We start from the raw sequence: 144,179 nt of genomic DNA, 5'->3' as shown, positions 1-144,179 counted from the left end.
GTGTGTGTGTGTGTGTGTGTGTGTGTGTGTGTGTGTATGGGAATTGAGAGCAAAACACTAGAGGTGATTTGGTCCCAGGTATTTGGCAGTGGCCATCGTCAGCCCAGACATTTATGAAAGAAGTGTGCAGATTGAGTGAGGTCTCTGTATATTTTGCGTAGTTGTGCTCAACCTACAAGAGCTATGGTTAATTTTTTCTTTCTTTTCTGCTTTTTTTTTTCTTGAAAGTTTAGCTTCTACCAAAACAATGAAGGATGAGGAAACAGTTTATAGAATATTATGCAAATGTTAGTTGTTTAAGAATGATACTACTGGTATAACTGTTATTAGAGATGCTAGTCGCCGGAGCATCCTCCTGATCTCTGCTGCAGGGCCTCGCCATGCGAGTGGGCAGGTTTGATATTGCCAGGGTTCCCCGTAGCCAGTGCTCAGGTAATGCAGACCTGCATTACGGTGATACGGTGTGGTTACTGATCTATCAGAACAGCCATTGACCAGTATAACACTATGGGGAATGCCACTGAAGAGCAGCTCTTTATCAGTGATCCTGTCTCCACTGAGGTAGACCAAACGAGAAGCTGACCTCATTTGGTAGATAACTTCTGTGCCATACTTGAGTCCTAAAATCTTCCAGGACCGATACTTTCTGAATGATTTAGTCATGTTGTTCTTAACCTGGAATTCTTGGGTCCTTGGATGTTTATGGATTTATTCTCAGGGTGTATGAGTCTTCCACCTTCCGTTTGAAATGCCTCAATTTCTTTTTGGTGATAATCTTCTATTAATAGAGGTGGATCCTGGCTCTTCTGCATGATCTCTTTGTATTTGAGCATTGACAAACAACTTTTGTGTCCACATCCTGGTGCCCACGGGAGTGATGAACTTTATATTGAACTTTTTAATGTAGCACGGATTAGGGTTCAGGGCTAGAGGTCCTCAGACCTGTTGTCAGGTACCAGCAGTTAATCTACCTGAAACCTGCTCCAGTCCATCCTCTTAAGTCATGACAGGCTCCTAGTCCATCATCCCTCAGCCCCTGCTGAACTCAGCGGAGGGAACTCACACTACACCCAAAATCATGGATTTGGGAGCTTGGAAGGACAGTGGCTAGGGAACCCGTGGTCCAGCCTTCAGGGTCAAATGGCTTACGCAAGTCTTACAGCTCTTAGTGCAGGATTTGCAATTGTGTGTATCTCCGGCTTTGCCAAACAATTGTCACTATCTTCCCGTGAAGTACATGTTGCTTGTGACAAGTTATTTGACTTTGTTTCTGGTAGGGTCTGGCTCTCCTCAAAAGTCTGCAGTTTGCCTTTAAGAACCGGGTAAGAATATCGCATGTGTGGTAAGGACACATTTGTATCTTTAAACAGCAGCCAAATTCCTGAAAATGGAACCCTTTTTAAAAAGTACTAGGAGAAATTCCTTGTTTGAAGAAAGACTGATTTGCCAGCATAAACAACCACTTTGTAACATAACTTTTGCAGATATGAATTTTTAAGAGAATTTTTCCTCTTTTAAAATTTTTAAATTATATGAATTTTTACTTTTTAAATCTATTTTTGAATAAGTAATACCTTTACATTGCTCAAAGAGAATACAAAAAGATATTCAAGATTAGTCTTGCCTGCCTTTTTGTCCACCAGATGCCCAGTCCTCCCACCTCTGAATCCCAGAGGTGATCTCAGGATTTGTTAACGCAGATGCAAATACAACAAATACAAATATATGTGTATTTTAAAGGAGGCATTTCTTGAAACAAAGGACATGCACTGTGAAACTCAAAACCCTCATTTGGTCTCATTTTAAATGATTCTGTAAGATGCCTGGAAATACTTGTGCAACTCTACAGTTGGAATAACTTGATGAGTTTTGTGGACTGAGTACCTGTAAATAGTAGTAATTGACCAATAAAGGATTTTTTTTTCCTTTTTACCTTTGAGTAATATCTTTGATTTCTGCTCACGTGGTAACATATACACATTGTGGAATATTTGGGAGGTAGAAGAACCCACAAAGAAGAGTTAATTCATTTATGATTCCATTTTGGCATGCACTTTCACATGATTTCACTCTGCATTTGTCCCTGAGCTTCCCCACCACCTTTAAATCAGCCTAACCACCATGTCCTCCCAGTCTTGCATCCAGTAAACTCTGTCATTACCAATATCTGTACCTCCACCCACATCTCAGCTGCAGACATGCCTCTCTGACAGCTACCTCCTACCAGTCCATCTCACTTTCTCTAGGACCCTACCCACAACAGTCTTCGGTGCCCCCGGGGCCTCTGGTTAGTCCATCGACCCTCTCTGCCATCTTTCCAATGTCAACACCACCCCTCACTTCTTCCCTCCCTCTTTATCCAGCTGGAGTCCCATGTGTCCTCATTGAACTCACTTTCTCATGCCCACCCTCTAAACCCTTGCATTTCCCGCAGTCCTCATGGGACAGGATCCAAGCTCTGGTTAATCCCATATGCCTACTTACTCCCCTGTTTGTACTGGAGTTCCTGGTTGAGGCTGGTGTAAAAATATAGTGTTCCAGGCCAGTCTCATTTAAAACCAATGACCATAAACTTCAAACAGGCTTTGGGTAGTTCTCAGCAATCCTGTAACATTTCCCTGGTTATGTCACCTTCTGCTTTCTCAGTCTATTTTACACTTTCTTTTGAATTCTCTTTTGCATTTTCAGACCTCTATCATCCTCCACTCTCCTCACTTTAATTTGATGGTCTCAGTGGCTTCACTAAGGGAAGTAATCCGAAAAAGGTTCTACCTTCCACCACCGAGTCCTCTGATCCACCTGCACCCTAACCCTATTTACTGCTTTCTCGCCTGTCAACAGTGGGTGCGCCGTCCGGTCCATGCTTCTCCCAAGAGTCCGTGTTTCCATCTTGTGCAGGACTGTCCCATCCTGCTCACTCGAGGACACCACTCATGTAGCCCTTCCTCCTCTCTCCTGCTCTATTAACTGTCCCTCTCACCCAGATCATCCCCCTCAGCACACAAAAACATGCTGTAACTTCTCTTCCTTCAAAGCTAAAACTAAAACAGAACCGAAACCCCTAAATGCAGATCTTGTGTCACCTGCTCCGAGTCCGACCCCAAGAGGAGGATTCGTGTGCGAGCGATCTGTTCAGGAATTGCTCTCTATCCAAAAGGAGTAAGAAAACTAGGCTTCCATCCTCCCTCAGCCCTCCATCCTCTCCTAAGAGCTGCCCCAGGTGGGAGACCTCAAACTTCCAGGCGCTTCCCGTGGTCTTGATACGGTTTTGGAATGTAGGTGAGGTTTGGCGGGGTGAGGTCCAGAGCCGACAGCCGAGAAAGAGTTCTTGAGACATCTTTGGTGCAAAATGGTGGTTTTATTAAAGCCCGGGGTCAGGACCTGGGGGCAGAGAGAGCCACTGCACCGGGGTCACGAGGGGTGACTGATTATGTACCTAGGAGTTGGGGGACATAAGGAAAAGGGAGGTTTTCAAAATAACTTTTGTATGCTGAAGAGGTCCTACCAGATATTCAAGGCCTTGCCATTGTCAAGTTAAGGTGGTTTTTCCCTCTAGTAAAGCATTAACATTAAGACAGTTGGGAGTTTCCTGGAGGAATGTTCTATTCCACAGGTCCTTGTCCATAGGCTGCGGGTTATAAGGAAATTTTATTTTATTTATATTCCCTTTTACCTTTGTTCCTACATCACTGTGGATGGGTGGGTGATGTTAGGGCTCCAGGAAGTTGAGTCTATGGATCTCTGGAAGTTAGGCTATGGATAAGAATGCTTTTTTCTTGTAAATTGCCAAAACATTTTGTAAACTGAGGGAGACTCCTGTCTTGCAGGACTGTGATCTCTGTCAGTTAACCATTGGTTTTTCCCTTCCCTTAGCTTTAGGGCAGCCAGGAGTGCCTGAGGAACTTCACACATGTCCCACCTGGGAGTGGGGGCGGGGGGTTGCGGGGTGTCCTCAGCTTGCCTTCTGCTTCCTCATCAGTCTGACGGAGTACTCTCCTGGCACAAAGGTGTGAATCTTTGGAAGCAAAACCCCCTACAATCTGGCAAGCTGGCCAGACTGGCTGGCAGGTGGGGCTGGGGTTGGGGTAGGCAGAGGGGGATTAAAATGGATCAGAAGAGATCTGCCTGAAGCATGACTGCACCTTCTACACCCCTCTCGACCCCATACCTTATCTTATCCTCCCATCCTCAACCTCATCCAACCTTTGCAGGGCCTGGGCAACAGTATAATCTGAGGCCCATAACCTGTATGTCAAAATAGGAATACCAACAAACTGTTTTTTTTTTATTATTATGTTATGTTAATCACCATACAGTACTTAATTAGATTCTGATGTAGTGATCCATGATTCATTGTTTTCGTATAACACCCAGTGCTCCATGCAATACGTGCCTTCCTGAATACCCATCACCGGGCTCACCCAACCCCCCACCCCCCTCCCTTCTGAAACCCTCAGTTTGTTTCCCGGGGTCCATAGTCTTTCATGGTTTGTCTCCCCCTCCGATTTCCCCCCCTTCAGTTTTCCCTCCCTTCCCCTATGGTCCTCCATGCTCTTCCTTATGTTCCACAGATAAGTGAAACCATATGATAATTGTCTTTCTCTGCTTGACTTATTTCACTTAGCATAATGCCCTCCAGTTCCATCCATGTCGATGCAAATGGTGGGTATTCATCCTTTCTGATGGCTGAGTGATAGTCCATTGTATATATGGACCACATCTGCTTTACCCATTCGCCAACAAACTGTTGTACTCGCCTACTCTTGCTTTGGAATGGCTTGAAAGGCCACGTTAGAATTTATTATTGTTACGGTGTGCAGAGTGTCTGCCTCTGGTCCACAGCCTGTGCCTTTCTCTTCCCAGCCCTAGGTCCTTCTAGATTACCTGAAACCCTAATAGATGCAAAAGAACATGAAAAATGTCACACACAGTCGGATCAGTGTACCCTTCAGCCCAGAATTTTGTGAAAGAATTTTTTATGATCTCAGACTAAAAGGTCAGAGCATTTTCTTGGATAGGCCCACCTTTTTCTTTACTAATTCCCTATGGATCTGTCATTTGTGAATTTATCTAAGCAAAAACGCCCTTTCTCCTTTCAACAATTTAAAAACATCAAAAACAATGTTGAAAAACTAAAGAAGGAGCCACAAACTGGGATATGGTATGTACCACATATATAACTGACAAGGGATATGTAAATACATATAAATGTACGTAAGTATATATATTCTACAATCCTATAAAATAAACAGTCCAGTTAGATGGGCAAAAAATATGAGCCATTGGTTAAAAGAAAAGGAATACAAATGAGCAATAAACAAATGGGAACATAATCTGCTAAATAATCAGAGAACTGCAAAACTGAAGCCACAGTGAGTTACCATTTTGCACCCATCATATCGACAACATTTAAAAACCTGTCAGTAGCAAGTACGGGTGAGGATATAGATCAAAGGGGAGTCGATTATGCTGCTCAGAGAAATGTAAATCAACACGATCACTTTAGAGAACAACTTGGCAATATCTATAAAGGTTGAATATGTACACATATTCATATTCATATTCATTGTGAAAATATTTCCTGAGAGGCAGGGGGCAAGCCTATATGAGTAGTATGAACCAGCAATTCCATGTCTGGGTCCCTGCCCCAAAAGAAACTCTTGCACCTGCACGGGGAGACACGGAGGAGAATTTTCAGAGCATTATTGCTTGTGAGAGAGAAGAGAGAGGGGAAAAAAAAAGCAGCTGAAGCAACCAAAATACCCATCGATAGGAGGTTAGATGAATTGGGGTATAGTCACATAGAGGAATACCACCAAACAGTGAAACAAAATGAATTGGGATTATTAGGTTGAACCATTGAAATTGCCATTGCCTAGGTCAGACACAAGTATTGGCAACTTTGTGTGGGTCAGTCATACACATGCACTGCAGCACGATGCTTTCCAGAACTGAGCAGTGGTGGATGGGAACATTGTGAATGTACTAAATGCCACTGAACTATTCACTTTAAATTGTTCAAATGGTAAATGAAATTAAAAGTCTATCAAAAAAAGAGCATATGCAATATGATATAACTTATACAGAGTTAAAAACCCACATGACAGTCCTATAGGTTGCTTATACATTCATATCCATGAATACAATAATATGTGTGGGGGTGATAAATAAATTTTGGCTGTTACCTGGGGTGGGTCTGGGATTTGGGGAAAGAGGGGGGAATAATGCAGGGGCTTCAGCTGCACTGGTCATGTTTATTTCTTCGGCTGGGTGCTGGATCTGTGGGTCTTCTCTTTCTTCTAAAATCATTTTGTGTTGCCCCCACACCCCCACCCAGGGTCAGGCTCCCTGCTCAGCAGGGAGTCTGCTTCTCCCTCTCCCTCTGCCCCTCCCTTCCGCTCATGCTCTCTCTCTCTCTCAAATAAATAAAAAATCTTAAAAAAAATAAAAAATAAAATCTTTTTGTGTGGTCGATGCTGGTTAATGTAATTTGGCCACCAGACAGGGTGATCTCTCAGCTTGCCGCACTGTGAATATTTGGCCAGCTCAGGTGCACAGGGTGGTTTTGCCCTCTTGGTTGGGGCAGACCGAGTTTCTTCCACTCTGTACCTGTCTGTATTTTTGGTGGTAGTTATTTCTGTGGCGGCGATATAACTCATGTTGCCAAGGCAGGCATGAGGGGCATGGGCTCACTTCTTAGAATCATCATTGCTGCATGTTTAGTCTGGAGCAGGAAGCAAGCTGCAGATGAGAAACCCCCTCGTGATGCCTCTGAGTGCCCCACACCTGTTCTCATAAAATCAGCTTCAAATGCAGACTCAACCCTCTTCATCTGTGACCCCCATTCCCACCCCAGTTGCTGCTGACATTTTTCCACCCCCAGGGGCATGCACAATCAGAAGCTCAGGACTACATCTGATCATCCTACATTTCTGCTTATTCTACCACTTGAAAGCACCGTTGTCCCTCTCCTCATGTCTGCCTGGCTCTCCAGCTCTGGCGACCCTTCAGGGAGCTGGTGAGCCGCTTTCAGCGAGGTACTTCTTGCTGTTACCAACTTAGCAACTTCAGCCCTTGGGTCTAGTCGCTTGCCAATGTTGAAAATGATTACTCTGTGAGCATGAAAGAGAAGTGTTACTGTGCCCATTTTATGGATCAGAAAATCAAGGCTCAGGGAAGCTAAATAAGAAACAAGGTCACATGACTAGAAATGGGGAAGAACCAAACTTGAACTCCATTTGGCTGACCTCCACGTCCAGGGGCCTGTCCTTCCTCTCTGTACCACATTGTTCTTGTGAAAATATTTCCTGAGAGGCAGGGGGCAAGCCTATATGAGTAGTTTGCGCCCCGTCTTGGGGCTTGGAGACGGGAGACTGTCCTCTCTGCTTGAGTTATCACCCTGAAAAGTCCTGGAGAAGCCAATTTTATCAACAGTTTCAGGCTGGTAAAAAAAAAAAAAAAAGGGCTTGGCCTAAGTTAAAGATTGTGATCAAATATTAAAATAGTTCTATCACTTACAAGAAAGATGATTGATTCTGCCAGTAATCGAAAGCACAGGTGTATGCAGAAGTTAGGCGGGGCCACCCTCCTCAGGTTCCTGGCACTGTTCCTGTAGGTCTGGGATCCCTCTATGTGACCAGTCCACTCAGCCAGGTGCCCCCTTTCTTGCTCTATGTTCGGGAGGAGGTTATAACTTCTGGGAAGGACAAGGAAGTGAATTCAGTGGCTGTCAGAGAACACGTATCGGGGCCTGAACAGATCTCAACAACTTCCTTGCTTCGGCCGGCCTTTGCTCAGATGACTCGACCTGGCACAGGCCGGGCGGTAGCTGCTGTCAGTCTTTTCCAGAGGCTTGCTCCTCTGGCCATCCGCCAGCCGTGGGACCTGCCATCAGCCTTATGCCGAGCCCCAGAGCAAGACGTGTACCTGGCCCCTTGCTGGCGCCACCTTTCCGTTTTGGAGCCGTGGAGTTTAGAATTCCGAACTTGTCACGCTTCTTCCCTATTTCTCACACTTTTGTTTCATGTGTCTATGTGTCTATCTCATTTCATCTTTTAAGAATTCCTGTATTCCGGCACCTGGGCGGCTCGGTTGGTGAAGCGTCTGCCTTCGGCTCAGGTCATGATCCCAGGGTCCTGGGATCGAGCCCCACATCGGGCTCCCTGCTCAATCTGCTTCTCCTTCTCCTGCTCCCCTGCTTGTGCCCCACCCCCTCTGTCAAATAAATAAATAAAATCTTAAAAAAAAAATCCTATTTTCTTTATTTGGGAATATACTACAAGCATCTGGTAAAACATTTACATAGTGCCAAAGGATACACAGGGAAAAGTAGGTTTCACACGGATCCCCATCCCCCAAATCTCCAGTTCCTTCCACAGAGGAAATTGTTGTTGTTGTTGTTTTTAAATTTTTAAGTAACCTTTACACCCAATGTGGGGGCTCCGACCTAGAACCCTGAGATCAAGAGGCGCATGCTCTTCCGACAGAGCCAGCCAGGTGCCCCCAGAAGTAATTATTGTTTCCAGTATGTTGAATATGCTTCAGAGATATTTTTTCTTATACAAACACATATGTGTCTGTGTCTTCCTCTCGTTTTTCCCTTCCCAAATGCTAGCAGACTGTTCTGCGCTTGGGTTTTTAAATTCAAGAGATCCCAGAGAGCCAGTTCTATATCAGAACCTCTAGGCCTCCCTGATCCTTTCCACGGTGGCCTGTGTTCCATCACACGCATGTGTCATGGTGGTCTCACGAGCCTCCTGCTGACGGGCACTCAGGGATTGCAGACTTCATGAGGGTAGGAACCAGGTCTTACCCCTCCTGTTTCCTATGCTCCAACCTAAAACAGTGCTCTGCCAGAATCATTTAGTAGTCAATACACAAATACAAACCACAAACACGTTCATTCATGCAAACTGGGGAACAGCTCTTATGTTTTCTTCGCCCTGAGTTCTGCATCTGCTGTTTGCTGCTCTGAAAATGAGCTAGTTCTCACTCAGCTTTCTCGTCAGCCACACCATCAACCAACAGGTACTCGGCGCTGCCAGGTGTCAGGCAGTTAGAGAACGGATGGATGCCAAAAATGTCCCTGCCCTCTGGGAAATTATAATCTGGTTGGGGAGAGAAGAAAGGTGGTTTTTGGCAAAAGTGACATAACGACATGATAAAGAAAGGATGGCTACATTTAAAAAATGGTATTAGGACAATTGATTCTCCACCATCAAGAAAAAAAATAAAGTTAGATGCCTACCTCAGACCATACACAAAACTCCAAAACACACAAAACTCCTAAAATATAAATGTTAAAACAAAACTATAAAGGCATTAAGAGAAATATAGGTAATAAAAGACCAGAGAAGGCTTCCCTGAGCACCACACAGAAGCTAGAAGTCACAAAGGAAAAGATAGATACATTTGACTACATAAAAGTGTCAATCTTCTGTGTGATCAAAGCTACAAAACTGCATTAAAAAGAGAGGCAATGACATTTGGGAAGACAAAAAAGATGCCCATCATATCTTGATAACTAAAAAGAAAGCAAACTGTAAGCCATGTATATATTGATATAGATACTCGAGTCCAGTGTGAGATGGAAACCACACCTGTAATTTGAAATGGAAAATTTAACAGGAAGCATTATTAACCAGTAAAAGAAAGTTAACTACTGAAAGTAAAATCCCTTTAGGGCTGAGAGAGAGTACCCTTGGAAGGAAGACTTTTAGAAGACTCCTCCCCAGCCCGCCAAGGTTGGGAGTCAGACCTGTTGAAGAAGATGTGGCCGTGCCCACTGACGGTAGAGAAGTTCACGGGCATGTCACGGGTCAGAGGTCGGCAGCAGCATGCAAATGGAGGCTGGTGAGCAGGCTTCCTGCTGGCACGCTGACAAAATTCTCTGGAGTGTGAGCCCTACTAGGTCTTTTGCAAGTGGCTAGCAGCTGTGCCTTAGAAGCAGGAAGAAAATTGCGCTGAACTTGGAAGAGAAGCCCTTCCTCGGCTCTGCCTTGTGCTCTCCAGCGTGCTCTAGGAACAAAACCGAAAACTGTACCGGTGGGCAATGGAGAAATTGTCACTGGGTGTAGCTACAGGGTCGCCAAGCAGGTGGTAGGAGAGGGGATTTGGAGCTGAGAGGCAGTGCTGAGTGGATTGATTCTCATAGTAGACTGAGCCTGCTTTTGCAAACAAAATAGTATATGGGATGTATGTGCATATTCACACTTCTTAGGTATTCACTCTGTACACCAGGAGCTGTTCTAACTCTTGCATGTATTAACTCATTTGATTTTCACAATAACCCTCAAATTCCTCAAAGGAATTAATATTAACATTAATATTAATGTCAGGACACGGAAGCACCAAGCTGTGAAGTGACTTGCCCAAGGTCACACAACTGGTACGTGGCAGAGCAAGAATCGTGAAGGCTTCATAGGCACAGGTGTAGACGGAAAGAATCAAAGTAACAGTGGGATCTCTGAAGTCCGTATCGAAGAGGTCACGGAAGAGGCTTTTATTTTAATTTATTTTTTAAAATCAGTGCTTCAATACACAACTACAATGATAAACGACTGCTTTTTATTTTGTTTTTGTATATGTGGGTGGGCTTTTTCGGGGAGCGGGTTATTTTCCAAAGAAAAAAGAATAATTGATAAATGACACTTGTCTGTGCTGGGTGGTAAGAACCAAGTGTCCCGAGAGCACGAGAGAGCTCTCGGTGGGAGGAGGGCATTCCTGGAGGGAAGGGCAGGGGCCTGAGCAAAGGTTTAGAAGAGGGTGAGTCACCCAGTCCCAGCCACAGGGTGTCGGGTCTGATCCGTGGCCGGTTATCCACCCTGAGCTGTCTGCCCTCCTCAGCCCGACAACTTCAGGGAAAAAGGTGGCCAGTGGCTGCCTGAGGGAAGCGGGAGGGCAAAGGAATGAACAGCACTTCCAAGCATCTGCTCTGTGAGGTAATACATGCAAACGCCACAGACACTGCTTTACTTATCCCTCGCAACACGCAGCAACCTCAGAGAAGTCATCAGTATTGCGACTTCCCACAGGACAAGATCCAGGCTGAGTGAAGCAGAGAAAGGTATCTGTGGATCCTCAGCAAAAGGCAGAGTCCGGGCTGGAATCCAGATCCGGTCTGATTCCCAAGTCCAGGCTCAGTCCACCACACACAGCTGCTTTCCAGATGGTGAAACACCAGGCTCCTTTCCCTAACGGCCCGCTTCAGGAATGCTGCCCCTGGTGGCCGGTCAGCAACTTCAGATCCTTCCCCAGAGACAGAGGGCTACAGGTCAAAGGGTCAGTGGAGAGCCCAGGCGAAGGGCGGGTATTGACTTTCAACTCATCTCTTCTTCTAGGAGTGGCCCCCCCGGGCTACACCCACTTTCAGACTGTAGGGCTGGGCCTGGGCAGCCGAAACGCAGTTGGCACTTGAAACTTGGGACCACTGAGATGAGCCTGGAATTTCCAAGATGGGCTTAAGAGAAGTGGTGGGCACTGCTGCCTGAGGGGCTGACTGAGAAAGGTGCTAGTTGGGACCTACCCACTGTCTGTTTCATTAGGAGTCCACTATTGTTGCCTACGGGCTGGGTATGCATGGAGGGGGCGCTCTTTAGCCACATTCTTGATACCGGGACCGATGAGCTCATGCAATGTTCCCTTCTAGCCTGGGGCCCACTGGTGATACTGGGCAGTGTGTAGTCATTATGCATTAAACAAGAGTGGATCACATAGTGAAAAGTCATTCTCTTTATAATTCTCTTAACATCAGGGGGAAAAAATCCACTGTCAGTGCTAATCTATCTTTAACATATTTCAAAACATGCTAACTGCCCTTTTTGACAAAGGAGAGAGGGGTCAATAATATCTAGCTAGAAACTTAGTTATAGCAACATTTTCATTTTATTTACTCTTATAGTTCCTCTTCTGTAGCAAATGTAATGCTTTTCCATTTATGGTAGTGATATAAAACTTCCTTTTTTTTTTAAAGATTTATTTATTTCTTTGAGAGAGCGAGAATGAGAGAGAGAGAGTACATGGGGGGGGAGGGTCAGAGGGAGAAGCAGGCTCCTCACTGAGCAGGGAGCCCGATGTGGGACTCGATCCCAGGACTCCGGGACCATGACCTGAGCCAAAGGCAGTCGCTCAACCAACTGAGCCACCCAGGTGCCCAAAACTTCCCTTTTAATAATAGTTATTTATGTAAATTTTTATTTAAGGAAAGAAAGTGAGTTAAAAATTACATGAGTAAGAGAATAAATAAACAGGGACTATGACAAAAATTGTCAAAGTCATTTAGAAATGACTGAAGGGAGCAACTTGGTGCCATTCATGATGAAGGCCAGCCTGCTGTGACAGACAGCATCTAAACTGCCCAAGTGGTGATTCAGCTACAGAAGCCCAGACTCTTGAGGGGAAGTTCTAGAATAAGTCTTGTGTAGAGATCAGTGATTTTAGGATAATATTAAGGAGTTCTTTCATATCTGTGTCTCTCGCTGCCCATGTGCTTTCTCAATCTGGGGAAATTGAGAAGTGTGGAATGGACCAGACTATGAAAAAGTGGCAGGAAGTTGGTGGTTTTTCTAGTTGGACACAAGGAGTGGGAATTAGCAGATGTCTTAGCTGTTTGTGAAGAGAAGGACACAGCAGCATCTGTTCACCAGTGGGAGATCCCACGGTCCACACCTTCCAGTCCTTTTCCCTGTGGTATCACCTTTGGACGCTTACACTTGTTTTTCTGGTATTTAATTCCACATTTCTATGTAACATGCTTATCCTTCTAGCTTTTGATTAATCAGTTTTGTCATTTAGGTCGAGATGGTTAATTGCATGATTCAAGTTGCCTCTTCCTCTGTCTTGTCAGTTACTGAGAGACACACAGATACCTCCTGCTACAATCATGGAATGACTCTCATTTTAGTTCTGACACTTTGTTCTAGGTCTGCTTGGTTTGGTATTAGTATAATGATACCAGATTTCCATCCTTATATTTTCAGGATTTCATGTGTCTTTACACTTGAAATGGGTCTGTTGTAAACAGTTGTAGGGGAGGAAAATTTTTCCCTTTTTTCCTTGTAGGTTCTCTGACTGGCTTAATAATTAAAGTGATACAGGACAGACTAACAGAAGAAAAACAAAGTCAATTTTGTATGTACAGGAGCTCACAAAAATATCACACTCAACGGCGTAACCAAAACAGACAGCTTTTACACCTTTTAGACAAGGAAACAATAAGTTTGTGAAGAATTGACAAAACAAAGAAGTTTGGGGTTGAGGTAGCAGATTAGTGAGAAAGTAGCAAGGTTTGTTTATATGCTCTTTTTGGCCCTGAATTCTCTATTTCCATAGTGATAAGGATGTCTCTCTACCTGCTGGTACAGGGAGGGTACCTTTCACATCAGAGATTTATTTTCTGCTGTCAGCGGGACAAAGGAGGGTCAGGGGGTCTTTCTTGCACTGGCTGTTTCTTAAGTAACTTTAATTCAAAATAACCAATATGCTAAGTGGCATATTTTGGGATGGCATGTTTTGCCCTTCCTCACAGTGTATTGTCAGGTTTTACAATTTTTGCTTTGTTTTTGCTTTCAAAATCCAGTCTGGTTTCTTCTTAAAGTTAAAATATTTAGTTCATTTTCATTTAATGTAATTATTGATATAATTGGGTTTAAAGCTGCCATTTTTCTAGTTGTTTTCTATTTGTGGCACGAGTTCAATTTTCTCTACTTAGATAAATTAAGTAATTTTAAAAAGTCTACCCTACCCTTTTTCTAGCTTGTTAATTATCTATTCTTTCGGTTTTCTTTTCGTGGTTGCTTTCGATCTGCTTCCGAAAGTGCAGCCACTACCCTCATGTTGTTTTTTAAGATTTAACTTATTTGTTAGAGTGAGAGAGAGAGAGAGATTGAGCAAGAGGAGGGGCAGAGGGAGAAGGAGAGAAAGAATCTCAAGCAGACGCCACACCAAGCTCAGAGTCCAACTCCCTGCTTCTTATATGCATTTGGTGCTATAAATTTCCCCCTAAGAATTGCTTTAGTGGCATCCCACAAATTTTGATACATTTTGTTTTCATTTTAATTCAATTCAGAAATACTATACCTAATTTCCTTTTGATTTCTTTTTTGACCCATGGATTATTAGAAATATGTTACTTAATTTCCAAATATTTGGGAATTTTCCCCATATTCTTCTGTTGTCCAGGCCAATAACAAATTTCCGGCACTTGAAGTCAGAGATCCTATTCCTCAGAGGGAGGATTATACCCAAGAACCACAGGTATTTCAATATAAAACAAATAAGAAGAAGGATGTGACATGATTTTTCAAAGAAAGAATGAATTTAGTAGAAAAAGTGTCAGTTATATTCTAGTCTCTACTTGAATCTTGATAGCCTTTGACTTTCTTCATCAGGTTCTTAACTAGTTGGAGTTTTTTCGATGTGTCTAATTTCTTTTCTCCAGTAGAATCCTTTTCTCTATCTTTATGAAAACATCCAGCAAGGCCTAGGAGCGCAAACAGAGAATCAGGAGACGAGAAATGAGTCATGTTTTATTTTTTTTAATTTATTTTTGAAAAAGAGCGAGAGACAGAGAGAGAGAGAGAGAGAGAGAGCATGAGTGGGGTGAGGGGCAGAGGGAGAAGCAGGCTCCCCGCTGAGCGGGGAGCCCAATGCGGGGCTCGATCCCAGGACCCCGGGACCATGACCTGAGCCAAAGGCAGGCACTTAACGACTGAGCCACCCAGGTGCCCCTTTGTTGGTTTTTTTAAATGTAAACTTTTCCTCAAAATACTCCATAAATACAGAAGATGCACAAGAGTCATAAATGTACAGCTTAAATCATTTTGATTTTTTGGCAGTTTCTGCCCCCCACTTACTTTTTTCTTCTCCAGAACTAGAGTCTCACTTTTTTCACCAAGTACATTGTTCCCCTGTTTTGTTTGGGGGACAAACTAATGCTCAGAGACCGACATTGTCTTTGCCAGTAGTTCATCTAACACAGGTTCACTGTGGGAATTTTACAAGCCCATATAGCATATAGGATAATATCTCTTAATAAGCCAATAAAGAAATAACATACTCCAAATTAATGATAGCTTATTCACACTATTGTTTCAGGCAAGAGGAGATGAAAGAGAGAAAGTCCAAATTTAGCTGGGATGTACCTTTATGCAAATTGGCAATGGGGAGAGAAGGCTTAGCCAACAGCAAGCTGACACCCTGGCGGGTGTCAAAGTCAAAGTCCCCTGTTGCTGGAGCACATTGATCGGGAATGTGCCCCAGTACTGATGGGCAAGACTCCTGCATGGTTCTCACCCCTGCAGGTAAGAGTTGCCTTTACTGTAGCAGGAGCCAAAGCCCCAAGGTCTTTGGAGCACTAGCTAGATTAGCAGAATCGCCTTCCCAAGACTGAACACTCTCAGACGGTCCTCACAAGCTCTCAGTATTTAAAGTCTAAATGTCCCCTGGTCATAGTTGATTCCTCTAATTTTTTTCTTTTTTTAGGAGAGAGAGAGAGAGAGAGAGTACAGGGTGGGCAGAAGAGGGGCAGAGGGGAAAGAGGATCTTAATTAAGCAGGCTCCACGCTCGACATGTGGAGCCCGACATGGGGCTCGATCTCACCGTGACTGTGAAATCATGACCTGAGTTGGAATCAAGAATCAGTTGCTTAATCAACTGAGCCACCCAAGTGCCTCTCCTCTTATGTTTTTATTGCTACCGCTCAGGAGCTGAGCTATTGAGTGCTTATCAACAACAGGAAAGATGAGGGTATCCTGATACAGCTTACTTCACTCTCATTTTTTTTATCTTTGCCATAAACAGGTGGATTTAAAATCATATCCGACCAATACAGAACATCCCCCAAGAAAGCAGGCTGCTTTGTAAAGTCATTTAGTTTATCTGTGCCTCAGTGGATAGTTCTGTCGTACAGCTTCATCCTGCTCAGAAAGACAGAAGAGGTGAGAATGATAGTCTTCGGTTCTGTGCCATGGCCACCTCTGGGCCAGCTTTGTGGGATGGTGAAGCAGCAGCCTTAGACGTCAGGCATGACAAGGGTTAAAAGGCTAGCCTGGGGAACAATGGAAAGGGGCATTTTGCATTCTCATCAAACTGCCTGTGGGGTCCTGAAGTAACATGTGAGAAGAACTTGGACCAAAGAGACAGCCTAGGCTGGAGTGGTCCTAGAGGGCTTCCTAGAGGAAGTGAACAGTGTTGTGTGGATTCACACTTTGGAGTATCAGATGGAGAGTATTCCAAGCTGGGACAACAAATAATGGGGACAAAAGAGAGAAAGGTGGGTGGAGTAGCATGATACTACCAAGGAGCCAGTTCTGAGCTGGAGTTGAGATGTTGTAGAAGAGTCCTGAGAAGACTTCGGTTATCTTTTGGGACAAGCAGAGAAGTGGCTCTATTTGAAAACTATGCCTCGAATATGTGGGATATCACTGAAAGTTCCCCAGGGTTATTTATGAGGTAATTTCAGGGGAGAGTCACTCCCCGTTCCACACAGGGGCACTTAAACTTTTATTCTCTTTTGTCTTCTGAAAGGCATTTCTCCTCAACTGTTAGGTATCGTCACCTAATTTCTTTATTTTGTTGCCTGAATTGCTTTTTTATTTTTTGGTTAATAACAGACCTTTTTCGGAGTTTGTAGACACCTTATCAGCTTACTTTTCTACCATGTTTGCTCCTTAAATCTCAGGTCTCTTGGGCTGATTGTGCTGTGGGCTAATTTGCTTTCCCTTAGTGATCACGTCTTTCTGTTTCCCTTCCCTCCTGGCTTGGCAATTTTCACTCTTTTGAAGCAAGAGACTCCTCCCGGTCCACATGTCACTGGCAACGGGAGATCATCGCCCCATCGTCTCTGAGTTTGCTCTTGTGAAGCTCCCACTGCAGCAGAATTGTGAAGCTTTTGACCTTGTCCCTTGGTGGCTTCAGATGCAATCTGGTACAGCATTTGCCTGTTGATAAATGAAACCAAGCTCATGACCGGACTCTCCTCTGCTTTTTTTCCCCAATACCCCTACTCTCAGAGCACTAGGGAGATTTTTGATCCCTTTTAGCCTGTTTATTTGTCTCTCTTCCTTCCTGAGAGGTTAGTCTATAAATAAATGATCTCAAATTATTGCATAGATATTCCTGAAGTCCCCACGTTACTGAAGCCAGGCCCGTTTCTAGCATGTGGGAGGTAAGGCCTAGACCTGCAATGTCTCTTAAGGAAACAGACCCAACCCGGTGCAGGGATACAGAAAAGAGGTACTCTTCTCCTTCAGGCCCATTGCCTTCAAGAACAGAGAAGAATTTCAAAGCTGATTTACCATCTCACATTATCTGTTACTTTTCTGCTTCTTCCTTTCCTCCTCTACCTCCAGAGAAACATCAGGAGTCATTCTCCCTGAGAAGAGCAGACATAAAATAACGCCTCCTGTCCTCAGTCTTATTTTACCCTGTGAAACAGCTTATGCTGGTCATCTAAGAGGGGGAAAGAAAAAAAAAAGAACACAGGAAAAAAATTAAGCTTATATTCTCCGTTGACCAGATAAAATATAGACTTACAGTAATGAAAAGGCTAAGAGAAGAACTACATGAACAGAAAAATGGAACAGAGTAGATAGCCCAGAAATAATCCCTAAAATATGCAAAGGTATCATAAAGGCAAAGGGGTAGCACAAATCAACAGTGAATATGGGAATACTAAGTAAGAGGTGCTAGACGACTAGTTAACCACTTGGACAACGAGTCAAGCTAGACTCTCACTTTCCATTGTACATCAAAATCAAATCATTGAACTGGATATTTAAATTTAAAATACAGGGACGCCTGGGTGGCTCAGTCGGTTAAGTGTCTGCCTTCAGCCCAGGTCATGATCCCGGGGTCCTGGGATTGAGTCCCTGAGGCTCCCTGCTCATCGGGGAGTCTGCTTCTCCCTCTCCCTGCTGCTCCCCCTGCTTGTGCTCTCTCTCTCTCTCTGACAAATAAATAAATAAAATCTTTGGAAAAAAATTTTAAATACAAAAAAATCAATTAAAATTTTGATTGAATTTCTTATCTCTGTGTAGGTAACATCTATCTAGGCTTGAATACATTTAGAGAAATTGACAAAGGAATATAGTGAGGGGAGTGGAATACGCCATTCCAAAATGTGCCACATGTGGATTATTTCCAGCTGAAGACAATCGGGGCCCAGCGGACTCAGGAGGAACTTTTTTTTACCTCCCCGCTTAACTGCTTAAAAGAACTTAGATAGGGAGCCTGTACCAGGAAGAAAGCTAATACCAGAAATAGCTTTTTATATCAGAAAAACTTATCTACTTGGCACCGCAAACATTTCTTTACCAAACATTTGCTCTGCTCATCTTCCTGTGAACGGTCTTCCTCCACTTTGAAGCTCCAGACCCCTACCTGGTTCTCCTTAGCTCAGGATGATATATAAACCTCAATTACCTGATTGCTGAGGAGTCTAATATTTTTATGGGGCTGCCATATGTAAGAAATGTGCTCCTCTAGGGACACCTGGGTGGCTCATTCGGTTGAGCATCTCCCTTCAGCTCAGGTCATGATCTTGGGGGTCCTGGGATCAAGTCCCATGTTGGACTTCCTGCTCAGTGGGGAACCTGCTTCTCCCTCTGCTGCTCCCCCTGCTTGTGCTCTCTTGCTCGCTCTCCCTCTCTCTCAAATAAATAAATAAAATCTTTAAAAAAAGGAAATGTGCTCTTCTACTGTTAATCGGTCTTATGTCAGTTTAATTATTAAGCCAGCCAAAGAACCTAGAAGGGAAGAAGGGAAAGGTTTTCTGCACCTACAATAGATATAATTTCATAAACACAAAGCATTTTGGTATATCTAAAAATCTTCATGAGTGACCAATTAGAGATCGGTACCAGAGATAAAATAAATAGGTTTCAATATCCAAAAATTTAAACTCTGTCTCTCTCACAATAAAGCAAAAGAAAACAACAAAATTGGAAAAATATATGATAATGGAAAAAAAAGCTTAGTAAATCTATATTAAGAATTCATATGCCTAACAAAGCCAATACCTCACATCCATTTAATAAGTGACAAAAAAATAAGTGACAAAAGTAGATGAACAGTCAATTTATATACAAGAAAATTTCTGTTGTTGAAGAAATTATAGGATACAGAAAAAGAGATTTTTTTCAACTCATTTTGTGAGGTGCACATAGCCCTGGATCTATAAGCACAATGGAAGCAATTTATTTTTAGGAAACTGAGGTAGGAAAATCCTATAATCAACATCAAACATCCTGAAAATTCTTTTTCTTGATAATTTAACACCCCTTCCTGATTAAAAAAAATGCTAGGGAGCTTAAGTTGGAAGGAAGAGTTCCTAACTTGAAAAATAACTGTCAAATCCAGATGACCAATTGACACATGAAAAGATGCTCATCATCACTCATCATCAGGGAAACACAAATCAAAACCACAATGAGATATCACCTCACACCTGTCAGAATGGCTAAAATCAACAATACAAGGAACAACAGGCATTGGTGAGGATGTGGAGAAAGGGGAGCCCTCTTGCACTGTTGGTACGAATGAAAACTGGTACAGCCACTGTGGAAAATAGTATGGAGTTTCCTCAGACACTTAAAAATAGAACTACCCTATGATCCAGTAATTGCACTACTGGGTATTTACCCAAAAGATACAGAAACCTAAGTTCAAAGGGATACATGCACCCCGAAGTTTACAGCAACATTATTTACAATAGCTAAATTATGGAAGCAGCCCAAGTGTCCATTGACAGATGAATGGATAAAGAAGATGTGAGATATACATATATATATATATATATACAGTGGACTATTACTCATTCATAAAAAGGATGAAATGTTGCCATTTGCAACAACATGAATCCATAACACTGTAAAGAATATAATGCTAAATGAAGTAAGTCAATCAGAAAAAGACAGATTTCACTCACATGTGGATTTTAAGAAACAAAACAAATGAGCAAAGGAAAGAGAGAGAGGGAAACCAAGAAACAGATTCTTAACTGTAGAGAACCGGTGGTTACCAGAAGGGAGGTGCGTAGGAGGATGAATCCTGGAAGAAAAGTAAGACACTGAATGAAAAAAAAAAAAAAGCATATCATTATGTACTCATTAAATGTTTGGACTGAAAGTATTCTTAAAGATTGTCCAGTCTAACTCCCTAACTCCCATATTTGGGAAGGTAGACATTGGGCTGAGAGCTGAATTATGCAGTTCGGGTACCTCACTCTCTGGTCTGTGCTCTCTCCCCTCTGCAACGTGGCCTGTCCTGCTGCCATGACATGGAAAAAGGTGTGTCTCATTTCCTTCTCAGATCCTCACCCTCTCACATTGATTTGCTGGGTCTGTTCTGCCTGCAGAAATTCCAGACGTTCACAGGGAACACTGGCCAAATATTCTTTATTAGACTTTTGTTACATTTTTGGAGGCATTTCTTGGAACACATCCCAGAAAGAAGCATCTATCTTTGCCCTCTGGTAAGAGTTCTTAAAAAAAAAAAAAGATTTTATTTATTTATTTGACAGAAAGCGAGCGGTCATGAGCAGGGGGAGTGGCAGGAAGAGGCAAAGGGCAGAAGCTGACTCCCTGCTGAGCAGGGAGCCCTATGCAAGACTCGATCCCAGGACACTGGGATCATGACCGGAGTCGAAGGCAGACACTGAACCCACTGAGCCACCCAGATGCCCCTTATTTAGGATTTTAGGAAGGAACCAATTTCTTCTAGAATTTTCTAGGCTGGTAACCACTGACATGTTCAGATGATATTTTCTTTTGAACTGAATATATGTAAATTACAAGTTGCTTTTGTAACCAACTGGGTTGTCAAACCCAGTTGAGTCCTTGTAGTTTTCAGGTTGGATGTCCTTCCTCCTGGCTCTGTCCTTTACCCTCAGCTCTACTTTCCCCCAGGGGTTGCTGGACTTCTCAGAATTCCCTTGCACAATTGATTAATCAATAACAGCTTCAATTTTTGAGGTCCAAATACCCTATTTCCTTAGTCATGGTAATTATTTCTCTTTTCCCCCCACTATTTAAATAATTAACAAGATAAAGACAAATATCCAGAGCAATTGGGTTCAATTAATTTGCTAGACTGTCTCGAAGACCTCAGGGAAGCACTTTTAACTGGTTTACCAGTTAAAGGATATGATAGAGGATACAAATGAACAGCCAGATGAAGAGATTTAGAGTGAGGTCTGGGAGGGTCCCAAGCACAGGAGCTTCTGTCCTCATGGCATTGGGGTGCATCACCCTCCTGGTGTGGATGTGTTTGCCCATGTGGAAGTTCCCAGAGCCCCCACCACTGGGATTTTATGGAGGTTTCCTCAGGGCCTGATCAATTATTACTCCATTTCCAACCCCTCTCCCCTTTCTGGAGGATGAGGGAGGGGGTTAGGCAGAAAATTCCAAGTTTTTAATCACGGCTTGGTCTTTCTGGCGGCCAGCCTTCAACCAGCAGCCCCCCTAATGTCACCTCATTAGAACAAAAGATGCTCCTAATGCTCATAGCACTTGGGATTTATAAGGGGCTTAGGTGTTCTGCGCCAGGAACCAGGGTAGAGACCAACGTGTATATTTTTCTGCTATCTCATAGATGGGGACATGGCTGACTGAGGTGGCTGTGACAATGATCAAAAGTGACAACATGATCTGTTTAGGTTTTCAGCTTGAGTGACTCTGTCAGTTAATACTCACCTCAAGGCAAGATGCAAATTTCCCCTCAGAAAATCGTTTGAAGGTTTTTCACTCTAGAGCTATGACATCAAAGGGGTTGGGATGCAGGGGAGATGTCATTATGTGTTTTCTGGTGACCACCCTGTACGTAAATGTTTATTGTTCTAGTTACACTGCTCTGCAACACCCCTTTCACTTATCAATGCATCTGGAAGATTGCTCCCTTTCCTACCATTTCTTCACCTACTATCTGGCCGGCCTTCATGCTCTGAACAGATGCTCTTAATTCTCAAACACTCCAGCTGATCAGGTTCTCCTTTATGGTTAGTACTTTTTGTATCCTATTTAAGAGCCTTCGTTTACTTCAATACCATGAAGACCTACTCCTGGGGTTTCTTATGGAAGCTTTATTGCTTTCCCTTTCTTATTTAGATTTATGATCCATGTGGATGTGAGTTTTCTTTAGGTAGGAGATAAAGGCCCATTTTATGTTTATATGGCTGGATCCAATTGATCTGTCCTTATTTATTATAAAGACTATCCTTTTTTCACTTCACAGCAGTGTCATCTTTATCTGTTAATCCAGGGATCATGAATCTGTGAGACTTTTTTTTTTTAAGGAATAGAATTAATTTTTTAATTTTAATTTTTTTTTTAGGGAGGCTCCACACCCAGCATGGAGCCCAATGTGAGGCTTGAACTCATGACCCTCTGATCGAGACCTGAGCTGAGATCAAGAGTCGGACACTTAACCGACTGAGCCACCCAGGCACCCCAAGACTTAATTTTTTAAAAAAAGTAGTTTTAGGTTTACAGAAAAATTGAGCAGAAAGTACGGAGTCCCTATGTATCTCTCCCCCGCCTTTCTTTCTCCACACACTTTCCTCTAATACTAACGTCTGCCATTAGTGTGGTACATTTGTTACAATTGATGAACCAATATTGACACATTATTATTAACTAGAGTCCATATTTTACATTAGGGTTCAGTCTTTGCATTCATTGTACATCTCTAGTGGTTTTGTCAAATGCAAAATGTCAAATGCATCACAGTATCATAGTTTCACTGCTCTGAAAATTCCCTGTGCTCCACCTACTTGCCCTCCTTCTCCTAAGCTCTAGCAGATGCTGATTTTTTTTAAAGATTTTATTTATTTATTTATTTGACAGAGAGAGACACAGTGAGCGAGGGAACACAAGCAGGGGGCAGTGGGAGAGGGAGAAACAAGCTTCCCGCGGAGCAGGGAGCCTGATGCGGGGGCTCCATCCCAGGGTCTTGGGATCATGACCTGAGCAGAAGGCAGACACCCAACGACTGAGCCACCTAGGCGCCCGGATGCTGATCTTTTTTACACCAACCTCTACCCTCCAAAACTAATGTTTATTGTATTGATTGGCCTGAACTCACTGGCCTACCAATAGGAACTGCCTTTATTTTTTTCCGTCACTTTCTTTCTTTCCTTCCTTTCTTTTTCTTTTTCTCTTTCTTTCTTTCTTTCAAGTATAGTTGACACACAATGTTACATCTAAGTATAGTCTAATCTAAGTACAGTTGACACACAATGTTACATCTCCCGTCATTACTTTCAGTGATGGTATGAGATATCTTCTGTGACAGCACTGACATTGAGGAGATCCCACAGCTTTCGGTTCTCTTTTGGTTATAAGAAGGATATTATTTAGTAATATTTAGTAATTATTGCTCATTTTCACCCATTAAAAATTTAGTTCAGATATTTCAAGATTTCAATCTCAACAGAAGTCAAAGGATCTCCATTACCCTCAGCTCAGGGGTGAATCCTAGCTAGGGGACCTTCAGTTGGGGAGGGGACTATTTTCTTTGTCATTTCACTCTCCACCCATGCCACGGTCTCTGGCACCCCCAGAGTGGTTCAGGGGGAGAAGGTAAACAAGCAAAAGCCCTTCTGCTTAGTTGTAGATCTCTCTTATCAGTCAATGTCTGCTATCATGATAGGTAACCAAGTTCTGACAATGTCACACACAGATGTGTGAGGAATTCCAACTTTCCACAGTTACAATGGAGTTTTTGAGAGTGAACACAGAATCCTGCTCATCACAATCAAGCTCCTAGCCCTTGGGATGAACTCCACAATATCAAGGCCCTGGGAAACAGTTATTCTGGTTGGGATTCAACCAGAGGTTTTGAGCCAGGCAACTTTTGTCACATAAGAAAATCCTGAATTGTACCTCATTTCCTCCCTGGCTTCCTTCTGCTGAGTAGTGGTAACGTCAATAATTTTTTTTACCTTCTTCATGTTCCAAGTGGGATGTAGCCACCAGTGTACACATTCATGTTGCCCCCAGATACCAGGGATTGCAAGCGAGGCTCTCCCCAGAACTTCCTCAAAGCATTCCACTTCAATGGACTTACTATAATGGTCCTCTGAGCTTCTGTGGTTCATCAAGCTTCCTGCTAGGGAGTGAGGTGCAAGTCTTATCTTTTTTTCAAGCACCCTGATCAACTTAAGTATGTAATAAAGAATTGAACTTTGCCTAAAGAGAGGGCTGAACTTTACCTTTGGCCGCCTGGAAGGTAATCTCTGTGATGTGGAATGTCCTGCTTGCTTGATAAGGTGTCTTTTTTGTCTAGAGGACTTGAATTAAGCCAGAAAGTTTAAAAATGTGATTTATGGTAGGGGTTTTGGGTATCAGCTCAACCTCCCAGAGGGACTGGAGACTGAGGTCATTCATGCAGGCTGATGGCCACAGATCCCCAGTAAAGACTCTGGACACCAAGGCTAGACGAGCTTCCTTCATTGACCATGCTCAGTGTATATTGTCATACCTCATTGCTGAGAGGATTTAATGCTCTCCGTGACTCCACAGGGAGGGGACAACTGGAAGCTCAGTTTTTGGAATCCTTCTGGACTCTGCCCCATCTGTCTCTTCCCTTGGCTAATTTTAATCTGTATCTTTTATAAAATACACACAACCACAACCATGTAATAATACCACAACCATGAGTATAACAGCTTTCAATGATTAAACCTGAGGGCGTTTTGGGGAACCCTCTCTACTTGCAATTAGCGTCAGAAGGGAGGGTAGTTTGTGGACAGTTCCCTAACTCTGGTGTGTGTGTGTGTGTGTGTGTGTGTGTGTGTGTTTCCCCACGCTACCAAGCCATTTACTCAACTTTCTGTGGATACTGACTGGATGTCCCACAAATTTAACTCATTTCTGACACTGTCTACCTGGAGATAGGGTCAGATTCCACAGGTGAAGGGCTCAGTTCCACAAGCCTGCTCCCTCCACCTCCCCACTTCAGATGCTTATAGCAAGTTCTGGTTTTTACCTCTGCTTCTGAACAGTTATAAACTGGAGATTCCCATAATCCCTTCTTTGGGTTCAACTGACTTATTAGAGTGGCGTATGAAACTCAGAGAAACATTTTGCTTACTAGATTGCCAGTTTATTACAGAGGATATTAAAGGAAATAAATGAACAGCCAGATAAAGAGATACACAGGATGAAGTCCAGAAGGGTCCTAAACACCAGAGCTTCTGTCTCTGTGGAGTTTGGGGCCTGGTATATGGATGCATTCTGGCTCACCAACCTGGCATCTCTCCTAACCCCTTCCTTTTGGGTTTTTATGGAAGCTCCATTATATAGGTATAAGTGATCAGATCATTGGCCATTGGTGATCGGTCCAAACTCTAACCTCTTTCCCCTCCTCAGAGGTCAAGAGATGGGACTCAAAATTCCAACCCTGTATTCATGGTTGGTTCCCCTGGCAATCAGCTCCCCCATCCTTAGGGGATTTCCCAAAGTCACCTGATTAACATAAACTCAGTTGGGGTTGAAAGGGGCTTGTTATGAATAACAAGACACCCATTTCACCTTCATGGCTCTGAAGTAATTTCACAACAGATGACAAAAGACCAAATACTATAACAAAATAAGCGCTTATTGCTTTTATCAGAACTTCCAAGTGTTTTGCGAGTTGTGAGCCAGGAAGAGTGAATGGAGACTAAACTAAATATTTATTGTAAATCACAACATCACATTAACTTTACACGAAGTATTCCCCCATCCCCCTCCTCACTAGGACACTGTGGAAAAGTGTGAGTCCTTTCTCTCCCACTGGACCACCTCTTACCCACGCTTCACTTGTCCTTTGTTAACCTTAAAAACAAAACTGCCAGTTATTTTACCAGCAAAAGATGGGTTTATTTGGGAATAGCAGAGAATTGCAATCCAGAACAAGCAAGCTGTGGCAAAACCATAGGCAAGTCCACAGAACAAAGGAGAAGAACACTCTTTTATAGAGGAAAGGGGTGGGGGGGGAGTTGGGGAGGGTGTTTTTTTTTTTTTTATTTTTTTTTTTAAAGATTTTATTTATTTATTTGAGAGAAAGAATGAGAGAGAGAGAGCACATGAGAGAGGGGAGGGTCGGAGGGAGAAGCAGACTCCCCCCCGGAGCAGGGAGCCCGATGCGGGACTCGATCCCAGGACTCCAGGACCATGACCTGAGCCGAAGGCAGTCGCTTAACCAAATGAGCCACCCAGGCGCCCGGGAAGGTCGTTTTAAACAAAAAATCCATTGGAATAAATTGGGAGTTTGAAGTATGGTAGCTTCTCATTGGCTGGGTTGTGACAGTCTCTCATTGGCTGGGCTGTTGCTGGGGGAGGAGGAAAGCCTTCTTTCCTCCTGCTGGGATAGTAAAGTAGTATCCTTGTGAAGATCTTCCTCTTCCCCTTGGATTTGCAGTTGACAATGAGTGGCGGGGCTGATTAGCCTCCTGACTCCATTCTAAACAAGGTTTCCTTTTATTAATTTTCACACCTTCTGCCATGATTCTCTCTCAAGGAACTTCATCTTCTGCTCCTGTAGACTATACAGAGTGGGGTTGAAAATGTTAAAAAGCCAGGGTGGCTGTCTTTGTGAAGGGTACCTGGGATTTGTTTTAGTCAGCTATAGGAAGACATGCAGACCTGGAAATGATGGTCTTGAGGGAAGAGTTTCTATTCACAGATCCCAAGAGGAGGGCCATACCACACAGGTCCACATGGGAGAGTACCAGCTTGCTCGAGAGGCAGAGGGAGTGAAGGGGAAATGTGGGCAAGAGCTTTTATTGGAAGGAGTGGGTAAGACAGGGTAGTCAGGCTTAGGGTGGGTTAGTTTGCATAACTTCAGTGAACTAAAAGCGGATGTAGGGCTGGATGTAGGGTCTGTCCCTTCAGGATGTAGGGACCATTCCTAGTCATCTGGTACCTGGCCTCCAGTGAGTAGGGCCGAAGAATAGTGGCCTGGAGTAAGAGATCTCATGAAAGAGGTGACTGGGGGATATGGACTCTCCATTAGTTGATATGCATTTGAAAGACATGCTCATAGGCAAGTTGTTTGCTCTCTCTAGGACTTAACTAACTCTGGGGTTAGTAGTTAGTAGAGGGGTATTCTCTCCAGGATCAGCAAAGCCTCAAAATGTCAAAGCATCAAAAGTACAAAATAAAAGACATGACTAATACACTGTCTTTGATTATTACTATGAGGATGTGTCTAGCATATCCTCTAGTATTTGGGGATACAACTGTCCTTACCAGTGAATATTTAGCTGAAAGTCTGAGCCACCAGGAAAAATTCATAATTCATAAATTATGCATCAATCTTGCATAAAAGAAAGAAACAAGATGGAGAGACAATAGGCCTGGCCATGATACTTTGCCTCTCCTCTGCTCTGTCGGTGGGATGATTGTTGGCACTGTAGAGAAGGAAAAAGTTTTCCCTCCACCCTACTAAGTTCTCTCTCTGGGGCCCTGAAAATTAGACCAACAAAAGACAGATGAACAAGAGAAAAAGAGTTTATTAATGCATCAAAGCACATCAAGTAGGAGAAACCTCAGTGATTGGTAACTCAAAAGGGTGGTGAAAGCCAGGGCTTTTATAGCATCTTCACAAAGAACAGTATGTACAGAAGTGAAGGCAAAGGCTTTTAGGCTTCCAAGAACAGCAAACTGTAGGAAGGGAACTATATGGGGCAAACTAAGCCGGTGTCAACTTTCCTTCTTTTTCATGGCCATGAAAATTCCCTGAGAGAGGGATTTATAGAAGTTCTCATTTCTCAGAAGCTTCTACTTTTAGTCAGAAAAGGGAAGCTCCAGAAGGCTTCCCTTTTGCCTCTAGCTCAAAATAATCTTTGTGCCAAACTGGCATATTTTGGGTTGCCATATTTTGGTCCCCTATATGTTGTGTCAGTTGAGAGATGACTCATTCTCTCAGAAACTAGAAGTGTGTAAAACAAATATGGTAAATCACAAAAGAGTTAATTTTATAACCTAGCTTCTATGTCTACTCATGACCTTTTCTTTTTATTTTGTGAGACAACACACAAGTACTGAGCACTTAATCAGTTTGTTTAACAATGAGTGAATATAACTTTTATCAACACCTCTAATATGTTATTTGGAATGACTATCATCAGGGCTCTTTCATTTAATCTCCTTCTGAATAGCTTTAGAGAAAAGAAAAAGTCTAATTTGGAGAGTTCATAACATGTCCAACCCTGGGGGCAGAAGACCCATTTCTAAAATCTGGCCCTTTTGCTTACTAACCAACTGTAACTGACTGTGAAGGAATCAAACAGCCATGGTTCCCACGGTCAGCCTCAGGGTCAACACGGCATTTTTACTCTTTAGCACTGTTATTCTAAGGCTCCCAGGTGGGCTCACAGAGACTCTGACTTAACTGCACGTTGTCCCAAGCAGTGTTAAACTTTAGCCTAGAAGCACGGCGGTGGTAATAAAGGATTGAGATGATTCACAAGTCCTGCTGTGGAAAGAGCTATAAGATGGAGTTAGATGAAAAAATTGTAGAATGCACATCTTTATACAAATATGCAAATCATTTGCACAGAAATTAGAGTTAATGCCAGTATGTGTTTACTTTTGGTTTTGTATAGACTATCTCAAGAAAGATAAATAAGGAACTGCATTAACCCTCCTAATACAGCAGGTGAGTTGTCATTTTAGTTGAATGTCTATGCAGAGCAGGATCTGGTAGGAATAGGATATGGACTGTGAACCTGCGAGGACACCTCTGGGGGAAAGAACAGTGTCCTGTGTGGGGAAGGCACCAAATACACGCTTGGCCTTCTCAGCTGTCTCACCTGGGGCTGGCCGGTGCCTGCGTGCCCACTGTCCTACTGAGGACGTGTATATTATTATTTTTTCTAATCGTGTTGAGGAAAAAAAAATCATTGCCCATTTTTCTAATTGAATATTTTGTAATTGTTACTATTATAGACATTCTTGAAATCCTTCTATATGGAGAACAAGTAAAATGAATGTCCTTTGCAGAAAGTGAGGAGTGACTTCTTTTAAGATAAAGAAAATATTGGTTTCGGAGAATAACCCACCCATCTTTTTTTAAAGAAGCAGTCCCCAGTGCTGGATGTAACCCCAGTAGCTATGAAGCCCAGTCACTGCACCTTTCTGAGCTTTGGTTTCCTAAATGTATTGGTAGCACCTGCCCTTCCAGCCTTAGACCAAGAAGTGTGGTTACTGACTAGGATCAAATGAGATAAACTAAGAAAAACGCTTTAAATGAAGAGAAATTTAAATTGAAAGGAAATGCATTGGGGCACCCGGGTGGCTCAGTCAGGTAAGCGTCTGACTCAGTTTCAGCTCAGGTCACGATCTTAGGGTTGCGAGATCGAGCCCCACATCAGGCTCCATGCTTGGCGGAGATCTGCTTGAAGATTCTCTCCCTCTCCCCCTCCTCCCACTCGTGCTCTTTATCTCTCTCAAATAAATAAATAAATCTTTTTTTTTTTTAAATAAAGGAAACTGCATTGTGCCTAATGAATATGTTGTTATATTACTAAAAGTGGCTCCTGGATTGTGGTGATGGTTGTATAGCCATGCGAATGTACTTAACGTCACTGAACTGTACACTTAAAAATGGTTAGAATGGTAAATTTTATGTTATGTATATTTTACTATAGTAAAATAATTTTTTAAATGACTCTTGACACTTGTCTGCAGGGTTTGAGGTGCCCCATTTCTTGGGCATGTGGCCATATAGTGTAGCAAGAACATGGAGGACCCTCACCTTGTTTATGCTCAGGCCTCCAAGAAAATATGGAAAAAGTTAGGTTGGTGACATGGATATTGGCATTACACCCCAACAAATACCTCAGTTTCCTCCTTTCTAGATCAGTGGTGTGTGTTCTTGTCTGCAGTAGTTTCTTTTCAAAAAGTTGAGGAGGCAGGGATTGGCAACCAGCAAGTCAGAATATATAAACTGAAATCAGTGACTCTCAATTCTTCTGTCCATGACTGTCTGTCTAATCATCTCGATATCAAAACAAAAATCAAAAGACTTAAAATTCCAACTGTTAACAAATTTTATTTACTTATTTATTTTTTTAAATATTTTATTTATTTATTTGAGATAGAGAATGAGATAGAGAGAGTACATGAGAGGAGGGGAGGGTCAGAGGGAGAAGCAGACTCCCCGCTCAGCAGGGAGCCCGATGCGGGATTCGATCCCGGGACTCCAGGATCATGACCTGAGCCGAAGGCAGTTGCCCAACCAACTGAGCCACCCAGGCACCCCAACTGTTAACAAATTTTAGATAACTAATTGAGTCCCCACAAGGCCCAGGAGGGAATGAAACAGACTGATTGGAATGCAATCGCTTTTCTTTTCTCTTCCCACTCCCTAAAAAGAGTCTAGGGCCAGAGCCAAGGCCAGCGTCAAAGAAGGGCAGAGAGGGGTCCAATCGAATCCCCAAACCAGACCACCTGGCCTGTGGGTCAGGTATAACGACTTAATAAAGAAGCAACAAAAGCAACAAACAAAAGAATATGTGTGTTCTGGGGATTTTTTGTTTCGTGGACAGTATTTGTCTTGGACTAATATCCTCTGGTGCAAATCTAGATCAATGGGAAGGGTGTGTCACAGTTGGCTGGAAGGAGCTTTAATCCTAGACTTTCTTAGGGATATTTACAGGTTCAAACTTGCTTTTAGCAGATTAGTAGACACAAGTCTGTGGAATAGGCCTTCAGGTGGGAGCTGGGATTCAGGAGGGTGGAAAGCACTTGGCAAACAAGGCTGTCCTTACCCTGCGCTGGGCGAGGACTGGCTCCCCCAGGCCCTGTTGTGGGGGCAACGCCTTGGTCTGCCACCTCCCCTGGCACAGAAGACTGTGGACATCATTCATTTTGATACAAAACCTCACACACACATATCTCAAGATGGAAGCAAGAAACTGGTTAAAGCAAGTGAATTAATAATGATCCTTGCAGACCGCAAGAAGAATTTAACCAGCTTGAGGTTCACATTTCCCTTGTTAATTATTCATCTTCCCCCATTTTTTTTTAAAGATTTTATTTATTTATTTGACAGACAGAGACACAGCGAGAGAGGGAACACAAGCAGGGGGAGTGGGAGAGGGAGAGGCAGGCCTCCCGCCGAGCAGGGAGCCTGATGTGGGGCTCGATCCCAGGACCCCGGGATCATGACCTGAGCTGAAGGTAAACACTTAACGACTGAGCCACCCAGGCATCTCCTTTTTTAGAAAGAGCTAAGACTGGGAGAGCCTAGGATCCATACTTTACAAATGACACAACCTGAAGCCCTTGAGAACCCTCTGTTCATTCTCAGCACAGCCCCCTGGATGCCTCCAGCAACTCATCCATTTCTGCCAGGCTGGGCCTGGGTGCAGATGGGAGAATGAGCCTCTCAAGTGAGACCTTCCTGGGTTTGTGTGCTGACTGCCATTTTTCAGCTCTTTGACACCGAACTGTTTGCTTCCCCGTACAATATGTCTAATAATTTATAGCCATCATACAGATGTTGTAAACTTGTGTAACAATGGCAGCAAATATTTATTGACAACTGTTGAAGGCCCAGGCACTACTCTTAAGTGCTCGATCTGTTGTATCTCTTATAATTCTGCTCAGGTTGGAATTCCAAAGCTGGGTGGGTCTGAAGATTGGTATTTCTTTCAACATTCCCAGTTAGTTCTCAGATCAGTCATGTTGAGAACCGTGGTTGTGTATTAATGTGTAGACATTGACCGACAGCTTAGTTTAAATTTATTGCTCTACCATCCACATTGTTCATTTCAGATTCCCTAGGGAAGGGAGACTAGTGTGTTTCAGTGGAAAAATCCTTGTGTTTGGTCCAACAGGATTGAGTTTGAATCTGCGTATGTGTTTGAGCCTCAGTTTCCTCATCCATAACACGGGGGACTAATCCCCCGCACTGTGAGGCAAATTAGAGATAATCCAGTTAAGGGTACAACGTACAGGAATTGTATTATTGCCAGTGTTTTGGTTCTAAAATGTGCAAGATGTGAAAGCAAAAGGACAGAAAGCCCTTAAAAACATTCAAACAGGAAACAGAGGCAGAGGGTGGGGAGGAGTTAGAGGGTGAGGGAAAGCTGGGGAGGGCCTGGGAGACAAATCTGCATGTTACCACGACGCCAGGCTCAGTGGTGGAGGAAGCACTGGTTACTACTAAACCTAAGAGCACAACCTAAGGCAAACAGTGTTGTTACCCCTACTTAGGACTGGGCCAGACCCACCCGTTTTCTTGTGCAGGATCTCCCACTTCAGCTAGAGGCCCGTTTGGACCCTAGAAGAGCCCCTGCCATATGAACCCATGGGTGGTGTGTGTGTGTGTGTCGGGGCGGGTGGTGGTCCATGGGGTCAGTGCTGAGGTTTGAGAATAGAGGACAATTCCTCTCCCCAGACCCCTTTCAAAGGAGAATGGCATTTTACTAGCCACAGGCAGTCTTTAAATTACAGGGGTTTCAAAATTACAGGGGTTATTAATATTAAGTGTAGTCAGTATAAATGCTTTCTGATAAAGCATGTCCAGCTTCCAGGTGTAGCAGGGGGGAAGCTTTTCTCTTCTTCCCTCCTAGGTTCTTTGCCTGGTTTAATCATTAAATTGACCAAAGACAGAGTAACAAGAGAATAATAAATTTAATTTCATACGTATAAGAGCTCATAGAAATATCAGATTCAAAGAACTGACTGAAGCAGTCAGCTTTTTTTTTTAAAGATTTATTTATTTATTGGGGGGGAGGCAGTGTGGGCACATGCACACATGCATGTGTGAGCAAATGGGGGGAGGGGCAGAGGGAGCTGGAGAAAATCTCAAGCAGACTTTCCCCTGAGCCCCATGCAGGGCTCCATCCGATGACCTTGAGATCATGACCTGAGCTGAAATCAAGAGTCAGAGGCTTAGGGGTGCCTGGGTGGCTCAGCTGGTTAAGCATCCGCCTTTAGCTCAGGTCATGATGCCAGGGTCCTGAGATCGAGCCCACGAGGCACTCCCTGCTTAGCCGAGAGCATGCTTCTTCTTCCCCTCCCTACTCATGTTCTCGGTCACTATCTCTGACTCTCTCTCTCAAATAAATAAATATAATCTTAAAAAGAGAGAGAGAGAGAGAGAGAGAGACTTAACCGACTAAGCAACCCAGACGCCCCCAAGCAGGCAGCTTCTATATCTTTTAGACAAATAATAAATTTGTGAAAAATTGACAAGAGTAAAAGTTTGGGCTTGGGGTAGTAAATTAGTGAGGAAGCAACAAGTTTTGTTTACACAGTCTTCTCAGCTCTAACTTCCCTATCTCTGGTTGTAAGGATGTCTCTCTACCTCCTGCTAAGGGAGGGTAGCTTTCACATCAGAGATTTATTTTCTGCTTTCAGGAAGAAAAGGAGGTTCCAACTGTCCTTCTTGCATTGGTTATTTCTCAAGAAACTCTAATTAAAAATAATCCATATGCAAAGTGGTATATTTTGGGGTGGCATATTCTGCACCCCCTCACTAACCAGTTAGTTTACATGTTGACAAATTGCCAAAGTCCCTCTTCTGAATGGTTGGAATTTGGACATCTGTTCCTTTAAGAAGCATTTCTTGGTCGAGTGAGTCATCTCTGTCCTTTCGCTTTGGGAATCAAATTTATTTTCTAGATCTTTCTGTTGAGGAATTTTCTTCCTTGCTTCCTGAAGACCAGATTCTGCTCTTGTTTCTTGGGACTTTTATTTTTTTAAGCCCTGCTGAATTCACTGCTAAATTCTGAATGTGGAGAACAAGAAGTGAGTCCCCTGAGGGAGGCAGAAAGTAGAGTTACTGAAAGTAAAAGAAAACTTCCTGGAGGTGTTTCTATCCTCACCCTCCTCATCCCCACCCTCTTTCAAGGGACTTTTCTCTGGCTGGGTGGACAAGACTTAAGAGTGGGTGAAATTGGGCAGTTCAGGGGTCTTGGCACCGGGCACTCTGTGATGTCGCTGGGACAGGGTTGAGCAGGTGAGTGCCTGGTGCAGAATGGCTTTTGAATACCATGTTTCCGGGACTCATTCCATGGGCAGAGTGGGGGACACCTCAGGATCCTACCAGGGCCCCACATCTCTAAGTGGGCTTTCTCTCTGCACCGCAGCCGAGGTCCTTGCTACATTTTAACTCTGAGGGATCTTCAATACTCTGCTACATTTCTCTTCTTAGTGTCTCCCCTGCTGCCTCAAATACAGACACAGTGTCTCTCTCCTGCCGGATCAGTTTGGAGATTCCAGGAGATAGCCTTTACCTACTTCATTGGTTTTCTTTTCCATTTGGGCAGAGGGTTGAGTTAATCTCTCAGATGCCGCCCACCGCCTCATTGGCACTTTCTTCCATCTCCTCCCCCCCCAACTTCCTCCCCCTCCTCCCCCGCCCCCTGCTGCCTCCCAAAAGACAGCTCTCTAAATCTTTTGGTACTAGGCCTGGATTGATCTGTATCTTTGCAAAATGTATCGTTGTTTTGTGTGAACACACTATTTTTTTTAACTATGAGCTGGAACAAGTAAGTAATTTCTCTGTGCTTCTGTTTCCTCAACATTATATGGGATTCGTACTACCTCACGAAGTGGTCCTGAGGATTTAATGAGATAATACACATTAACCACTTGCAACAGTGACTGGCGCTACTAAGTTCTCAGTAAGTACTTGCAATTATTACTATTTATTAGTATTATTTGGATTGTGTTTTGCTCATTCTGCTTCTTTTTTTTTAAAGGGAGCACTCTGGCACTTGAAGTTCTATGTTTTGCCAGGTCCCACTTTCTAAGCCCTATGGGGTATTATGTGCTGGACAGTCTTCACAATCATCTATAAGGATGACATAAGAACTTGCCCACCAATCCTTGGTCTGATCCCACTTGCAAACCTTGGCCAATCTGATGGGTAGAAAGTGGGTATCATGTTGCTTTATTTTGCATTTCTCAGATTATTAAAGTGTCTGAGCTTCACCTCGTACACTTTGGCTTTGTAAGCAAGTCAGTCACTCTGAAGGAACTCCACGTTCAGACCCATTGTCTCTCTACAGGCTTTCTTCTTCTCGTCGATTTGTAGGAACTGTTTGGAGGTCATAGATATTGCTCCTCCTGTGGTAGGTTCTGGGAACACAGACATGAAAGATGTGCTCCTGCCCTTGTGAAGCTCACAGCCCAGCACAGGAACTGGTCACAAAACAGTGGAATGAATGCTGGGGAGGATGCTCTGGAAGAGCATCAGGGAATCCCTCCTGGGTTAGGATTTAACTCCTTACAGGATTTCCTTGTGTTGCTGTGTTCTCACTCAGACTTGATGGGCAGAATCAAGTGGGAGTGAAGGGCATCGATAGTACTTTACCTAGCCCTCTACAGGTGAAGAGGCACTTCCAGACACCCCCTTTAATGCTCTCAGCTCTAAGGTGGGTCTCAGCCTTCTGAAAGCTTATATTCTATTTGGGGAAAGAAAAAAGACAAATTCAAAGAAGAGCAGTGTTTGATTTTTTTTCTTTCTACTTTGAACATCAGAAAACATTTCAGTTGATTCACAGCACAAAGGCTGGGGTAAATGTGTTTTGTGCAGTTATATCTCCAGGGCCCAGACCATGCTGAGGACCCTAGGATTTGTTTGTCTCTTTGGTAAGGTCATCTGGGCCTTTCAGGAGAAAGGGCTTTGATTCTAGAGTTTTCCAGGCTGCTGAGGGTGGGATCTGGTGGCCTCGGGGCCACCATATTCTAGTGTAGATGGGAAACCATGAGAGTTAGCTGTGGGGGTTAGCAGACCCTCTGAGAGCCATGATGAGGACCCCACAGTTTTCAGATCTCTCAGAAGTGCTCGATCAATGTTACTGAATGAAAACATTCAAGTCTTCATAATGAACCCAGAAAAATCTGTAAATTCCTGAAATACGGAATGAAGGGACTCTTAATTACCATCCAGTCCAACTTTCTCATTTTGGAATGTGGTAAAAGAGGCCCCAAAGGTAAAATGACCCATCCAAAGTCACACAGCCAGAGCCAAAGCTCAGGTGGCCCAGTCCCTCCCCCCCCCCCCCCCAGAACAGCCTGTCCCCTGTTCCTCTCAGATTCTTGCGTTCTGGGAGGAGGTGCTGCTCAGGCGCAAGCCGGCCTTACTCAGCCTAAATGAGTCAGTCGTTTCGTAAACAGGAAGTAGAGCAAGCGGTGCCTATTCTTCTTCGCCCTTCACTCTTATTTCCGTCGTGGTCCCTCAATCTTGTTTTAGTCGCTTCAGGAGAAAACAGGCCTGTGAAGAAGCTGCTGCCACTGTGAGGGTCCCCGGATTGGCTTTTTTGGTAAGGTTGGTTGGGCCTCCCGGGAGAAAGACCTTTGATTCTAGAATTTTCTAGGCTGCTGAAGGTGGGAAAACCGTAAGAATTAGTAGTTCCTCTGAGAGCCGTGGTGAGAGCCCCATAGATTCCAGAGCTTAAGGCCCTGTCCAGCTTAGGTGAGGTTTTTCTGGAATGCTCCAAGTACGACTGTTTGTACAGAGACCTTATCCTTAATTAAATCGTGGCCTAAGCAGGGGTTGGGTTGGGACTCTGGAAGGCGGCGACACCATCTAAATCTGGGTTCTGGCACGTACGGCTCTGATTCGTCAGGTTCTGTGGGGTCACTCTCTCTGCTGTAGTGGATTTATTAAGAATTCCTGGTTTTGTGTTTTGGGAGTATTTTTGTATTTCAAAAAATTTTTTATATTTTAATCTTTGAAAATATTATGATTACATGTCCTTTTTGGGGGGTTAAATTCCTTCACTGGCTTCCAGCTGCAAGCAGAATGAAATCTAAATCTTTGCAGGGCCTGTCATTGAAACCTTCTAGGGAGATGCTCAAATCCGAGCCTGACACCTCTCCTACGAGCTTATTTCTAAACTGATTTTTCACAATGGTAACATGAAGACGATAATACCAGTTTCTTCAGAGACTGGTAGTAAAATAAGTCAAAAAGATATTTTTACGTTGACATAGATATAAACACCTGTATATCATAATACAAACATTTATTTATATCAAATACTTCGGGGCATAAATTTATTATTAAAAATATTAAAGATACTTATTGTATAATACAAATCTATTTATACAGAGTTATGATTTAACAGATAGCATATAATCGAAAGTGAAAGAAAACTTCCTGGCGGGATCGCGTCCCCTTCTCTTTCTTCTGCCTTGTATGCATTATATATGAAAATATTCCAATTTATATCTTTCATGTATGTATACGAACACATTTTATATAGGTCTTTACACACACACGCACACGAATATAAGTGGAAGGAAACCACTAACTGTAACAAGAGTTCCTTCTAAATGGTGAGTTTGTAAGTGATTTTTCTTTTTCTTTTTATACTTTTCTGTACTGTCTCTAAGGAATAAGTGTGACTTTTATTATTTTAGGATCAGAAAAATACAATAAATGCTCTTTTAAAAATATTACTGTAACAAAGTTTCTAGCCCATGATTTTATGCAGTAAACTTTGGTCCCAGAAAACAAGAACCATCCCACGGTCTGTGTACCCATGGATCTCAGTGCTCAGAGGCAGCCCTTTATCAAAGGTGTAAAATTCTGTTGCAGCTTATTGCTTTCCAGGTACTATGACTAGAGAGATGTGTGATGTAAACAAACCAAGACTGAATATTATGTCCTAGTGTGTCCTGTAAAACCTGGACCAGAAGGAGGCCTTGCCAGCATTTTCCCTACTAACTCTCCATTTTTGTGTGATGCAGAAGTCATTTAGAAAGCATTTTCTAATTACTGCAAAGATAACAAAATGAATGACATGAGGCAGCTAAAGAGGACAGGAGCCAAGTGCCAGTCATGTTATAACCAAACTCATATCATCCTGGCCTTGGATTGTATTATTATTGTTGTTGTTGTTATTATTATTATTATATACTGTCAGAAAATGCTATTAAATATGTAACAAAAGACTTAAACAAGGTTTATTCCTTTGGGCTCAGTAATTACTACTTTTAGGAAATTATTCTAAGAAAATAATCAGAGGTGTACATGGAGATTTACATCTTAAGATCTTATTCTAAATATAAGCAGAAACTGGTTACATACATTATGGTTCAATCCTATGATTTCATACTTTACAAATTTTAAAATCTGTGCTGTAGAAGAAAAAAGTGACGATATCAAGATGTACTTAGAATATTACCAGTGAAAATTCCACTTATACCTCAGAAATGTGGTATGATAAAATATGAGGGAAAAAATATATAAAATGCTTGGTAGGAAAGATAGTAAAATATTATTAGGTGATTATCTTTGGATGGTGGAATTATAGGTAATTTTTATTTTTTTTATCTTTTCTGTACTTTCTAAAATGAATACAATAAGCATTGTTATCAGAAAAAAATATCGAGGGAAAAAGATTCCGCTTTCATTTGATTCTTTGGTTCATTTAATTCTGTAAAAGGAGATTTTAACAGAGGTTAGAACGGATTTAAAATTTTAAGGACATTGGAGCTAATGTAGTTTAGATCCTTTCCAGCTTATGAATGAAAATGGGTCTTTAAGTAATGATTTTTGGGGCGCCTGGGTGGCTCAGTTGGTTAAGCGTCTGCTTTCGGCGCAGGTCGTGGTCCCAGAGTCCTTGGACCGAAACCCTGCATGGGGCTCCCTGCTCGGTGGGGAGCCTGCTTCTCCCTCTGCCTCTGCCACTGCTTGTGCTCTCCTGCTCTCTTCGTCAAATAAATGAATGGAATCTTTGAAAAAAAAAAAAAAGTAGTGATTTTCATCTACATATAAGTCCATGTAGAATAAGTAATACATGCACCTCCTAAAAATTCAAGCGGCAAGCCTCACTTTTTTGCCGCCAGGGCCGTCCACTCCACCACGCGGCTTCTGGTTCCTCTCCTCCCACGCAATCACTGACGTAGCTTCCTGTGTGTTGGTTCTGTTCAAAGATCTAATGTGAATACACAAATCTACGCACCTTCATAATACCTTGTATAGATCACACAAATCCAATCATGGTGGTCTTCCTATTCTTTTTAAATATATGAGTAAGGTTTCAATGAACTTCTGATACTGATAAAGAGTGGTTTCTGCCCCTTTGTTCTGTCAAGCAACACTGCCCTGAACAGCTCTGTACATGTTTTTAAGTACATCACGTTTAAGCTAATGTTGGAGAAACTTGTGGAAGTTAAATTGTAGGGTCATTTTATATTTTGACGATAGGGGCCAAATTACCCATCTACCTATTTTTTTTCCACCATCTCAAAACACTGGGTATTGCAAGTTTTGTGCTTCACCAGTTTGGTAGTTGAAAAATGGTCTTTTGTAATTTCAGTTTGCCTTTTTTTTTTTTTATGGTGAATGAAGTTGAACATCTTTTCAAATGTTTAAAACCATTGGTTTTAAAAAATAAAGCCACTGGTACTTACTTTTCTCTGAACTGTGTACTTAGGATCTTTACCTGTTTATGCATTGGATCATTGGTCTTTATCTCTTTTTAAAAAAAAAATGACTTTAAGAAAAATCAGTCCTTTTTCCCCCAAGTGCAAGATTTATTTATTTTTAAATTTTGTCTGGCTTATTTTGGCAGATTATTTTAGTTATTATTTAAGGACATTTATCAACCTTTCTGTAATGGCTTCCAGGTTTTCTGTTGTACTTAGAAAGGTTCTTTACCACCGCATGATTATTTTAAACAATTCTCCAATTTTTCTTTCCTTAGTATTTTAATTTTCAGGTTTGAGGCTTTGATCCATCTGCAGCTTATTTTAATGTGAAGAGTTCAGTTATGATCCATTTCAGTTTGTTCTAGAAGTCTGCCCAATTGTTCTAACACCACGTGTGGAAAAAGCCACCTCAATGTCGATAGCCCTTTTTGTAGGTGTGTTCAGTTTGGTTATTTTTCATTGTTAACTTCTAATTAACATGTTAATTTCTAATTTCATCGTTAACTTCTAAAAGAGAATATGGACTGTACTATTTGTGCTCTTTGGAAATCTCGTATTAAGATTTTCTTTGTGGACAATTTTTGTGACTATTTGGTCTGTGTTTGAAAGGACATGTATTTGCTACTGGGAGGAAATACAGTTAGAGTTTTCACTTGGGCCACGTCAATCTTCCAGTCTTCTTCTACTAGATTTCTATTTTCTGAGAATGGTGTGTGGAAATTTCCTGCTATTTTGGGGGCATATAGGTTCTCTGAGTTCTCTTAAGTTCTTTTTTAAAGTTTAAGTTCATCTAATACCTTCTTTTCTTTTAAGGACACAAATGTAAGGGCACCTGGGGGGCTCAGTCAGTTAAGTGACCGACTCTTGATATCAGCTCAGGTCTGCATCTCAGGGTCGTGAGATTAAGGCCCCCGTTGGGCTACATGCTGGGTGCTGGAGCCTACTTAAAAAACAAAATGAAACAGGGGCACCTGGGTGGCTCAGTCATTAAGCGTCTGCCTTTGGCTCAGGTCAGGATCCCAGGGTCCTGGGATCGAGCCCCACATCGGGCTCCCTGCTCAGCAGGAAGCCTGCTTCTCCCTCTCCCACTCCCCCTGCTTGTGTTCCCTCTCTCGCTGTGTCTCTGTCAAATAAATAAATAAAATCTTTAAAAAATAAATAAATAAAATAAAAAACCCCAACAAAAAACAAAACAAAACAAAACACAAATGTGGTTGTGTTGCTTGCTCTTCTGATTTGGTCTCCTTTCCTGGTTAATATGCCCATGGTATGTCATTTCCTGTTCCAAAGATTGTCATTTCCTGCCTCCTCCTTCATTCAGCCTCTTACACAACTTTAAACCCAAGAACACACTCAAGTATTTTAACAGTAGTTTCATTTACCTGAGAATATCTGCATACATTCTTCTTACCATATTACAGGAAAAGAGCAATTCTCTTTCCTCACTCCTTCACCCCCAAGTTCTAGTTTTCTCCTTCATTCCCCAGAAGAAACTTTTGAATTTGGTAAGTCTCTTCCCAGAACCTTTTTATTTTCTGCTTTTGCATATGTATCTGTAACCACTGAAAATCTAATTGTATTGCTTTGAGTATTTTTTAAAAAGTAGATGTATTTTTTTATATTACAATTGCTTTTTCTACTTTTTTTTTTTTTTACTGTCATAATAACATGTCTTGGGTAACTATCGTTTTTATTTCAGAAGATGGAGGGCATTTTCTTAACTGCTGCACAATATTCTGTAGTATGACTATACCTCAGTTTATTTAGCCATTTCTATGTTGATGGACATTAGGGATGTTTCCAGTTGTTCAGGGTTACACACTGTATTGTGGTGACAGTCTGTGCACATATCCTGTTTAGCACATGTGTGTTTCTATGGAGTGTGATTTAGGGAATGAACTTGCTAGTTTGTCCCCTTATATGTCCGGTAGGTTTTGTTTGCTACATTTTGAACATATGCTGTTTGGTGCTAGCCACATATCTAAGATGTCTTTTCTAAATAAAAGTATTTTTGTGATAATTGCATTGTGAAAGATTTAGGCTCTGCAGGCTTTGGGAATCCAGTGCAAAGTGTATCTGTCCAAAACACTTCCTTCTAGTTTCCAGAGTCAAGAAAACTTGTCTAAATAATGATGTAAATTCTAGATTAAAAGGGAGAAAAGGGTTTTGCCCCATAATTCCAATTCTAAGAGAGAAATAATCAGAGATATGCACAGGATATGTGAAAAAGCTTTGCAATACAATATTATTTTTAAGAGTAAAGAAATTGAAAATTCCTTAAAATAAATTTTGATATATCTGCATGCTGGAGATCAAGAAACATTAAAAATATGCTAAAGAAGAATATTTAATGGTGGGGTAAATGTTCATTCTAAATATTAAGTGGGGTAAAAAAAATAGGTGTATACACATGGATAAGCAGCCTGATTCTGATTTTTATATAAATGTATCTTTGCGTGTATGTGTGATGTATGATATCTTGTGTGCATGTGTGTGTGTGTATGATAATAACTGTGACCATTCTATAATTTACTATATTCTCAATTTTCACGCACACAAAAAACACTGCTTCTACAATCAGAGTGGGCTGGGGGGAGGGAAGGTGTTTTTTTTTTTTTTAAGATTTATTTATTTATTTTGAGAGAGTGAGAAAGAGAGAGAGAGAGTACATGAGAGCGGGGAGGGTTAGAGGGAGAAGCAGACTCCCCGCCGAGCAGGGAGCCCGATGCGGGACTCGATCCCGGGACTCCAGGATCATGACCTGAGCCGAAGGCAGCCGCTTAACCAACTGAGCCACCCAGGCACCCAGAGGGAAGGTGTTTTTAAAGGAAAAACTAAAAATTTCAAAGTCTTTCAAGGTACTTTGATTAAAACTTAACTTTATTGTGCAAATAAAAAATATTTCTATTTAATTAATTCATTAATTTTTAGAGAGAGAGAGAGCCATGTGCCCAGGGAATGGTGGGAGTTGGGAGGAGCAGAGGGAGAGGGAAAGAGAGAATCTTAAGCAGGCTCATGCCCAGTGCAGAGTTCTATGCAGGGCTCGATCTCATGACCCTGAGATCATGACCTGAGCCGGAATCAAGAGTCGAATGCTTAACCCACTGAGCCACCCAGGCGCCCCCAAAATACTTCTATTTTAACATCAGATATAGAAAATACATGGGTCCTGGTTCACTTACCTCAAGTGATAGAATCAGGATTTGTGTTTTCATCCAAGAATGTTAGTGCAGGGAGCTTAAGGACCCAGGAACTCATCCACTTTGCTTTCAGGAGGAAAGAGGTACAAACAGGTTAAGGTCATTTGAGGTTAAGGAAAGTCCCCAGGAGCACAGAGTCTGTGAGATCAAGGAAATGGTGGAACTGGACGGGAAGTTAAAGGTTTTCTAGTTCAAGTTTCTCAAACTGCAGACCTCCGGGACCACCTCCTAAGGTACGGGAGCATCTGAGTAAGGAGTCAACCAAGAGTTCTTCAACTTTACAGAGTTTGAAAAACACTACTTCCCAACGAGTTTGCCACTGGGGAAATGGGAAACCAGGAGGGTGAGGAAAGTACTCAAGTGCCTAGTTCCTGTTGGGTCTGCACAGCCAGGATCTGTTTCCTTCTTTCAGGTTAACCCTCATTTGTTCATTAATTGCTGACCATCACTGCACATGCCTTACAGGACTTAGTCAAACACTTTAAGGGGTGGGTGTTCTGATCCCCATGTTACAGAGGGAGCACCTAACTCTCAAAGGACCTGAGCTGCCTAGGGCTGGGGCCATTGCCCCAGACAGGTTCTATCTAAGTTTTGTCAGACCCTAATGCCCCCTACTCTGAACCACTGCACTTCCCCGTTTCCCTGACAGTCAGCTGCAGGTGTGCTTCTTGGCGTTGACGGTGATACTGCAGCCATCTTATGGAGCTGGGTCCCACACCTGCTCCTCTGAAGAATCCAGTACAAACCCTGCTCCGAGGGCTTGTTTTATCACCAACATGGGCCTATCAGAGCAGAGGAGGAGGGGTGAGTCAAGGGTCTCACGGGAGGAGGAACCCCAGATTCTGGGGTGTTTGCGTAAGGTTGTCCGGGCTTCCACAAACAGTGCCCTCTCCTTTTCTATCTGCTCAAACATATAAGTGTGTGAAAATATCACGTCATCTGATTTGGAGACTGAATTGGAAGGCTGACAAAGTTGACTTGGTTTCATTTCTGCATTGGAAGGCTGATAAAGTTGACTTGGTTTCATTTCTGCATTGGAAGGCTGACAAAGCTGACTTGGTTTCGTTTCCAGCTGTGGGTCCTTGGTCGGTTGTGGGGGCTGATCCCGAGGCCTTTGGGGGATGGCACTGCATCATGTTTTCCTATCACCATTGTTTCAGTCAGACCCCATCACTTCTCCAGCCTCCAGCCCTTCCAATCTATCCTCCACACTTTTTTTTTTTTATTTGAGAAAGAGAGAGCGTGAGAGAGTGCGTGAGCAGGGGGAGGGGCAGAAGGAGAAGCAGACTCCCTGAAGAGCAGGAAGCCCGACCAGGACCCTGAGATCGTGACTTGAGCCAATGGCAGACGCTTAACCCACTGAGCCACCCAGGCGCCCCTATCCGCCACACTTGAAATGTTAATCCCAAACTGGATGACATTACAGTCCTTTCCTAGTTGCTCATCACCTCTGGGACAAAGCCTGAGCCCTTGCCCCCACAGTATGAGGCCCTTTGTAATGGTTCCTGGCCACGGCTTCATCCCTTTTCCCACCATTCCTCCTCCCAGAGACTTCGTGGTTACTTTATTGAGCTCCTTGTGGTTGCTTGAATTGACTTGAACATTCTCACCTCCATCTTTTGCATAAATTATTTCTTGCAAGAATTGTCCTTTCCCACCTCCTTCCCAAAGGTGCCTTCCCTCCGGGAAGCCCTTCTCCCTGGTTGAGTTAGGGCTCCTTCCTCTATATTCCTACGGTGCCCTGGTCACAACTCTCTGACTATTGGCTAATTTGTGTATCTACCTTCCAAAATAGTGAGCTAGTTGAGAGCAGAAACATGTTCTGTTTGTTTTTTTTCTTCCCTGTGTCCTCAGTAAAATGTCTAGTGTATAGTAGATAATGGCACTTAATGAAGGAACAAACTGGTAAATGGTACTTCTCTTCCTCATCTGAACATAATATTGTATTTTGACCTAGGCTACAACAACACTCTCCTGATACTTGACCAACATGAATTTCAGCAAATGCCTCTATAATATTGGAGAGCAGCTGGACAGTGATGAGCTGGCCTCCCTCAAATTCCTTAGCATGGACTGCATCCCACAGAAAAAGCAGGAACCCATCAAGGATCCCTTGATGTTATTCCAGAGACTCCAGGAAAAGAGAATGTTGGAGGAAGGCAACCTGTCCTTCTTGAAGGAGCTGCTTTTCCGAATTAATAGACTGGATCTGCTGGTCACCTACCTGGACACCAGCAAGGAGGAGATGGAGCAGGAACTTCAGATACCAGGCAGAGCCCAGATCTCTGCCTACAGGTGGGGACAACCTCCACAGTTCAGGCACTGGGAGGTGTGGGTGCAATGGACACATCTTTGTGGGCAGGGCTGATTGCGGGTGTCTGTGTCATATGACTTTGGAAGTTCCTCTTTCTGCCTGTGTTTTAATAAAAATCATCTTTTTGCACACACACACAAATCTGGTCCCACTAGGACCAGATTAAGAAATTTAGAGATCTTACATATAATTCAGAAAAAAGTTAAACCATAAAATAAAAAATTTGTTTCCAAAGTGAAATATGACCTATAGGTATGCTGATATTAAAACAGTCATCTTCTGAATTGTCTCTCTCCCCATTCTGTCTACTCTTCTGTTTGCCTCTGCTCTGTTGATGTCCACGTCCTGTGCTTGCTTGGCCCATTACTGGATAAAGCATCCCTGCTGCTTCTCCGAAATCCCCCACCTGCATGTGGATGACTGTGGACATTCTCAGTGGGGTTCTAGGCTTTTATTCCACCCTGAAAGACTTGCTTCATAAGGTTCTCCAATGAGGGCTGTGTGCTGCCCATCGTGCTGGGCCGGACAGGCTGGGCTCCACAAAGATTGCCGAGCCCCTGTGTGCCCAGCTGCTGCCAGGAGGACAGTGGCGACCTCAGCCGTCTGTCCGGCCGTACGCCTTGCAGCTGGGCCTCTCCCTGCCTGTGGGGCAGCGGGACCCAGGGCTGATAAGAAGCCATGTTCTCTTATGTCTTCACGAGTCGGTAACAGACTTTGTGTGTGTGTGTGTGTGTGTGTGCAAAAAGATGATTTTTATTAAAACACAGGCAGAAAGAGCAGCACCGGGGTTGTGAGGGATGACTGATTATATAGGTAACAGACTTTAAAAACAGGCACACATTACCAACTTCTGTCTTTCAACATGCCCTCTTACCAGACACTCCTCAGCGTTATTTTTAGCTTCCCTTCTGAAAACTTCTACTCCAGCCTTAGCTGTGGCCCATTTCCCGGCCTCTTCTCTCTTGTCAGTAATGATGGCAAGTGTGATGGTATGTTCTCACAGCCAGGGCTGGAAGCCACTATCCCCTACTAGCCTGGCCTATTTATGAGTGCCCCGGTCCTCAGTCTCAGAGACCTGAGATTCTGGCATGTTCCTTACCATATCTTTCTCTGCTCGAAGCTTGAGCATTTTGATAAGTGACAAAAGAGATATGCTGGGTATATGAGTTTCCAAAGGCTGCTGTGATGAAGTCCCACAAACTGGGTGGCTTACCACAGTAAAGACATTCATACTCTCCCAGTTCTGGGGGCTAGAAGTTTGAAATGAAGGTATCAACAGGGTTGGTTTCTTTGGAGCTCTGAGGGAGAGTCTGTTTCATGTTCCTTTCTCCCCTAGCTTCAGGTATTGGCAGGCAAGCCTTGGTCTTCCTCATCTTTTCGATGCATCTCTCCAATCTCCGCTCTGTGCCTGTTTTTCTGAATTTCCTCTTCTTGGAAAGCCACCAGTCATTGAAGTAGGGCCAACCCTGATCTCGTGTCACTTCATCTTAACAAGATTATATCATCAAAGATCCTTTTCCCAAATAAAGTCACATTCAGCCATCCAGGGGGGACATGAATTGGGGAGGAGAGTCGGGGAGAACATTATTCAATACCAGATAACTTTGTTTTAATGGGACTGTGACATCTTCCAATGATTTTCTTTTCATTAAGGTAGCAATTAATCTTAAAAAACAACAACCCTAGAACTGGGAGGGTCTTGTGCCCACCATCTTGGTCTTCTGAAGGTTGCCCTCCTTCTGTCATGTAAGCAAGGCTAAGGCAAATTGTCAATGTCAGACTGTGACCTGTACTTCTCTGGTGGAAGGCTGAGTCCCACACAAGGGAGGATCTGTTAAATTTTTTTTTCAAGATTTTATTTATTTATTTGTGAGAGAGAGAGAGAACACAAGCAGGGGGAACAGCAGGCAGAGGGAGAAGCAGGCTCCCCGCTGAGCAAGGACCCGATGCGGCACTCAGTCCCAGGACCCCGAGATCATGACCTGAGCCAAAGGCAGACACTTCACCGACTGAGGCACCCAGGCGCCCTTGTCTGTTAAACCTTTAACACATTAGCTGGGGAACAAAAGGGTCAGCACAGATACAATCTACTGTTCATCATTGTTGGATATTAGCCAGGAAACAAAAAGTATGCTAGAGTGGCCACTTTCCATTTAGAGAAAGCACTAGACATTTTTATTTTAAAATTATAATTGCTGCCTATAAAATAAGTATCTCATAAACTACCCAGGTTTATTTCCAGATAGTGATGGTACAAGAAAGCCGGTAGGTTTTAGTAATGAGGAAAGTAAGAGGGCAAAACACCTTATAATAAAGATAAAAGGGCTGGTAACTTTTGACTGGACCCAATCTTGGCCAAACTGAGAAAACTTCGGAGAAACACTTCCAGGGTAGAGATTCCAGGAGGGGAAGGATGAAATAGATCATAATACTGAGAGACTTCTGTTTGTATACTATTTTTATTTTCAGAACTTTAATTTTCTAATTTAATTTGAAGTTAGCGTGTTTTTGTGTTATTTTCCTTTACACCACAATGGTGAAATGTTTGCTGACTTATTAAACATTCCTTTGTTCCTTCAACAGACATATCCCAAGAACCTCTCATGGATTAGGAAATAATAATGCCTGTTGTGTATCGAACACTCAATGTATTGCCAAAGATTGGTTTAAGCACTTCAGATAAATTTATTCATATTATTCTTAATATGTCCCAATGGTATATTTTATCATGTACAAGTTTACAGATGAGGGGGAAAAAGTGTACAACACGTCTACAGTCACACAGCTCTTAGATGATGGAACCAAAGTTCCAACGCCAGTAGCCCAGGTCCTCTGCACTCAACCTCTGCACCTCATGACCCACCGGGCTTGTGGAAACAAAAAGGGCACAGACCCTGCTCTCAGGGGACTCAGAGGGCTTCATAAGCAGACAATTATAACATGTGTGGAAACTTTCTGGCGATACAAAGGCACAGTGTGGTGAATGCAGCCTTGAGGACACTCAGGCAGTACTTGAGCTGTTAGTGGGTGAGTGTGTCTTCAGATGGGACAAGGGAATGGGGGTGTGAACAGCACAGCATACAGGGGTGGGGGCAGGGCAGCCGGGTGTGTTTGAAGAGGAGATGTGGGCAGGTGCTGAGGAGTGGCTAGAGAAGCTGAAGAGGTAGGCTGGGCTCAGTGCACAAAGGTTTGTATTCCAGAACCAAGTGTGGGGCTTTCCTACTGAAGTTGATGGTCAGGAGAGCACTAACAAGTTTTAATTTAGGAAGTGATGATCCAGGGCACCTGGGTGACTCAGTCAGTTAAGCGTCTGGCTTCGGCTCAGTTCATGATCCTGGTGACCTGGGATCAGCCCCGCGTTGGGCTCCCTGCTCAGCGGGGAGCCTGCTTCTCCCTCTCCCTCTGCCTGCAGCTCCCCCTGCTTGAGCACACACACACTCTCTCAAATAAATAAATAAATAAATAAATCTTTAAAAAAGACCAAGAGGTGATGATCCAGTTGCATTTTGAAAAGCATAATTTCCAAAATAAAAACTTTTTTTTCCTACTGCAACAAGCTCCTGATTTTATAGTGAAGGACCAAGGAAAAACAATTCATTTAACTGAAACTAACTGAACGGCATAGTTAGTGGACCTTAACTCTGTTAAGGGTGGAGTAGCTGGGCATGAGTCTGTAGCCTGTCATGTCACTGCAGCAGTCTCTTTGCAAGGATTCAACTAATAAATTATGTCATTAGCTGTCTTTAATTTAAGGGGAGGTGACCAGAATCAAGTTTCCACTGCCACTCCTTTTATCAAATGGGAAATTATTTGAGAAACCATTTCTAAAGTGTCTCCATTTCCCACCACAGGGTCATGCTTTTTCAGATTTCAGAAGATGTAAGCAAATTGGAATTGAGGTCCTTTAAGTTTCTTTTGAGCCAGGAGATCTCCAGATGTAAACTGCATGATGATTTGGTAAGACCTGGTGTTTCACCAAGATTTGGTCCTGAGGTTGAGTTAGCCGGTGGGGATTGCTGTGACTGGAGAGTGGGCTGGTCCAGTAAAAGCAACCTGGACTCTCACTTTTCAACCAGGGGAGAAGAAAAGAGTGGTTGGACAGACAGCAGTGTTGCAGATACGATTCCTTCGTATACTGAGAAGTGCTGCTCACATTGTCAGGAGCATGGCAGGGTCAGTAGCTAGGGAAGAAGACTGGTTGTGGAGGCACAGCCCATTGCGGGACCCTGCAGAGCCAGGCAAGACAGTGGTGAGCTGGAGACATCTCCCCTCTTCTACAGGCTCTGAAACCACCTAGGACCTGGAACTCTGTGCGTGTGCGTGCGTGCGTGTGCGTGCGAGAGTGCGGAGTCTGTGCGTGCATGCGTCTGGACTGGAGGTGGATCACGAACCGGAGGCAGTGTCGGGAGGGACGCAGTCCCCAGGGCTGTGACTCTGGGGACCAGGCTACAGTGTCTCAACCATGCACCTAGGCTATTTCACAGGCGTCCCCTAAAGGTGTCCCCGGTTGGTTGCAGCACAGGGCTTGGGGCCTGGGGCCTGGGTGACACCTGATGTCACTTTTCCTCTACCTTCTCATTTCTCTCTTCCTGGGCCAGAAAAGACAAAATTGCTTCTCTAGTGCTCTATTGGCTTTATAAGACCAGGATATCTTGTCAGGAGGGTTAGCTTGGGAAGCTAGGGTGGGCCCTCTCTTTGGACAAAGTGGACTTAAAAAAAAAAGAAAATCTCATCTAAAAGCTAGTATGTCTCAATCCAGTCTTCCAACTTTATTTCTCTTCCTTCTAGAACTTGCTTGATATTTTCATAGAGATGGAGAAGAGGGTCATTCTCGGGGAAAGAAATTTGGACACCCTGAAAAGAATCTGTGACCAAATTAACAAGAGCCTGCTGAAGAAAATCACGGATTATGAAGAATTAAGCAGAGGTAGAAATAACTTGACAGCTGTGAATTAGCAAAATGTATTCTTAAATTTACAAATCCCTCTATGTTGAGATTGTTTCTAATCAAATATGTGTTTCTTTTTTAATTCAGAGCAAACAATGAGCCCTCAAAGAAGTCTAGATGAAGTTTCAAATGGTAATATGCGAAATACGTATTTAAGACTTACTCAGTTAATTTACTATCGGATACCCTCACTGCCTCCTCTCCCCACAACCTTCTCACACGGCCACATCTTAATGGTCTTGCTCTTCTAAAATCAAGAAGGCTGCATGCCTACTTGTCACCTTCTTTACACATTGAAAGATACACACCTGCTGTCAAAAGACATAGACCTTGCAGCTCCAGGCTGACAAGTTTAAAATAGGTGAAGAGTCAGTCAGTAAAAAGATTTTTATTCTGTGGACTGCAAGGATATTATGTTCAAGGCAGTCTGTGAGTTTTCATTTTAAAGGGGACCTTATGATATCCTGGGTGCTCTGTGTTTCTTTACCAAAATCCCTTCTCTGCTATGTTTCATTCCAGATATGTCTCAGTTGCTTATAGGGGAGGAATCCCTGAGGGTACCGCCAATGTCGGACTCTCCAGGAGAACAGGACTATGAATCAGAGGTGTGTAGAAATTTGGACTTCTTATTCTCTTTAGTTGCTGATTCTAGTTCTTGCATTCCTCAGCTTTTAAGTGGTCAGATAAACTAGTAAGGGGCAGATGCTTACTGGAAATTTTGAGAACTACAGAAAATTTTCAGAAACAGATAAATTTAAAATGTGATTTTTTAAGTTTCAAAAGTAAAAAAGTGTTAAAATTTTATTTTATTTTATTTTAGATTTATTTATTTATTTGAGAGAGAGAGAGAGAGAGCGCATGTGAGCAGGGGAGGGGCAGAGGAAGAGGGAGAGAGAGAATCCCAAGCAGACTCCTCGCTGAGTGCAGAGGCTGATGTGGGGCTCCACGTGGGGCTCAATCCCATGACTTGAGCACAAATCAAGAGTCAGATGTGTAACCGACGGCACCACCCAGGCACCCCTAAAATTTTATTTTATTTTATTTTATTTTATTTTATTTTATTTTATTTTAAGATTTTATTTATTTATTTGAGAGCGAGAGAGCACATGAGAGGGGGGGAAGGTCAGAGGGAGAAGCAGACTCCCTGCTGAGCAGGGAGCCCGATGCGGGACTCGATCCTGGGACTCCAGGATCATGACCTGAGCCGAAGGCAGTCGCCCAACCAACTGAGCCACCCAGGTGCCCCTAAAATTTTATTTTAAAACCAAAGACAAAGGCATTGGAATAGTTGGAGGGCCGAGAAAGCAAGAAGCCTCCTGGCAACCCTTTCAGCAGCTGCCTCAGCCGAAGTGGGAGAAAGCTTTGGGAGAAAAGTCTAGCAGACCTGGGAAAAGAAAGCCTTTTCTTTTAGGCTGACATTTCAAAACTGTTTCTCCATGGTGATTTAGGGGTAAGCAGCAAAGGATCATGATCTAGCCATCTCTATGCTCTCATCTCAATGAGCCAGTGCAAGAATTGCCTTTCTAGACAATCACTTTAGTTTATTAACCTTCAAAGATTCACCAGCCACATTCTGATTCATTAGCCTGTTCACTCCTCTCTGTTATGGGAAGCAGAGGAAACCGTGAAAGCTATCAGTCCAGTGGGAGACTTGAAATTAAGCTGAGAGAGACCAGTTACAGGTGGGCTCCTGAGCAAATTACCAGACCTCTCTAGGTCTGAAAACCAAGGATTTGCCAGTCATGTGGCACTTTGCAAATAGCAAAGCACTCTACTGAATGTCGTCCCCACTGACCAGCTAACCGTACTGAGTGCCAGAGAGATTAGGTAACTTGCACAGAGTCTTAAGGTTATTACATAGTAGAGCCAGGAATTTGAGCCCTTCGTGCAGAGCACTTTTCTCTACCTTGAGGAGCGGCATGGATTTCCCAATAAATGCTGAGTATCTCGGCACTGAAACAGCCCCAGGAAAGTCAGGACACAGGGCCATCTCTGACTGATGCTCTCAGGTACTAGAGTCTGGATACTGTAACCTGCAACACAGCCAAGACCTGCCTGACTAGTCCATCTCTCTCCTCCAGTCACTGTGGCCCTGAGAGCCAAATTAGGTTGTCGGCTTTCAAAGTCCTGGGACCGTGCTGTGTCATGTGTGAAGGGCAGGCCCTCAGCTGTTAGCCCAGAAAAATAGATGAGTTGACTAGATGGCCAACAGAATAACAAGGTGACAGACAGGCAGCCCAAAGACAGCATGAAGACGTTCATTCATTCAGCAACTCCTAACTGAGCTCTCACAAATTAATAAATTCTAGCTCCTGCTGCAAATGTTAGCTGCCTTGAGCAGAAACAAGAACATATGAAAATATGCTATGATGACAACAGTATTAATAGATGTGCAAAGTGCTCAAGAGGCCCAAGTACTGGAACCCTGATTTTACACACTAACTGTGGGGCAGAAGTCTGGGGATCCTGTGTCAAGGGAACGGGTGGAAACTGGTTCACCAGAGAAATGACGTCAAGTTGAGGGAGGGCTGGTGAAAGGACCCTTGCATCCTAGTTTGGCTAAGGGGACAGCCCAACTTCTTACTAGGGAGTTGTTTGTTCACATCTCAAGTGTTTGACCCTCAGAGTCAGCTCCTGGGTTGGATTTTTGTCTTCCAGACATCAGAGAAAGTTTACCGAATGGAAAGCAAACCTCGAGGATATTGTTTGATCTTTAACAATTATGACTTTAGCATAGCACGGAAGGAAGTGCCCAAACTTCAGAGCATTAAGGATAGGAATGGAACAGACTTGGATGCAGGTACAGTAGAACCCTGAAAAGAAGTGAAATATTTCTAATACCTCAGTTTTTTTTATCAAAAGGGGAGAACAAAAATTGTACCAACAGGGCTTCATGTTTCAGAAAAAAAAATGGATAAAACCACATTTCCTTGTGGAAATGAAGAACATTCTTATATATTTGCTAATTTTCTGCTTTTGTTTTTTTAAATTAATTTTTAAATCAAAGTAATGTATATAAGATAAAATATCAAATCTTACTAAAAGGCTTATAATAAAAAGCAACAACAATAAGCTTTGCTTTTAATTCAACTTAATGAATAGTGTTTCTGTAGACTGTATTAAGTATTAGGTGAAAACATTGCCTTGGGATCAAGACCACATATTGTATTTATAAAAGTTGGGCAGATGAAATTGTGAGTCTTTAATAGAAATACCATTTTCAAATATTAAACTAGCCAGAAATTCTTTTGTTCAGCCTCTTTAGAAGGAGCAACTTAAAAGAGAACTTATAAGAACTTAACAAGTTAAATGAAAACTTGTGAGAACTTATAATTTAAATGAAAAAATGATTTTCAGTGTATGAACATAGAAATGGCTACTACTAAAAGTGATAGAAATAATGCAACTCATCCAATATATTTTTGAAAATGGTTTCTATGATTCATAACATCAGGAAATGCCTTATTTTTTTAACTGAATAAAGTTTAGAAAATTAATTTAGGTTGATTTTAATCATCAAGACTCTGCTAATGGTCTCTTAACACATATTCAAGCAAATCTATTCTAAGATTTCAAAAGCCACAGAGCTTTAAGTCCATTGGCTATATCACTCATCATCATATACCTTGGTCTTGAAGAAGAGAATTCAGGCCTTTGATTTACATTCATTTATTATCAAAACTTTTTTTTTTTTTTTTTTTTGAGAGAGAGCACAAGCATGGGGAGGGGTAGAGGGAGAGGAACAGAGAGAATCTTAGGCAAGCTCCACACCCAGTGCAGAGCCCATTGCGGGGCTCCATGTCGCAACCCTGGCATCATGACCTGAGCTGAAATCAAGAGTTGGACATTTATGGGGGCGCCTGGGTGGCTCAGTCATTGAGCGTTTGCCTTCAGCTCAGGTCATGATCCCAGGGTCCTGGGTTCAAGCCCCGCATCGGGCTCCCTGCTCAGCGGGAAGTTTGCTTCTCCCTCTCCCACTCCCCCTGCTTGTGTTCCCTCTCTTGCTGTGTCTCTCTTTGTCAAATAAATAAGATCTTTAAAAAAAAAAAAGAGTTGGACATTTAACTGACTGAACCACCCAAATGCCCCACTATCAAAACATTTTTATTAAAATAATATTTGATTATATTTCTGGCCTTTTGGTCAAAGGGTAGATACAAAGTTGCAGATATGTAACTTATTTAGAGATCTAATGAATGACATAATGACTATAGTTAATAATACTGTATTGAATACTAGAAATATGCTAAGAGAGTGTATTTCAGGTGCTCTCATCACACATACACACACACAAAAGGAATTAAGTTTGTGAGGAGATATGTTATTAGCTTGACTGTGATAATCACTTCACTGTGTATATAATCAGTTTTATGCCTTAAGTATATATAATTTTTAGTTAAAAAAAAATCAGGCACCCTGAAAGTGTTGAAAGACTTTGACTAGATCTTAGAGAACTTGGAAAAAAAATAAGGTTATGCATATGGAAAACAAAGCAATGAAAAAATAATGCAATTACTAATTCCAGGAAAGACAAAAAATTTAATAAAAAAGGAAGCATAATTAAAGAATATTATGTTTACATAGTACTATTGATTCGATTAAAAGTTGTAAATAACTGTATAAGAGTATCAAATGCTCATCCTCCATAATAAGAACTCAATACAAAGTCTAAAATTTATAAGTAAATAAATAGCAAAGAGCTCAAATTCATTACAAAATGGAGGTGAATACCAAAAAATAGTTGTAAAAAGTTGAAAGTGGTTGCCTTCATGGAACATGACTGGGTAATAGGAAGAGTTAGAGAAGTGATAGCTTTTTGTAATAGGCCTTTTAATTCTACTTGACTTTTTAAACATTCATATCTTGTATTTTTCTTAAAAGATTTATTTATTTGAGAGAGCAAGTGCAAGTGGAGGGGGGAGGAGAAGAGGGAAAGGGACAAGCAGACTCCATGCTGAGCATGGAGCCTGATGTGGGGCTCGATCTTCACGACCCTGAGATCATGACTTGAGCCCAAATCAAGAGGCAGACACTCAACTGACCGAGCCACCCAGGTGCCCCTCATGTTTTGTATTTTGATAAATAAATCTGAGAGTTCAAGATAAAATAAGTATGAAGCTTCTATTAAAATTTTTTTTTTGCTTTTTATTTTGATTATGTAAGTAATACAATCATGATTTAGATTGGTTTGGTAGTAAGCCTAAATAATAGCTTACCCATCTTATAGACTAGTTGAGAAGACAGAAGGCCGACAGGAGCACTCTCCCCTTTCTCATTTGCCTCAGGACTGGAAGTGTTTTCAGCTGGGGGCAATAAATATTAGAAAACTATGGAATTCAGCCAGTGATATAAAAGGTCTTGTTCTTCAGTTCTGGTTCAGATTCTTTGTACTCTATCATCTCTCTTTCTATCATCTATCTATCTATTAGATAGAGAGAGACACACAGCGAGAGAGGGAACACAAGCAGGGGGAGTGGGAGAGGGAGAAGCAGACTTGCTGCTGAGCAGGGAGCCCGATGCGGGGCTCGATCCCAGGACCCTGGGACCATGACCCGAGCCGAAGGCAGACACTTAGCGACGGAGCCACCCAGGTGCCCTCTGGTTCAGTTTCTTAATCTGATCAGTGTTCTCTCTAGCTCTGGACTGTGGTTTGGGGCTTATTGTGGTGTAATATGACTTTTCTTGTTTCACTTTTCAGATGCTTTGTGTCAGACCTTTAGTGAGCTTCATTTTGAGATTGTGCCTTTCCGAGACTCTACAGCCATGAAAATCTGTGAGGTTCTGAAATCCTACCAAAGCATGGACCACACTAGCAGGGATTGCTTTATCTGCTGTGTCCTCTCCCATGGAGACAAGGGCATCATCTATGGCTCTGATGGGCGGGAAGTCCCCATCTATGAGCTGACGTCTTACTTCACTGGCTCAAAGTGCCCTTCCCTTGCAGGCAAGCCCAAAATTTTTTTTATTCAGGCTTGTCAAGGGGATAACTACCAGAAAGGTATAGCTGTTGAGACTGACTCCGAACAGAAGGAAGCCTATTTAGAAATGGACTCGTCATGGCAGAAGAGATATATTCCAGAAGATGCTGACTTTCTGCTGGGGATGGCCACTGTGAACAATTGTGTTTCCTACCGAAACCCCATGGAGGGGACCTGGTATATCCAGTCACTTTGCCAGAGCCTAAGAGAAAGATGTCCTAGGTAATTTTTGCCTACTCTGCCCTTCATTCGTTTCTAAATTTTTGGTTATGGATGACACAGCTGTACTTCCCAGGTCTGTTGCAAAGTGGAAGAGGGGGGCAAGTGTTAACATCGTTAGTTCATAGAGACACTTACAGCAGAGTTTCTTTTATTTAGTACCTGAAAGGACAGTTGGGGTATCATAGAGCAGGGAGTGATGGTAAAGTCAGTTCAGCTCTGTTTTTAGGCAGAAACATGACTCAGCCAACTCAACTAGTTTTGGAAGTCTTCCAACAAGGTCAATGGTTAACATCCTCCAACTCTGTTAAAGTTCTATCATAGCTAATCAACCCTCTTGGTGTTGCTACAAAGAATAGAAACCCTTTATATTCCCACTAGTTTGGCCTGATGTGAAGCTACAAAATATGGGAAAATATCCCTACCTCATTTATTATACCCTATGCTTCCTTTAGTTAAATGATGGTTTTGTAGTCACAGTTCACCCAAATGCACACATAACTGACAGGTGAATAGCAAGAAATCTTCTAGCTCTATATCTCATCATGCTTTAAGTGTATGAAGAGTAAGAATTTCCCATGGCAGATCGAGGAGTGAAACATAACATCAACACCATGTTTTCCTTTTGTAACTTAGACCACGAGTCCTACAGAGGCTGGTGAGAAAGGGGTGGAGTGGTTGCAGGAGACATTGGGTTTTCCCTTGCCCAAAGTGATTGTAGATGATCACAGAAGCAGAGGATGTTTTGGGGGGGGCATTGAGGTGATTATGGGGGCAAGTGGCATAGTACGTGGAAGAATAAGGTGCAAACAGATCAGGAGGGAAAGAACCCAAATCTAATGTTGACTCTGAGGTTTCTGACGATCAGTAGAGATCTTGAGTAAACCAAAGGTAAGTTATTAAGCTCTGAAACTACTCCTTTTCCTAGAAAGCTTTGACACGTCTTAGTTTAGCAACTTATGATTGATAATGCCTGGCATTTTGCGGGAAGGAACTGTCACTAACTAAGTAGAGCGAATGGAAGGGTTTGCTGGTATTGTTTCCCCACAGATGGTCACAGTGTTGTTGTTTTTCAGGGGTGAAGATATTCTCACCATCCTTACCGAGGTGAACTTTGAAGTGAGCAATAAGGATGACAGAAAAAACATGGGGAAGCAAATGCCACAACCTACTTTCACACTGAGGAAAAAACTCTTCTTCCCTCCTAATTGATGCTACTGTTTAGCTGTATAACACTATGCTTAATTTATTTGTCAGTAAAATGCTGCTTTTTTTTTTTTTGGATGGCAGGAAGGGGAGAGGATCGGAGTCAGGACAACCTAATTCTCATGCAAATTTAAGCCTAAATCTCTGGCTTTGCAGTAATAGCTAGAGATTTATAGCCCTAGGTAGGATTTTAATTTTATTTTTGATTCGATGAAAAAGTTTTTAAAAAACTTAGAGTAGATAAGGAAATATAGAAAGTTTAAAAAACGATGGCAGAATGAGTGTTCTTTGCACATCTCTCATCTGCTTCCAGCCTGGAATCATTTGATTCCCTTCAAATTGTTAAGCATTTAAAAAAAAGTTAAGGATATTATGCTAAAGCTTTAACCTGGAACACAGAGTTAATGGTGGTGCAGAGATTTTATAAGGCATAAGAATGGGAATGAGGAAAGCAATTTCCCACTTGAGGCCTCAGAATAAGTGAATGTTGTTCAAGTACTGGGAGACAAAGTCAAAACCATAATCCTCCTCCTTTCTGTGAAAGGGCTGATTCCTCATTCCTGGTTCTTATGAGAATTTGTCATATTTACATTCCTGCTAACTGGATGTGCTTCTGTGGAGCGGAATGTGAGGTACAATTGTTAAAAGGTACTGTTGGACTCTTTTTTTTAAGTAAACTCTATCCACTCCCCACCCCTGCCGACCCCCCACTTCACGACATGGGGCTTGAACTCTCAACACCAACGTCAAGAGTCACAAGCTCTATGAACTGAGTCAGCCAGGCACCCCTAAAAGATATTGTTAAAAAGGAGACAGGGGCACCTGGGTGGCTCAGTCATTAAGTGTCTGCCTTTGGCTCCAGCATCTGTCATGATCTCAGGGTCCTAGGCTCAAGCCCCGCCTCAGGCATCCTGCTCAGCTGGGAGCCTGCTTCTCCCTCTGCCCTTCACCCCACTTGTGTTCTCTCTCTCTCTCTCTCTCTCTCTCTCTCTGTCAAAATCTTAAAAAAAAAAGAGAGAGAGACAGCAGCTCCTAATGGAGTCACTTGTGCTAAACCCCATGTCAGCAAACCAAAACTTAATACCTAACCAAAATGCAGTTTTAATTCCCCAGGAATGTAATTTTTAAGCAGTCAACATGGAATTACCTGGTCAGCACTGGTGAAATAATCTGCCTGATAAACTCCTTCCATTCCCCTTGGGAAAGTGACCTAATGCAATTTGATCCAATCTGATCTTTAAATTTACTCAGTTGAATTTCTGCTGTTTAACGGTTTGCAGGGGGATGCCAGTGACCCTCTCTCAAAGGTCACTGAGGGAGATTTTTGTGATCTGACCTAGCTAAAAGAAAACCTCATGTGTAATGCTCCTACATCCAACCTGATGTCTTCTGATGTATGTGACAGGCAATCCCAGAAACACCTGAGCCTCCTCTCCTAAGCTACGAGGAGACCTTGTTTCAGTGGTAAAAGACACCCTAACTCTGTTTAGATTTAGATTTCACAAAATCCAGGAATTAGTTTCCTTGTTCTTATTATTTATAAATACCATTAAATCCATATTTGAAAGGACATGTTAATAGCTCATTAACTTTATCTTTTTGTACTTCCAGTCTCTCCCTTTCCAAGCCATCCTCTACACTAATTTATAACTTTTTTTAAAAAAATATGTTTCAAGATGTTATTTCTTATGTTAAAACTTTTAACAGCCTTTTCTCTTATTATTTGCTTCTATATAATCAATACTCGATTTGCTCTTTTGCTAGTGATACCATTCATGCAATTGCATTTTGTTGCTTTATGTATTTAGTTCATTCTAAATCTGCATGAATGTCTTTTTTAAAAGATGCTTTTTTAAAAGAATATTTTTTCAATAATATTTTTTAATAATATTTTTAATAGAAAATAGAATTTTAACTTACTGTTACTTAGAGATTGTTTTTGTTAGTTTTGTTTTTATTTTTTTACCATTAATGTCTTATAGTTGGAAAACATTTAGCTCATATAGTCTCTCAATGCTAGCTCACTCAGTTGTATTTTTTATTGTTATGTTAATCACCATACATCATTAGTTTTGGATGTAGTGTTCCGTGATTCATTGTTTGTGCATAACACCCAGGGCTCCATTGGGACATATTACATAAAAAAACCACAATACGGGGGTGTCTGGTGGCTCAGTGGTTAAGACTCTGCCTTTGGCTCAGGTCATGGTCCCAGGGTCCTGGGATAGAGCCCTGCATCAGGTCTCTGCTCGGCAGGAAGCCTGCTTCTCCCTCTCCCACTCCCCCTGCATGTGTTCCCTTTCTTGCTGTGTCTCTGTCAAATAAATAAAGAAAATCTTAAAAAAACCCAAAAAACCCACAATACTTTCTTTTGAAAAATCAGAATATCTGACCACATCGATCCCATGCTCTTGTGTGGCAGCACTGGAATGGGTCCACCCTGCTCAATCCCCTACATTTAGGCTGCTGCCAATTACCATTGATCACCGTGCTTGTCTGTGTGGTTATTTTTCCTTATGTCCAGGCCACTTCACTTATTTATATTGCCTGCACTGTGGGGATTTGAATTCTGGTGATTATTTAGAGAAGGTGGCAAGAATCATCAGAAACTTTTCCCAAATCATAGTTACAGGAAAGATGATTGAGAAGTGGAGCAGTGGGGACACACATAAGAGAAAAGGTTTTTGGAATTGAATCAATAAATTATCATTCTTGCTAGCTAAATGCCCCTGGGGGACAAAAGCTAAACGTCAAAGTACAGTCAACATTTAATAGGGAGAAGTTCTTCAGATTAGTGTTTTCATAATGAAATACATAAATGTGGAAGAGAAAATAGTACAATGCCCAGAGAAAGCTCAGATCCAGATACAGAGAACATCACCTTTCATTGAAGAGTCTTGAAAATCTGTATAATTGAGATGAGAATTCAAACATTCCCAACCACTTAGAAGAAAGCAAATTGTGAAAAGACAAAAGTAGAACCAAGGCAACCCAGGAACTAAACTCATAATACACATTTCTCAAGAAAACCTCACCAGAGTTCTCAAAGTCTACAGAGATGGTGTTCCTACCATCCTTTGTACTGGAGAACAACTTTTCTGCTCACAATTCTTGTTTTTCATTTTTGTCATCTTCTAAAGTGTCAGAATTATCCTCATAAATAGAGGTTGATCTCCCAGATCGTTCTTCATAAATTTCTTCATTCTTGGCAATTATTTTTTGCCTATAAAGAAAGAGAAGATGTATCACTATAGACTCAAAGGGTAGAAGGGCCTCTAGGATATCTGGGGGGAGAGAAATATGGTTTCATTCCTTCACTGGGGGAAGTCGCACACATTACTTGCAGTGGTTTTGAATTTAGTGAGATATGATATTTATGTTACCAAATTCCCAGATGAGGAATATTCTTCTGAGGGGAAACAGACTATGCCACCCAAAATATGCTACCTTGCATATTGATTAGTTTGAACTACAGTTACTTAAGCCAACAGCCAGTACAAGAAAGATTCTCTGACCCTCCTTTGTCCCCCTGAAAGCAGGAAATAAAAGTACCCTCCCTATACCAGAAGGTAAAGAGACATCCTTATCACCAGAAATAGGGAATTTAGGGCTGAGGAGGCTGTGTAAACATACCTTGTTACTTCCTCCCTAATTTACTACCCCGAGCCCAAACTCCTTTGTCTTGTCAATTCTTTACAGATTTATTGTCTTTTTGTCTAAAAGGTATAAAAGCTGCCCACTTTGGTCACTTCTTTGGGTCTCATATTTTTATGTGCTCCTGTACATTCAAAATTTAATTTGTTTTTCTCCTGTTAATCTGTCTCATGCCAATTTAACTATTAGACCAAACAACCTACAAGGGAAGAAGGGAAAAGCTTTACTCTCCTATACCACCAAATCAGTGCAATGAATCACTTGCCTTTATTAAAATATTGACCAAAATTTATCTCAGTCATTTAAAAAATGCATCTTCAGGTAACAGTATAATTTCTGACCTAAAGTTGATTTCCACAGGAACTAAATACAGCTGTATCTAAGTGTAAAGCACTGACACCTAAACCCCTAAACTCTCAGGGGACATGGTAAAAACTCGGAGCTCCATGTGTTATCATGACAGTTTCCAATCATTCATTCAACAAGTATTTATTATATATCTACTATGGACTCCACGCATAGGACATTCTGGAAAAGGCAAGAGTACAGAGACACTGAAAAGATCAGTAATTGCCGGGAGTTGGGAGGGGAAGCCAAGCATGAATAGGTGGAGGGCAGAGCACTTTAGGGATTTAAATATATTGTTTATATATATTAATATTAATATAATATATTAAAATATATTCACAGAACTGAATAAACTCAGAGACCCTCAGATAAATTTCCTGTGCCGTTCTGCATTAAGACTAAGATGTAGGTAAGAGAGAGGAGTCTAGACACATTCCCAAAACCACCTCAGATGAACTGTCTGACCTTCGCAGGTGATTTCTGTGGCCTGGCTCTGAGTATCTCCCTCCTGAAAGTCCCTGTGCCTTGACCTTATCAGGGAATACCTGGGTTCATCTTCATCTATTCCTCGCCCAAACTCCCTCCCACTTTCTAAGGATAACTCAGCCATATCTTTTTGAGCAGCGTCCTTCATACCTTAGATGAATGTTTTCTTCTGTCAGAAGCTGTATGGTATATTTAAACTTTTCTTCAGCTTCAGCAAGCTTGATCTGGAACATTTTCTCCAGATTTCCCACTGTAGCTTTCTGAAGGACATATAAATTTTAATAGCCGTCTTTCCTAAACCAGAGTCACCCAGAGCAGAGCTATATGGTAGAGCCGCCCAGAGACCTGGATTCCTCTGCACAACCCCCATCCCCACTCCAGCCAGGACTTGCCTCTCTCTGAAGTTCCATCTGGGTTTGGTAGAGGGTTGTGTTAAGTGTTTCTAGGATAACAGCTTGTGTATTCAATTCTTCCTCCATGACCTGTGTAAGAAGAAACTTTCAGGACAACATGACAATATCTACCCATTTATTCTCTTCTGCAGGACACCTGGACTAGAAGGTGAAGCATCAACTTTAGCAACTCTTTACACTGTTCAGTCACTTGACCCTGTTAATTCTACCTCCTGTATGTCTTGCCCATCTATACGCCCCTCTGCAGACTCACTATCACCATCTCAGATCCAGCCCTCACTGGGGCTCGCATGGGTTGTCACAATAGCTACCAATCACTCATTCATTAAACAAATACTTATTATTGGAAAGGGCAAAACTACAGAGACAGTAAAAAGAGGAGTGATTGCCAGGGGTTGGGAGGGGAAGCAAGGGATAAATACGTGGAGGACAGAGGACATTTAGGCAAAGAAACTACTCTGTATGATATTGCAATGGTACATGGCATGCTGCATTTGATGCATTCGACAAAACCTATAGAATGTGTGACACAAAGAGTGAACCCTAATGTAAACTATGGACTTTAGTTAAAAGGGATGCATCAATAATGGTTCATCAACTGTAACAAAAGTAACACAGTAAGGTAAGATGTTAATAATAGAGAAAATTGTATGTTTGTGTTGGGGGAGGATATAAGGAATCCCTATACTTTCTGCTTAATTTTGCAGTAAACCTAACACTGCTCTAAAAAAAATAGTCTTTTAATTAGGAAAAAAACCCTCCTGTTGTAGGCACCAGGAGTATTATGATGAACAAGAAAAATATAATTCCTACTCTTATGGATGTACATTCTAGTGAGGGGGTGGAAAAATTAAATAAAAGTTAATAATTACAATAATAAATTTAAAACAAACCAAGGATAAGATAGAAGATGCAGTGTAAGTGCAGGGAAGGGACAAATGTGGAATCTATGTTAGATAGATGCTGAAGAGACTATAAGAATGAACCAGATGGGTCTCTGCTTTCAGGTGTCAGCTCCGTTTAACTCCTACATGTCCTCAGAGCTCTTCCCATGGGATAAGCATCCTCCCAAGATGTATAGACTAGAGACGTACTATTACTTACTGCAACCACATTGTACAAAGCACTGTACCAACTCACTTAGCATTCTTTTATTTACTTATTCACTCAAAAAAATCAATTGGTAGTCACTGTATGTCTTGATGTGCCAGGCATGCTCTAGAAACTGGAGATTAGTGGTAGAGAAAACAGACAAAAATCTCTGCCTTCATTGAGTTTATCAGGTTAGACAATTATAAATCTGTATAGAAAAATAAAACAGGGAAAAGGAAGCGTTGGGTGGGTTGTTAAGCCTTTAAATAGAGTGGCCCCTCAGAAGTGGCATCTAAGCAAAGAACAGAAAGAGGTAAGGAAGTCAGTCATGTGGATATCTGGGAAACAGCTTCCTAGGAAGAGAGAATGCCAACTGCAAAGACCTCAAAGTAGTGGATCCTGGTGTGTTAAAAAAACAGCAAGGGGTCCAGTCCCACTGGGGTAGCATGATGGAGGAGAAGATGTAGAAGGAGGTAAGGATGGGGGAAAGAACCACGAGCATGGAGCAGGTAGAACAATCCCCAGGGTCAACACAGGACTGGGAATAGTTATATTCCCACAAGCTAGAGTACACAGGGTATTGGGTAGACTACTCAAAAGGGTATTATCTCTCTGTGTGTGGGGGATTAACCTTAGACCAAAGACTGCTTTAATTCTGCCTAACAAAGCTTAAAGGTAAGGCTTGAAAATATCAAACTGTTTCTAAGTAACTTAATGGCTTCCCAGAACAAAGTACAACTATATTTAAAGGAATACAAAGATATTCAGCACCCAAAAAGTTGAACTTCACAATGGCGGTTGTCCAATAAAAAATCACCAGGGATGCAAATAAGTGAGAAAATATGGCCACAAATGAGGAGCAAAGTCAATTAATAGAAACAGATCCAGAAAGCAATTATAGAATTAGAAGACAAGCTCAATAAAGCAGTTATTATAATACACTGGGTCTTCCTTGTTCCTTGTTTTGACCTATCCCTCTACCATGCAGGGCACTGAGGTCTGTTTACCCAACAATGATGAAGCCTTGCCTAATCTCTAAGATATCATTCCACGATTTTATAATGGCTAGTCTTTTCCCAAACATGTCCATTCCGGATCCAGGTTAAATTCTCTGTGAAAGAAAACCACAAGGGTGTTTATGGGTTTGAACCTTTTCCCTTCAGGTGTCTGCCACATGGAAGTGCCATAATTTGTCCCAGAAGAACAGAATTCTTTGAAGAAACTGTTGGACATGAGGCACACTCAGAATTTTAAGGAGAGGCTTGGAGTTAGAGTTCCCAGAGGCAGTATTGTAATTTTTAGAGCCTAAAGGAAGAATTTGGTATTTCAGAAGTCAAGACTCTTGTGGTTTGAGCCTTACTAGAAATGGAAGGCATCTGACACTGAAGATCACAAGCATATTGCTTATATATTTCTTCAAGTCACTCTAAAAAGATGCTAAGGGCTTTGTTTTACAGTTGACTTTGTATTATAGTTCTAAAGCTCTTTTTGACCTGTTGAATCCAGCAAACTCAGCTTTAGATACCCCCCCACCCTTTTTTTTGGTTTTGGAAAATTATTATAGATTCCATTTTATTGAGAGTACACAATTTTATTGATGCATTTGTAAGATGCTAATTCCACAGGAAAAATGAAAAAACTTACCTGTTTGGTCTTTCTTAGCTCCTCTAATTGTAAGGTATCCTTTTCATGTTGTTTCAGTAGCTCCTAAAAATAATTGTATTTGGAAAGGGTCAGCACTGCGGTTTCTAGTACTTCTTTCAGAGAATTAAGAAAGCCAGAGTAGGATTCTGGAATATCATATTCACCAAAGTTTAGATATTGGTATAATGAAGCACACATTATAAACTAATGAGATGACATGTTGAAGTTAAATTTTGAAAATCTTACTTATGTGCAACCTCGGTAGGGTTACTATTGTTGAATATTGTTGACATGGTTGAATATTCTGTTCTGCCACAGATTGATCTTTATATTCAGTACAATCCCAGTCAGAATACTTTCTTGACAAACTAATTCTGAAATTTATATAGAAATGTAAGTGATATAGGAGAGCCAAAATAACCTTGAAAAACAAGAGCAAAACTGGATTTTTACTCCCTGATTTCAAACTATAGTAATTGAGACAATGATTGTCTTGACCTAGGTATGGACAAAGAGTTCAATGGAATAGAATGGAACAACTAGATATCTATACAGAAAAAAACGGCCTATGACCTCTACCTCACTCCATACATAAAAATTATTAAAAATGGATCATAGAGGAGTACCTGGGTGGCTCAGTCAGTTAAGCGTCTGCCTTCGGCTCAGGTCATGACCCCAGGGTCTTGGGATCGAGCACTGTGTTGGGCTCCTTGCTCAGCAGGAAGCCTGCCTCTCCTTCTCCCTCTACCCCTCTCTCCACTCATGCATGTGCTCTCTCTCTCAAATAAATAAATAAATAAATAATCTTTAAAAAGAAAACAAAACAAAATGGATCATAGAATAATAAAAACTAAAATTATAAAGCTTTTTTTTAGAATAGAAGATCTTTAAAAAATATAAAAATAAATAAAATAGAAGATCTTTGTATTCCTGGACTAGGCAACAATTTCATAGAAAGGACACAAAAAGCTGTAACTTTCCTGTAAAAAGGAAAAAATTAATAATTTGGTTTTCATTAAAATAAAAAACTTCTGCACATCAAAAGATAACACGAGCAGAATGAAGAGGCAAACTACAGGCTAGGAGACTGTGTTTGTGACACATGTACCTAACAAGGAACTTGTTACAGTACATAAAGTACTCCTACATATCAATAATAAAAAGATATACAATCTAAGTTTTTTCAAATGGCAAAAGACTTGAACCAGCATTTCACAAAAGAAGACATATAAGTTGTCTGATAAGCATATAAAAAATTGCCCAACATAATTAGTCACCAGGGAAACTAAAACTACAATGGAATATCACTTCATACCCATTGGAAGGGTCAAAATTAAAAGGATGCCAACACTAGTTGCTGATGATGTGGAGCAACTGGAATTCTCATGTTTAAGATGCAAGAGTAAAATGGCACAGCTACTGTGGAAAGTGGCTTGGCAATTTCTTTCTTTCTTTTTCTTTTTTTTAAAGATTTTATTTATTCATTTCAGACAGATACGGAGAAAGAGAGCATGAGCAGGGGGAGAGGCAGAGGGAGAGGGAGAAGCAGACTCTTTGCTAAGCAGGGAGCTGGACATGGGGCTTGATCCCGGCACCCTGGGATCATGACCTGAGTTGAAGGCAGACGCTTAACCATCTGAGCCACCCAGGTACCCTGGCTTGGCAATTTCTTATAAAGTTAAACCTATAACTACCCTAGAAACCAATAACAACACTGCTAGGTATACACCCAAAGGAAATGAAAAATTGTGTCTACAGAAATACTTGTACAAGGGTGTTTACAAAACCTTTATAAAATAGGGAGGACAACAAATGGAAACAACCTAAACCTCCAAAAACAGGAGAATGGTAAACACGTTGTGGGATATTCCTACAAAGGGATGCTAATGGGCAATAAAAAGTAAGAAATTACTGATATAAACAACAAATGGAAAAATTTCACAGACATTGTGTTGAGGAAAAAGAAGCTAAATACAAAAGAGCATATAGTGCATGATTCCATTTATATGGAGCTTAAAAACAGGTAAAACTAATCTATGGTGGTAGGAATCAAAATAGTGGTTGTCTTGGGGCAAGTTTTGAGGGAGAGAGGGCTTAAAACTGGGAAGGAATACAAGAGCGATTTTGGGGTTGATAAAATGCTCTAGATCTTTACCTGGGTGTTGGTTACATAGATATGTACATTTGTCAAAACTCATCAAACTGTATACTTACGATCTGTGCATTTTGTTAATTGTAAACTATACTTTCATGAGAAAGAGAGTGAGACACAGAGCAGCATTTACAGATTTATAGTCAGCATCACTGGAGAGAAAATAGGAGAGAGGAAAGGATGCATGCAGATGATCAAATCTCTCCCCACTAGAGGAATTGCTCCTCCTTATTCAGATGTCTGAGCCCTCCAGACCCCAGAAGCGCTAGCCACACTGCATAGCATGCCCCATATCCTCATTACTGTCTTGCTCAGTTATAGTGAATGCCAGAAATGGGATTTGATTGGTGAAATTAGTGGCTTTTTAATTAGCATGATGATTGGAAATGGGCTCTTAAAAATGGAATATTCAAGGTAGATACTATTTTAGAGACACGGTCCACTTTGCAGGAAAAGAGTACAGGAATCTAACAAAACCTGTAGGCTGCGCACTCAGGAATGGCGTCTAAGACTTGACTCCTAGGTGGTCCTATGTCTGCTTAGGAGGTGCCCCGGCTGCCTGAGGCTGACTCCAGGAGTTGCAGAATCCTATCCCTGTCATGCCTTTGCAGATAACTCCAATGAATCTTTCATGGACCGAAAAGCTCAGAGAGCTGGTGGTATAAGCGCTTGGGGCCTGCTTGCTAATGCAGGTTTGTTTAGTAAATGCCCATATGTCTGAGACCTGCTTTCACGATGACCTGGTAGCAGTATCAAGGTGGTGGGGGAGTGATGAACAGGAGTAGCTCACCCTCACCCCCCTCTAACTTTGAGGTAGCTCCTCTTATTTACTCAGAGCTGTACATGACCAAACTTGCTTAGTTTAGTTTGCTCCACTGCCCTTTCTCTTCAGCTCCAGTCAAGGATGAGGAGGAGCATTCAGAGACTGGGGTTTTGGCAAAATAGGGAATTCCGAGTTCTGTATGTGTTTAGCATTCTATTATTCCCTGTTAGTTCAAATTTTCATTCCACCATGACCCTGTGGTAAGACTGTCTAGATAAGGACAGCAAGACTGCCGGTCCGCTTGGGTACATTTCCAGGGAAGCTGGGAAAGGAGGAATATGCCCATAAAGACAAAAAGCTCGCCTAATTACAGAGACACCCCTGGGACCCGGATGTCTCAGCGAGGCTGCACCTTCAACCCCTCACGGGCATGGGGCCTAAGTTACCTCCTTCTCTCGAATGAAGTTCTCAAAGATGGCACTGTAGGAATCATTTATTTTCTTCTTTTCTTCTATTGACTCTAACTCAAACTTTTTTGTCATTTTATGTTCTGTGGAGGTGAGAAGAAATTACACGTATGAGGAAATGTGGGGAAAGCAGATGCGAGGGAAACTCCAAATGTTTGAAGATAATAGAAATTCTGGACTGGGTCAAACTCAAGTTCCTTTCAGCCTGGTGTTCGGCTTCTGACGTTTACCTGGAGATGTGTGAGAGTCAGGTGAACATGGCACTGGTTTTCAGGGATGTCAGTCATATGGGACTTGCCCCAATGTCTCTGATTTTTCTGTGTATGTGTAATTTATTTTAGATCTCTTGATTATTATTTTGTCCATTCTCACCGCCGAAGTAACCAGTATGCTTTCTTCAATATCCTTACCTTAAAATACAGCTCTTGGCTAATGTGATACCTCCAGCATAAATATTTATTCTGTACTTAGCCCTGGGGTAGAGATAGGTTTAAACTGTTTCTGGTGCAGGGGAGCTTGCCAACAGAGGCCCAATACCAAACAGGGGGTAGTAGGGGGTGGCTGACACGCAGCCTCATTGTGTTGGGGATGGATAGGGAGGCAACCTCTAGGCTCACAGGATGGGTCTGGGCTGAGCTATGCTGTGCACAGCTAAAATCTGCTTTTTCAAAACTGAGTGAACATCTTTTTTTTTTTTTAAAGATTTCATCTATTTATTTGACAGAGAGAAACAGAGAGGGAAACACAAACAGGGGGAGTGGGAGAGGGAGAAGCAGGCCTCCCGCGGAGCAGGGAGCCGGACGCGGAGCTTGATCCCAGGACCCTGGGACCATGACCTGAGCTGAAGGCAGACGCTTAACGACTGAGCCACCCAGGCGCCCCCTGAGTGAACATCTTAACTTAGATTTTGACAACATGGAATGGGTATAGTATGGGAAGCTCGAAGTCTGGAAGAAGACAGGGTCCCGCCATACCAGGGTCCTAGCTAAAGCCTCAAATAGGTGCAGCTCTGCATTCCTTCCCTCAGCTTAATGCCAGGGTCTTCATGCTGCCTCTGGCAGTCAGAGTCCCCAGTGGGGTGGGAATGGCCTTGAGGATCTACTTCCCCAGGGGGTTTCTGCACTTAAATGAGTAATTTGTTGAAATCAAACAAATCTGATACAAACTGGGTTGAGGCAGGATGTGGTATAGGTTTGTAGAGGCCCTACTCCTACCTCAACCAGTCCTCTAGGTCAGGAAGCAGAGTCTCTGTAAATTCCTCTCTCCTTTTTCCATTTATGAAAATGCTCGGAGTGGGTAGAAGGCTCATCTATAAATCACTTTCTATGATCCAAACTCTGTGCTAGGTGTTGGAAATATTAAAAATATAAAGTAATATATAAATGGATCAAATCAACATGTACATTTTAAACATATGCAATGTTATATGTCAATTGTGTCTCAAAGATTGAGATCCTTTTTGGGGGTGGTGCGGGAATCCAGAGGCTCTCAGGATAATAGATTGTGTTGTCCCTCCCCCAACAAGTGAATATTTGAAACTCTAATTCAAGAACATCTTTTCTGGAACTTTGGGGTCACTTGTATCCAGGTAACAAGTCAGCACTCCTACAGATGTCCCAGAGCTTGTTCCAGCACGTGATGGCCAAACTTGGAACGAGTGAGCTTTGGAAGGTACAGGCCTAGACCCTCAAGTGCCTGAACTTTATAAAGACTCCATCCTTGTTGTCACTTTCTTGAAAACTCCATGCACTTCTGATTCAGGAGTCCAGCCATGTGGCCGTCACCCTTAGTGGATCCAAGGCTGCCTTTCTAGTCGAGACCAAACTTAATGGCAGGGTTTTTTTTGGTGCACGTGCCATCAAAAAGACAGAAATTTCTGTACTCACTTTGCTGTAGCAGGATCTTTTCCCGCTCTAACTTCTCCTCCTTTTCCCATTCTGCCTTCTTCTTCGACCACTTGTCCTCCATTTCATCATAAACGCTGTCCTGTGGAGGCACAAAGGCACCATGAAGAAAAGGGTCCTGAAAAAGGCTGCACACCAGCTCCAGGCACAGCATAGGGCCCTTTGCAGCTTCCCTCACCTGGAATGCTTGCTAGGAGTCCCTCTGTGGGTGGCTGGTGGCAGCAAATTCTAGCCCAGCCCACCTGCGAGCCTGCAGAACCCTCAAAGTCAAGGGCAAGCTCTGCCTCGTGTTTGTCCCACTGGAACTGGGTTTTCTTTGAGGACATGTAGGATTCTCCTGTCGAAGATTCACGTGCCAGCTCCCTGCATCATCAATCACTCATCAGTAGTCCATGGAGAAACAAGGGAAATGCCTAGTAGTTAATTTGAACACTTAGAAAACAATGGCATGATTTTCCAGAGTGTGTTTATTCTTCCTCAGAAAATCCAGCTTCCTTTGTGGTTGAGGTTAAATAAGCCTAACCCGATGCCAGTCCTATTGGTTGGCTCAGACTTCATGGGAGTGGGACGTCAGGAGGAAGAAGGCCTAGAACCTGGATGCTGCCAGTAAGGTCTCAGGACCCTGACCCCCTTTTTTCCAAGTTAGCGGTACAATTCACACGGGGGCCAGGCATCAGAGCTCATTTGTAATTGCTTGTGGCCATTTAGATAAAGTTTGTCTCTCATCATTTTCAAGACTCGTGGGCAGATAGAGGTCAAGCTCTCTGGAGAGGTCCAGACTGAAGCAAACATTAAGGCCTACCTAGGAAATTGGGGCATCAACCTGATGCTTCTCTTAGGCTTTGCTCTATGATGTCTTCCCTGACTGTATCAAGATACATCTTGAAAAACAAGTTTTAGATAGAAGCTCAAAAGTGAAACTGTGGTAAATAGAATTTCAGAGGTGGTGCTGGTGCTTAACTTGGTTTTCTCCTTTTATAGGGTGGTTAACTGTCCTTGTTTGTTTGAGACTAATGTGTGTCCTGGGTCTCTGAACATTCAATGCTAAAATCTGGAAAGTCCCAGGCAAACCATGACCAGCTGGTCACAATAGGATGGGGGTTTGCTGCTTCCGTCTGTTCTGTCCGTTCCTCTCCTCTCCACTCTCTCACCCCCCCAGGAAGAAATCATGGCCTGTTTCCCTGCGGCTCCATCAGATTAACCAATTTAAATGAATGAGTTATATTCTGAGATGGCCAGAGCACCCCATGCTCTGCTTGTGGGGGGTGCAGTGATAGAGTCTTTTTGGATGGTAATTTGGCCAAATGTGTCAAAGGCCTTTAAAATGTTTATCCCTTTGACCCAGCACTCCACTAAAATCAAAGGTGTTACCAAGTACAAACACTAAGAGTGGTTGTCTTGGGGTGGTGATTATTCTTTCTTTTTTGTTGCTGTTGTTGTAGTTGGTTTTTGTATTTCCATTTTCTAAAAAACAATGAGCAGGTATGACTTTTGTAATCACAAACATATTTTTCAACGGGCTTCTTTGGCGTCTGAGAGACTGACTTGTCACACATGGAAACCACCACAGTCCACAGTTCACGCTTCTCCCCGGGTGTACTCAGTGTTACCTAGGTCCAAGGATGCTGGGAATCTCAGGACATGATTTTCTGGGCAAGAGTTCTAGACTTAGCCCACTGTCATCAGCCAGGAATGAGCCTTGCCTCTCTTACTTTCATAATCCACCAAGGAGCTCTGAATCTCACCTGATACATATGAAACATATTCTTCAAATACTTATATTCCTTTTCCATCTCATCTGGACAAAAGGAAAACAACAGGGTCATCATTATTCCTCTGAATTGCATGTTTTCAAAGCCAAGTATGAGCTCTCCTGTATACCTTTTCCACCTCAAACTCATCCTCTACGTGTTAAAACCATCTTGTACCTTTGAAATCACTCTGGAAGCTTATTAGAAATCCAAATGCCTGTGCTGCCCACCCCCCACCCCGACCAAACCTACTGAATTTTGGTCTCAGAGCCCCAATATCTGTTGATAATATGCTTTTTAGGTGATACTGATGCACACCAAATGTGAGAACTAATCCCTGGGGGGAAAAGAGGCGCAAAACTTTGTAGTATGCATCTGCTTCTCTCTTTTTAAAATAATGTTTCCTAGCGTACATTGATTTTGAAAATGATAAATGTTCTCCTTAGAAAATTGGAAAATCAGCAAGCTATAAATAAAGCTATAAAGCTTTATTTAGCTATAATATGTAAGCTATAAAATATATAGCTTATAATATATAAGCTATAAAAAAAGCTTTTAAAAATGTAAGGCAAAGGAAAGAGAGAAGATTACAGAATTTCTCCTTCTCCCTGTAGAGATTAGTCTATAACCTCAGAATTCTGAAGGATATACACTTTGCCCTTCCCAAGGGTAGCATAAATAATGGGATAAACGGCCAACACAACCCTAATGTATTATAAGGCCATACAAATCATAGTGTGTCCATTAAAATATAATGAAACACCATCATTTCACAGGTGAGGTAACTTGCTGAATTATAATAGTATATTTATAGAATTAAAAAATATATTTTAAAAAGTGCTTTCACAGTCTTTTCTCTCTGATGGAGGCGGGTATTATTGTTCTCAATTCTTAGATGGGATAAACGAGATTAAGGGACTTGCTCAGATCCCAACACTTGGTCACAGGCCAGTCTATCTCCTGGGTGTAGGAAGGACATTGGTGACATGGTTTCCCTCTTTGCAGTTTCATTCTCAGTCACTCCCCCTCCCTGAGCTTTAGAAGGACATCTGGAAAGCTTAGCACAGCCCATCCACCGCCATGGTCAGCCTCTCGCCCTTCACCAGGGTCATTCTCCCCAGTCCAGACAGTACCTAGTTTTTCTTGGGCAGCCAGCTTCTCTGCCTTCAATGATGCTTTGTAGTTGTTCTCCAACTGACTGAGCTCTGTTGCGTGAGCCTCTTTGAGCTCCCTGTGTGACCCGGGGAAAAGGCTACAATCATCAATCCGTGAAAAGAAGTCCAGAGCTGAGCCGTTACACTCAGTGGATCCTACTCTCACATAGGAAGCTGTGGGCAGCCTGCAGGGCCCTCGCTTCCTCATGCGTTTCTCCTGGCATCCACCCAGAAAAAGGTGAGAAGACTGGTTTTTACCAACCATTATTTGAATGGAGCCAGGGGGGCCATGACTCCTTGCTAAGAGCAGAGTCTTTGCTTATGGCTGTCTTGGGAATCTGTGGGCTGTGTTAGCATCCAGGATAATTTTAGAGCCCAAAGTCTCTCTCTCTTTTTAAAGATTTACTTATTTATTTGGGGGGTGGTGCAGAGCAGTGGGAGAGGGAGAGAGGGAATCCCAAGCAGACTCCCCACTGAGCCCAGAGCTTGGAGCAGGGCTCGATCCCACCACCCCAAGAGCATGACCCCAGCTGAAAGCAAGTCAGTCGCTTAACTGACGGAGCCACCCAGGTGCCCCGGGCCCAAGGTCTCTTTAACCTCCATTCCAGGAGGCAGAAGCTGGCAGTGTTCAAGTTGAGGGGAGTGAGAGGCTATCTGAGCGGCCAAGCCAAGAGAAGACATGGAGGAACATGAGATGCATATTAGTAAGTGGCCAAAGCCAATCCACAAAGCCTACATACTGTACAACTCCAGCTATATGACATTCTGGATAAGGCACAGCTATGGAGGCAGTAAAAAGATCAGTGGTGGCCAGGGGCTACTGGGGAGGGAGGGATGAATGGGCAGAGCGCAGAGGATCTTTAGGGCAGTGAAACTACTCTGCATGACCCAATAACGGTGGACACTGTCAATATACATTTGTCAAAACCCATAGAGTATACAACACCAAGAGTGAACCCTAATGTAAACTACGAACTTTGGGTGATAATAATGTACCCATGTAGGTTCATCAGCTGTAACAAAGGCACCAGAGGGGTGCAGGAAGATTACTCAGCTTGTGGGAGTGTGGGCTCAGCCTGTCTATGGCGATTCTTTGTACTTTATGTTCTATTTTACTATGAACCTTAAACTGCTCTGAAAAAATAATGAAATCTATTATAAAACCAAGAAGTTACTCATTATTTTTTGAAAGCAAGGCTATGACTCAACCATGTGTACTTCTTTCCACCAGGACTCCTGAGGCGGCTCCGGTGCCCAGCATGTGGGGGCTTTGTAGGTTTCCTCACCCACAAGACAATACACCTCCTTTTACTTCCCCTCCGCTTGTCTTTGTGACTCTGCTGCCCCTCCCATACCTTCTTCCCATTCTGCCCACAGCCCGGGAGCGGCCAAGGAAAGTAGAGACGACAGGCCAAAAAAAAAAAAAAAAAAAAAAAAAAGAGAGAGAAAGAGGGGGAGGAAGTAGAGAGGCAGGGGAAATGGGAGGAGGTGCCTGGGCTGAGAACATCAGTTGTTTACCACAGAACTCTCATAGAGAACAAAAAATGGCTCTCCTCAGCAATCACCAAAAAAAAAAAAAAAAAAAAAAGGGAGATTATAATTGAAAGGAAGTGATGGGATGAGAAAGTGCAACGCCAGGAACAACCTTCTCTGGGCTACATTTGGGTGGCTTCAAATCAAACCGTCCTGCCCATTTCCCCCACCTGTGCCCACCCAGCTCCACTTGGCACCGTCTGAAATCCCAGTGAATTGACATCCCTCCCACAGGGAAGCAGAAGCCTTAGGGCTTGTCCAGAAAGCATACTTGTTCTTGTTTTCGAAGTTCTCCTGCATCTCAGCACAGTGGAGAGCCATTTCATCGGAGAGCTGGAAACAAGGCCGGCATTAACAATATAGGATGGAGGACCCCACTCCCACGCAAGCTGCAATTTCTGAGAAGCCTTCCCATTCATGGGGTATGCCCTACCCCTCTGCCTCCCCTGTTTGTGTTCGGCAGTCCCAGAGAGCACATCGCTACTGAAGGGCAGGCCTGCTGGAAAGTGACCTTCACAAGTGAGTTTCAAAAACCACAGGCAAGTGGGGCATGGGGGAGGCTGTTTTTGAGCATTGCTCAGGTTTATCACTCCAGCCCAGGCCAGCAGGCACCCCTGCTTGAGGTGGGGAAGAAGAGACTTTTATTAAACAGATGGTAAAATCTAAAGGAAGTGTCACCAAAATCCCCAGGAAACATGGAGGGTGCAAGCTGACATCAGCAGATTCCAAAGTAGGCTTTGGCAATTTTAACAGCAATGGGAAGTGGGTACTGAAGGCTTCTGGGCAGCTTTTGGACCATGGTGGATGCATTAACCGCACTGTTGCCATGAGGAAGAGCCTTAGCACTCTCTGAAGTTGAGCCACAGCAAGCCCGAGGGGAAATGGCCGCCACCCCCTGGTGTGGTGAGTTTGTGGCAATGAACACACTGGAAGCACCTGAAGAACTCCTGGAAACTGAGTTAGCTCCCACGAGTAAAGTGCTTGGTGTCTTGCCTGGAACATAGCAGCTGATCTGAAAAAGCTGGTCTTTCCCCCACCCATAGAGATGTCGACTAACTCAAGGATCACTCACCAATTTCTGGGCAGACAGATGGTCTCTGTTCATTTGCTCAATGATCACAGTCAGCTCTGAGATCTGCTCTTCGAGGTCAGTAATGATATCAGTCCTACAGGACAAATCATCCTTCCATCACCCACCGAGTTTCCATTCCGTGCCAGTCAGGCACCTCCTTGTCTGTGACTGTCTCTGGCAGGGAGCCAGGTGAGAGCCAGGCCATGTTCTGCACTGGCTGCATCATCATGGGGGTGGGGGCCAGGGTGGAAGGGTAGTCTGGGAGAGGGAATCAGGCAGCAGGGTGGTTGAGCCTCAGACCCAGCCCTTTTGGGTAAGCTAGCCGGAAGTGGGGGGAAGGGCAGTAGGGTGGAGGAGTGGATTGGTTACCTGTTGAATAGAAAGGAAAATGCCAGAAATCTGTGAGGGTTTGACTCTGATTCAGTAATGACAGTTGAAATGGAGGAGGAAGAATTCAGGGGATTGGGAGATGGGAAGGTGGGGGATGGGATCGAGGCTGACAGTGAACATAGACAAGGAATTGTTCAGACACAGGATGAAGAGGGGATTTCAGAGCATGGTTTCAGAATAGATAACGATTGTTCTGTGTTTCCGGGTCTGAAGCCTCCATGATGTCTGGAACTTATTTAGCTCTATTTGGTTGAGCTGGAGTGGACAGGGCAGCGGGCGGTGCTGTGTGTGGGGCAGCAGAGATGAGGTCCTCCATTCAAGAGGGCGAGGAAACAGGAGAGAGGATGAAGGAGGAGATAGGGAGGGAGAGACATGAATGAGAGACCTAGGAGTTAGAATGGAAAAAGACGTGAGAACTGACTTTCTATGGCATTGGAGGATCGAGTGGGTAGGGCCTGAATGACAGAGAGGATGGCACTGGGGGGGACTCAGCCAGAGTCTTCCACACTGTGCCTCCCAGAAGCATGGACTAAGTGATCTTTGGGCATAATGAGTAAGAGATGCATCTCAGCCCCCAGAAACCCTGACTTTACTCTGACTTTTCACCTTCCAAATTCAGACTATACTATTTTATGAATATTTCATCTGTTCATCACTCTAGGAACAATTGCTTTCCTTTAGTACAAACTATACTACACCCGGTCATTTTCCAGATCAGCTTCCTGCTTTGACCCTCATCCTGTCTCTAACGGGATCAGGCAGAGAGGCGGGCGTGGAGAGGAGCTCACGGGGATGAGGAGTGAAGGGACCTTGCACTACCTTCGAACAGGGACTCGGTGGACTGGGCGTGGGAGTTAGGGGCTTCGAACAGGGACTCGGTGGACTGGGCGTGGGAGTTAGGGGCTTCTCCTTGAGGCCAGCCCAAGCCCAGTGGGGATAGCTCTGAGGAGCTGGATATATGGGTCCAAGGGTATTACCTGGAAATTTTGATTCTGTCCATGATCTCTGATTTCGACTGCTTTTTCTTATCAAACATTTCATCTCCCAAGGTGACGTAAATCTGCTCCCTATTTCGAATGAGGCGATAGCCAGGTGACACATGTATCACTTCCTGGGCATCAAGGTGGAAGGTGAGATAATATTGCAGACTTGGAGTGCTGAGATTCCTCTAAACCTTTCACTAGAGTGCTACTCACATCTTAAACAAAAGACGGGGGGTGGGATTCCAGAGCCCACGTCTCTCCTGCGCCCTTCCCCAGAAACCACTCACCCTCATACCTCCAGCTCAGATGTCTCTCCTGAGATCCAGGTGCAAGACTCAAGCGGCTCATGGATGTCCCCAAAGATCCCTCAAGCTTCACGTGTGGAAAACTTAACTGCGGACGCCCCATTAGGCACTCTGCCCCAAGCCCTGTACCTCCTCTGCATTCTCCACATGGCCAGAGGCCAGGAGGAAGTCAGGTGCCACGGAAATTGCTCAGTTTTTGGAACTAGACAGGCCTGTGTTCAAATCCTGGCTCTGCCTCCAACCACAGTTATTCAACATCTGTGTGCCTCAGTTTCCGCATCAGAAAAGGAGGATAATAACTCTTCCTCCAAGGACTTTTGTGAGGAAAACCAAAATAACATGAGAAACTGTCTAGCACAGTCATGAAAACAAACAAACAGGCCTATTTTGGTCAGTTCTTCCTCTGTTCCCCACTAGATCAAAGTCAGGAATCTGGCAGGGTTCCCAGCCGGCGGGGACCAGGGTGAGACAGTGCCTTCTCGAGGTGTGCAGGACAGCCCTAGGCACCACTAGCCCTGTTATCTCCTAAATGTATCCCAACTTCCTCTTCTCTCCATACTCCTGTCCCTGGCAGAGCCCGAGGCCACCTTCACCTTTCTCTTTGGCTTTGGCCATACCTTCCCAGCTGGCCTCTCTGCCTTCATTCTGGCTTCCCAAAAGTTCATCATCCTCTCCATCTGGAGGGCAATTACATTTTTGTTTGTTTATTACTTTTTCCTGACTATTAAGGAACCACATGATTTTTGTTAAAGGGGGGGGAAGAAAATAGATAAAAGCAGAAAGTAGTAAAAAGCATCAATAATATCCCATCAAATAATGTTTGTTTCTAGAAGGTAAATCTTACCTGGTGCTGGACCTGTGTCAGACCTGTGAAGGCTCCCAGACACCAGAAGGATTACGCCCAAACTCTTTGGCAGCTATCAAGATCCTTCGGGTTTAGTCCCCATCTCTTTCTCTAGCAGGGTCCTGGCCCTGCTCCCCTTCAGCGCCCTGATGCCCCTCCCCCCCACATGTGTGGGCTCCCAAGTGCGGCAGCAGTGTGTGACGTGTGGGCATGAGCTGGACCCTGGCCTGGACCGGTTGTCAGTGCCTGGTTTCCCCGGCACACTCTCCTTGCCCTACACAAGGCAGTAGAGCATGGTAATTAGACGCCCTCTCTCGGGTCTGGCTTTTCTGCCACTTACCAGCTACGTTATATGCAGTAATTATAGCCCCTCCTCAGAGGATCATTGCAGAGATTCAGTGAGGTAGGTACGTGTAAAAGGCCTATGCCTGCACACAGCAGGCACTCAATAAATGTTAGTCCCATGGCCCTCTTGCTGTTTTTACTCACATTAGGTAATGTGTTGCTCTCCTCTTGTTTTCCTAAATCGACTGTCACTCTGCAAGAAAAAGGCATGCTCAGAAAGCACCCAGGGAGCAAGGAAACATTCAAAGCTTAGAAGCTACACCCTGATCCCACCCATCTGTAAAAAGTGACATTACCAGAATGATCTCTGAGGCCCCTTTCAGCTCTCAGAGTGTTCTACTCAGGGACTAGGGAATGTTCAATGGTCCAGGGATCATTGGCATACAGATTGTGATCAAAAGGCAGGTAGTAAAAAAGTGGGGAATTGACTAATCATGCCTATTAGAACCACTCCTAAAATAAGAGCCAGGAGACTTGGCGTGAGAATCCAAAGGGCTCCCATGGCGCATAATCTCAAATGCACACATGAGGAACATTTACATTGTCTGCACAAAAGCCTTTCTTATTTGCCCCAGAAATTGGTGATATGGGACCTGAAATGGTCAGTGAAGTGAATTCAGGATAAGCAAATGGTTACTATTCTGAGATCCGGTGTTAATCCTGGTCATAATTAGTTGTTTTCAAGTGCAGAAACATGAACGTATCTGGTGTCCACATATCAAGAGTAGCTGTAAGGGAGCTAACCTGGAAGGTTGAAAGATTGGAATAAGAGTAACTAGCTTCTGATGTGCTGACAAGAATAGTTAGGCCTCTTCCCTCTGCCTCAACACACACACACACACACACACACACACACACACACACACACCCCTCCACCCCTCCTTCAGGCAACTGCTGTGAAGAGAGACAACTGAAGCCTGCTTTAAGAATTCCATTTTTCCCATGATCAAACACAATATCTTTAAGGGTCGTGGAGTGGTTACCCCGATGAGACTGTTCCCAAGTCTGCTGGGTGTGGGGTGTGGGGTTGGGAGGATTTTTCCTGGTGGAGGCAGTTCCACCTGGGTTAATAAAGTCTGGTTTTGATCCCATATCTCCCACCCTGAAAAGGGGCCTCCAGAGAAGCAGTGAAAACTCTCTTGAGAAAACCAGCCCAAGGATTTGTCTACTCCAGACCACCAACCTTTTAACTGGCAAATACATTACTCTTTGGGGTAAAAAATGGGCATGAATGCACAATATACACTAATAATACAATGGGGCTGGATGCCTGGGTGGCTCAGTCGGTTTGTCTGCCTTCAGCTCAGGTCATGATCCAGGGTCCTGGGATCGAGTCCCGAATCGGGCTCCCTGCTCAGCGGGAAGTCTGCTTCTCCCTCTCCCTCTGCCGCTCCCCCTGCTTTTGCTCTCTCTCTCTCACTAACAAGAAAAAAAAATCTAAATTAAAAAAGATAATACAATGGGACTTACATGTATTTAAAAGATTTAAATTTAAAGAATTTAAAAGAATTTTAAATTTAAACTAATTAAATTTAAAAGAATTAAAACCACTGGGGCGCCTGGGTGGCTCAGTTGGTTAAGCACCTGACTCTTGGTTTCAGCTCAGTCATGATCTTAGGGTCCTGAGATGGAGCCCTGAGTCAGGCTCCGTGCTCAGTGGGGAGTTGGCTTGGGATTCTCTCTCTCCCTCTGCCCCCACCCCCTGTCTCTCTCTAAAATAAATAAATCTTTTTTAAAAATTCAGATTCAAGGGACACCTGAGTGGTTCAGTTGGTTAAGTGTCTGCCTTGGGCTCAGGTCATGATCTCGGGGTCCTGGGATCGAGTCCCACATTGGGATCCCGGCTCAGTGGGGAGTCTGCTTCTCCCTCTCCCTCTGCCCCTCCCCCCCGGCTTGTGTGCTCTCTCTCTCTCTCTCTCAAATAAATAAATCTTTTTAAAAAAGATTTAAAACCACTTAAAATACAACTCAACTCCTATCAACCATATGCTCCCATCCATAAACCAGAAACTCTTTACGATGCAAATTTTTTTGCTTACTCTGAATTTAGGGAAGCCTTGGGGTGATGGTGGTGGGGGAATCACTGAGTACCCTGGGTCTTTAAAAAGCTGACCATGGATTGAGTTTATGTTTTTTTTTTGTTGGTGGTAGATCTCCTTGAGCGCAGAGACCTTCCTCAACATCGCACTCACTTCAGAACTGCTCCAAGGGTCCGAGTGTGGCTTATAGGCACTTATTTTGTTGGGATTGTATTTCACGCTCTGAAAAGTAAAAGGTGTGGTCGTTCCAGAATGACTCTTCCTTGACTCTTGTTTTTCCTTGTCAATCTACTCAGATTACTCCGATTACATGAACCAAATTTGAGACTTTATTGATGCCAGTCAAAGGGCTTCATGTTTTCTCATTTAATGAATTCAATGAGTGGTAAATGTATGCAAACCACAGTGCTCCATACCAAGAGAAATGGAATGAGATGTGATACTTTTTATTTAATAAGAGAAAAAAAGGGGGGGGCACATAAATACTGAAAATAGAAGAAGAAAAAGTTAAGTGCTATAAAAATTGCAGATAAAGCAATTTGCCAACTGTGTCTCCCAGGAGTTGAGAGCAGTCAGCGTACTGCCATTTTTCAAGGCGACTGATATATTAAAAAAAAAAAAAAAAAAAAAATTGCCGAAACAAGGTTATGACAATTGTGTCACAGTTCACATGTAAGAATGAAAACTTTTGAAATACAAAAAGTACATGGTATGTTTGCAAGAAAATTATAGGATTGGCAAAAATGACGTAATTCATAGAGCTGTGTGTTTGAGGCTGGAGGCCCAAGTTAAAAGTTGACTGGTGAACAGATTTTTCATGTTCCCATTTGTAGGTCATGTCAACGTCTACCTGAGCCCCTTCCTGAGAGTGAGGCCCTCCTGGCTCCCCCCTGCTCCATTTCCCAGCCTCACTCAGTGCTGACTCAGCAGGACTTGGAGACTGGCTGATGTGGAGCCCCAGTAGGGTCTCACTAGAAAGTTATAAATACAGTGAACAGGTCTTGGAATTTTAAAAGTACCCACAAAGTGTCCCTCACCATATTGCAAAGCAGGACCAGGACAGTGTTAGCAGGGGCTAATTGGTGGGCAGAGTAGATATGAGTGAGGTCGCTCCCAACAAGAGGCACTGGGGGACTGGGGCCTTGAGCTTGACTATGAATAGGGGTCAGATAAGGCCTACAGATGTGATCATGCCAGGAGTGCTAGCTAGCACACAGAAGGCAGGCACTAGGAACCAGCTCACCTACACGGCCATTCAATTGACCCCTTTCTATGAATGCGTCCCCCCCTCTAATCAGACTTTATCACCTCCACCATTGAAACAATCCTTTTCACTGTCACCAGTGACCTTCAGGCCATTCGCTACCCCCAGGTAGTGTGTCTGAAATGGGTCTCACTGGGCTAAAAATCAAGGTGTTGACAAGCTTATAATCCTCCCAGAGCCTCCACAGGAGGCTTCATCTACCTCACTGACCACTCCTTGTCAGTCTTCCTTTTGGGGTCTCTCCAACCTCTCAACACTGGAGTGCTCTGGGTCTCTGTTCTCCCACCTCTTCCTACTTCTGGCTCCACTCCCTGCCTTGAAGATCTCATCTGGGCCCAGGGCTCTAAGTATCCTGTATATGCTGATGACTGTCAAATGTGTATCTGCAGCCCAGACCTCTCTCCCAGACCCACATATCCAACTGCTTACTTGACATTGCCCCTTGGATAGTACGAGGCATCTGGAACTTTCTATGCTCAAACCCCTACAAATGTGCACCTCCCGCAGTCTTCCCCAGTTGCAGAAAATGGCAACTCCGTCCTTCCTGTTGCTCAGCTCCAAATCTTGAAGTCATCCTTGACTCCTCCTTTTACTTAACACCCATCCCATTAGCAGATCCTACTGGTTTCTACCTTCAGAATATATCTCAAAGGCAACCACTTCTCTCCACCTGTGCTGTTTCCACCAGGCCTAAGCACCATCTTCTCTTGCTTGGGTCCCCAGAATTACATCTAGATAAGATGTAATTGGCCTCCCTGCTTCTGCCCTTGGTCACTGTAGTCCATTCTCAACATAGTAGCCAAAACAGTCCTTTCAAAATGCAAGTTGGATCATGTCACTCTTCTCAGAACCCTCTGATGTTTTCCCATCTACAATGGGCTGAAAATTTGTGTCCACCAAAATTTCATATGTTGCAACCCTAACCCCCAATACCTTTGAATGTGACAGTATTGAAAACAGGGCCTTTAGAGCGGGATTAAGTTAAATGAGGCCCTCAGGGTGGGCACTAATACAACCTTACTGGTGTCCTTGCAAGAGAGTCAGACACACAGAGAGACACCAGGGATGTGCACCCCCAAAGAAAAGACCGTATGAAGAGGCAGCCAGTAGGTGGCCATCTACAAACCAAGGAGAGAGTCCCGAGAGGGAACCAACCCTGTGGGCACATTGGCCTTTGACTTCCAGCCTCTAGAACTGTGAGAAAATAAATTTCTGTTGCATAAGCCACACAGTCTGTGTTTTTTTGTTTGCTTGCTTGCTTGTTTGTTTTGGTATGGCGGGCCTAGCAGCGAATACACTGTCCCTTTGGAAGTAAAAGCCAGAGTCCTTACACTGTCCAGAAAACTTTACTGTATGAGTTTCCTATTGCTGCTGCAAAAAATTACTACAAGCTCAGTGGCTTAAAACAAAACCAACTCATTACCTTACAGTTCTAGAGGCCAAAGTCTGAAATGGGTCTCACTGGGCTAAAAATCAAGGTGTTGACAAGCTTATAATCCTCCCAGAGCCTCCACAGGAAAATTTGTTTCCTCACCTTTTCCAGCTCCTAGAAGCTTCCTGTGTTCCTAGTGGCCTTTTTTCTTCCATCAAAGCCAATGACCACATCACATCTCCTCTTTCTAGCATAAGGACCTTTGTGATGACATTGGGCCCACCCAGATAATCCAGGGTGATCTGTCCATCTCAAAGTCAGCTGATTAGCAAATATCATTCCATCTGCAACCTTAATTCCCCCTTGATGAGTAACAGAACATAATCGCAGTTTCCGGGGATTAAGATGTGGATGTCTTTGGGGGGCCATTATTCTGCCATCGATGTTCATCCTCTCCATTGCTTCTCTGACCTCATTCCCCACCACTGTCTCCTTATGCCCTCCACTGCTGCCACATGGGTCTCTATGCTTTCCTGGAAAAGACCAAATGTGCCAAACGGGTTCCCACTTAGGGCCTTTGTACCTGCTCTTCCCTCTGCCAGGAGTGCTAGCCCCAGATATCAGCAGGCTTCTGCTGTCCCTTTTACACAAGGGTGGCCCTGCACTCCCTATATAAAATCACAACCCCACCCTCAGCATCCCCACCTCCCTTTGCCTGTGTTATTTTCTACCTAGCCCTTGATGCATTGAGTGTATGAACTTGTATAAATCTATTCTCCCCACTAGAATGTAAACTCTAGGAGCAGAGACTCTGCTGTGTTCACTGTTGTTTCCTTGCACCTGAAATAATGCCCACAAAATAATAGGGCTCAATAAATATTTTCCAAATAAATAAAGACATTGAATACAAAGATTCATGCAAAGGGCTAAAAGTAAGTTATACTTCTAAGTTTACAAAATATGGATAAAAATTTAATTTTTGAGTAAAAGCAGATCTGCAATCTACAGAAAACCGTAGACATAGAAAAGTAACAAGTAAAAGGGGAGTCACCACCATAAATGCTAGGGAGTCTCCCCAAGGCTCTTTGCCTATGATGTGCATCGCATATTGTTTCCTTTTAGGGCAGGAAATAGCTGCTCTCAGGGGCACCCTAGAGAGCTCATTTGTTGTGACTTTGAAAGCTGTGGGTGCAGAGGGCCACACAGTTTACATGTAGGATCTGAGGTTTGGGGGAAATCATAGCAGATTCTGGTAATTCTTGCCCCCATGGAGGTAAAAATACTCACTTTGGGGCAACAACAGGTTTTGTTGTTGGTTGAACACAACTTTGTTTTTTTGCAGCTGGAGGAAGAGGAGTTAGCCTGAAAGTGAAAAATAAATAATGGAAGAGAGAAAATTAGAAATTCAGAAACCTCTTTTAGCACTCCCAGTGCTAATCATAGATGGCCATGATTACCCAAAATTAGACTACATGTTCCAACTGCTGAAATCTTTAAAGTCAGGAAGGTCTTGGGGAGTCTCTAGCAGGAGGAGGTTTACTTGAGGCGGTTCACTTTCCGGGGGACCTGGGGTTGGCAGCATAGCTTGTCCCCCAGCTCCCAAAGCTCTTCATCCCCCATGGGGGGCTCTGGGGCCCTTTGGTTGGAAGTCGCCCTTTCCGTGCTGCACTCACTCTGAGATTTCCTCATTTAAAATGACACTGAAAAAAAAAATGACACTGAGCCTAAGGAGGACTGGCAAGAGTGATGTGCTGCCAACAGTTTGGCTCGAAAAGCTGTGGAAAACTAGGCTTTCTGGTCTTCTTGGGATTTTGTTGTCTAGTTGACTGGAAATATTGTAAGAGAAAAAAGCCTACAAATGGAAACCTAGTCCCCAGGTCCATCTCCATCCTTATCCTTACTTGGGCTTCCCTACGGTGGTCTTGGTTGGTGGCCGAGGGGTCTTGATTAGCTTCCGTGGTCCCAAGTTCCAGGGGTCCCAGCAGGTGCAGTAGATGAGAGGGTTGGGGTACATGGCAGGAGGTCAGAGGCGGTCTTGGCCACTAGATCAGGAGGCTCTTGCTGAAGTGGGAAAGTAACAGCAGAGGGTTACACCATTCAGAGTCAAAGCAAAAACACTTAGAAACAAATTAGGAAGGACCCAGCAAAGGTCCAAATCACAGATGGTAGATTCTGGGAGCTGTTGCTCTGGTGCAAGGTCTTGACTATAGAATAACATCTCACCTTTTGGTACCCCGTAGACTTGACTGGAAAGCAATTTAAATTTTGCCACCATTGAGTGCTTACTGTGAGCCAGATGCACAACAAATGATTGATTATTGTTATCCCAATTTTACAGGTGAAGATCCTGAGGCTCAGAATGATCACAGAGGTAGCAAGTTGCAGGGCTGGGAATAAGCACAAGTCTACTGGACTCCCAAGCCCTTGTTCCGTCAGGCTACACTAGCTCTCACCGAAATAAGAAAAAGTTTCTACGGTAGGTCTTGCACAGAATTTCCTAGAAAATTAACTGTTACTCAAATTATAGTGCAAGTGAATGTCCTAGTTTCTCCTTCCTGTTCACCTGCCTGAATTATAGATCAAAACCCTTCCTTCTTGGCTCCATGAAAACAAAACCAAAAAATCCCTATTATAAATGTCCGCATGGAAGACAACTATCAGATAAACAGGGAGGCTTGATCACACTTGTTTATCTTCTTTATTTTCCAGAACGCCACTAAAATGATAGTATAGGATTGTGAGATACTAGAAAAAATATATATTGGTCTCTGCCCCCAGTTCCCAACACAGGGCTTCTGAAACCCTCGTGAATCCCAAGTGATAAGAACACTAGGAGCATCATTGTTCTAATGAGGCAACTCTGGGTGGGCTCCAGGATGGGGGCTGGTCACCCGAAAAACCAAGACATGATTAAAAAGTTAAGAGTTTTCAGCCTCAGTCCCTGCCCCCATGCTGCAAGGAGGGGAGAGGGCCTGGAAATGGAGTTAATAACTGATCATACCATGAGAAAGTCTCCATAAAACTCCCAGAAGTATGGGGTTCGGTGAGCTTCAGAGTTGACAAACACATTCACATTGGGAGGGTGATGTACCCAGACTCCATGAGGACAGAAGCCCCTGCGCTTGGGAGCCTCCTAGACCTCACTGCATGTACTGATTCATCTGGCTGTTCATCTGTATCCTTTATCATATCCTTTAATAAACTGGTAAATGCAAGTAACTTCTTTTCCTGAGTTCTGTGAGCTGTTCTAGGCAAATTAATTGCACCTAAGGAAGGGGTCATGAGAACCTCTGATCTATAACTGATGGGTCAGAAGCACAGATGACAACATGGATTTGCAATTGGTATCTCTGGCAGATGGGGCAGGGCGTGGTGTGCAGTCTTGCGGGACTGAGTCCTTACCTGTGGGATCTGGAGCTACCTACAGGTAGAGTGTCAGAATTGAGGTAAATTATAGGACTCCCAGGTGATGTTGTAGAGAATTGCTTGGTGGGGGAAGACCCACATACATCTGGTGTCATAAGTGTTGTGAGTGTGGTGGTCGTGTGAGAGCAAAAGAGACACATAGGAGGAAGGACTGGCTTTTTTCCTGATTCAAGGATTAAAACAGGTTTAATTTGACAAGAACAGGGAGAGTGGGAGAGAAGACAGAACTGTACAAGGGTTGTCCACGTAAGTTTGACACAATAACTCCCCCACTCAGCACGCCATTGGAAGCTGAAGCCTACACGCCTGCAAAGTGGGTACAAACCAGAAGGGACTAATTCATGCATCAAAGGCCCCCGAGACTCGGGACTTGGACCTGGGGGATTGTTGGAAAATACGGACAGGCCTCTGGCAGGTCTGTTAGAGCATGTGGTAGGCCAGATGGTGAGCCCTCCCTGCAAACATGTCCATGTGTCCATCCCTGGAACCTGTGCAAAAAGAGGACTGGCAGCTATGATTAAGTTGAGGATCTTGAGAAGGGAGGTGATCCCAGATTATCCGTGTGGGCCTAAGGTAATCATAAACCTCCTTATAAAAGGGAGAGTCAGAATTAGAGAAGAAAATGTGGTGATGGAAGAGGAGGTAAGAGTGATCAAGGAAGGGCCACAAGCCAAGGAATGTGGGCATCTTTAGAAGCTGGAAAAGGCAAAGAAATGATTCTCTGCTAAAGCCTCCAGAAGGAACCGAGTCCTGCCAACACCTTGATTTTAGCCCAGTGAGACCCATTTCAGACATGTGACCTCAGAACTGCAGGGGAATAAATTGGTGTTGTTTTAAGCCACCAAACTTGTGGTCATTTGTTACAGAGCAGTTGTAATAGGAAACAGAGCAATTGAGGTGAAATTACCAATAGAAACATAGAAACCTAAGAAAATAAAAATTGCATAATGACTCCAGGTTACAAAATATTATGGAAGAAAGTAAACATGGTTATAGTAAGGTACACACTCATATATATTAATGTAAACACTTAATAGTGATTTAACCAAAAAGTGAATTGGGACTACAATTGGCAGAGAGGGGGAGGGGATGGGAGGGAGGGCATATAAGGGCCAAATCCTTGTCTACCACACCAAGAAGTCAATAGACACTGGCTCAAACTGAAAAATTAACAAATGGAGTGGGCGCAAATTATTGAGAAGTATGAAGTTAAATTCCAAAAGACATAGCTTCAAGAGTTGAAAATAGTTGCCCCTAAGGAGGATGCCGAGGAGTAGAACTGAGAAGTGAGGGGTGGGGAGCAGAAATGCTAACTTTTCATTAATAAACTCATAACACAATTTACTTTTTAAATGATATCAGTGGATTATTTGATAGAAAATAAAAACCAATGCCCAAAAATGTTAGGAGAACCAACAGAACCACAGAGGGATTACAACGACAGCAGATTTATCTCAAATTTCTAAGTCAGTGGCTGGTTTCCAATAGCACACTGGAATAAATTTGTTTAAGAATCAACTGAAAAATGAAACAAACCTTTTTGTGTAACGTGACCAATGCTTGAGAAACCCAGTTGCATGTTTTAATGACTTTTAGAGCCAAAGGTAACCATAAGATAGAGTCCATTTTACAGATGAAGAAACAGATTCAAAATGAAGTGACTCCTGGGCTGCCTGTAAATGCTCATTTAACAACAAAAACACTGGGGCACCTCAGATGGTTAAGCATCTGCCTTGGGCTCAGGTCATGATCTCCGGGTCCTGGGATCGAGTGCCATGTCAGGCTCCCTGCTCAGTGGGGAGTCCGTTTCTCCCTCTCCCTGTGCCTCTCCCCCCGCTTGTGCTCTGTCTCTCTTCACTCTCTCAAATGAATGAATAGAATCTTAAAAAAAATAAATAACAGCAAAAAGACTTACAGGTTCTTGCCGTGAGGACCGTTCTAGTTGCTGCGGGATACTGCACGCTTGCACCCTGCCCTTGGGGAACTTGTGGTCAGGAGGGTAGCCATCAGAAAGGGAGCTGAGTGGGCTGTGGAGCCAGGGCAGGAGACCCGGCCCTGGGAGAAAGGCAGGATGTGCAGGTGGAGGTAGACCTGCCGGATGGGCTGCGCCAGAGGTCTGGGCCCAGCGTGCCCCCCGGCCAAGAGACTGGGTAAACAGCTTGCGCCTAAAGACCGGGCGACAGGGCCCCCCACATCTAGCTGTGTTCTGTGTGCTTGGGGGCCTAGTCAGGAGATCTGAGGGAGACAGGGTCAGGGAGGCAATTGGGGTGGGGCACCCAGGCCGAGAAGGCGATGCCACAAGGGCTAGAATTCAGGTGAGAGTCTGCAAGGCGGAGGTAGCAGTGGCAAGAAGGAAGCTCTGCTGCTGCTTCAGACCTGGCATCTGCTTCCTGAGAGGACAGGAGCCAATCCTGAGCTTGGGCGACTTGGCAGGAGTCCCTGGCACAGGTGGTGAGAGGCCAAGGCCAGCTCCCAGCAACTGCCTTCTTTATTCTATTTCTTGCCTGACCAACCGCACTGTGCGGTTCTTGAAGGGCGGTACTCCACCAGGTCATTGTCTGTGTCCCCATGGAGCGTGGCCCAGCGACTTGTCCACAGTGGGTCCTGGATAAATATTTATGGCCTGACTGATAAACTGAGTGGCTGTCACCACAGGGGCCGACGCGACAAGGAGGAAGGAGATCCACAGAGGAACTGCAAAAATGTCATCATTGTTACAATGTTATAGATAATACGAAAAATTGGAGTTAAAAAACCCAAAATGATTGGTAAATTATTGCACAGTCACTCAATGGGAGTTTTACACAGATTTTAACAGATTATTTGAAAGCCTGTGGGAACATGAAGAAATGGTTAATAACAAAGATATAAAATGGTATATATGCAATGGATACAATTATGTAAAAGTATGTACCTATATGCACAAAAGTTAGAAAAGAATATGGTAAAAAAGGAAAATTGGGTTAGAATACCAGGATTATGGGTTTGTTTTTTTCTTCTACAACATTCTTTACTAAGATTTTCCTTGGGTTTTGGAGTCAGGTGGGCCTGACTTTGCATAATTACTCCTCTACTTAATAGCTGCAGGACCTCAAGACATTTACTTTTACTTTTCTGGGTCTCGGTTTCTTCATCTGCAAAATAGGGACATGGGAGTTCCGCCTCATTGGGAGGTCATGCACACGAGATGAGACCATGTCAGAAAAGCTCTCGGTCTGCTGCCTTGTACACATGAGGTTCTCAAAAACTGGTAACTGAGTTTAGGAATATTACAAACCCTAGTGATATTTTTGTATACAGAAGCTTTGTTCCTAATATTTAGAAAGAATAGGTTTGTGTGTGTGTGTGTGTGTGTGTGTGTGTGTGTGTGTGTGTTAAATTGAAATAGGCTCACTGTAAAGAAAATCATAATACAGGAAAGCCTAAGGAAGTAAAAATTATCTGAAATACTAACATGATGACCACTGGAAATATTTTGGTTAATAACTTCTAGAATTCTCTCCAGACTAAAGAAACAGATTTATATAATTTTCCATAAGTGGGAAGAAACTATTCATACATTCTACATATACTTTTTATCAACAATGTCATGAGCTTCTTTTAATGTTGCTAACTATAGACGTATCATCGTTTTTTAAACTTAAGTTTACTGTGGATACATTTTTTAAATGTACAAAAGTCGGGAAGACAGTATAATGAACTCACTTGTCACCCAGCTTGGACAATTAGCAATTTGTGGCTAATCTCATTCATCTATACCCAGCCCACTCCTCTAATACCAGATTATCTGTTTAAACAAATATTTTAAAACAAATTTAAAGCAAATCCATAATTTTAATTATATTAAGGCAAATCTATAAAACAAGTCTAAGATTAGTTTCTTTATCATAACTGTATAAATCTCTATGCTACAACTGTACCCATTATATTTTTAGCCAGTTGTGTATTGATGAACATTTGGTTGTTTCTTTTTTTTTCTATTGTAAACAATGCCTTGGTGTATATTCTTTTGCTTTTAAAAAGTGAAAGCCTCTCCTGCTGAACACCGATGGGGATAAATACTCAAGATATTTAACAACTAGTAAGACAAGACTGTTGAACAATCAGAATAGACATGGACTGTAGGGCTGGAACAGGGTCCTGCAGGACTCCACTCCTACCTTTATGCCGGGCATTAAACCCTTAGTTGCTTAATCATAGGAGGTCTGGGGGACCAGAAGAGGACCTGGGCAACCAAAGTGGCAGGGAGGACATTTGATGGGCTTGGATAATCTCCCTCTCCTTCTGCCCCTCCTCCCCAATGCTCATGCGCTCTCTCTCTCAAATAAATAAATAAGTCTTTTAGAAAGAATATGTGTTAATCGACTGTATGTTATGGATAAGGCTTCTGGTCAACAGTAGGCCACCAGGTCAACATTTTTAAGGGGTCTAAAGTTATACTAGGATTTTTGACTGCATAGGGGTCAGTGCCCCAACCCCTGGCCTTGTTCAAGATTGTTATTCAAGGGTCAACTCTGTATACAACCAGTATGGCAATATTTCAATATTTCAATGACTACGTACCAGCTAAACATCAGCCCTCTACTTCCAGTACTCTCCATGAAGGAACCACTGTTAACAGGCTTTTATTGAGGGTATACTTCCAGATATGTTCTATGAAAATGACTACATATAATATATATAAAATCCCTAAAAATTTTTACATAAATGAGAGTATACTTTACACACTATGTCTTGGACTTGTTATATAACAGGATATCTAGTAGATATTTCCATATCAGCATAGATAGATCTATTGCATTCACAGTGCTTGATGTTGCATTGTATGGCTTTAAGAATATAGGCGTGTGTGTGTGTGTGTGTGTGTGTACGCATGCACACTCATGTGTGATTTAGGATTCTTTCTCCCTACTCTTTTCCTTTCCTGTATTTCTCTCTGATGATTTTACCTGAGGCTCAGTGGTAAATGTGTCACTGAATGTGTCCAGTGGTGACACTGTAGTTACCAGTAAGCCAGCTGAGCCTTCAGAAAGGTCACAGGTTTGGACTAATAACCAGACAAAAAAAATTACATAAAACATTTCCTGGGTGGCTCAGTCGTTAAGCGTCTGCCTTTGGCTCACGTCATGATCCCAGGGTCCTGGGATCGAGCCCCGCATCGGGCTCCCTGCTCGGTGGGAAGCCTGCTTCTCCCTCTCCCACTCCCTCTGCTTGCGTTCTCTCTCGCTGTGTCTTTCTTTGTCAAATAAATAAAATCTTTTTTTTTAAAGATTTTATTTATTTATTTGAGAGAGAGAGAGAATGAGAGATAGAAAGCACGAGAGGGAAGAGGGTCAGAGGGAGAAGCAGACTCCCTGCTGAGCAGGGAGCCCAATGCCGGACTCAATCCCAGGACTCCAGGATCATGACCTGAGCTGAAGGCAGTCGCTTAACCAACTGAGCCACCCAGGCGCCCCTAAATAAATAAAATCTTAAAAAAAATAAATAAATAAAACATCTTTCCAAAGAGTTTACCTTGGACTGCTCAAAGATTTTCTCTCATGTGGTTCTTTTCCAAGTCAAGAGTCTTAAAGACACCACAAGAGAAACTATTTTTCATCAACATAAAATCAGCATTCATTTTAGATCAAATCCAGAGGTTCCAGAACCCAAGACGTTAGTGGTCATTCCAAGTGATTGAAATGCCAAAGCAGAAAATCCACAGTATGTGTAGGGCGAGGAGACAGACTTTCAGTGAATCCAATCAAAGGCTTTCACAAAGGCTAAACTGGCATGAGTACAAATTTCCCACCTAAGGACAGTCCAGTTTGAGTCCTTCAATATTGCAATGAAAGTCAAACTGAGGAGAAAGCCAGCTTACCATTCAGACTCTCTTGACTTGGGCCTTGAGTTGTGAGGTTTGTCCTTGGGAGGTGGCAGGCAAAGGTTTGTTTCTTTTATTGCTATGGAAACAGAAGGCAGCACCTCATTGGCTCAGGCCCTCTGCTCTCAAAGAGAGAAGGCTGAGAGAAGCAGCCAGTTAAATTCTCCAAGACACAAGACAAAATATGCTTAAGCTATACTTTCAGAGGAAATAGAATTAAACAGCACTCCTACGCTTAATTGGCCTGTGACCGTAGTTGCAAGGCAGGATCTGTGGAGGATTTTAAGTTCTTTTGTCTTTGCTTACAGAAACCTAAAACCTAGAGGCAATTTCTTCCTTGAATTTCAGGCTTTGAAATCTGTAAAAGTACAAATCCCCTAGGGCAAGAATCCTTTTCAGTCACCAAGGAGTTGGACAATTTTTTTCCCCTAAGTTTTTCTAAGCAGAAAAGCTGCTTTTTCTTATTACAGAAAAAATGCTTGCTTATGATAGGTCAGTGGCTTTCACTTTTATTCAACTGCAACTCATTATAAGAAATATATTTTACACATTTATAATAAAAAGTTGCATGCAATAATATCTTTATTACATACTATTCTCATCTATTATTTTTTCTTCTATTTAAAATGAAAGCTCATTATAAATCCACTTGGTTGATTTCATGATCCACTGATGGGTCACAACCCATAGTTTACAAAAGAATGTTATAAATTCATTCATTCATTTGACTTCACATTTATTATCTACTGTGTACCAAGCACTGTTGTGAGGTGGGGGGGATATACCTCAGTTCTGTGCTCCATAGAGCTTAGAGACTGGTGGGGAAGCAGACAATAAATTCAATAAAAGCACAAAGAAGCTTACATTACGGGCATCACCAGATGCAGTGGGAATGGACAGCAGGGACTTCTTAAGAGTCAAAGAAAGGGATTTGACTAGTTTTGAACAGAAAGATCATTTTTTAAAAAAGATTTTATTCATTTATTTGACAGAGAGAGACAGCAAGAGAGGGAACACAAGCAGGGGGTGTAGGAGAGGGAGAAGCAGGCTTCCCATTGAGCAGAGAGCTCGATGTGGAGCTCGATCCCAGGACCCTGGGATAATGACCTGAGCCGAAGGCAAACGCTTAATGACTGAGCCACCCAGGCACCCCCAGAAAGATCATTTTGACTGCAATGTAGAGAAACAACTGGAGAGGCCAAGTCAGGAGGCAGGGAAACCAGTTAGGAATCCATGGCAGTGGTCAAATGAGACACAGTGGTGGCCTTGGCTGGGGGAACAGCAGTAAGGATGGAGAGGAGAGGACACAATAAGACTTGGAGATTGATCAGATGTCACAATGAAGAAAAGGAGGAGGTAATGACGATTCATGGGTTTCTAGCTCAAGCAATTAAATAGACGGCAGTGTCATTTTATTAAGATGATAAAGTCTGGAGGATTAACAGCCTCAAAGGAGCAGATCATGACTTCAACTTGGACATGTTGAGTTTGAGGTGCCAGGGAGACACCCAAGTGGTGATGTCCATTACAGAGTTTGTTCCATGATTTGGGTTTCAGAGGAAGAGTATGGGCCAGAAATACTTTAGGAGTCTTCAGGGTAAATAATATTTAAAGGCAAGGGAGTGGATGAGATCACACAGGGGAAGGGCATAAGAAGAGAATAGGGTCTAGAGCAGAGCCCTGAGGAGCGCCACCAATATTTACAACAGTATTTCTTAAAGGGTGGACCATGTTATAGCTCAAATACATACAACCATCACTTGAATGAAAATGGCTTAAATAAAAAAGGTTCATTAGTTTCATGAAATACCAAGTCTGGAAGTAGTGCTACCAGATTGATGCAGACTCAGCAATGTCATTGGGGAATTGGTTTTTTTCCATATTTCTCTCATGCCCATCTCAGGGTGTCAACTGAGGGGAGCCTTGTGGTTACACTCTGGCTGCCCCAACTCCAAGCACCACGGGCAGACTAGATGAAGACCAACTTCAAAAACTAAAAGGGAGGCAAAAAAGTCACAAAAAGAACAATGAATAGATTTGACTAATCCAGTTAAATCCATCTCTGTCTAGAGATTGGATATTACTTGGAGTCTGTGTGAAATTTTATATCTAAATGCTTTCTCATGATTTATAAAAAGCAGGATTTGGGTCTTGTGGGGAGAGTGGCTAACAGCGAAGGTACAAAGGAGGCAGGCATTGGAAGGAGGTCACTTGACTTGGCCAAGGCTTGGCACGAATTACCACTACCTTAGGATTTTTCTTTCCACCTCTATTTAGACATGAGTACAACTTTGTCAGATCCAAAACGGCAGAGGGGAAGGAAAGGAAGGCTTTTAGGGGCCAAGTGTCAACTGCTCTTTGATTGAATTTAGGGAAACTTTGGATTGTGCAAAAGGCTTTTTCCAAAGACCCAGAAAGGGGACTGATGCTACTAACATTGTCAGTAATGTTCCCCAAAGCAATGTGCCTTAGTATTTGGCATGGAGGTGGGAGAGGTCAGACGTATAAGAGAGTAGAGGTTGAATAAGTAAAAGAGAAACTGTGACTTAACCCAATTATATCATCAAAATTAGCTTGCACATTGGATTGGGAAATGGGCACCACCTTGTGGGATGCTGTGGCCCTCAGGAAGTGACAAGTGTGATCAGCCAGTTGAGTATTTAGAAGATTTCCTTTTGGGTAAGCCTTCTGTGGCTCTCTGAGAATACTCCCGGTGTGGAAAAGACAGTGTTCTTTCGGGGAGCTTATCATTATCTCCACGTTCCTTGGTTTCCTTTGATTGCTTCTTGTCTTTGAAGATCTCACTTTAGGGTGCTCTGCTAAGTGACTGATTCAGCTCTTCCCAAATGGTCCCTCTCCAGGAAGCCACAGGAGTCATACAAACACCTACGGGGCTCAGCACTGGAACAGCAGGACCCATTACCCTAAACATCTGTTCTCATCAGTAACCCCATTCAGGATCCAGGGGAATGCTTCTCCACACCTCTTACCCTTTATCTTCAAAACAAAAGATGACTGTCAAAATGCTATGAAGGTATTTGTCTTTCTCTGTCTGCCTTATTTCACTTAGCATAATACCCTCGAGGTCCATCCATATTGTCCCAGATGGCAAGATTTCATTCTATTTTTATTGCTGAGTAATCTTTCATTGAACCCCACATCTTCTTTCTCCTTTCATCTGTGGATGGACACTTGGGTTCCTTCCATATCTTGGCTCTTATAAGCAATGCTGCAATAAACATAGGGGTGCATGTATCTTTCCAAATTAGTGTTTTCATTTTCTTTGGGTAAATACCCAGTAGTAGAATTACTGGATCATACAGCATTTCTATTTTTAATTTGTTGAGGAACCTCTATACTGTTTTCCACAGTGGTTGCACCAATTTACATTCCAACCCACAGGACATGAGGTTTCCTTTTACTCCCCATCCTTGCCAATACTTATTTCTTGTCTTTTTAATAATAACCATTCTGACAAGTGGGAGGTGATATTTCATTGTGATTTTGATTTGCATTTCCCTAATGATTAGTGATGCTGAGAATCTTTTCAGAGAAAGACAAATACAATATGATTTCACTTAAATGTGGGATCCAAAAAACAAAACTTACAAAAACAGAAACAGACTCATAACTACAGAGAACAAACTGGTGGTTGCCAGAGGGGTGGAGATGGGGTATGGGCGAAATAGAGGAGGGGAATCAAGAGGTACAAACTTCCAGTAATAAAAGAAATAAGTCACGGGGATATAAAGTACAGCATAGGAAAGATAGCCAATAACATTGGGATAACCTTGTATGGTGACCACACTTCGGGTGAGCACTGTGTAATGTATAGGATTGTTGAATAACTGTGTTGCAGACCTGAGACTACCATAGCATTGTGCGTCAGCTATACTTCAAGAATACAATTTTTTTCTTAAATGCTAGGAAGGTTTCTGGGTTGTGCTGCTAAGGTCAGAGACAGACACTGCTTTGGAATTCAGGAGGAATGAGAGCAGCAGCAGCGAGGAGAGAGGAAAGGTAGCTTGTCAAAAGTTGTCACTATGGATGCATCGATTCACGCATAATGAAATACTGTTTTCCAGTGGTGCCGAGCATCCATTTATCGCTTCTTTTAACATTTTAATTTTTTTATTTAAAGACTTTTATCTATTTAGTGGAGAGAGAGAGCTTGCGTGCACGCGCCCGCGAGTGGGAGGAGGGGCAGAGGGAATATCAAGTGGCATCTCAAGCAGACTCTCAGCTGGGGGTGAAGTCCCATGGGTGGCTTGATCTCACCACTCTGAGATCACGACCTGAGTGAGTCAGACACTTCATCTACTGAGCCACCCAGGCGCCCCCTAATGTTTTAATTTGTAATTCCACAGGTACTTATATAATGGAGTGGTACTTGCAAGACCTGCATTTTGTGGCTGAAGAATATTTTGCAATATGAATTCTGATTACCTTAAAATTTATATATATGAGTCTAGATGGTACATGGATGAAGCATGGCACTACTTCTTCATATTATTGTATAGAACTGTGTGTATCTAGAGAGTCCCTTGAAAGATGGTGAAATAGCTTTTTAAGTGGTAGTGGATTACACAAAATTAAAATATTTTGTAAAGTTTTCTGGCCCTTTGTTGTAATGTTTAAATATAATGTGAAAATCTTGCCTTTAAATAACTTAGTGATTTTGCTAGAAGGCAAGAAAAATAAATGTTATGGAACACTTTTTAAATTATTTGACTTTTATGTATTTTTCGCTAATATCTCACATCTTTGGTGTGTTTTACTCTCATTTTCTTAGAATAAAACTCTTCATGCCTGCCACCCAGCAGCTGTATTTTGTCATCTTTACCAAACCTGCACAGCAACATTTGTTCATTTGAAAATTCTATGGCATTTAGGTACTTATTTTATAAAAACCAATGAAAAACAAAACTTGATACTAGCATAAGTCAAACTTAATATAGTAAAAACTGAGATGTAAGTCAACAGAATGCCCTCAAATATTACCCTCATCAGAAGGTTTTGGGACTTAAACACATCTACTGCTGCTCTTCATTTGTGAAAGAAAGAAAACACAATTAAAGATGCTGGGAATATCACTAAATCACTAAATTTTGTATCCAAATCAAGACTAATTCATTTGAAAAACAAGTCCAATTTTAACAAATTTGGCCTAATTATTTACATAAGTTCAACAAGAATAGTGATTGACCATAGAGACCCTTTAAAATTTGCTTTGCTGGAACTTTTCACAAGGAATCTGCAGGCTGAACTTTTAATAGACTCTTGAGGCGAGAAGCCAGACCAAATGCTTGCCATCAGACATGCCTGCAATACCTGTAGATTTGGGCAAATTGCTCTTCTCGAGGTTCCCCAGCAAATCCTGAGGTTCCTGCACCTCCCAGGAAGTGATATTCTTTACTCACCTGGTAAGGCTGCTGGGAATTCTGTAAGCAAGGTACCAGACCAACATTTCCAAGGGGCTCTATTGGCTTCATAAAGTCAACCTTAATTCCTTACAGCTGTCTGGTTATATCTGAGTCTATGCATGTCTCTCTCAAATATGACATTCCAGTTAAAACCTTGGTAATATAACCAATGTTTCCAATGGTATCTTGTTACAAGAAGAATAGATTCTCACTGGACTTATGCAAATAATTATAATTGCCATTGAACAAAGAATACTCATTGAGAGTTTCTGAATTTCAGAGGGTTCAGGTACCATTTGTTTCAATCTTAGTTCATCCTGACCACACATAAAATTCTTTTCTAGAGCTTTCCCTTCACAGACCTACAGCTTTCTTTTGTATTCAGATTTTGTCCTAAGTCTTTTCTCTCCACATAAGTAGTCTCATTTTGGGACAAAATTACCTTCTTTTTCCCTCAACAAAAATGTATTCTCATTCCTGACACCTTTCTTACACGTCTCCTACTTTCTTACATACGGAGTTGCTTTCCTTGTCATTTCCATCAGTCTTAATTACATATAGCAAAATTTTAACTCTTAGAACCTTAGTCTCCAGTGAAAACTAAGTAGTAACCAATTGTGAACTATTACACCAAAATTCTTTAGATTGGCAAATTTATGAATACATTTCATAATTTTTAGGCACATGCAGTTTTCAAAGTATAATCTTTCAATAAGGCACAAAGAATGTTTTCCAACAGACCCAAGTATTTTTAGTTTCTCTGCAGTAAGAAGTCAAAAGGAGACAGACCTACATCATTAACCAATGCTTTAGGAGTTTATTTGAAAATGACTTAGCTATCCAATGAATTCAATCCAACTAATCATTTAACAGCAAAACCTCAAAGTTTCAGGTTTGATAGCTATCTGCAGGATCAGAAGGCCATGAAACCTAGCAAAACACATTCTACAGATTTTGCAGAGGTCAGGATTTGGGGACAATGACATGAAGGCTCGCACATGTGGGACTCCTGACCATTTGGAGGAATTCTGGCAAAAGAGGTCAAGCTGGAAAATAATAAGAAAGGGTTCCATGGAGGGGCCATACCTCTTAATCTGGGAGTTTGTACTAAGGCCAGGAAACATTACATAAAAAAGATGAGACATTTTTCTCAGGCCTTGGGCATCACATTTGTTCCATTTTTTAAGAATAGCCCAAGAGTGAGTCCAAAGGAAAAGAGGGAATTTGTCCCATAGTGGGAAAGACTGGCTGCTGATTCCCAAAGGGGTATCCCACCAAAGGCAATGGAACTCCTGACTCATGGTTGCAATTTTTTCGGTCGGGGCATCCCACTGACCTGAAAAAGGACTGAACCTTATATGGGGTGACTGACTCTACTGGGGCATCCCACCAAGGGGAGGGTTGCAGCAAATGGCAATAGAAATCCCTGCTGGGACATCCTCTGCAACAGGGAAAGCTGGACACCAGGTGGCCAGACCGGGTTGGAAAAAGGAGCAGAAAGGATGCACCACTCAGAGCATAGGAATGCGTTTTGCCTATAGATGAAGATGGCAGCTGGATCCATGGGAACAAAGGAAAAGGGGAAGGAGGGAATTCCAAAAGAAGCACAATGGGAATGGAGACCTCAAAGGAGATGGAGTGGGAGAGGAAGGGAAAGGGGTCCTTTGTTGTCACGGGCACCAGCAGTCCAACCTGATCACCTTCACACCTTTAGACCACATCAGGGAGTTGCCCTGGCCAGAGATCTTCAGTTGTCTGAGAAGTACTAGGATTAGGGCGCCAGGGGGCTGAAAAGAGAAAGGAGAGGGAAGGAGGAGTCCCTCTGAAGGGCAAGAAGGAAAAATCCCTCACCCTTTCGGGCAAGGGCGGTCTGGTGGGTTCCCCCTGGGGCTTTGGATCCTCAGTTTCCCAAGGACTACTAGAGTCGGTCCACTGAGGGAAGTTCCAAGAAATTCCCAGAGAATCTGGGAAGACCAAATGTGGGGCGCTCCAGTTGGGTAGGGGCCAGCGGTGTGGGTGGTAAAATAATTCACCCAAGGCAGAACAAAAGAGAGAGAAGTTTATTGACTACACCACAAGGGAGTAGCAGGCAGGACAGCAAAGGGGAGACTGTCTGCCGAAAACAGTTTCTAAATAGCTAAGAGCATCAACAGTAAATTGCGGAGTTTAGGAAAAAAATTGCTTCACATTTTCTCAGTCTTCCCAAATTAAAGATCTGCAATGACTTTTTGCGGCTGTTATTTTGCTAAGGAAACAATATGGCAAATATAGACACTCCATCCCCTCTGTTTTGAAAAATATATCTCAGAAAATACAGTAAGATCTGTTTACTACTTATGACTACTGTTGATTTGTTTTGCATTGGTTTGGCAAAGAGAGGTTGTTTTCTCTACCAAAACCAACGTAATGGAAAGGAAAGACTCAATGCAGGATAATCTGTGAGAACTGGGACAAAAACACAGAAAGACAAATAAAAATTTAAGAAGATATTCATGTTTATTATCTGATTTACATTTGACAAAGCAAAGGTAGGTGCACAAAGAGCTATTTGACAAAGTCAAGCCCTAGATATCCAACAACAGTATTTCCCTGGCGGCCCCAGAGGGCACTGAACCACAACCCCTAGGCAGCTGTGCTCTGCAATGCAACCACCCGGGTGTGGACACTGCGGTGTTACACTTGGAGTATAGGCCTGTGGGCATCTGACATCAAATGAGTGGACCATTAAACACTTGAGAGCTCTCGTTGCAGATGTCTAAAGTCAATGTGAGCAACCAACAAGTACTAATTATGTACTAGAATGGTCAGAACAAAAGAACAGACTTTGAATACTGTATAAAATACACCTTTTCTACAGCATAAGCTCTTGTCATGAGCTGTCTCTTTATTTCCTCCCTTTGCCAAAGTCTGTTCATTCATGTCAAGCCAAGGACATAAAGCATAAAATCTTTTAAAAAACTACTCTAACGGTCATTAAGTTCTCCCTAAGACCCAAGCCTAAGGCTATTTACGTAAGATTTGGGATCATCATAATTCAGGAAAACTTGTCATTCTGAGCTCACAAAGGTATCCCTCCTATAGATAGTAGGATACTCAGAAATACCTGAGGTATAATCACTGAGAACCTTCATGAAGGAGAAAAAAAAAGATTAGAGTTTCCTATAGTGGCATAAAAGTATATACACAATTGATACTGAAAAACTAAAATGTGACAGGACGAAAGTATAACAGATAAGCTTAAGAGAAACTTCCTACAAGGCTCCAGGTCTTCTTACTATACTTTGCACAGCTTTGTTATAATAGAGATTCTCAGGCTGTACCAAAAATGATTTTAGGTGGAATCTTAAAAACAGCAAACCCCAATTTCAAACAGATTCATTTCTAGAGACAAGCATGTGTCAGGATACAATCATTATGTTTCTGGCAGAACAGTAACATCAGTCCAATTTTCAAAAACTTAAGTCTGGGTCTCTTTTAATTAGATGTGCTTATTTGGCTGTGAATATGCCCTCACCCTGCCTCCAGAATGATCATTTTAGCATCAGTTATAAAAAAAAGTACACTAATTATACAGAATACTCCAAAATCTAGCTTAGTTTATAGCTCTTTATATAAGATACACAAATCTGATAATTTAACACTTTATACTACTCTCTGGCCCTACATTTTCCTACTTCCTGATGTTTCTTGGAAACTGGCAACAGGAAGACTACTTTCTTAGAGAATAAATAAAAAGCTTTAAGAATTGGCTAAAATAAGCACCCCAGAGTCACTTTAGGAAGTAGAAACCAAATACTATTTTTTTAAAAAGTGAATTGGAATATTCTGGAAATTTAAACATCTTTAAACAAGGAATTCTTCTGGTTAGTGCCTACCACATTCAGGGACACTTACATTCACTTATGGACCTGCTGGAATCCTTTCTGAACATGCTTTGACCTCAGCATGACTGACAGGAGGGGAGAGGACATTTCACTTTTTGTTTTTAAGAAATTTAGAAAAGTTTTATTAAGCTTCTAAAAAGCATGGTAAACTCACACATTCTTACTACTGCATTCATGTTGGTTTTTCTACCCTTTTGAGCACATAGCTTCTTCAGGTAGGAGAGGCACCTCAAGAGGGGAAAGGAAGGACCCTTCTTCAGGCATGAGAATAGGTGTATCAATGGGAACGAAAGGAGCAAAACTCTCACCAAGAATTCTTCAGAAAACTGCCTTTCAGTTAAGTCAGAAGAAATGAGCAAAACATTTGCAAATTAAGCTCCAAAAAGATCAATATGCCTTCCATTTTCAAAAACAAAATAATTAGCCCCCTCCCTCATTTTTTCTCCATCATGCCTTTCATATAATGTATAATGGTATTTTTTTCTGAAGTGTACTGTGTAGAGAAAGCCATGTGATCTGAGGAACAGACCTTGATCAGCAACACTCAGCAAAACAGATCTGTTTCTTCCCAATTCACAGCCTTGTGTCACACTGCTGAACGCTGAAACCTAACCCATGAGTTTTACTTTGCCATTTCACAGAATTTGTAAAGAAAAAAAAAAAGGAATCCCAGGAAAAAAAGCAGAAGCTTTGACTTTCCCATTAAAAATGTTCATTCTCGAATTCTACAGATATCAAGAAAAAGACAGATGTTTTAATTTTACATTTAAAAAAACCACAATCTCAAAGCAAGCACCTGGGTTTTACTTTAGCTTATAATAATTTAATATGCCTGAGAATTTTTGTGCAAATACATCTCATCTTCACTGAAAAATATGCATAGCACTTTGGAAAAAGTTTAGTTGCAAGTAACTTTCCTTACAAAAAAACATACAGACATAAGTACGTAACATTCCCTAATTCCTATTGATTGCACTTCTGGTTTAACCCCTTCCAGCCTCTGAGGAAATTTGAAAGACATGTAATTGTGTTCATATGCCTTGGCCACTGTCCTTATCTAAAAGACATATTCTGAAAACAAGTTTCCTTGGTTCCCACTTACCCATATTTTCCTTAAGTAAATCCTACCTACCCCCCAATTCATGTTGGTTTTTTGGAGGTATTGTATAAAAATACAAATTTAAAAATGAATCTTTATTAATCACAAATACAAAAGGAATGTGGGTGGTGTTTGGGCTCCCAGTGGCTCAAAGGCTTGAAAACAGAAAGCAAAAGGGAGTTTCCACTACTCTGATTTTATGAAAAAGATAAAATTCCTTGTTTGCTACTGCTGTGTACATACCATTTGATGGATATGTAATTTAAGCAGACCTTAACAGGGTAAAACATAAAAGCCTCAGTAACAGATGGGGCTTAGCCTGGCAACCCTGCAGTTCAGCTTTTTATAGGCAATGATCAAAGCTGCTCCCTTTCTCTTCCCATCTCCTAAGCTGGGTTCTTGCTGCTTTTGCTTACTAGAAGTAAATGTGCTAGCAAGTTCAGTATAACTGGTATATTTTGATATTACTGAATTTATTGTCCAGTCACTTTTTATTCTCAAGATAGGAACATCCAACTGAAGGAGTATATTAAACTTTTCTTCCTTTTCTGCCTCCAAACACTCATGACCCATTCATTTATACTTTCAATTTATTAGACTCATTCATTAGGGCCTCGTCCCAATTCTGTTTCCATTGTTCCACTTTCCCCTTTCCACATTCACAACCCATCTGCAACATTCCTTGTCTCTCAGTCAGACCAGACTACATATATCAGTGCAAATCTATCCTTCATGTGCTAATATGATTAAGAGGTCAGTTAACTGCTGAACTTCAGTCTTCCTTCAGGATATCCATTTTCGGTGAAGTTGTGCAAACTGGGGTGCCCAAGCTACCCATCATGACTGGAAGACTCTGATTCCTCCTCAGTCCACTCAATAAATTGCTACCTGAATTTAAATAAACAGCAGAGTCTGGTCTTTGAAGACCAATTTCTGCCTCTTGGCTTCTTCCATTTTCCTGTGCATCAGGGGTCTTGATCACTCTGGCTATCCCCAGTCTCTTCAGCCTGTCCACTAAGTTCATCTTCAGCTGGCCAACATCAGGAGGGTTCCGGGTAGGTCTCAAACCATACATCTCCTGGAGGAATGTTTCAGCTGGTCGGGAGGCCAAAAAATTTTCGGAGAGATGAACTCGAGGCTCAAAGGGCAAAGGAGAAGGGCAAGGTGAGTGAGATGGTGAATTTGGTGGTGTAGAAGGAATAGCCAGGGCTTTAGGGATAGGCTGGAGGAGGGGGCTCTCTGAAACTGGGCTGTGATACACTTTAGCAGAAATGCCTCGCTCTTGTAGAAGTTTGGCCAAGCTCGTGGTGCTACTGAAGGTTATAGTGGAATCTCGTCGGTTGGTAACAGATTCGCCAATGCTGAGTCTATAGGACACAGCAGGAGAATTCACCGCTGTGTTTGATGAACTGCTACCACTACTTCCACAGGATAACGAAGGGAACCCAGGGCTTTGGGGGAAAAAGAAAGAAAGAAAGAAAGAAAGAAAGAAAGAAAGAGCAGGAGAGAGTGTTAAAAATAAAAAGTAATTTCCAAGTTAGCATTTACATTAGTTATCCGTAGTAAATATAGAACAACAGGCTATACATCAGTTAACTGTACTCTTTGGAAAGATTTGAACAATAAGAATTTTGATATGTTACTTCAGTGACTGGTTAATTATTTGTAATTTATAACTAAGTCACTAACTCATTGAAACATACTTCTTTTCATAGGATATGAGAAAGTTTACTCTTAGATAACTTTATTCTTAAATTATAACTCAAAATATGTGTCTTTGGGAATATGAATAAATTTTATGATAGAAATCAAAGAAAATATTACAGAAAGTAACCAGAAATTTTTATTTTTATATATTCATTCCATAAAGTGAAATACACCAAAAACAATAATCCATGAGTAAATAATTCTCCAACTTTTCTAGAAAATACAATCTTTTATATTAAACCTAAGATGTTCTTCTAAGGAGAAATTGTTTTCTTTTTAATCTTTCAATTTTATATTACCAAGAACTCATTAAAGTTGAAATTGTTAAAATTTCTATTTTCAAGAATGTTAATTCCAAACAATAGTAGTATAAGGATACCCAGGAAACCAATTTTTCTTAACCTTGACTTCAAACATGTGTTTCTGGGAACATAAAAATAATTAAAAGGGGCGCCTAAGTGACTCAGTCATTAAGCATCTGCCTTCGGCTCAGGTCATGATCCCAGGGTCCTGGGATAAAGCCCCGCATCAGGCTCCTTGCTCAGCGGAAAGCCTGCTTCTCCCTCTCCCACTCTCCCTACTTGTGTTCCCTCTCTCACTGTCTCTCTCTGTCAAATACATAAAATCTTAAAAAAAAATAATTAAAAGCTTTGACAACTATTATTCTGTTTTGTTAGAAACAAACAAAAAAAATGCTAAGAACTCATGTACTCGGGGAAATGGTGATAGAGCAGAGAAGGGACTTCTTTAGCCAATTTCCCTCCCTTGGCAAATGTTACCAGTATTTAATAGATAAACTTTCACTTTAACACAAAATACTCAGTATATCAAGATAACAAAATTTTTAATGATTATGAACAAAGTTATTATTAGAACTAATAATTCATTAATAAATAAGCTTTCTAAAGCACCAACTGGTATGAAAGAAACAAAAAAGTTTGACTCCGTGGTTAAACAAATCCAACTAAGAACCTCTAATTTGATGCAGTCTATAGACTATACTCTCAGTTTCCCACCTCCCTGTTCCTACTTTACTGTAGAACTGACTGTCCTTTCCCAAACTATATACTTCATATGGTATCAACTTGTATTGAGAGTCCTCTCAAGAACCAATTTTATAAAACTTATTATCTTGTTGACATAAGAACAATGTGGAAAAACTGCAGCTATGCCTGTTCATTACAGACTTTACTAAGATCTTTATTGGATGAAACCCAATGCTTCCCTAAATAATTGATTTGCTCTTACACATACATTGTGAATCATAATCTTATTTCCTTCCACGCTGGCAGCTAGAAAGTTAAGACTCAAATACATGGTTCACATTAGCAAGTATATAAGACTTTATGTTATAATCTGTATACTAGTTTGATTCTTCTATCCATTTTATATCCTTACTCTTGATTCCTCTATGCTTCATTTTTCTTCACTACTCCTAGTTAACATTATCCCAATGTTGTATGTACCTTTGAAAACCACCTTTGATTCTTTTGCGAATTGGTAGGACAGAAATAGCAGCAATATGGCTTAATAAGATCCCTCAACTATGTGTTAGAATATGCATGTTGTAGCCTGTATAGTAAATAATTTGGCCTTGCCCAGAGGGTTCTGGCCTTTGCCCTCAGCTTCTGGGAGGTAATCTATGCCGTGTCTGATACATGTGTCTTTGTTTGGGATGAAGGCTGGCCATACTAGATCTTGGGGTGAGCTGGCCACACCCAATAGTTTTAGGATGGGGGTTAACCATGCCAGAGAGAACAACCATGTGATTTAGGGTGGGGGCTTTTAGGTCAGTGGACCTGGAGGTGAGCTCAATTATATGGGCAATCGATCAATCAATCAATCATAACTATGCACTGAAACCTCAATAAAAAATCTGGATAGTGAGGCTTGCATGAGCTTTCCTAGTTGGTAATACTCTGCATGTACTATCACACATTGATGCTAGGAAAGTAACGAATCCTAAGGAGGAGGAAAACTTTTCACATGGAACCCTCCCAGACTTTGACCTATCTTTCTTTCTTTGACTAATTTTAACCTGTATCCATTTCCTGTAATAAACAGCAACCACGAGCCTAATAGCTTTCAGTGAGTTCTGTGAATCTTTCTAGCAAATTATCAAACCAGAGTCTTTTTGGGAACACCCTGAACTTGCAGAACTTGCAAGTGGTGTCAGAAGTGAGGGCAGCCTTGGGACACCTGGGTGGCTCTGCTGGTTAAGCACCTGATTTTGGCTCCGGTCATGATCTCAGGGTCCTGGGATCTAGCCCCGCATCGGGCTCCTTGCTCAGCAGGGAGCCTACTGCTCCCCCTGCCTGTGTGCTCTCTCTTTCTCTCTGACAAATAAATAAATAAAATCTTAAAAAAAAAATCCACAAAAAAAACAAGTGAGGACAGTCTTGTGTTGAGGACTGGTCCCTCAAATCTTGCAGTTTAGCTTACTCTGGGTACAGTTGCAGATGGGTCATTTGCTACCTCTCTGCCTTTGGACCAGTTACCTAAACTATCTATGCCTCAGTTTTTCACTTACACAATACATACTCACTGCCAACTTCAAAGAGTTATAATGACCAAAAGAGAAGATACAATGTGAAAATATCCTAAAGACAAATGATCACAGAACATTAATTAAAATTCTGGGAGTTAAAATGAAGGTAATTTTTAAAATAAATTCATGAAAACATAGTTAAGGAAATAAGTTTTAGGCCTCACATTGCCCAGACCCCTTACCTGGGGGTAACCTGAGTGATATCAGAAGGATGCAATATCCTACAGGTGGTGAAGGTGAATGTCGAGTTTGTGCATGACAGACACTTGCCTGGGTTTGAGGTTGCAACTGAAGTAGAGATTTTAATGGAATCAAACAAAATTGAAAGACTAGGTTAATAATGTAAAACATTCATCACTATTTGTTAATTAAGCATTAGTAAAGGGTCTTTTGCACAAAAATCACCAAATTTGGAAATGAAATATACATAAATATTGTATTAGTATCAACTGGCTAGTATATAGCTGAATCCTTCAATACTTTAAAACTGTAATTCAAAAGGATTAAAAATAGGTTAGAAATAAGAGAAAAACATATTCTGAAAAAATATATTAATCTCCCCTCCCCCCTGCCCTGCCCCCAACAAGATCTAGTCATTCAGTCTTTCTAGCCAAACTATCTATTTCAACAGTTCTCAAAGTGTGGTTTGCAGACCTTGTGGGAATCCACAGGTCACAGGTCAAAACTACTCTCATAGCAATGCTAAGATGTTATTTGCCTTTCTGACTGGGTTGGCGTTTGCACTATTGGTGCAAAAGCAATGCTGAGCAAAACTGCTGACTCTTTAGCACAAATCAAGGCAATGGCAACAACCTATACCAAGCTATGCTAATATTCTTCACTGCTGCCCACCTGCAATAGTTAAAAAAAAAAAAAAAAGCCAGATTCCTGACCCTGTATCTTAATATTCTGTGTGATTAAATGGGAAATGGGCATTAAGCACTCTGCTGCATACCAAGATACAATGGTTATCTAAAGGAAAAGCACATGGGCCATTGAGTTGAAATTTTTTCAAGGAACACCATTTTTACTTGGAAGAACAACTAACCATGCTTATTCAGACTTGGCTATCTGGCAGAAATTTTCTTGGAAATGAAGGTAGTGAGCCTATCTCTTCAACAAAAACAGCTTACAGGATTTGTTGTCAGTGACAAAATTTTACCTTTCAAGTGAAAATTAGAGTTTTGGAGAACTCATATCCACCTTTGCGAGCTTTAAAGCTTCCTAATACTAAAAAGATTTATCTGATAAGATATGTGGTGATATTAATGTAATTTTAATATATTATATAATGGAATATGTTAACATTTGGAAGATCTGCATAACTCAGTAAACCAATATTTTCCAAATGACCAGTGCATGATGGGTAAAAGATGCATTCAAAGTGTAGGAAAGACCAACAGATTTTGTAACTAAGTATGAAAAGTTCACTGATAGGTTTTTGGATTCCATATTATAAAGCTTAAAGAAACTACCACTCACCAAGTTTTGGTGTAATATCAAAGAATTATCCACAAATACCTGAAGAGGCTATTAAAATACTCTCTCCTTTTACAACTATACCTCTGTGTGGGCCTGCATTTTCTTCATACTCTTTAAACAAAGCAACATACTATAACAGACTGAATGTAGAAGCTGTATGAAAATCCAGCCATCTTCTTTTAAGCCATAAATTAGAGACTTGTAAAAGTGTAAAACAAAACTATTCTTCTCACTACTTAAAGAAAATAGCTATTTTTCATAAAACATATTATTTGTGTTAACATGTAATTATTATTTTTAAATGAGTTAATAAATATTTTGATTATTTCTCAGTTTTGATTTCTAATATGGTAAATATCAATAGATACAACCCACAAAGACAAGCTGTCTGGAATTCTCAATGATTTTTAAGGGTATAAAGAAATCCTGAGCCCAAAAGGCTTATGAACCACTAACTGAATTGATCTTTCTCTTACGCAGGCTGGCTAAGAGGTGGGAAGAATGAGAAAGGCCACTGTCATTACAGATCTTTCTTTTCTTCAAGACTGAGTGCATCTGACTTAGATTTAAGTGGAGGTGGTCAAGTGGCCATCCTGTAAGTCAGAATGCAGAATTACTGGACCATACCCCACCAAGCACTGTTCTTACCTGTAACTGGACCACTAGCTGAAGTAATGGCTGGAAGGAAGATTCCTATTACTGGCTTGGATACTGAAGGTTTCTGTTCCACTTGAAAAGTGATACCTTCCTCTTCATCCTCTTCTAAATCTGAGAGGTGATAGATGGCATCCTTGGGCAACTGGGTAAAGCCTTTAGTGATGACACCTGGTCGTGGGTCAAGAATGGTTCCTAAATTTGGTTGAGCAAGCTGCTGCCAGTGGTGCAAAGTTTGTGATCCTGAATGTGAAAGACCAAAAACAAAACAAAACCAAACCCCATAAGGCATGTTTTAAATTTCCCACAAATATTCAATCTTGAAACAGAGGCTAAAATTATATGTGTAAAAAAGGATAATAATAAAACTACTTATTTAGTCTTAATATTTTGGTAAAATTTATATAAAGTTTTCTGTGGAAGACTGACAAGATGCTAAAGGTATGAGCAATACTCTTTCTGTTTCAAAAGTAAAGTTTAAAAAGACATCTAAAGCAGCAGTGAAAAAGCCAAGAAAACACCCTTAGTGGGAACTAGGATGCTGAGGCAGGGAGGAAAAGGAAGACATGCACCCTGGAGGTGGTGGTGTATTTTGCCAGGTGACAAAAATCAAGACTTCCTTGCTTATGAACTTTGAAGTGAAAAGCCAGGCTTCTAGATCAAAAGACACCTGAATTTCAGTGTTTTGTTTTGTTTTTTGTATTCTTCCCCACCCTGCTCATGACTCTCCATTCGCCAGGCTCTCCAGGGAGAGTACAAAAGTGAAGGAGATCCTAAAAGGAGGATATATCCCCATGGTTCTGGTCTAAGAACCCTGGGGAATTACCATCCAAGCACCTGCACCTGCAATGTCTAATTATGTCACTATAGACAATTCATCCTAGAGTGGGCAACTCTGACAAATACCTGCACTGACCATTAATGAATGAAACTAACTTATAGCATCCTTGAGTTTGAAGGGTCCTTATAGATTACCTACTCAAAATTTTGTCTAATGCAGATTCCTTTATGATAGTAACAGAATCATTTGAAGGTAATCAATATTCCCTAAAACAAATTTATTTTGAATTCAAGTTCTATCCTCGGAGGGAACAGAAACTGAAAGGAAATGATCAAAACTGGGAAAAAAAAAAAAAACACCAACCCAGACACACATATCTCTAAGTAAATGACACTTCCTGGGTAAAGGACTCTTTTTTAAAAAGGAAGGTAGAGATGAAGTATTACATCTATATTATTTTTATGTATTTATCATATCCCATTTATTTTACCATGAAAATTGCTGTCAATGATATATCTTAGCTGAGGACAAGAAAGGATGTTCCTCCTCTCTCACATTTATGTGAAAAAAATACTGATGGCTGATGACTTGGAGAAAGCAGATCTCTCCATTCTTTTTCCACAAAGTAAGTACCATAATGGACTGTCCCACAAATGTGGTTTGGGGTAATAAAGGTATCTCCTGCACATAGTCCTCTTATAATTAAAATACAAAGTTCAATTCCAGGAAAGGAAAGGCTAATAAGCAAAGTGGCTTAAGAATGGCCCTTATTTATTACCTTCAAGGGGCTTGACAATCTGTAATTTTTCAGGCATAAAACCTCGAAGGCAACTGGCACTGCTGAGGTCTGTGATCTCCGACTGGTCAGTGCAGAGAGAGGCAAGGCTCTCTGTGGGGGTGCCACAGCCACTAACCCCTTCTTTCTGGTCAGCCAGAACCTGGATCTTCCGCTCCCATTCTTCAGCAAAGAACTGCTTCTCACTTAAGTAGTTCTGTCGCCGCAGACTAAGGCGATGCAGTGCTGTAGCCAAATCACTATCTCCAGAGGGTCCTGGTTGACCCACCTTCTGAACGTTCCTATGGGAAAATCACTCACTGACTAGATCTGTAAAGGTGATAAGCACAACCTAGACTTCTCTTTTCTACAATGGTGAATGTTCAAGAGACTGATCTTAAAATCATAGTGTTTCTTTCCTTAGATATCAAGAATACAGAAATAATAACAATAAACTAAAATCACTAATACATCATTTTTTACAGATCATTTCAAGCAACTTCAGACAAGCCAAAATATACTTATTTTATGTTTACTAACTTTTCTATTTCATTTAATTTTTATATTGAAGTATAATTAATATACAATGTTATATTAGTTTCAGGTATATAATATACTGATTTGAGAATTGTAAATATTACTCAGCGCTCACCATGATAAGTGTAGTCACTTAATTTATGACACTATAGGTATGACTAACTATAAATTTAGTTTAGATAGCCAGAAAAGTAAACTTTATCATATTGTGCTGAATCTATAATACCACTGATTACAAGAGGTACTATTATTTTATTTTATGCACTACTCAGAGAGAAAAAAATGCTACCCATTAAACTATGATATGACATTAATAATTTCAAAAATATTAAAATGTGAAAAAATTTGCTTTGGGCCATTGAATCCTCTATGAATATTGTAGAACATTTAAAAAAAAACCCAAGATTTGTAAATACTACATCTTCATAGTTCTGTGAACACATTTGTTCAGTTTTTAATATTTTTGAAATTAGAGGTTTCTTACAATTAATATCAAAAGAAAGAGTAGCAAGCCAGGCTATAGTTGCTCCTGGCTACTAGATGTGAATTCTACAAAGATCTGTTTGTTGATCTTCTCCTAAGTTAATTGTGTACAATGACATAGTATTGACACATAAAGCTACTGTGGGTACAAACTGAAAGACAAAAGAAAACCCAGGGTGATGGATCTTTTCTTTCTTGGTTTCTTCCTTTTTTTTGGCAACACAAATATTTTTATTTTTGAACCAAACAAATGGCATCCATGGACCAAACCTGTAGTTTATAGAAATGTGACCAATACCCTCCTATGAAGTGACCATGGGCAAGTTACAAAACGATTTAAGCCTCACTTCCCTCAACTATAAATTGAAAAGATACAGTACCTACCCTACAGGGTTGTTGTTGACAGGATTAACTAAGACTTAAGCTCCTAGTTCACAATTAGTGTTCACTAATGGTAAGAATACTACTACCCCATCTACTACTGGTAACAGCTAATACTTACTGGGTATTTGGTATGTTCTAGAATAGATTTCTGCATTAGGAAAGATTTCTCTCAGATGCCAAACACCTACCTTTCCAAAAGTCTTCTGCTGACTTTCCAGGGATTCTGTTTAACTCTAGTTATATATATGTAATTCAATAAGATGAATTAATGAAAACTGGAAAAAATCTAAGTTTAAACAAATAGGAAGTTAAGAGCAAGCTACTTTTCCTCCATAGGTATTCAAGGCACCAAAGCAGCATGGGTTATGAGAAAGTGTCATCTGATGCTATGTACAACTGCCAATGACCGAACAGAGTCAAACAAATCTGACTTAGAACATGAAGATTTAGACTCAAACTTTGCCATACTAAAGAAGAAAGTAGTAAAGAATTTTATAGTTCAATGCAAGTTCCACTTTGAATATACTTAATTAAATGTAGCCTTCTCACTCTAAAAACTTTTATGAAGTCAATGATCTGTCACAAATAATGCTATAGGGCATTGTTACTGAATGTAAACTGACAGTTCTAGAACCACCTTGGAATAGTACAGAATAATGCTGGAATATAGGTATGTGAATCTGGTATGTCAATGCCATAAAAATTATAGAATCAGTGCCATGATCTATGTTTCTTACTCTGAAACCTCTTCTGAGTTGCTCTGCTGATTCAGGAGTGTTTTGTCCTCTGTTTGTTGTAAACCAGACTCAAAAGGTTTTGCTGTCATGATGACACTTGAACGGTTGGACCCTGGAATGGGTAGCAGAGCTGGGAATGGGTTGGAGCGGCCCCGGGTGTCATTGGCAACCTTGACAGTATCAAATACCCGTTTTTGTTGGGCTCTGTCAAAAGAGAAGCATTCATTATTGCCATTGCCTACCACTGGAGTGCTTTAGAAGAGACATGTATATGCAATTCATTAAAAATAAAGCCACCTTGCCTAGCCTCTAAACTTTAAGAGAAATTATTAGAAAATAAACTTCAGAACAAGAGAGTACTCTTACAAATGTGAGCACTATGAAAAAAACACTGAATACTAAGCAGATTTACAACTGAATCTCAAAATACCTACCACTTAGGACTGTGGCTTCCTTTTAATTCCATCCCAATGTTTGGGTAATAACACATGTGATCTGTACTTACTTTTGCTTAAAGAGAGAAGATTCCTCATCCAAACTCAACTTTTTACGCATGGTCCCCTCAATCTCAGCTGCCAGAGATTCCTAAGAAAAACAGTTTGAGATGCCTATAATGATTATGTAAGAAGTCTGTTAGGAGACATGAATTATCCTTAAATTAATTAACAGAGTCTCCAGAATCCAATACTTTTGGTGTTGGAATAAAAGAAAACACAAGAAAATAGTCACAGGCCAAAATGCAAGGAAAAAAGAGACATTTTGGAAATATAACTTTTAACAAGAACCAACTTCTTTTTCATGATGTATTTTTACAGGAGAACAGTGGAAAAAACCAACATGATAAATAGAAAATATTACATATGGAGACACAAAAAAAAGGTCTGAAAGGCTATAAACCAAGATGCCAATAATGATTCTCTGGAGGTCAGGATTTGATGGTATTTCACAATTTCTTTTTGCTTTGTTTAATTACTAACTTTTCTACAATAAACATGTATAGCTTTTATAATGTAGAAAAATCATTAAAGGAAAAATAAGCAAGTTTCCCCTCTCCCTGGTCAGAGATGAGGATTCAACTAGTATGGCTGCCATGCTCAGTGAAGTTGAGCTGACAATGACTAGAACTGGAGATACTGGTGTGAACTCATGTTTTCATATATATATGAACATAAATATGGGTGGAAACATAGATATTGATGTGTTTGAGTGGGTGTATGTATGAACACACATATATTTCCTAGCTCTATCTGCTGAGAGGGCCTAGACGTAATGACACTCTAGTGGCAATGGATATACAGGACTCAGATCTTGAATTCCAAGTATCATTCCTCATTAAAACTACCCAGACCTCCCTGCAGAAATGGCTTTTTCCAGGACTGGGACAGGAAAAGGCAAGATGAGATTTAAGGAGATCCCACTGGCCATATCTGGAACAATTTAAGTATCATAATCAAAAATAGTAATAACGGATTATAATCCACTGACTAAAATAGGAATCTAAGAGTCCATACGGACATAACTAAATGAACAAATGAATAAATAAATGAGGCAGAAATGGGGCACCTTGATGGCTCAGTCGGTTGAGCATCTGACTCTTGATTTCAGCTCAGGTCATGATCTCAGGGTTGTGAGATAGAGCCCTGGGTCGGGCTCCATGCTGGGTGTATAGTCTGCTTAAGATTCTATGCCTCCCCGACCCAATGAATGAATGAATGAATGAATGAATGAATGAATGACACAGAAAGGCTCTGACAAAAGAATGTCAATTAATGTCAAAAAAACGATGGAATTAGAAAATCTCCATTTGACAATCATCATAGTAATAACTGAGTCAGATATGAACCATCACTGCATGTTAAAACTAGTGGATAAATATTTGCTGAGAAAAACAGGATATTTAAATAGTCTCAAAGTGCAGTATTTTCCCACAAAAGAGTAACTTTGACCACTTGGCTAAGGTAACATCTACCAGTTTTCATCATTGTAAAGTTAATTTGTAACATTAATTTGATTAACTATCAATTAGCATTGATTAGAGTGGGAAAAGTTGGCAGATACTACGTTAACCTAGTGGTCAAAATTAATTAACATCATCAGTAATGAGATAAATAGACAATGTGAGCCTCCTATTACAATGTACTGAGAAGAACATGGCATTATTTCTGCCAAAAATACATTGCCTGAATTTGTAATCATGAGGAAACATCAGATAAACCCAAACTGAGGACATTCTACAAAGGTCATGAAAGGCAAGCAGAGATAGAAGAACTATCCCCAGTTGAAACAAGCAAATACAACATATCTTTCAAAGGACATTGTTGGGATCACTGGCAAAATTTAAATGGGCTCTGTGGATGAGATGGTAATATTGTATATCAATGACAATTTCCTGACTTTGATGGTTGTAGTGTGGTTACATAGGAGAGTGTCCTTATTTTTAGTAGATAGACACTGAGTTAATCAAGTGTATCTGTAACTTACTGTGAAATGGTCCAGAAAAAAAATAAGAGAACGATATGACAAATGTAGTAAAATGTTAAAACCTGAGGAATCTAGATGAAGGATGAGAATTTTTGTACTATTGTACTATTTTGTACTATTTTGTACTATTGTACTATTATACTATTTTGTACTGAGGAATCTAGATGAAGGATGAGAGTTTTTGTACTATTGTACTATTTTATACTATTTTGAACTATTGTACTATTGTACTATTGTTGCAATGTTAGTCTAAGTTTAAAATTATTTCAAAATAAAAAGTTAAAAAACAAAAATCCTGCTCCCATATTCTTCAAAAAAATCTATTATAATTTATACTTTGTTTTTAAAAAAATTTCACAGTATTGCTTATAAGTATTTATGAACTAGATTGTTAAAATAATTCTTTGAACCAATATTACAAATTTTGGCATAAACTCACAAGTTTTCATTAATTTCTTTAATACTATATATTGATGAATTAAACAAACATGAATCCTGCCCTCATGGCATTTACACTCTAACTGAAATTAAAATACCAAGAAACTCAAGATCTGTTGAAACGAAGTTTTAGATGTTCAGAGTTCTATTTGAGTAAGTAGCATGTAGGGAAGGATGACCCAAGTTTAAGTAGCTCTATGGTACACAGATCTAAACCTAATTTCCTTAGGGTTCATCTCATATATTACAATAAATCTGGAAGGTTGTCTATTAGAAGAAAGGCTGCAATAGAGTATTAAGATAGATGTAAATATGTAAATCAAAGCCTAAATCAATATATGAATTCCAGAAACAAGGACAAATATTATCTCTTCTCAAGATACTTTATACCACCAGAAACCATATCACTCTCAGAACAATCTAATCTTAAGCAAGTTTTCTTAAACAAGTAACATATTTCCCAGGAAAAACTCACCCCAGAAAAAGCTCCATATGACTGTGAGAAGTAAATATGAGCAGCAGGGCCAGACCTACTCCGAAGTTCCTTTATTTCTTCTTGGGATTCATGTAACATTCCCAGACACTCCATATTCCTGTCTTGTAACTCATGCAGCTGAAAAAAAGGATGGTAATTAGTGTACTTCATCATATTCTCAACATGACAATGGGGAAAATAAACCTCATTTGGATAAGTATTAATTTTATCCAGAGGGCTAGATAACTTTATGAATATAATTTCAATAGAAAAGCTCTAAAACAAACTAACCAAGGAGAGTATATGTGTGTGTGTGTGTATATATTTCAAGTCATCAGAATTAGGGATGTTTTGGCTATCATAAACATGATTTCCTAAAAATCTGAAATGTAGCTGAAATAGCCATAACCTTTAATTCAATATTTAATGTTTCATATCCTTAAAATAAACTTATAGAGGGGGCCACCTCGTGGCTCAGTCAGTTAAGCATCTGCCTTCGACTCAGGTCAGGATCTGGGGGTCCTGGGATTGAGCCCCATGTTGGGCTCCCTGCTCAGCAGGGAGTCTGCGTCTCCCTCTCCCTCTCCCTCTGCCCTCTGCCCCTCCCCCTGCTCATGCTCCCTCCCTCTCTCAAATAAATAAATAAACAAATAAAATCTTAACAAAAAACTTATAGAGGAAGAATAATAGCTATGGGTCAAGTTAGGCTTAGCATAATGTTAGATGTGCATATTTTTAAATGTCACTCTGAAGTCTATAAATGACAAGATCAAGTCTACAAAGTACTATATATGTTGCCAGGGTCCTCAATCATCCCAAACAAGTAGTTTCTCCTCCCTTGTTCCAGAATCTTCTTTATATAGTTAGGTATGCAAGCATGGTAAATGAGTAATAATTTTCAGAGTACATATATATTTTTAAAGATTTTATTTATTTATTTGAGAGAGAGAGGGAGCACAAGCAGTGGGGAGGGTCAGAGGCAGAGGGAGAAGCAGACTCTCCATCGAGCAGGGAGTCTGATGTGGGGCTGGATCCCAGGACCCTGGAATCATGACCTGAGCCAAAGGCAGACGCTCAACCGACTAAGCCACCCAGGCACCCTTTTCAGAGTACATTTTAACTTCAAAAATTACTTCAAGTGCGGTATGTGGACTGGATCATGCAGATTCTAAACCCTTACTGTAGAACTACTCTATTGGAAACTTTTGGGGATGGTGCCTGGGAATTTCATTTATAACTCATTTTGCCAGGTGATTCTTAGTGTATGCTAGGTGACCACTAAATTATATCTAATACATAGAATTTTTATATAGATAAAAAGTAAAGATTGTTGGTGTTTCTCCTGACATATCTTATTATAAGAAATTATTTTAAAAACTGTTGGGTTAAGGTAGACTGGTAAAAGGGTCACATATTCCTAAAGAATCTTACAAAAGACAAGGTTTTCTCTATTAATCAAGAAAGATATTTTCATGTTATTAATTTTAGGGACAGAATCTTTAAATTGCTTTACTTCTTAGATCTCATAATTTAATCTTACTCTTTTGTTGTTATTTAAAATCTGGCAATCACCTTTAATCATTCTTAGTCATGAAAATGAAAGAAACCATTCCCCCCCCCCCCCCGCCATATTACACAAGATAAAGGAAGATTTGATTACCTCCATTGTCAGCTGTCTTTGGGCATCTTTGGAAGCTTGTAGGTGAAGTCTCAGTTCCTCCTTCTCAATTACATGCTAACAACATATTAAAAGAGAAAAATGAGCCTTCCCATATAAAATATGGGCTACTCTCCCTTTTTTAAAGACCCATCTTAAGAGTGTCTCTCAGGGGTAAGGTCCAGAGGCCTATAAAAAGCTAACCTTTCAAAAGCCAAATAAGAGCAATAAAATGGGCAGAATACAAAATCTTAATTAAGGTGTTCAGAGGTCAATGAGCATGAGTCACTAATCCACATCACAGTTTTCTAAGGAAAATCTAACCCCACTGGAAAGAGAGAAATAGTAACTTGAAAGAAGTTATTCATATATTTCGTGACAGTGACAGGCTATACCAGCAGTCAGACTAAAGTACTGTAAAGGCGTAGGGAGCATGCTTACTTTGCTTAATGTATCTAGCATTTAGCAGAGTGCATGTACTAGGCCAGGGCTTAACAAACATCTGCTGAATGAATGAATGAACCTACTTCTTTAACTTTGTGCTGAAGATCTACAATTTGAGACAAGAGAGAGGAGATCTCTTCTTGGTACCGGATCAGTTCATCACTCTTCCCAGATAATTCTTCAGTCATTCTGGACATCTGAGCATTTGTTTCACCTGAGAAACAAAAGAGAAATTTAAAAATTAATATAAATGTAGGATAGGGGTTGGCAAACTATGTCCTGTAGGCTAAATCCTATTTTGTAACAAGCACTGGACTATATCACAAATAGATTTGTAATATAAATTTAAAAAATAAACCCAGATAATTGAGTAGAAGAAAATAAAGGTTCTTCTGAAATAAGCTAATGCTGAGAATTGAATAGGAGGCAATGAAGCTAAAAGAGGTGACTCATAAAGGCAAGGAAGCTAAAAGTTTTGCCTCAATCTTTTTCTTTATGAAGGACAAGAAGGCTGGAAAGAGATAGGTGAATTATGTATGTTTCCAAGTACCAAGTCATCATTTCATTTATGTCTTTGAGAACTCTTCAGGGACCATCAATAATTTCCCACAAGCAATGAAAATTAAACTTAACAAATCTAAAGGAACATTTCCAAATGAAACAGTCACAATCTGTTAAAGCTATGAGATGCTTCTGTACAAGAGAGACTTGCCAGGATACCTAGCAAACTGAGCAAGGCCTCAGAAGCAATCCCTAGAGCCTACCTAGCATTCTTACATGCACATAAAATAGAACCTTTAGAATTCCACGGAGAAAGGAAACCTTGCATATAAAAACTCTGACATCAAACACAAGTGGCAAAACTATTTCTCAGTGTTATATAAAACTATTTTAAAATTGACAGAAGGTCTATATTTCAAAGGATGGCAATAAGGAGGCAGGAGACTGGGATCTAAGCTCTTGGGCAAGTCATTTCCTTTTGTTTTTTAAGGCATAAGAGGTGCGTGATGGAGTTCTGATGGAGAAGATTCAATTGACATTCTTTCTGGCTCTCTAACATTGTTATTCTAAGCTATCACATTCTGACGCCCACAGCCCAGATGAACTGGCATGATGTTTCATATCTTCTCTTTCAACATAAAAGGTTATATATTTATAGAGAAATTAGGTATCTTTCTCTAGTGAAGCCTTTTTCTAGCTGATTTATTTTTAAAAACTATTTTTAATTAATAATATCAAACCAAAATATGTCCTGTTATAGACACATAGTTGGCACTTAATACTCATTGGATGTAAAGTTTTATGCCATCATTTAAGCCCTGGCTCTGCTACTTATCAGTTTTCTAACTTTGGCAAATCATATTCTCTATATTGTCTATAGGACTATTTCCTTATTGACAAAATGAAAGCTTCAGTTCCTTTCACTCTAACATGCTATAACTAATACAAGTCTAGGTCTTTCTTTAATGATGATGGCAATTTGAAATAAAGATATTTCTTAAAAGTACATATGATGTTTAGTTTAGAGTTGTGGGCTCAATGTGATATTCCAAGATTTTCAGTAACTATTTAAAATTGTTTCTTGTGGGGCGCCTGGGTGGCTCAGTTGTTGGGCGTCTGCCTTCGGCTCGGGTCATGATCCCAGAGTCCTGGGATCAAGCCCCATGTTGGGCTCCCGGCTCCGTGGGGAGTCTGCTTCTCCCTCTGCCTGCCTTCTTCCCCTTGCTTGTGTTTCCTGTCTCTCTGTTTCTCTGTCAAATAAATAAATAAAATCTTAAAAAAAATAAAATAAAATTGTTTCTTGAGATGCCTCTACTGAAACCATTGATTTAATTTCTGAGTTGGTGATATACCACCAAAGAATTGCCCAAGAAGTATAAAATAAAATGTGTTAATACATACGAAGTTCTTTAACACAGTCATTGACAAGCTGTTGTTCCTTCTCTTCATAGGTAATAGTTTCTGTCTTTATGTGACAAGCCTTCGAGAGAAAAAAAATTAGTCTGTGATAATACCTTCCAATGACTTTACAGTATTAACTTAAAAAACCTTTAATTCTCATTTGAAGGTAAAAGTTCACCAGTTGAAAAGGAAAAATAAAATCCAAAAAGCTTTATCCAAAATAAAGATATGGGAAAGTATATAACAAACATCTCCCCTTCATTCCTCTCAGGCTCTTTGCACAAGCCTACTCATCACCCTGGTGCCTCGCTAATCCCTAGCCTCAGGTACAGTGTCACTTATTTAAGTAGGACTTTGATCCCCCGCCCCCCACCCCCTATTATACAAGTTCAGGAAACCCTGTAATTTTCCAACATAGTTCTTATCACAGTTGTAATTATTTAGTTATTTGTGTAAACTCCCTAAGATATATATTCCATGCTGTGGCTTTCTCTATGTCATCTATCAGCTTGCTATTATCTACTTGTCAATGAATGGGATCTAAGCGACAAGGAAAGGCAAATACACATGCCTTGGCTGTCACCCCCTAATTGGAATGTCAATAGCAAATCCTTAGTTATGCCATATTTTACCTCAATGCTACATGGACCTAAATCTATGGCCTTTAAGGTAAAGGAAAGTGGGAATTCGTGGGAAAGTGGGAATGTACTTTGGATCGAAGAGCCATATTCTCCTCTTCCAGTTCCTTGAGTTTTTCTTGCAGCATGTCCAACTGCAGCAAACCTTGAGATAAGCTAAAGGACTCATTGAACCGGAGAGGTGTAGAACAACTGGAGTCAGTTTCACTCTCTTCAGAAGCAATAGAGACAATTCGAAGTAATTCATCTTTCTTGGACAGCTCATGCTGCAGTTGATTAACCTGCACATCAAAGGGCTCAATTTATAAGATGGCCTTTATTTTGCATTATTTCCATGTAATACTGCTTTTAATTCATGGAGCAATTGTTTCTTACCATAAAATAAAATCATAATATCAGTTGCTAGATTTTACTGACTAAAGTTTTAAAAAGAGAATAACAAACTTCAGATACTTCCTAAGATATAATGTTAGAGTGTTAACTCAACCAATATAGCTTTTTCTGTACTAGGTGAAAAGCCAATTCTTATAGTCTATATAATAGGAATGCAGGAAGAAAATTTAATATAAGATAATGATACATTCACACTGAAAAACAAAACAAAACTGAAGAACCTTCAAAGTGTCAGAATAGACCCCCTCCTTCAAAGTCTCATACTAAATAAAGGCTTATACTTTTAAGCTTCTAAGTTAAGTATAACTCTGCATGACTTCCTAACTTTAGTTTTAGAAAATAAGTATTTCCAATGCAAAGGTTCAAATGTTATTAAACATAATGCATTTATAAAATATAAATGAAACCAGATAATAACAAATTACACAAAGTTTTAAATGCAACCATTCAAGTTAATAATAAATCAGTTCTCACTAAAAAATATTTATTGCATGAAATAAATTTCTTTACCTTTTCCTTCTGTTTGGGTTTTTGAATAAAGATACCTCATTTGGGTATCTATAATTTAGGGTTATTTTTTCAAAATAAATTTAAGATAAGATCACACTGAAAGTCGGGCGCCTGGGTGGCTCAGTTGGTTAAGCGACTGCCTTCGGCTCAGGTCATGATCCTGGAGTCCCGGGATCGAGTCCCACATCAGGCTCCCTGCTCAGCGGGGAGTCTGCTTCTCCCTCTGACCCTCTTCCCTCTCATGCTCTCTATCTCTCATTCTCTCTCTCTCAAATAAATAAAATCTTTAAAAAAAAAAAAAAAAGATCACACTGAAAGTCTACATAAAGGGATGAAGAAAAAGTGTTAGAATCTAAGCAGGGTGCCTCATGTTTGGTAGGTCCTGAACATAGGCTTTTCCACCAACTAAGGTAGAGTCCCATGAGCACTCCTCTCTACAGTAACCTTTCATTTCTCTACTGGTTAGTTCAATGGCTGCCAACAAAGTCAACATGTGCTGGTGTTATTTACCTACCTATTGTTACCACTTCAGGGGCACCCAGAAAAATAAATTTCTTCATTGCCCAGTAATTATTTCATGCTACAAATACTTGATCAAAGACTTACTTGATCAAAGGCTTGTCCCAGTTGCTCCTCCAGGGCTTCATTCTGCTCAGACAAGACATGGTTCCGTTTTAAGAGAGCCTGTCCAATTCGAGCAGCTAGCTCCAGATCACGATCTCTCTGTTAAAATACCAAACACATCTTTTGAGTACAAACAAAATTAAATGGTAGTTTAGAAATTCTCCAGTTTCCCTAAACTCAAAAGCAATGTCCTAGAAAGCATCAAGATTCATTTTAATGTTCAGATATCACAAATAAACACAGGGCCTGACACACGGGTGGTGTTTAATATATGTTGGTCAAATGGATGGCCACCATAGTTATAAAGGGGGTATTTCTTTTCAAGTGAGATTTATTGATCACCCTATTAGTTGGAATCAAACAACCCAAACTTAAAACTTATGATTTGGGGGCATTAAAAAATCAATAGGGTCTTTAAAAAATGAAGATAGGGCCTGGCACACAGTGAAAGCCCAAGAAATATTTGTTGAACGCATTTGCCTGTTATGCATGGTAATGATATAGTATGTATGTTGAAAACAGTTCCAATTAGGGCAAAGTTTCTATGTATTCAGAGCCAGAGCCTTAACGGAAAGTATAATCAAGAGCCCTACTGTCAATTGCTACAAAAATGATAATGTGAGATAAAAGAGGAGATAGAAGACTAGAAGTTTTGAGGCTACAGGTTTTGCTAAAGCATAAAGGAGTCTAAAGAAGTCAGTGGTAATGATGCAGGGAGGCCTATAGAAAAGCCAAGCAAAGCAAGAGTTACTCCTACGTAGATGGTGATACTTAGCAAGCGTGTAGGAATCGCACCTATGTGGTGGTGGTGAGGATTGTATTCTGTAGGATGAAAACTGTCAATATACACCTAGCTGCCTTATACACAAGCATGGATTCCACTTACATTAATCACTGTAAATAAAATTAAGCTTCTATCCTTTTGTTCTATAACATATGAAAACAGGTAGATGAATTATCTCCAAATTTTCAAGGCCCACTCTCCTCATTTTCAATAGGCTAAGTGGCATACACAACATCATTCTAGGGAGCTGCGGGGAGAGGGGAGAAGGGTACTTCAAAGAGAAAGACAGTTTCTATAAGATCAACTGAAGTTGACATATAAGGAGACACCTCTAAGAATGCCAACTGGAAGAAATACACTGCACATATTAAAAATGTCATGGACGGGGCACCTGGGTGGCTCAGTTGTTAAGCCTCTGTCTGCCTTCGGCTCAGGTCATGATCCCAGGGTCCTGGGATCGAGCCCCGCATCAGGCTCCCTGCTCGGCGGGAAGCCTGCTTCTCCCTCTCCCACTCTCCCTGCTTGTGTTCCCTCTCTCGCTGTGTCTCTGTCAAATAAATAAATAAAATCTTAAAAAAAAATGTCATGGACAAACTCAGCTGAAATAATAGTCCAAACCAAAAGTAAAGAAGGGAAGATGCTGCAAACTGCTGGTATTGATTTGCAATGGAGCTGCTTCTTGAATGGGTAGCTCTGCTCCAGGGTAGCAGCAAGGATTTATTAAACAAAACAAAACACTTTTCTTTTTTTAACATAGCTTTTCTAGGACAGGGAAGGTTGCACCATTATAACAACAACAACAAAAATTAAACCCTCTGCAACTTCCTAACTATAAACTTCAGGAGCCATTCTACTTTGGAATGCCAGTTGGTATGCCAGGCAACTTATAACTACCTTATACAAAATAACCCAGAACAAAGACATCACTGTTTTTCATTTGATCTGCAAACTTGATAGATTTTAAATGACTGTCAAGTTTTAGTCCTGGAGAAAGAAAAGATATATATTCTTACCTCTGCCAGGAGGTGTGTAACCATGTCGATATCATTGTAAGTTTTGGTCATCTGCTCCACCCTGTCTGTGCCTAGAACTAAGACAGTTAAAAACAACTGTTTATAGTATGTAGAAATAAAAGAAAGTTTTAAATATTCATTAAGAGTTGAAAGATAACAACAACAAACTCAGGCTTTTATGAAATGCCATTCAGGAGAATAAAAATATATGTGAAAAAAGAAAAGAAATGTTTATGTATTAGACACTTGAGAAATGGACCAATTATTACAAACAAAATGTACATCATACAATGAATTAAAAAAGTTATCAAATGACCATAAGGCAGCCACTTCCTGACTATCCCCACGTCCCTCAGTAAGATCAGAACTTTAGTCCACTCACACTAGAGACTGCAGGCCTGAAGAATGGATTAAATCACCTATTGTTTTAAGCCCTAATCTCAATTAAAGTTCCTGAGGGGCAAGTTAGTGAGGGGTTATGCTATTACAAATATATTTAATTAGAATTCTGTTGTGATTATCTTGAATATCTGTGATCACCTATCATGTGAGCTAATATCAATAAACAAGGAATAGGACTTGTAGAACTTTCGGTAGTTCTGTTACGAAGCATAATTAAAAACTCTTTATGAAAATCTCTACCATATCTAGGCCTCTGCTATAAGATAAACTGTATATTATACTATTATTTGCATAATTTAAGTCCAGGATTTCTGCATTAAATTCAGGAACTGTCAATGCATTGAATAATATAGCTCCAGAGGGAATGACAAGTATGACCCCAGTGATTCCACAGTCACAATAAGCAATACCCTTTTAAGCTAATGATGCATCGTAAAAGAGGGATCTTTTGACTCTGGAGTGCATTACATGAAACAGATCTGTGTTTCACTGAGACTGATTTTATAATTAGTTTGCTTTGAAGTGTGGAAAAATAAGAGGCTTTAGAAGCAGAAAAGCTGAATTCACGCTATCTGAGTGAACTTAACACTTCTGAAATTCACCTTCCTTACTTACAATATGGAGGTGATAACGCTCATCTCACAGGGTCATTAGGAGGATGAAATAGGATCATTTAATGAGCGGTATTAATCTATTGCTAAGTGTCATACAAGTGTGTATAATTACTCTTTAAGCACAGCTGGTATGTATGAAATAGCACTGATTTAAAATTCTCTGTAAATAATGCACTGTGTTGGCAGCAGATACTATGATTTAAGTCACTTGTAGGTCCTTAGTCCCATCTTCTCCTTGAGGTTGCCCAAAAGACACCATGGGACATGTTTATTTATTTATTTTTTAAGATTTTATTTATTGATTAGAGAGCGAGCGAGAGAGAGCACAAGCAGGGGGAGTGGGAGAGGGAGAAGCATGCTCCCAGCTGAGCAGGGAGCCCGATGCGGGGCTTGATCCCAGGACCCTGAGATCATGACCCAAGCCAAAGGCAGATGCTTAACTGACTGAGCCACCCAGGCACCCCGGGACATGTTTTACTTTTATTTGAGCTTTTTATTTTCCTTTCTGGTAAAACTGTTTAAAAGGAATCTGGGAATTACCTAGAACTTAATTATTAATGACATCTTATTCCTAGCTAAAAGTAAACAAAGTGCTGGATTAATAGTAATAGGAGATAGAAAACTAAAAAGATCTGGATAGGAACAATTTTACCCCAAAAGGATCTATATTTATAAGTAGAAAAAGTGGCTCCATAATTTAACCACAGGGATAAGAGAAACAGGCTTTTGGGCCAAAGGAATCTTCACAATTTACTTCCAGTGTGAGGTCTCCACTATTTCTGGCCTCAATAATGAGACAAAAAAATCAAATCATATCTATGTTCTAAATTAATTACAGAAAACCAGCCAATGGTTACAAACCTAAATGCAACCTAGGGTGGTGGGTCTCATCTCTAGAGTCTAGTTTAATTGATTTGAAGAAGCCCCAGGGCGCACACAGTAAGTAAAAGATGCCCAGGTGTTCGGACATGGAGCTAGCAATGAAAACTGCCAATTCAGAAGCAACACTTGAAGCAAGAACCAGGAATCCTAGAGACTCAGTTAAAAACAGTTTTTATAAAAGTAACTGAAACAATATATAATACAGTTTATATTACATGATTGACCAGAGTTGAAGGTGAAGTGGTAAATTTATTTCGAAGTAAAACCAGTAAGTTAAGGCTATAATAAAGAGCTGAGCTACAAGTCACACATGAAAAAGGGGAAGAGAAAATAAAGGACACAGTAAGACAGAAAAGAGATGTTTAGAATAAAACATGTTTTAGTGAGGAGAAACTAATAATAGGATAATAATGAGGTGATAACAACTTCCATCTCACAAGGTCATAAAAAAAACTTGGGTTCGTGCATTCTCAGTAACGAGCTCTTTGCACCATGCTGCTATTCCTGTCACAGTGCCACCAGGATCAGAAGGCCTTTATCTGATGAAATAACCAGTATCCATCTGTGAATGCAGGTTATAAAAACACAGATCCCAATTTTGTTTTAAAATTGTGAGCGCATCTTATACATATGGATACAGAAGAGAGGCTGGAAGGATACACATTAAAATGTTATAGTGGTTATCTCTGGGTAGGGATTAGGCTGATCTCTTGTTTTCTTTTTAATCTTTTACTAATTTCCCAGGAAGAATAAATGTTATCTTTGCAATCAAAAAACAGCAGCTCTCGTTCAGAGAGCAAAAATGAATTTTCAAATGCTAAAACATTTTTACAGAACAATTTTGCAAGTTGGTTTTCAAAGGTTATTAATTAATGTTCAACATTTTTGGTGCAAGATTTGGAGAATCTTATGTTCCTGAAAAAATATGGGGGGGTATACTTAAGTACTTTACCAATTCTTACTTTAAGTTCTAATTCTGCATAATTTCACATAATTTCACATCGACCTCACATCGACTCAACCTCACATTTTTTGAGGATGGGAAGGGCCAATGTTAATCCATTTTGATATCTCTGTAATTTATATGAGATGGTGCTTGACAGTTCTCTCATTTTTTTTAAATTTTATTTTATTATGTTATGTTAATCACCATACATTACATCATTAGTTTTTGATGTAGTATTCCATGATTCATTGTTTGCGTATAACACCCAGTGCTCCATTCAATACGTACCCTCTTTAATACCCATCACCAGGCTAACCCATCCCCCCACCCCCCTCCCCTCTAGAACCCTCAGTTTGTTTCTCAGAGTCCATAGTCTCTCATGGTTCGTCTCCCCCTCTGATTCCCCCCTTCATTTTTCCCTTCCTACTATCTTCTTTTTTTTTAACATATGATGTATTATTTGTCTCAGAGGTACAGGTCTGTGATTCAACAGTTCTACACAATTCACGGCGCTCACCATAGCACATACCCTCCCCAATGTCTATCACCCAGGCGCCCTGTGCCTCCCACCCCCCAGCACTCCAGCAGCCCTCAGTTTGTTTCCTGAGATTAAGAATCCCTCATACCAGTGAGATCTAGAGTTTTTACCACAATTACTGAAATTTAAAAAGACTTCTAATCTCTCCAACCCTCTTGCAGCATAAAATCAAAAACAAAGCAACAAAAAACAAAAATGAAAGACAAACCACCCATGTGGCATAGTCAAAGCCGCAAGAGCTCCTGGTAACTACAGACAGGTCTTATGGTTTTAATCCCAAAGAAGTGACCGCTGCTCTTGCTGCTAGAATATGGAGAATGTTTCTGCAATACAAAAAACTGCCTTCAAAAGCATTGAGAACAAAAAGAAGGTGTCTGATGATATGTACCATCTAGGACAGCCTTTCTCAACAGGGTTCCAGGGGAGAATTAAGCCCTACATATAATGATTTGAGTGAGACAATTTTCTCAATTCTCCCACAGATAATAATACTCAATAGGTGTCTTGGGGCATATGACTTAATTATTTTGTGGAATTGGTCGAGAGGAACTATAAGTATGCTAACCTCCATGATCTGACTTATGGTTACTGCTTCCTGAACATTATCAGTTATATTTCTTTTCCTGCCAGTATAGATTAATAATTTTGGAAGGCAGACCTTGAGGAAAAGTCTGAGCAGAAGTAATTATTTCTACAACTGTATTTCTCTACAAAATTGTACACCCTCCCTAATTCCTTAAATTCTCCAATGAACCTCACTATGAAATGGCCATATAGCTTTGGTTGACAATGCTTTGTACTGGTGGTTCTCAGATCTTAGTGTGCATCAGTACACTCAGGAGGACTTGTTAAAACACAGACTGCTATGCTCCACTTCCAGAATTTCTGATTCTGTAGATCTGGGGTAGGGGCCCAAGAATTTGCATTTCTAACAAGTTCCCAAGTGATGTTGAACTCCTAACTAAAACTTATAAGACTAATCACTTCCCCCCAACCCTTTTTTCTTATGCATTCTTATGCAAGGTGATCCCTTATGCCCAAATAAAAAATACCCTGAAAGGCAGATGAGGTTTCTTTCTATTTTTAGCCTAACCACAAACAAATGGTAGTTTCTGTTATGATGTGCTATGACTGCACTGCCCACCTACAGCTCACTCTGGGTCTTTCTCTTAGTAAAATTAAGGAAATACTGAAATGACTTGTTCTGCATGCAAAATATTCTTTGAGTATCTTAAATTTTATATATGGCAGGGACTAGGATGGAATTATTTTTTTGGACACACCCAGTGCTCTCAAGTGTTCTATTTTAAAAGTAAACAATCTCTTTCTGGTTTGGTGGGGCCCTCTGAGAACATCGATTTGAGGTAGGCTCCCAACCCAAAACTCTGCCCATGCTTCCTTCTAAATTTATTTTTCTTCTCACAACTCTTCCAACTTCTTTGTGGTACAAAAGAGAGAAAGTGCCTCTTCCTGTGCCACCTCTTTTTATTGGTTGTTAAAATTCATTTTAAGGAGCAGGAGTATCTACTGGTATGTGAGGGAAGTCGGGATAAGAAGAGGCTGAAGTAGTACCAGGGAGCTAAACCCTAGGATGGCCTATGAGGGTACATAATAATTATTCACAACCACAGATCTTGACATCTCAAAGGGACACAAAACTGTTGGAAAGGCTCAGAGAATGTTTTGTATCTTGGCTTTTTAAAACATTGATCAATTTGCTAAATAAAGTAAATCACTTATCTTTTACACTCATAAGATGCAAATTCAAAATGAAGTTTATTTATATTTGAGTGAACTGTTAACCCAAAGAATTGATATCTTTAAAATAACAATGAAATTGAGGTATAATACAGAGATAAAGTATTAGTGGACCAATTATAATCGTAGCTTATTTGCTTCATGATCTTAGGTATATCATATATAGTTCAATTTTCAAATTATTGAAATGAAAACAGTACCCTTAGACTAAAGGACTGGAACAGTTTTCTGGACCCTAGAAGTTTGGATCTGTAACATCCTATTAATCTTAAGTTTTAAATTGCTCTCTTGAACATTCTGATTTACTTTGTATGGGGTCCTGAAAACCAAGTATTTTAGAATTTGATTATTATTTATTTTCCAAAGAAGTTTATTTTTATTTAAATTCTTCCTAAAAGTAACTCCAGGAAATTATGATCTAAGACAGAGTTCTAGCTACAGTTCCATCCTCTAGTGGCATATATGACAAAGAAAAAGGGGCACTTTCTGGGCTACTTTATCAAAATAATGACAGAAACTAAACTTATCCTGATGAAATTTCAATGTGAAGTTTCTTCTCACAAATCTAAAAATGCATGGAACAAAGAGAAATGGAAATAAAAAACAAGCACTTCTCAGAAAACTCAAGCAAAAAACTTCTCAAACTTGAAAGTTAAGAAAACCTTAAGAGCTTTAATTTAATATTCAGCTACTTACAAGAATTATTGAGGAAGAAATAGTTTTATTTAAGTCCCTTGATATTTTAATTCAAGTTTAAACAATGTTTACAGTTTCTTTTTCCTGAGCAGTAAGTAACCTGGTTCTAGGAAAGCTACCATTAAAAGTTAACGATTACTATGAAAATTAGTATTTCACAACAATCACTAAAGACACTGAAGCACTCACTGGGAAAATGTCTAGGAACTGATGCAATGTCATATCTAACTCAAATGAGAAGAATTTTACAAACATATCAATGTTGAACTTATAGACCTTTATTATATATCCTAATAGCTACTATGCACACATTTTTATAGTGAATGAATAAAAAAAAGTCAGCTCAGCCTGAAGCAGATGTTTGGAATAAGGTCAAAAGCGAAAAGGTCTCCATAGTTTAATTATTAAAACTACTTATGTATCCAAAAACCATGCTTCTTAATGACTGACCTCGTTCCTGTGAGTGTTTAACAGAAAATATAAAGTAAGACAGCTGATGGCTCAGGATATCAAACTACTGGGATAATAAATGTTTTGAGATATAAAGGGATATTAAAATTTTAAATTAAAATTTCAACTACTTTTTTTAAGTTCATTTCTCTACTCAGTCTGAGGAAAGTATCAAATAAAAGAAAGGAGAAATGGAAACATCTGAGTATTGCTTGTAACCCCAGACACTCAGAGTCATAAGAATGACAAACTCACTGCATTCAGACATAACACAGAATCATCTCTTTCTTGTGAAATCAGTTTGAGTTAAAGTAGGTACACAATTAACAATGCCCAGGGATGCCAAATGTTTTAAAAGTCAACACCAAGATACTTACGATCTTTATTTCAATGGACAAACTCTAAAAGGGTAAAAAAATACTCACTCATATAATGGAAAGTCTCTTCAGCAAGGACTGGAGAGAGGGCATCAGACGCATGCTGCTGCTGGTGTGGGGACTGAGTCCAGTCCTGATTTTCATATAGAAAGAGAGAGTCTACTCTTAGCTTATACTGGGGTAGCTGTTCTTCCAGCAGACTCACCAGCTCAACTTCAGGGAGATCCTCATTGGAGCAGACATCTAAAAAGGAGATTCCATGTAAATGAAGCCAATATATTCCAATTTACTAGGCTACAGAGCAAACATCAGTAAAATTAGTTTGCAAAGTAGGATAACCAAAGAAACACTAGCCAGGATAATTTCTCCAGTGATTTTTATTTTTATTTTATTTTTTCCCCTATGTGGAAATAATGCAAACATTTATTTTCTGTATCAGACAAGAACACAGCTAAGTAATCCAATTCTACTGCAGCATTATAAAAATTATCCCTTCACCACAGTGTAAGATTTAAATGCATCTGCACAAGGGTGCACACTATACAAAAGGAGTAAGGTTGCTGCTGCCCTGCCAAACACTTCCGGTCCCTACCCAGGTCATACTGCAATACTGGTGGTCCCAATGGTTTTATCCAAATAAATTGTGTTTAAAAAATAAAGCATTTAAAAAGACAAGTCAAAATGCCTCAGAAACCACATCACCAACTCAAACTTCATCTATTTAAATGTTATATCTGCCTCCCACTAATAAACCTTTCACTCAAACTGAGCAATAAATCTTCCACCCTGAAGTATCTTCCTTGCCCAATTAATCCAAAGGAAAAAAACTGAAATGATTAGTAAAGAAAAATGTAGGGACTAACACACCCTTTTAATATGTTTTTAAATATTTTTAAGGTTTAAAAAGTGTTTAAAGTTTGTAATTCCTAGTAGGAAAACATTATCTGAATGAATACCCTAATGGCAAACCACTATAGAATGTTTCAGTTGCATGTGAGGCAGAGGGGTAGGGATTCTCTTCACAGTACCCCAGCTTTCTTCATGAGAAGGTCAGAGGTACACTGGTTTGTATTATTGCGACATCCATTAGGTGATCGTTGCTTTTCCTTCAGCAAGAGCTTTATTTGTCAGAAGGGCATTATGCTTGACCTCCAAATTTGGCTGACAATTTACTGATGAGATTCATAACCTTTGGATTGCTCTGATATTTTGACATATTCACTGGGTTCTGGGCCACATCCTGGAAGGCCACCATAACTTCTGGGTCCTGCATGGCTGTGAAAACCTCTGGATCACTAAGAATTTCATTGAGCCCAGGCATTCCTACCATTCGAGGCATCCCCCCTGCCATTCCAGGCATTCCTCCAGGAAAATTACCAGGCATTCCCCCAGGAAAGCCACCTGGGAAAGAGCCATACTGAGCTCCTGATTGTCATCCGGCTTCTTCCTCCCTCTGGGCTCTCTCATGTTCTTCCCGAGCCTTCTTAACCCTTTCTATTCTTTCTTTGATCTCTCGCTCTTCATGTTTTTGCTCATACTTTCTCCAGTGTTCAGCAATTTTCTGGGCCCTCGGTTGACCTTCTTTCAGCATTGCACTAGCATCTTCATCGTAATCCAGTTTACATGCAAGGGCAAGATCATGTGCTGCTTCTTCCCAATGGCCCAGAAGTCTGTGTGCTTTCCCTCGCCACTTATAAGGCTGAGCTGAATCAGGATTTATTTCAATAGCTCTGTCACAGTCTCAAATGGCAGCATTTGGCTTCTGTAATTTGATGAAGACACTGGCTCTCTTGGCATAGAGAATGGCCAAGCGAGGATTCAGTTTGATGGCATCTGTGAACAAGTCAATGGCTTTCTGTAGTTTGCCATCATTTAGGGCATCAGTGGCAGCCACTTTTTTATCATTTGCGTGATCCATCATTTCCTCGGTTATCTCTACATTTTCATCTCCCATTTCTTGAGGGGCATCAGTATCTGGTTCAATCACACCTTCATTGTCAATTTCTAGATCACTTTCCTCACTTGATGGTTCCTCTGTCTTTATGTTTTCCTCCGCCTTCTTACTATCTGTTTTTTTCTTCCTTGATATTGTCTTCTGATTTAGTTTTATGAGTGGCAGGTGGTATTTTACCCCCATGCTCTCCACCCACTCCCGCAGGAAGCGCATTTCCTCGGTGCGCAGAATGCTCAGATCCTGCTTACACATTTTCACGAAGGCCCGAAGCTCGCTCACTTTGCAGGGCTCCATGGTCCAGAGGCGGTGGCAGGCAGCAGGCGCGGCTGAGGTTGCAGCCCGATTCCAGGCCCGTGTACTAGCTCAGCGTGATCGTGTAGAAGAGGCTCCAGTGATTTTTATTAATATATGTTGGTACTATAGTTGGTCTTTCTCTAGGTTTCTTTAATATGAAAACTTCTATGTAGAAATAATACCACAAATTTTAATTACATCCTATTTAAAAATATATTGCTTGGTGAATATAACTATGTTTTTAAAAACTAAAATGAATTTGAACAAATTTCTTATTTCCTCCTTATCAGTCTCTGCAGTGTTGCTTAAAAGAGAGTTGATCTCAAACAACATATATGCTTGGGGGGAAAAGGCAACACAAAACAATGAGCAGAAAATAACTAGTTCAAAAAGAATAAAATGACATGTTCTTTAATAACAAAATTGGTACGCTGTGGGAGGATTCTTCAAAATTTAGAAAAATTACATTTCAGTATATTTTTACCATAGCTAGATTTCAAAAAATTAACATTTAGTGGTTAAATGTTAACTAGTAATGTTAACATTTCAGCACCGTGTTCCAGCACTAGTACTGGAATAAGTACTTTATCATTTTTATTTTGAAAGATGTGGTACATTTGAAGTCCTGAATACCTTTCACATCATACTCTCACCCACACACCTCTAGCTACCTTCTGCATTCATCTCTGAACACACTTGGCTTCTCTGCCTTTATGTGTTTGCTCTTGGCTTCCTGTTCCAAATACTGCCCCTCGTTTAACACTTCCCAAATTTAGCAGTTTACAGAAAAAGTAAATTTATCCCTTTTAACATGCTTAAAATAGAGAAAATACAAGATGTCATATCAACCCTCACATTTTATAAAGAGATCTGGTATTTCTTTTGTGGGTGGTATAAAGAAACATATTCTAACCCTGGCAAAGAACAACAAAGTTCATTTTAAGAAAGCATATTTTAAAAGAGTAAATTTCTACTACTTGATCTTAACAATGACACTTTAATAAATCAAATACGAGTAAACTGACAATATCACATACCCCTCTTTACCTAGGACAAACAGTGACTTCATAATCACAAAGATGAGTTACATAATCACAGAGATAAGGTACATTAAAAATTTATTTAAAGAAGCTCTCAACCCTTAGCAGGTCTTTTTAAAAGCCCTAAAAATACAACCAAATTTTATTACTACAAATTCCATGCGATCATCCAAATTTGTCCTGCCATAAATATATCACATACAGATTGTCAGTTTAATACTTGAAAGAAAAGAAGTTGACTATAAACACATGCCAAGCTATAAACAGGCTTGTGGGCAATTCAGGAAACGAAGAACAAAATTTAACATTCATTAAAAGAGCTTTTATTCCCTAGAAACTGTCTTTTATTTTATTTTAGAGGACAGCTCTTTTAATTGCTTAGCAAATCTTTAGTGTAAATGACATTTTAAAATCTTTACTGCAATTTCCTTCTCTGTCACCTCCTCTTCACCCCACAACGTATTTAACAAAATCGCTAACCATCTAAATTAGAAATTGTCTTTTAATACGCATTAATGAAATTCTGTGAAAATTCAAGGTTACCATTCCCTACTTCCAAAAGGTACTTTTAAAAATGCGTACAAATACATGCGGCGCCTGGGTGGCTCAGTCGGTTAAGCGGCTGCCTTTGGTTCAGGTCATGACCCTGAGGTCCTTGGATTGAGCCCCGACATCGGGCTCTCTGCTCGGCGGAGAGCCTGCTTCTCCCTCTCCCTCTGCCTGCCACTCTGCCTACTTGTGCTCTCTCTCTCTGTCAAATAAATAAATAAAATCTTAAAAAAAAATAAAAAAATAAAAATGCATATACAATCAAGGCTTAGTAGATTAAATATCCTTGAGTTGTTCCCTCTATTTGCTTCTGTATTTCTTTTTTTTTTTTTTAATGATTTTACTTATTTATTTGACAGAGAGAGACAGCAGGAGAGGGAACAAAAGCAGGGGGAGTGGGAGAGGGAGAAGCAGGCCTCCTGCCCAGCAGGGATCACAATCTAAGGCAGACGCTTAACGACTGAGCCACACAGGAGCCCCTCCTGTATTTCTGATAATGTACTATTTACTACTCTCCTGATTATCCAGTCTTAACAACCCTCTTGCTAACATTTTATCTTCCAAATGTCCCCTCCATACGCCCACTTTTTTTTAGCCACTTTGTGTCCATTTAGATTCAAGGACTCCTTTTGTTTCTCTTGAAGAACCTCAAAATTGGTCTGCCCTCTTACACTCAAATTTTCCTCCATATCTTCATATCCACATTATGTCACTCTCCTACACAGGCTAAAAGAGGTCTGAATCTCATCTAGCCATTGGAGAAAAACCTTATGAACAGTTGGGATAATTAGTAAAGATCTTAGGAAGGCCATGCCTACTCTTAGTAGGATTAAATTAATGCTAGAATAAAGCATAGTACAGTATGATCTAAAGTGTGATCTAGAGGCCCACCAAACAAAAATTAAAAACAAGCCTCAAAAGGATGGACCTTATTAGAAAGTAACTTAAGGACCCAACAGAACACATTTTAACAGTCTTCCAAGGAAGACAACAAAATCTAAACATCTAACAATGTAACATTCAAAATACTCAGCATTTGATAAAAGATTATTAGATATGCAAAGAATAAGTAAATTGTAATCCATTACCAGTTGGAAAATGAGCCAACAGAAACAGGCCTGGTAATGACAAAGGTGATAAAATTTGTAAACAACAATTTAAAAGCAGCTATTATTAATATGCTCAAAGATTTAAAAGGAAAATATAAACTTGATGAAAAGAGAAACAGAAGCTATATCAATCTTTATAAAACCCAAGTAGAACTAAAGTATAATATCTAAATTGAAAAACTCACTGGATAACATTAACAGATTAGACATTCTCCAAAGAAAAAAACAGTAATAGACTTGAAGGCATAGTAATGGAAACTATCTAAAATGAAGCATAAAGGAAAAAAAAATAACTGGGGAAAAAATGAACAGATCATTAGTGATTTCTGTCATAGTATCAAACCATCTAACATACATGCAATTGGAGTCACAGAAGAGGAGAGAGGCAGAGCAGAAAGAATATCTGAAGAAATAATGGCTGAAATCTTGCAAATTTAATTAAAACTATAAATCTGTAGTTCAAAGAAGCTCAACTCTAAGCAGAATAACACAATGAAAATCCAGAGAGAAAATCTTAAAAGCAGAGAGAGAGAAAAAAGGACACATTACATTTGAGGGAACAAAGACAAGAATAATCTCATCAAAAGCAAGGCAAAGTAGATGACAAGAGATGCCACTGAAGTGCATAGTCAACTCAAAACTCTGTACCAGTGAAAACACCTTTCATAAAAGGTGTAACAAAGACTTCCTTCAGACAAGCCTAAAAGTGCAACTATTCATTGCCAGCTGACCTATATTACAAGAAATGTTAAACTTCTGGAAAAAAGATACAAAATGCAAAGTTCAATCTACAAAAAGAAGTAAAAACTGACAAAACTGGCAAATCTGTAACTATATAAAACAATTTATAATTGACTGTTTAAAGTAAAAATATCAATTAATTATGTATATAACATGTAGATGTAAAAGACACAGCAACAATAATACATAGGATGATGAGGGAAACTGAAGAATACTGTTGTAAGGATGTCACTTTATGAAATAGTATAATGTTATTTGAGGATGTACTGCGATAAGTTAAAAATGCATATTGCAAACACAGAGCAACCGCCTAGAAAAATGAGAGGTATACCTACTAAGTCAATAGTGGAATTAAAATGGAATCCTAAACAAAACAAAACAAAACAAAAATCCAAAACGCAGTTCAAAAGAGTGAAGGAATGGGGGAAAAACAAAGAACCACTAAGTAGAACAAAGAGAAAACAAATGATAGTACAGAGTCTACTGACTCAACCAAACTGATAATTATATTAAATGCAAATCGTCTAAACACCCCAATTATAAAGTAGAGATCGTCAAACTGAATTAAAAAAAAAAACAACGATCTAACCATAAGCTCTCTATAGGAGATGTTCTTTAAATATTCAGGTAAGTTAAAAGTAAAAGGATGAAAAATGCTATCATACTAATTCTACACCAACTCTTTTCAAAAATAGAGGCAGGAATATTTTACAACTCATTTTATGAGGCCAGCATTACTGCAATACCAAAATCAAACAGACATTGCAAAAAAAAAAAGTACAAACCAATAGTTTTCATGAATGCGGCACACACGCATACACACAAAACATTAATAAATCAAATCCACAATCTATCAGAAGGATAATATATCAAGGCCAAGTGTGGGTTTTCCCCACAAGGTTGGCTTAAAAATTCAAAATCAGAAAAAATTAAAAATCAACAGAATTCACATTAACAGACTAAGAAAGAAAAACCATCTCAGTAACGGAGAACAGGCATTTGACAAAATTCAATACCCATTCATGACAAAAACCTCTTATCCAACTGGGAGAAGAAAAACAATTCTCCAATTTGAAAAAGGCCATTCTAAAGAAAATTAATGGTGAGACTGTAACTTTTCTCTAATACTGGAAATATGGCAAGGATGTAATGTATGGTGATTAACATAACAATAAAAAATTTAAAAAAATATACTGAGATCCTGTACTATTCAAGGCAAGGAAAAGAAATAAAACACATCCAGAATGAAAACGAACATGCAAAACTGTCTCCATTTGTACACAACATTATGGTTTACGTAGGGAATTCTAAGGAATCTATAAGAAAGTTAATAAAACTAAGCTGGGCTACCCAGGTGGCTCAGCCAGTTAAGCATCTGACTCTTGATTTCGGCTCAGGTCATGATCTCAGGGTCATGAGATCGAGCCCCACACTGGGCTCTGTGCTAAACATGGAGACTTCTTAAGATTCTCTCTCTCTCTCCCTCTGCCCCTCCCCTACACCTCTTCCACTGGCGTGTTCTCTCTCTCTCTCTAAAAAAAATTTTTTTTTAAATAAAAAAATAAAACTAAGTAAAGTTGCAGAATACAAGGTCAATATATAATCAATTTCATTTTTATACACCAGCAGTAAACACCTGGAGAATGAAATGAAATAAAAAATGCCATTTACAGTAGCAGAAATAAATATAATTTTTAAGATTAAATTAAATAAAATGTGTAAGACCTGTAAAATAAAAACTACAAAATACTGTTAAAAGAAATTAAATAAGACCTAAATAAATGGAGAAATATATCATGTTCATGGACTGGAAGACTAAATTGTCTTAAGATGTCAATTCTCTGGAGTCTATGTAATTTACCATTCAATTGGAAATTGACAAGCTGATTCTAAAATTTATGTAAAGATGTGAAAGATCTCGAATGGCCAAAATAATTTTTGGAAAAAAAAAAAAGAGCAAAGAGAGTTTATACAGTTACAGAAATCAAGACAATGTGGTATTTATGTAAAGACAGACTTAAGAATTAAAGGAACACAGTGAAACATCCAGAAATAGAACCACACATGCATATGCAAGTGATTTTTCAATGAAATTACCAAGATAGTAATTACCAAGATAGGGTGAAAGACTTTTCAATAAGTGGTGCAGAAACAACTAAACATTCAATTGAGAAAAAAAATTTGGACCCTAACCTCATTCCATATACAAAATTAAGTATAAAATGGACCACTCACCTAAATGTTAAAACAGAAACTATAAAACTTTTAAAAGAAAACAAAGGAGGGTGCCTGGGTGGCTCAGTTGGTTGAGCGTCTGCCTTCAGCTCAGGCAGGTCATGATCTCAGGGTCCTGGGATTGAGCCCTGTGTGGGGCTCCCTGCTGAGCAGGGAGCCTGCTTAGATTTCTCTCTCCATTCCCTCTGCCCTCCCCCTGCTCATGCTCTCTCTCACTTACTCTCTCTCTCAAATAAATAAATAAAATCTCAGGGTCCTGGGATCAAGCCCCGCCATCTGCTGGGCTCCCTCCTCAGCAGGGGGTCTGCTTCTCCTTCTCCTTCTGTGCCCTCTCTCTCTTTCAAGAAATAAATAAAAAATCTTAATAAAAAAATAAAAGAGAACAAAGGAGAATATCTTTGTGATCTTGAAGTATATGAAGATTTTTTAGAAACAACACAAAAAAACATTAAACTATTATGAAAGCAAAAATTGAAAACTAGACTCCACCAAAATTTAAAACTTTTGCTCTTCAAGAGGCATTATTAAGAAGATGATAGGGCAGGAGCCCCTGGCTGGCTCAGTTGGTAGAGCATAGGACTCTTGATCTCAGGGTTATGAGTTGGAGCCCTACACTGGATGTGGAGATTACTTAAAAACAACAATAACAAAGATGAAAAGGCAAGCAGATATGGGAGAACCCATTTATCTAACAAAGGATTTACATCTAGAATATATAATAAAGACATTTACAATTCAATGGTAAGAAAAACTTTACAATGAGCAAATTATTTGAATAGACAACTCAAAATAAGATCTAGAAATGGCCAAATAAGCACATGAATAGATGCTCAACATCATTAGTCATCAGGGAAAAATAAACCCACAAAGAGATACCAGGACATACCTACAAGAATGGCTTCAGTCAAAAACACTGACATTACCAAGTGTTGGCACGGTAGAACAGAGGTCAGCAGAGCAGGCTCTAGCCTGCTGCCTCTGTCTGATTTTATAAATCAAGTTTTATTGGACCACAATCACATTTGTTCTTTTATATATTGTCTACGGCTGTTTTTCTGCTGCAACAGCAGAGTAGCTGGCACTTCAGCAATAAAAATGACTGAACTACTGATACATACCACAATGTGAATAAATCTCAAAAATATTTTGCTGTACAAAAAAGCCAGACATGAAAGACACAGATTAATTTATATGAAATTCTAGAACAAGCAAATTTTATCTATGGTGACAGAGAGCAGATCAATGGTTGCCAGGGGCCAGTGGTTGAGAGAGGGGGGCTCTGGGTACAAGGGAACTTTTGGCGGCACAATAAAAATGTTCTACAACTTGACTGTACTAGTAGTTACATGAGTGTATTATATATTTGTCAAAACCAAACTGTGCACTTAAAATGGGCACATTTTATTGTATCTTAATGAAGAGATTACAATAAAGCTGAATAAAAAATGGAAAAAACTTTGGGTTTGGATGGATTTCAGAATTTTTTGGAGTTTTAGAAAAGTAATGCTATGTGTGTACTGCATGATATATAACAACTCCAACTGGTTTTGTAGCAGCACCCCATATTTAAATACATCAATACACTGTCAGCAAACAAATATTCACACTAAGTGAAATAAGTCTAGAAATAGCTACAAAGGTCAGGTTTTGTGCACCAGTGAATTTTAGAACCAAAGTTTAGAAATAACTTTGGGTGTTCAGTTTTTTTGATTTGGTCTTACAGATAAGGGCTTATGGGACTATAGCTGCATATGAATACCTGTACGTCCTGAGAGCTTCTGAAGTGTCACAGACTGTTGTCAGGTTTTTGCAGGGTATATAAAAAAGCAACTCTGTCCTTGTGGAAGATACGAATAGAAAGACAAGAAGGGAAGGTAAGTATGATGCAGGTCCCGCTGACCAGGGCTCACACGTTACAGAAGAATCCGACATAGACAACATATAACACATAACGCAGATTTTGATAATTCAGTAGGAGACCAGGAGGAGGAATGATTAATTCAGTCGGTCTCTCAGGAGATCAGGCTGGAAAGTGAGGCCAGGGTTTCAACATGGCAGATTTTACATGCCAGGAACAGCTCTTCAATATTTATTAAACTGGACTTACCAGTGATACTCTCTGAGTCTCTGTGATTGATATTCATGAGGTTTTCTTCACCTATTGGTGATGTAAAAATGGCATTCTGTGATTGACTCATGCAGGATCCTTTCTTGCTTTGGTTGACAAGGACAGCTTTGGTATGAATCAGAGTTAAGGAAATCCATTAAGCCATTCAATAACAAAATGGATCTGGTTGTACAGATATTTTCTTTTAAACAGCTTTTTTCTGATGAGTCAAATGACATCTGCAGCAATGAGTGCTCTCATGTGATTATCATACCCTGGAGATCATGACCTAAAACAAAGAACACATCAAGTGACTTTAGAATTCAGCATACTCTTTAATAACTGCAGTCCAATTACCTGGAATCTCTGTCATTAAGAATGTTTTCCTAGTGATACATACAACATGGATAAATCTCAAAATAATGATGTTGGATGAAGGAAGTCAGACAAGAAGAAAATATATATGATTCCATCTACATAAAATTCTAAAAATGTACACCTACCTACAGTAACAGAAAGCCGATCAGTGGCTTCCTGGGGCTGGGGAAGGGATTACAAAGGGGCAGGAGAAAAGTTTTGGGGATGATGAATATATTCATTATTGTGGTGTATGGTGGGGTTTCACAATTATATACACATGTCAAAACATATCAAATTGTTCATTTGAAATACGTGCAATCTAATAATAAATTATATTAATGTTTAAAAAATTTAAAGATAATCAACTGTTTAAAGTAAAATAATAATAATAATAATAATAATAATAATAATAATGTATTATGGGGTCTACAACATATGCAGAAGTAAAATGTATTACAATAATAGCACAAAGACCAGGAAGAGAAAAATGGAAATATACTGTTAAAAGGCTTTTATATTATACAAGAAATAGTAAAATATCTCTTGAAGGTAAACTGTGATAAGTTAAAGCTGTACACTATAAGCCCTAAAGTAACCAATAAAATAACTCACAGATAATAAAACCAACAAGGGAGATCATATAGAATAATATATAGAGTTTCTCAACTCTGACACTACTGATATTTGGGGATAATACTTGGTCATGTGCTTTGCAGGATGTTTAGCAGTATGCCAGCAAAATTCTCTCCCCAGACCCTCTCCCAGTAAAACCAAAAACGTCTCCAGACATGGCCAAATCTCCCTGGGTAGGCAAAATCATTCCCAGTTGAAAACTACTGATATAAAAGATGCTCAACTTCACAACTAAATCAAAATGTAAACAAACTATTTTTCACCTATTAGATTAGCAAACATTGTTTTATTATATTCATTGTTGGAGAGGGTGGAAAAGCAGCACTCATAATGTTGATAAAAGTGCAAACTGGTACAAGCTTTCTGAAAGGCTATTTGGCAATGTCTATCAAACTTTTAAGTGCACATACACCATAATTCAACAATTCTACCACTAGGAATTTATAATATGGATATACTCATTAAGTATGACAAAATATAGGCACAAGAATGCCCATATGGTATTTTTTTAAAGCATAAACACACGACTGGAATGAAAATATCCATAAAGAAATGCATTAATAATGGTACACAAACGAATGTAATGCATTAAATATGTGTGTGTACTTGTTATCAGTTAGGAAAACTGTTCAATACCAATTATAAGCCTGGCTTTATATCAAAAGACAGTCTCTACCAAATAGTCTCTACTTAGCAACTTGCAGCTTCTATTTGTGGCTAATTCATTCTCATGCATACTATTTTTAGGCATTGTAAACACTCAGTGTTTTATAAGAGTTACCCCCCAAAATGGAAAGGAACAAAATAAAGGCATTAAAAGAGACTGAAAAATGGTCACTGAGGTAGAACAGAAAAGCACTCTTAGTAGATACTAGGAAAGAGAGTTTCAGAGATGAAATGGACAACAGAATTAAACATTACAGAAAAGGCAAAGGAGAGATTTGGTTTAAAAAAGGGGGTACTAGGACCATAAAATCAATATTAACCTTCTAGAAACCAATTCAGCCAAGAAGTTAGGCCCAAAGCTAGGCTGCAAGGAGTAAGGAAGTGAGGTGGTAAGAATGGAATTTACTGAGTACAGACCAGGATTTCCATTACCAACTTTCAGGTGTACATGGACCAGTAAAATTTCAAAAACTTTTGTGGTTATTGGCATAGGGTTGCCTTTTTGAAAAATACACTTTGTAAGGAAAAAAGATAAAATGGAATAAACAGTTCTTCCTAAAAAAGGAGTTTATAATTTTATGTTGATATAACAAAAATTTAATTTTTCTATATTTGAATTCAGAAAATTTTAATAAATAAAAATTTTTAAATTCTATACTAAAAGGCAACTTAAGGAATAGGAGAAGATATTTGCAAATGACATATCTGATAAAGGGTTAATAGCCAAAATATATAAAGGACTTATAAAACTCAATACTCAAAAAAAATAATCCAATTAAAAAGTGGGCAGAAGACATAAATAGACATTTTTCCAAAGAAGGCATACAGATGGCCAGTAGACACATGAACGGATGCTCAACATCACTCATCATCAGGTAAATGCAAACCAAAATTATAAGGAGATATCACCTCACACCTATCAAAATGGCTAAAATCAACAACACAAGAAACAACAGGTGTTAGCAAAGATGTGGAGAGAAAGGAACTTTCTTGCACTGTTGGTGGGAATACAAACTGGTGTGGCCATTGTGGAAAACAGTATGGAGGTTCCTTGAAAAGTTAAAAATCTTATGATCCAGCAATTGCCTTACTAGGTATTTACCCAAAGACTACAAAAATATTAATTCAAAGGGATACATGCACCCCGATGTTTATAGCAGCATTATGTACAATAGCCAAATTATGGACACAGCCTAAGTGTCCATCAACGGACTGATGATTGGATAAAGAAGATGTGGCGCACACACACACACACACACACACACACACACACACACACACTGTAATATTACTCAGCCATAAAAAAGACTGAGATCTTATCATTTGCAATGACATGGATGGATCTAGAGCATTATGCTGAGCAAAATACATCAGAGAAAGACAAATACCATATGATTTCATTTATATGTGGAATTTAAGAAACAAAACAAATGAACAATGGGGAAAAGAGAGAGAGGCAAACCAA

The 144,179-nt window shown here is 40.8% G+C and overlaps 4 protein-coding genes, 2 long non-coding RNA genes and 1 pseudogene across 17 annotated transcripts in view; 4 read left to right on the top strand and 3 right to left on the bottom strand.

The window, feature by feature from the left end:
- CASP10 (caspase 10) overlaps positions 1-1,932 on the top strand; it is a 32,678-nt gene extending 30,746 nt beyond the window's left edge. For all 4 annotated transcript variants that reach the window (XR_003212431.2, XM_025893543.2, XM_025893531.2 and 1 more), the window contains one exon: positions 1-1,932. This exon is cut by the window's left edge. The gene's annotated coding sequence lies outside the window, so the exon portion shown is untranslated.
- A 13,321-nt stretch (positions 1,933-15,253) lies between these two features.
- LOC141374662 (uncharacterized) lies at positions 15,254-16,992 on the top strand. The gene is made up of 3 exons (XR_012381739.1): positions 15,254-15,299; positions 15,800-15,936; positions 16,783-16,992. It is a non-coding gene; the product is annotated as an uncharacterized lncRNA (long non-coding RNA).
- A 16,894-nt stretch (positions 16,993-33,886) lies between these two features.
- CASP8 (caspase 8) lies at positions 33,887-58,229 on the top strand. 4 transcript variants are annotated; one of them, XM_073880167.1, is made up of 10 exons: positions 33,887-33,952; positions 34,549-34,619; positions 44,539-44,876; positions 48,747-48,852; positions 49,684-49,822; positions 49,931-49,975; positions 50,363-50,448; positions 52,502-52,643; positions 55,542-56,043; positions 57,117-58,229. In XM_073880167.1, exons 3-10 carry the CDS (start codon positions 44,572-44,574, stop codon positions 57,250-57,252), a joined length of 1,461 nt encoding a protein of 486 aa, XP_073736268.1. In that variant the 5' UTR covers positions 33,887-33,952; positions 34,549-34,619; positions 44,539-44,571; the 3' UTR covers positions 57,253-58,229. The 4 variants fall into 4 exon arrangements, with proteins under 4 accessions (XP_073736268.1, XP_025749211.1, XP_073736272.1 ...); XM_025893426.2 differs by lacking the exons at positions 33,887-33,952; positions 34,549-34,619 and adding an exon at positions 36,122-36,263; XM_073880171.1 differs by lacking the exons at positions 33,887-33,952; positions 34,549-34,619; positions 44,539-44,876; positions 48,747-48,852 and adding an exon at positions 48,973-49,144.
- On the bottom strand, positions 54,476-92,576 carry FLACC1 (flagellum associated containing coiled-coil domains 1). 5 transcript variants are annotated; one of them, XM_073880183.1, is made up of 16 exons: positions 92,508-92,576; positions 85,123-85,282; positions 84,509-84,583; positions 78,691-78,739; positions 77,047-77,180; positions 75,680-75,773; positions 74,879-74,940; positions 73,054-73,151; positions 71,915-71,967; positions 70,152-70,251; positions 68,245-68,348; positions 64,884-64,946; positions 62,123-62,216; positions 61,885-61,990; positions 60,318-60,469; positions 54,476-55,146 (listed from the first exon to the last, which is right to left on the bottom strand). In XM_073880183.1, exons 2-15 carry the CDS (start codon positions 85,233-85,235, stop codon positions 60,349-60,351), a joined length of 1,266 nt encoding a protein of 421 aa, XP_073736284.1. In that variant the 5' UTR covers positions 85,236-85,282; positions 92,508-92,576; the 3' UTR covers positions 54,476-55,146; positions 60,318-60,348. The 5 variants fall into 5 exon arrangements, with proteins under 5 accessions (XP_073736284.1, XP_073736281.1, XP_073736287.1 ...); XM_073880180.1 differs by lacking the exon at positions 54,476-55,146 and having other exon boundaries at positions 59,755-60,469; XM_073880186.1 differs by lacking the exons at positions 54,476-55,146; positions 92,508-92,576 and adding an exon at positions 92,162-92,443 and having other exon boundaries at positions 59,755-60,469.
- On the top strand, positions 75,765-109,308 carry LOC112840233 (uncharacterized). 2 transcript variants are annotated; one of them, XR_012374646.1, is made up of 3 exons: positions 75,765-75,868; positions 85,560-85,697; positions 109,134-109,308. It is a non-coding gene; the product is annotated as an uncharacterized lncRNA (long non-coding RNA). The 2 variants fall into 2 exon arrangements; XR_003212421.2 differs by lacking the exon at positions 109,134-109,308 and adding an exon at positions 95,372-95,567.
- TRAK2 (trafficking kinesin protein 2) lies at positions 100,411-141,331 on the bottom strand. Its single transcript, XM_025893407.2, has 15 exons — positions 141,056-141,331; positions 131,075-131,269; positions 124,364-124,440; positions 122,549-122,665; positions 121,111-121,320; positions 120,402-120,480; positions 118,583-118,713; positions 118,059-118,133; positions 116,399-116,536; positions 113,510-113,589; positions 113,005-113,208; positions 110,867-111,165; positions 109,302-109,550; positions 107,354-107,459; positions 100,411-104,367 (listed from the first exon to the last, which is right to left on the bottom strand). The coding sequence occupies exons 1-15, from the start codon at positions 141,144-141,146 to the stop codon at positions 103,689-103,691; spliced, it is 2,730 nt and encodes a 909-aa protein (XP_025749192.1). The 5' UTR covers positions 141,147-141,331; the 3' UTR covers positions 100,411-103,688.
- LOC112840215 (hsc70-interacting protein pseudogene) lies at positions 131,424-133,360 on the bottom strand (annotated as a pseudogene).
- Positions 141,332-144,179: the final 2,848 nt, after the last annotated feature.

The sequence above is a fragment of the Callorhinus ursinus genome, unplaced genomic scaffold (genome assembly GCF_003265705.2).
Source record: "Callorhinus ursinus isolate GAN/ISIS: 27379988/994484 unplaced genomic scaffold, GSC_fseal_2.0 scaffold2, whole genome shotgun sequence".
Taxonomy (NCBI): domain Eukaryota; kingdom Metazoa; phylum Chordata; class Mammalia; order Carnivora; family Otariidae; genus Callorhinus; species Callorhinus ursinus.
This window is presented reverse-complemented; position numbering and strand designations above follow the sequence as displayed.

Bases quoted from the DNA above. Each gene is read 5' to 3' on its own strand.
- FLACC1 (XM_073880183.1), bottom strand. From the start codon at position 85,235: ATGTACCCCAACCCTCTCATCTACTGCACCTGCTGGGACCCCTGGAAC. The intron at 75,774-77,046 runs GTAATACCCTTG...TTTGTCCTGTAG, and splicing joins GACAGAATCAAAATTTCCAG to GACTGATATCATTACTGACC. The intron at 64,947-68,244 runs GTAACTTAGGCC...AATTATTTTTAG, and splicing joins ACTTCATTCGAGAGAAGGAG to GAGCTACTGAAACAACATGA.
- CASP8 (XM_073880167.1), top strand. From the start codon at position 44,572: ATGAATTTCAGCAAATGCCTCTATAATATTGGAGAGCAGCTGGACAGT. The intron at 44,877-48,746 runs GTGGGGACAACC...TTCCCACCACAG, and splicing joins GCCCAGATCTCTGCCTACAG to GGTCATGCTTTTTCAGATTT. The intron at 49,823-49,930 runs GTAGAAATAACT...TTTTTAATTCAG, and splicing joins TTATGAAGAATTAAGCAGAG to AGCAAACAATGAGCCCTCAA.
- TRAK2 (XM_025893407.2), bottom strand. From the start codon at position 141,146: ATGAGTCAATCACAGAATGCCATTTTTACATCACCAATAGGTGAAGAA. The intron at 121,321-122,548 runs GTAAGTCTTTGA...TTTGATGTGCAG, and splicing joins TGGGACAAGCCTTTGATCAA to GTTAATCAACTGCAGCATGA. The intron at 113,209-113,509 runs GTAAGTACAGAT...CTCTTTTGACAG, and splicing joins TCTTCTCTCTTTAAGCAAAA to AGCCCAACAAAAACGGGTAT.